At 36.8% G+C, this 144,179-nt stretch overlaps 1 long non-coding RNA gene across 1 annotated transcript; it reads right to left on the bottom strand.

Moving 5' to 3' along the window:
- Window positions 1–23,656: 23,656 nt before the first annotated feature.
- On the bottom strand, window positions 23,657–82,385 carry LOC103098168 (uncharacterized). The gene is made up of 3 exons (XR_467281.3): window positions 82,294–82,385; window positions 69,478–69,608; window positions 23,657–23,839 (listed from the first exon to the last, which is right to left on the bottom strand). It is a non-coding gene; the product is annotated as an uncharacterized LOC103098168 (long non-coding RNA).
- Between the last annotated feature and the right edge of the window lie 61,794 nt (window positions 82,386–144,179).

The raw sequence follows: 144,179 nt of genomic DNA on the forward strand, positions 1-144,179 counted from the left end.
CAGGTGGTGGTGGTGTTCTTTTAGCCTAGCGAAGGGAATAGACCACACTGCAAACTGTGGAGTTAAAACATTGTCTTGTTTTTTCTCTATGCTGCTTTTTATTTTTTTTTAATATTATTTATTACAGCATTAATTTCTATTTTTTTCAAAGCCTGGAATTGTGCTTTGTTTATACAGTAGGTGTACAAGTGTAATAGGGAGGGTAAAAGGAAGGGTTCAAACTAGTTATAAATATATAATAAAAGGTTTATTAAACTACAGAGAGAAGGATGGGAAGGGAATCAGGGAATGATTTACTTCTAACCCCCAACCATTATTAAACCCTAAACTTTCTAAATTATTTTAAATTATCTAATTAAATTAGTAATTAAAATTAGAGAGGTGTTTGTAGGGCAAAGACAAAAGGGGCTCACAGAAATCTCACAACCAAGATCCTCCTTTGCTCCAGTCAGCAGTCCCAGGGAGAGATGTCAGCAATTCCAGTAGAAATCCACTTTCTCTGTAGTATTCAACAGTAGGAAGCAGGCAGAAATATCCAGACAGCCAAAGGAAAGTAACCACTGGTTTTCTGGGTCCATCCTATAAACCAGGTATCCTCTGGTTTATTCTGAGAGTCAGAGAGATGCAGCTACTCCCTCCTATAGAGTTCAGCAATTGACCCCAACTGTTTTCCAATAACTGCCTCTGTGTACAGTCCCAGCTCCTGGGAGAGTTCTGAGTGGAATGTTGGCCCTGCAACATCTCTTGCATTCAGCTTTGCAAAATCCTCTTACTACACAAGCAGTGTTTGCATATTTGAATTGTTCACTAATAGATTGAATATGTGAACTCCACACAATATTTTATAGTTGAATAAGAATGGAAGTTGGAGAATCTTGTTCTAGTCCTGGCTCTGCACTGACTATATGTGTGACTTTGGGCAAACCATTTAACTTGTTTGGAGCTCCAATTCCCTTCTCTAGCTTTAATTGACATGGCTATCTCTACTGAGAATGCATTAATATTAATTGGAAGATACCTTAGAGAATATCAAAATTCGTCATTCTCCCTCCCATTTTATAGATGAGAACTGATGCCCAGAGAGATGATCTATTCGAGATCATATATATATATATATATATATATATATATATATATATATAGTAAATGTCAGTCAGAATTTGAACACAAATTCAGTGTCTCCCCCCCACTCCAACCCTTTATTATGTTTACATATTTATTTATCTGTATTACATGTATACTTATTTTGGCTCCATTATGCCACTTTAAATTCTTCAAAGGTAAGAACTGTATTTTATTTATCTTCATATCTTCTTCTCTACCCCTGCCTAGCCTGGTATGGTATATGTAGTAAATTAACTTTTCTTGAATGAAAGAAGAGTTGGGCCAAATGACAATGGGATGTTAATTATTATGTAATGAAGAATTTTTTGACAGTGAAGAGTTATACAAGGAGGTTGTAAAATCAACTTTACTCTTATCTGAAACAGATAAAGAAGAGTTGAATACATAAACAGAGCCTGATATAGAAATACAACAAACTCAATGGGGGGGGGGAAATCATGGTTAGGAAAGGAGAAAGGGCTAAAAGGGCAGATAATTCAAGGGAGGGAATAGCTACAAGTCAAACAAGGTATTAATCTTGAAGAGCAGAGGGAGGAAAAGAGAAAAAAAGGAAAAGAGAAGAATTAGGGGCTGGGAGTATATCTTACTCTGCCTTTTAGCAATTTGGGAATGACCAAATTGTGGTTTACAGAAATATGATGCATTAATACACTTGTAAGAAATGACAAAAGAGACTATTTCAGAGCATTTTGGTTTATATGAACTGTTTCCCAATGAAGACCCAGAAGAATAATTTTTACAAGAGAAACAACTTCAAAAAGAAAAAAAAAACACCTTAAAAAAAATCCTTCCTTCCTTCCTTCCTTCCTTCCTTCCTTCCTTCCTTCCTTCCTTCCTTCCTTCCTTCCTTCCTTCCTTCCTTCCTTCCTTCCTTCCTTCCTTCCTTCCTTCCTCTGCTCCCTCCCTTCCACTCTCTTCCTCCCTCCCTTCTTCCCTCCCCCAGGTATCTCCCACCCTCTCCCTTCCCAACACTAGAGAAGGCCTCACTGAACAAAAGCTATATGTATATATAAATCTATGCCTTACTTGTTTCTATTTATCATTTCTTTCTCTGGAGGTGGATATATACAAGTCACTCTTCAAATAACATTTTTTTAAAATATATTTTATTTGATCATTTCCAAGCATTATTCGTTAAAGACATAGATCATTTTCTTTTCCTCCCCCCCACCCCCCATAGCCGATGCGTAAGTCCACTGGGCATTAGATGTTTTCTTGATTTGAACCCATTGCTTTGTTGATAGTATTTGCATTAGAGTGTTCATTTAGAGTCTATCCTCTGTCATGTCCCCTCAACCTCTGTATTCAGGCAGTTGCTTTTTCTCAGTGTTTCCACTCCCATAGTTTACCTTTGCTTATGAATGGTGTTTTTTTCTCCTGGATCCCTGCAAGTTGTTCAGGGACATTACACCGCCACTAATGGAGAAGTCCATTACGTTCGATTATACCACAGTGTATTAGTCTCTGTGTACAATGTTCTCCTGGTTCTGCTCCTCTCGCTCTGCCTCACTTCCTGGAGGTTGTTCCAGTCTCCGTGGAACTTCTCCACTTTATTATTCCTTTTAGCACAATAGTACTCCATCACCAACATATACCACAGTTTGTTCAGCCATTCCCCAATTGATGGGCATCCCCTCGTTTTCCAGTTTTGGGCCACCACAAAGAGCGCAGCTATGAATATTTTTGTACAAGTCTTTGTGTCCATTATCTCTTTGGGGTACAGACCCAGCAGTGCTATGGCTGGGTCAAAGGGTAGATACTCTTTTGTCGCCCTTTGGGCATAGTTCCAAATTGCCCTCCAGAATGGTTGGATCAGTTCACAACTCCACCAGCAATGAATTAATGTCCCTACTTTGCCACATCCCCTCCAGCATTCATTACTTTCCATAGCTGTTATGTTAGCCAATCTGCTAGGTGTGAGGTGATACCTCAGAGTTGTTTTGATTTGCATCTCTCTGATTATAAGAGATTTAGAACACTTCTTCATGTGCTTGTTAATAGTTTTGATTTCTTTATCTGAGAACTGCCTATCCATGTCCCTTGCCCATTTATCAATTGGAGAATGGCTTGATTTTTTGTACAATTGATTTAGCTCATTATAAATATGAGTAATTAAACCTTTGTCAGAGGTTTCTATGAAGATTTTTTCCCAATTTGTTGTTTCCCTTCTGATTTTAGTTATATTGGTTTTGTTTGTACAAAAGCTTTTTAGTTTGATGTAGTCAAAATTATTTATTTTACATTTTGTGATTCTTTCTATATCTTGCTTGGTTTTAAAGCCTTTCCCCTCCCAAAGGTCTGACATGTATACTATTCTGTGTTTACCCAATTTACTTATGGTTTCCTTCTTTATGTTTAAGTCACTCACCCATTTTGAATTTATCTTGGTGTAGGGTGTGAGGTGTTGATCTATTCCTAGTCTCTCCCACACTGTCTTCCAATTTTCCCAGCAGTTTTTATCGAATAGTGGATTTTTGTCCCAAAAGCTGGGATCTTTGGGTTTATCGTATACTGTCTTGCTGAGGTCGCTTTCCCCCAGTCTATTCCACTGATCTTCCTTTCTGTTTCTTAGCCAGTACCAAATTGTTTTGATGACTGCTGCTTTGTAATATAGTTTTAGGTCAGGGACTGCAAGGCCCCCATCATATGTGTTTTTTTTCATTATTTCCCTGGATATCCTTGATCTTTTGTTCTTCCAAATGAACTTTGTTATGGTTTTTTCTAAATCAGTGAAGAAGTATTTTGGTAGTTCAATGGGTATGGCACTAAATAGATAAATAAGTTTGGGTAGGATGGTCATTTTTATTATATTGGCTCGTCCTATCCATGAGCAGTTAATGTTTTTCCATTTGTTCAAGTCTAGTTTTAGTTGTGTGGCGAGTGTTTTGTAGTTGTGTTCATATAGTTCCTGTGTTTGTCTTGGGAGGTAGATTCCTAGGTATTTTATTTTGTCTAAGGTGATTTTGAATGGGATTTCTCTTTCTAGTTCTTGCTGCTGAGCTGTGTTGGAGATATATAGAAAAGCTGATGATTTATGTGGGTTTATTTTGTATCCTGCAACTTTGCTAAAGTTGTTGATTATTTCAATTAGCTTTTTGGTTGAATCTCTAGGATTCTTTAAGTAGACCATCATGTCATCCACAAAGAGTGATAACTTGGTCTCCTCCTTGCCTATTTTGATGCCTTCAATTCCTTTATCTTCTCTAATTGCTACTGCTAGTGTTTCTAGTACAATGTCAAATAGTAGAGGTGATAATGGGCATCCTTGTTTCACTCCTGATCTTATTGGGAATGCATCTAGTTTATCCCCATTGCAGATGATATTAGCTGTTGGTTTTAGATATATACTGTTTATTATTTTTAGGAATGACCCTTCTATTCCTATGCTTTCTAGTGTTTGTAATAGGAATGGGTGTTGTATTTTGTCAAAGGCTTTTTCTGCATCTATTGAGATAATCATGTGGTTCTTGCTAGTTTGCTTGTTAATGTGGTCAATTATGTGGATGGTTTTCCTAATGTTGAACCAGCCCTGCATTCCTGGTATGAATCCTACTTGATCATGGTGAATGATCCTTCTGATCACTTGCTGGAGTCTTTTTGCTAGTATCCTATTTAAGATTTTTGCATCTATATTCATTAGGGAGATTGGCCTATAGTTTTCTTTCTCTGTTTTTGACCTGCCTGGTTTTGGAATCAGTACCATGTTTGTGTCGTAAAAGGAGTTTGGTAGAACTCCCTCTTTGCTTATTATGTCAAATAGTTTGTATAGTATTGGGATTAACTGTTCTCTGAATGTTTGATAGAATTCACAGGTGAATCCATCAGGCCCTGGGGATTTTTTCTTAGGAAGTTCTTTGATGGCTTGATGGATTTCAATTTCTGATATGGGATTATTTAAGAATTCTATTTCCTCTTCTGTTAGTCTAGGCAGTTTGTATTTTTGTATATATTCATCCATTTCTCCTAAATTGGTGTATTTATTGCCATATAATTGGGCAAAGTAATTTCTAATGATTGCCTTAATTTCCTCCTCATTGGAGGTGCTGTCCCCCTTTTCATCTTTAATGCTGTGAATTTGCTTTTCTTCCTTCCTTTTTTTAATTAGATTGACCAGTACTTTGTCTATTTTGTTTGTTTTTTCAAAGTACCAGCTTCTTGTCTTATTTATTAAATCAATAGTTCTATTACTTTCGATTTTATTAATTTCTCCCTTAATTTTTAGGATTTCTAATTTGGTTTTCTGCTGGGGGTTTTTAATTTGATTGCTTTCGAGTTTTTTCAATTGCATTTCCAATTGATTGATCTCTGCTCTCCCTTGTTTGTTAATATAAGCTTTCAGGGATATGAATTTGCCTCTGATTACCGCTTTGGCTGCATCCCAAAAGGTTTGAAAGGATGTTTCGCCATTGTCATTTTCCTTGATGAAATTATTAATTGTTTCTATGATTTCTTCTTTAACTAAACGGTTTTGGAGTATCATATTGTTTAATTTCTAATTGGTTTTAGATTTGGTTTTCCATGTACCATTACTAATCATTATTTTTATTGCCTTGTGATCTGAGAAGGCTGCATTCATTATTTCTGCTTTTTTGCATTTGTGTGCTATGTTTCTGTGACCTAATGTATGGTCAATTTTTGTGAATGTGCCATGTGGTGCTGAGAAGAAGGTGTATTCCTTTTTATCCCTATTTATTTTTCTCCATATGTCTATTAATTCTAATTTTTCTAAGATTTCATTCACTTCTTTTACCTCTTTCTTATTTATTTTTTGATTTGATTTATCTAAATTTGATAATGGTTGGTTTAAGTCTCCCACTAGTATGGTTTTATTGTCTATTTCTTCCTTCAATTCTCCTAGTTTCTCCATTAGAAATTTGGGTGCTATATTATTTGGTGCATACATGTTGATTAATGATATTTCCTCGTTGTCTAGAGTCCCTTTTAACAAAATATAATTACCTTCCCTATCCCTTTTGATCAGGTCTATTTTTGCATTGGCTTTATCAGATATCATGATTACCACTCCTGCCTTCTTTCTATCAGTTGAGGCCCAGAAGGTCTTACTCCATCCTTTAATTCTGACCTTGTGGGTGTCAACCTGCCTCATGTGTGTTTCTTGAAGACAACATATGGTAGGGTTTTGGATTCTAATCCATTCTGCTATTCGTCTACGTTTTATGGGTGAGTTCATCCCATTCACGTTCAAAGTTATGATTGTCATTTGTGGACTCCCTGGCATTTTGATTGCCTTCCCTAATTCTAACCTTTTCTTCTTCGGCTCTACCTTTTAGTCCAGTGATTTATTTTGAATCAGTCCCCCTTGTCCTCTCCCTTGATGTTTCCCTTTTTAGTCCCTCCCCCTCCCCCCCTCTCTTTCCCTCCCTTTTTGTTCTCCCTCTCCCCCTCCCCCCCTTGGTTTTCCCTTCTGCTTACCCTTGTTGGGTAAGATAGAATTCAAGATCCCAATGGATCTGGATGTTTTTCCCTCTCAGAGTTGATTTCCCTGAGATTGAGGTTTAAGTAACCCTCCCCCCCTCTCTTCCTCTCCTTCTTATAGGAGTTTTCTTCCCTCCCCTTCCCATGTGAATCTTTGTGTGAGAACCATTATTCTATTTGGTCTTTCTTTACCCCCTATTTATACATTACATTTTCCCCACATGTTAGTATACATAGATTGATATAAATGTAGTCCTTATAGAAGAGAGTTTGAGTAAAAGAAGAAGATAACATTTTTCCCCTTTCCTTAATATTCACCTTTTCAGGTATTCCTTGCTCTTTGATTTTCGGTATCAAACTTTCCACAGAGCTCTGGTCTTTTCTTTGCAAAAAGTTGGAAGTCTTCTATTTTGTTGAATGCCCATACTTTCCCTTGGAAGTATATAGTCAGTTTTGCTGGGTAGCTGATTCTTGGTTGGAGACCCAGCTCTCTTGCCTTTCTGAAGATCATGTTCCATGCCTTACGATCATTCAGAGTAGAACTTGCAAGGTCTTGTGTGACCCTGATTGGCATTCCTTTATATCTAAATTGTCTTTTTCTGGCTTCCTGTAGGATTTTTTCTTTTGTTTGATAGCTTTGGAATTTGGCAATTACATTCCTGGGAGTTGTCTTTTGGGGGTTTAGTGTAGAAGGTGTTCTGTGAGCTCTGTCAGTGGCTGTATTGCCCCCTTGTTCTAGAATCTCTGGGCAATTTTCTTTGATTATATCTTGTATCACCATGTCCAGTTTGGTGTTTATTTCTGGCTTTTCTGGGAGTCCAATTATTCTTAAATTTTCTCTTCTCCCTCTATTTTCCAGATCTATCACCTTGTCGGTGAGATATTTTATGTTCTCTTCTAATTTCTTGGTGTTTTGGCTTTGCTTTATTAGTTCTTGCTTTAAAGCCTGGTTTTCTTTTACAGTTTGGTCAAACTGGTTTTGTAGATGCATGAATTTCTTTTGCATTATTTCCCACTTTTCCTCCCAGAGGGCTTCCATCTTTTTGGTCATTTCTGATTCAAATTCTTCATGGGTTTGTGGAGAGTTTCTATTTCCTTTGGAAGATTTTGGAGAATTTTCTTGTATATCTTCTTCTATCTGCTCTGTATTTTGTATTTTGGCTCCATAGAATGTGTCCAAAGTTGCCCCTTTCTTCTTATTTTTCTTAGTATTTTGGGGCTTCTGTGCTTCTGTGGAGTTTGCCATCTCTGAATGTGGAGGATTAGCTTTTCTTATCTCTGTCTGGTGTTCAGGGGCTTTAGTCCTGGGCAGATGTTGGTTCTATGAGCTTTCCCTGGGTTAAACTGAATATGCCTCACTGGAACTGGAATGGAAGGGTCGGACCACGAGGCCACACTCTCCCCCCCTGCTCGCTTTCCAGAAGTTGCCTTCAGAATCGCTGGCCGTGAGGCTGTTTTGTCAGCCTGCGGGGGGATGGGCTGCCGCTTCCCCAAGCTCCGAGGGCAAGGACTTTCACTGAGACTTGGATAGCAGGATCCAGCCTGTGAGGCTGTCTTGCCCGCCCTGAGGGTTGCTGTTGTTTCGACCAGCTCTCTGCAGCGGAAGCCCCAGGCAGTAACTTTCACTGGGACTCGGGTAGAAGGCCCTGAGGGTTGTTGTTCCGAGGACCCTGCTCTCTGAGCCCGGCTGGGCTGCGGCTTCCCGGAGCCTTGGACTCTGCGCTCCTACCCCTGAGGTCTGAGTGATCTCGGGTTCTGGCTTTTGAGGGGAGCCGTACCTTTTGAACCGGGTCCAGGTCCAGGAGGACGGTTCCCAGGGTCTGTGCTGTTGATCGTTTTGAATTTTGGCGCCTTAGGAGCTTATAGTTTGAGATCGGTCGGGAAGGGTTTTCCGGAGATCTGAACTTTAGCTTTCTCTAAGCCGCCATCTTAACCGGAAGTCTTCAAATAACATTTCTGTTGCTGTATGTAATATTCTCTTGGTTCTATTCATTTCACTCCTCATAATTTCAGGTAAGTCCCTCTATATTTTCCTAAAATTAACCTGCTCATCACTTCTTATGATACATTAGTATTCCATCACAATAATATATTACAACTTGTTTGGCCATTACCCAATTAATGGATACTCCTCAAATTCTGGTTCTTTTCCACCACAAAAAGAGATAGTAAAAAATATCTTAGAACACATAGTTTCTTTTTGTTTGCCCCTGATCTCATTAGGAAATAAACTAAATAGTGATATTGCTTGGTCAAAAGGTATACTGATTTATAACTCTTTGAGAATAATTCCAGATTGCTTTATAAAATGGTTAGTTCTACCAATAGCACATCAGTATCCTCATTTTCCCACATCTCCTCCAACATTTGTCATTTTGCCTTTTTAGTCAATCTGATAGTTGTGAGATGATAGATCAGAGTTGTTTTGATTTGAATTTCTCTAATCAATAATGATCTAGTCATGATGGTGAACCTATGGTATGCATGCCAAAGATGGTACACAGAGACCTTTCAATGTCATACACCATCCCCAGCAGAGTTAGTTATTAGAAAAGCAGAAGGACTCAGGTGAAGCTGCTCTCTTCTATATCTTCATTGTGCCTCCCCATCCCTCTGCCCAGCCCAATGAAAGGATTCAGGTCACTCCCCTTAGTGGAGCAATGGGGCTGTTCCCCTCCCTTTCTTTTACCTCTTTCTGGGGTAAGTCAGTGGGGGTGGCATTTTGTCTCTTGGGGAGAGGGGCACAGCATATGGTCTCTAAAAGTTTCATCATCACTGATTTAGAGCATTTTCTTTATCCAAAAACCATCTGTTCATATCTTTTGATTATTTATCAATTGGGGAATGGCTCGTATTCTTATAAATTTGACAAAGTTCTCTAGATATTTTAGATATGGAATCTCTATCTTAGAAACTGTCTACAAAAATTTTTCCTCAATTTTCTGCTTTCCTTCTTCTCCTGGCAATATTAGCTTTATTTGTTCAAAATCTTTTTTAATTTAATGCATTTAAAATTATTCATCTTATGTCTCACAATGCTCTCCTTTATTCATAAATCCTTCTATCCATTAATCTAATAGGTAATATTTTCCCTGTTGTAATTATTTTTTGAACTAGAAAAATAGTAACAGGTCATTTGGAATAACAAAAGGTCAAGAAGATCAAAATATTTAATGAAAAATGTGAAGGAAGGAGACCTAGCAGTACCAGATTTTAAAATAATATTTTAAAGCAGTAATTTCCAAAACTATCTGGTTTGGCTAAGAAATAGAAAAATAGATTAGTGGAACAGAACTATCATACAAGAAACAGTAGTTAAAAAAACACAAAAAATAAACAAACTTAAAGCAACTTTAAGTTTGACAAGAGTAAAGATTCATGCTTTTGGGATGAGAATTTATGATATGATAAAAATTGTTAGGAAAACCTGAAAGCAGTTTGGCAGAAACTAGCTATAGACAAATATTTTTTGTTATTTTATCAAGTTAAGATAAAAATGGGTATATGACTTAGGCATAAATGGATACATTATAAGGAAAAACAATTTCGAAATACCTAAGAACTCTGGTCAATGCAGTGACTAACTATGTCTCCAGGGATCTATGAGTAAGCATTTTATCCACCTCCACTGAGGAGTGATGGATACAAAGTATTAAAAGAGCCATATATTTTTATATTGACTACTCTAAAGATTCTGACTGTGGGGGTGACTGTGCTTATCCCCCCACTTTTCTTTTTCTCAGCAAATGGGTGAATGGTCTTATGTGATTCTGATTATGGTGCTTTGGCAAATGAATTGCTTTTTCTTTCTATAAAACTTTTGCAGTAGTATTTATTTCTGTGGTACTTCTGGATTTTGGCTATTATATTCCTAAGACTTTTTCTTTTTTGTTTCTTTCAGGAGGTGATAATGGATCCTTTCTGTTTCTACTTTGATTTCTGGTTCTAATAGATCAGGGTAGTTTTCATGTATGATTTCTTGAAAAATTTCAAGGCTTTAAAAATTATGGTTTTTAAGTAGTACACTGATCTCTAAATCGTCTCTCTTGGACCATTTCCCAAGTTTATTGTTTTTGATGTCAGTTTATCTGACATTTTCTTCTATTTTTTGAGCTTTCAATTTTGTTCTAATATTTCTTGCTGTTTTCTGGAGTCATTGATTTCTTTTTTTGGGCTCTTCTAGTTTTCAGAGGGTCTGTTACATGAGTAGATTTACTATTTTTTCATCTAAACTAATTTAATTAAGCTGGTTAATTAATTTAAATAATTTAATTAATTAAACTGAATTTAATTCTTTCTTCCAGAGCTCTTATTTCATAAAAACAAAAACAAAAAACCCTCTTGCTTCATTTCCTATTGGTATTCATGTACTCCCTATGGCAGGCCCATTATTTTCCTTTGAGTCTATGTAGTCATTGAAGTTACTTTCTCCTCCTTTTTGAATATCTTTGGATCTACAGCAGTTTTTTTTTAATCATTGTTAATTTTCTTTGATTCATTCTTCTCTCCAGTTTTTGGTTTCTGAAATGGGGGCTAGGGTTTCTTTTTACAGTACTTTTTGGGTGCTGAAGTGAGATATGCTCATTTTACCTTGGATCACCTGGGTTTTTGAAGTAAGCTTCACCTTTGGAGCTTAGGCTTCTTTAAATCTTTGAGGTTTAGTGTGCTCAATCTTCAGAGCCCTCTTTGGTTTGGGACCTCTAAATTCCTGGACCTGGGGTGTCCTGGTGTGATCACAGTTCTCTGACACTGTCCACCACTGCTCCTTGCTCTTTGGCAATTAAAAAAAAGTGTTCTTTTAATATTATGATCTAAGCAATTATCAATAAACATGAACATTTTAAGATACAAAGAACATGACTCTTGATTTATAGTTCAAAGGTGCTAAAGCTACAACTTCTTTTGACAATCTCAAATTTAAGTTAATCTTAAATTCTGAACTGATTGATAGCATCTAGACATCCCCTGTTTTTTATCATTTTGCTGCCACTCAATTTAAATCCTGTTGAGATTAAAATGATGGTTTATTTTGAGGGTCACTGGCTGTAAAGCGGGTGCCAAATCTTCTCTAGCCTCCCAAATAGGTACCTGGGTTTAACTGCCTCAAATTTGATGATGAAATTGCCAAGGCCATTGGTGAATAGAAAGGGGTAAGGATGATAATGAACTCTACCACTTCAAACTGACCCAACCATATTGAGGCAATGATCCTTAACTGTCATCAAAACCTTGAAAGAAATAATCTAATATTAGAGGTAAGCAGTGAAAATATCAGGTTCAATGAGATAATCAACATTACTTGAAATATTAGACACTGAGGGGAAGCTAGGAGGCTCAGCATATTGAGAGTCAAGCCCAGAGGTCCTGGGTTCATATCTGGCCTCTGACACTTCTTAGCTGTATGACCCTGGGCAAGTCACTTAATCCCCATTGCCTAACCCTTACAACTCTTCTGCCTTGGAACCAAAATACAGTATTGATTCCAAGACAGAAGATAAGAGTTTTAAAAGAAAAAAAAAAGATTAGACATTCATCTCTGGCAAGGAAAAATATCTCTGAGATAGTATGTATATGAATTGCAACATTAATGGTAGCATCCTCATTATGTCATTGATGACATCAATAGTGATACTATGGAAATGCTCTTTGGCAATTTCAAGGAACCTTGGAACTTTCTTGGGGGAGTCTTCTGCTCTTGCTGCTTCCCAATACAAATGCTTGCAGATAAATAGGGATCAGGTTGATCCCTTGTCCAACTGGAAGATATCTTGTGTTGACTCCCTGACTTTGTCTTGAGCAGTTCTGGGTTGAAAGAAGTCACTTATTATAATTTCTCATGTGATAGTCTGGTAATTATTTGGTCTGATATGAACTTTTCAGATAACCGAGTAGTTTGTCTCCTCTTCAAGCAACAAATATTAAGTTTCAACAAGGTGCCAGGTATGGTGTGACAAGTCTTCAAATTTTAATTTCATTAATTCATTAAGGGATAGAAAGCCTACAAGAACAGTAGCAATAGCAGGAGTCTTCTGGGACTATGGAGATGCAGACTCTTGAATGTCATGCCCCTTGTTTTAGATAAGGGCATAACGGACATTAGGTTTCAACTGTAATTGAGAGTATCAAAGAAGAAGGTAAGAGACACTGAAAACTTGGGAAAGGATGGTCTAACTGAGGAAAAAAACAAGAAGGAGAAGGAAGAGAAAGAGAAAAACATTTTGAGTGTTTTGTTCTTTTTTCTTTTCATAAGGATCACAGCAAAGGTAGGATGATAGGGAGAAAATGAATATTTAGTATGACATAGTAGATAGACCATTGGATTTAGAAATAGACCTAGGTTCAAATCCTGATTCTGACATTTTTTAGATGTGTGGTACTGGTGAAGTTACTTCTCTGACTCTGTTTCTTCAACAATGAAATGGGTTATTGTGAAAAAGGAAGGAAACAAGCATTAATTATTATTATTACCACTACCTAATATGATATAGATGTTGTGTTAAGCATCTTATAAATATTATTCCATTTGAACCTTGTAACAAGCCTGGCAAGCAGGTGCTATTATGATCCCCATTTTGCATCTGAGAAAACTGAGGCAGAGATAAATCCCTTGCCCATGGTCATATAGGAAGTGTGAGGTTGGGTTTGAACTCAGATCATACTGACTTTAGGAATGGCACATAAAAGCTATGTCTTTTAGCTGCAACAATGGGTAAGTAATATGTATAAAGCACTTTGTATACCCTAAAGTGCCACCAGTGTGAGCTGAGAATACTCTCATGCAGCTTCTCTACAAGAACATTTCTTCTATCTTGACCCTTATGTTCAATAAAGTCACTAGATCTTCTTCTTTCATGCTGAATATCAAGTCATTCTTTTCATTTTCCTTTTTTACAACCTTATTACAACCTCATGGCTGGACTGTTTCAAAAACACCCTGAAGGTGGGATTAAGTCGAAATAGTATTCATTTGCTCTGCAGTCAGAAGACCTAGGTTCAAGTCTCACCTTTGATACTTTCTACATGTATGACTTTGATCAGGTAAATAACCTTCCTGTTTATCATATTATATATATATGTATATATATATGTATATATATATATGGAAGCCCTTTAATGAAAGTGTAAGCCTCTTGAAGGTAAGGACAATTTAAATTTCTTTGTAATCCCCATAGTTCCTAGCACAAAGTCTTTCACAAATTTGTGTCATCATCATGTTTATTTAGCAACATTTTGCTATGTTCAGTTTATATAAATATCTGTATATATGCATATAAATAAATATGCCTATATGTACTTATGTGAGAGCTTAAAGTTGACAGTTCCATGAATTGCTTATGTGGAACTGGGTGGGTTGTGTGGTATACAACACTAGTTAGCAGCCATAACAAATCTTTACCCCTCAGCCGACTGCTGGTTCATTTTCTTTATTCATTTCCATCTTGAGTTTTAAGGCAATTAAGACTTTGTTCTGATATTTTTTCATAAATTACTAAAATTTGAACACCTCTGTAAATCTATTATATCTAAGCTCCAACCCAATTTATCAAGTAGTATTTATTAAGTTGAAGAAACCTCTTTCATATAAGCCATCACTAATCTCTCTCTACATGTCAAATCCTTTAATCTCTAGTCTTAAATTAACATCAAGGATCACAGCTACACAATTTATTAAGCGTGTAATAAACATATTATACAAGCATAAACAATTATTTATGATGTACCAGTTATGTGAAAGATCACAGCCAGAGTTACCTCTAACCATCACTTCTGCTGATAGATGACACCTTTTCAACTTTGGTTACATACTCTTTACATTTAGTTCTCTTAGGATGGCAACAGCTCTTTTTACAAATTCTCTTCATGTTTTTCATAAGTAAAGGATTAAAACTCTTTTCTTAGAGGATATCTCTTTGTCTTTTCTATATATCCTCACATAGTCTCTTTCTAGGCATCAGTTAACAGTGTCTCCAGAATAACAGTTCAACTATCATGCCTCAAGCTTCCATTGTCTCTATTAGGAACCAAAGTTTCTATGAGAGAGGCCATTGAGTCTGCTATTATATATACATTTCCATTTTATCTTTTAAATTTGGCACAACTTTCTTGTGCTGCTGTACGTAGCCTTTCACAAGAGGAGATTTGGAATACATAGATGATGGCTTCTAGATGGCAGCTGAGTCTGCCTGATAAGCACACTATTTCACAGGCTAGAATATGTGTGTGTGTGTGTGTGTGTGTGTGTGTGTGTGTATGTAGATATATATATACACACACACCACATATGTGTATATATATATATGTATATATAGTCATTGTCCTAAACTTCAGGTGTCTTCTTGGGAGCACTGTACTGGCTAGCATATAATCAAGCTGACTCACCAGTGTCCCTTGGAGTTATTGAACCACAAGTAACTATTTACTCCTAAGACTGTTGAGCTATTCTATCTTTTATCACTTTATCACTGAATTTCCTCTTCTTTAAAAATAGCTTCTCTTGTTTTTGTTGCTGCTTTGAACTTTTGTTATTTTAACTCTTCTTCTCAGTCCCCTCTTTCTTCCTGTTTTCTCTCCCTTTCCTCCCCATTGTCCCTTGTTCTCTTTTTTCCCTTCCCTTCCCTTCCCTTCCCTTCCCTTCCCTTCCCTTCCCTTCCCTTCCCTTCCCTTCCCTTCCCTTCCCTTCCCTTCCCTTCCCTTCCCTTCCCTTCCCTTCCCTTCCCTTCCCTTCCCTTCTTCTCTTCTCTTCTCTTCTCTTCTCTTCTCTTCTCTTCTCTTCTCTTCTCTTCTCTTCTCTTCTCTTCTCTTCTCTTCTCTTCTCTTCTCTTCTCTTCTCTTCTCTTCTCTTCTCTTCTCTTCTCTTCTTTTCTTTTCTTTTCCTTCCCCTTTCCTTTTCCTCAGTAATACCTGCCTGTATTGGTAGTCTACATCTTTCTCTCTCTGGCATGTGGGTTTTATGGGAAGAAGTATATATGTTTCCTCTCAATTTGGTGACCTTTCACTTTCCAGTCCAAGGTTTCAGGAAGTAGCCCCAGGTAATAACTTCATCAAATTATCCAGGAGAAAGCATAGGGAATTGAGAAATAGCTGAAGAAAAAGTAGAGTGTTATCCAAAGCTTCTAGATTCACCATGAAGTAATTAATAGGGCAAGAGACATATTTCCTGAGTTCTGGGAAAGAGAGAACACACACAGCACTCATGAGTTAAATGTGGAATTAAATAAAGAAACTTGCTTGTAAAGTTCAAGGAGAGCCCCCAGGATACCTTAGGTTTCTGAGACTTGGGCTATGGTGCTGTGCAACCACTATGCAGAAGAAGTTTTCTGAGTGGAAAGGCACTCTTGTCTAGGGTTGTACTTTGAACTATCAATGTCCCTGGGTGAAATGGACTGCAGTGTCCTCCTAGGGGCTGTGTGTCTTCTTGAGGTGGAAACTGAGGAGAAAGGCAGAGAAATAGAAGACAGAAAAAAGGACTGTGGCAAATAGTTGTCACCTGAAATGAGTTGAAGAAAACTTCTGGAAATAGAGCTGCAGAGGATATTGATAAGAAACAACAATGGGGACGAGCAGCTGGTAATGTCTATTGAAAGAGAAAGAGAAATTTTGCATAGATGTAGTAATAGAGGTGAGTACTATCAGAGGAAATTAGGTCCCCCTGTCAGAGAACTACCGATGACAGTCTTTGAGGGACTTAGTCTATACAGATTTCAGGTTGTTGATTATTATTTTCTATGGGCTCCTATTCAATTGAATTCAACATACATTTATCTAATGACTATGTTCCAGATACTGTCCTAGACACAGGTAAATAAAATAAAAGGGAAGTTCCTGTCCTTAAGGAGCTTATATTTTGTTAGGATGAATCTGTTGAGCCTTAATGGTTCCCCTTAACTTAAAAATAAAATTGTTGTTGTTTTGAGCCTTGTGAGTCTTGTGAGATTTAAAATAGTGAAGGTCTTAAACTGTAGTGAGTTAAAATGGTGGAAGATATAAATTGTGATAGATATAAGAGAGGGTGAGTAAATTTGACCACAGAAAATATGTTTCACTACAGTGTCTTGGTTTTTAAATCAAATATAAAGTGGTCGCCAGGGAAATATTCTCAATTATTCAAATACCCAAGTCAACTGGGTTTTATAGAGATTTTAATTAATACAAATGTGGAATTAAAGAAAAGAGAGAAAGAGAGAAAAAGGAAATAAGTATGAAGGACCTTAAGCCAACATGGTCTAGACGTGAGTCTTAAGAGAGAGAGATCAGTCAGTCAGTCTTTTAACACTCACCACAAGGTCTGCCTAAGTAAGGATTCTAGTGACACCAGGTCAGCATCATCTCAGCTGCTTTCACCAGCTCCCTCCTCTATCTGAATGTTTCAGAATCAGTCCTTCCTCAATCTGAATATTTCAGAAATGATCTTCTCAATCTGAATGTTTCAGAATGACTCTCAGCTCTTCTCTGAGCTGTTATTTTTAAGGGCAAAATCTCCTATGTCACCTCCCCTAAGTTCTTCCATCTACCAATCACTGTAGATGTTTTCCAAAAGACAGCCCATTTTGAATTCACACTGAGTAGATTAATCTCTTTAGTAAGTCAGAAAAAAATGCTGCTGTGTCAACTAATTTCATTAAGAGAAAACCTCTGAGTAAGTTTTTACCTTTTTAGGTCTAAGTAGTTTACAAGTTGCCCCACCTTTATAGGCACCTAGCATCCCATTGTATCAATTCCAAAAACAGGCATGACTCAAAGAACTCCTTTCCTTTATAAGTATGGTTTTCAAGTACTTCCATTGTTTAGCAAGTTTTCTGCCCTAAAGCAGTCTTAAATAGGGATAGAGTAGGGATACTCCCATAGCAAAGAGTTTTTACATTCAAGTTGAGTTCTCACTATCTGGTAGGGAATTATTTCAAGTAGGGAATTGGAGGATTCCTCAATGTGGAGTAAAATTTTTAACATTCATAAGTCTGTGAAATTTTAAGGTTTACAGTCTACATTCTTATATGGGAAGTTGGGAACTTCACCCTGGATGGGGGTCTGATACTGAAATTCTTAGATTATCTGGATGGGGTCAATGAGCCAGGCAGAGAAGTGAGAGAAGTCTGTTAAAGTATATACAGACCTTTCATGCCAGGTCAGATAGAGCCTCTGACAGAAGAACTGTAACCTATTGTAAAAAGGGCTGGACTTTTATCACTAGTGCCATTCAACTCTGGTGAATCATTTGTAGCTCACTGATTGTAACCTTCGGAGTTCATTTTGTTTGCTGTTTCAGAGTTGTATTTTGACAAAGACAGACGTCTAACCCATTTGTCTATTCATTCACAAAGGAAATGAGTAATTAAATTCTGATATCTCAGCAGGATTTTCTTATTAATCAATTTGTTTTTTGTTACTAGTAAAAATAAGATTCCATTTTGCTGTCCAAGTGCATGTTAGAAAACATCTCAAGAAGATACTATCCTTTTATCCTTTGCCAGGAAGAAAGGTCCACATATTGTTATGTTAGATAATATTTTATGTGATGATCTTTTTTCAAATAAATTGAGAACTTCCTGAGAGCAGAGACTTTCTTTCTTTCTTTTTTTTACTACACCCTTAGTGCTTAGTGCTAAGACACACTTACTGAATACTCATTGATTGCTTTACTTGGTACCAAGGTTGAGAGGCATTATGGGGTAATAGATGGAATTGGCTTCTAAGTCAGTATTGCCTGGGTTTGTGTCTGCTCAATAGATATATCTTGGCTCTTTGACCCTGGGCAAGCACAAAATGCCAAAAGAAATTCTATAAGATTGTAAGTTGCAGAGGATTTGCTGGTTTGCCTTGATAAAGAAAGGTTCCTCCCTGGGAAGTTCCCTATGTGCAAAAAATCATTGGTCCTAACTCCTTCCTAGCTACTTCCCCCACTCCTCCAAACCCCTATATCAGAAATACAAATGATTTGGATTTCTCATTGGCCATTCATTTTTCAGTCATGACCTACTCTTTGTGATGCCATTTGTGGCTAAAGCTGGTGTGATTTCTCCTTTCCTTTTCCAGCTCATTTTTATAGATGAGAAAACTGAGGCAAACCAGGGTAAGTGACTTCCACAGGGGCACACAGCTAGTAAGAGGTCAGATTTAAACTCAGGAAGATACATTTTCCTGATTCCAGGTCCAGCACTCTATCTGTGGCACCACCTAGCTGCCCTTAATAATTGTTAAATGCAGCTTCATGGAAGCCTTTTATTGATTCTTACATGTTTGAGGCCCAAACAAAGGATTTACTATATATGACCATTTTCAAGCCAGTTTGAAACAATAATATACATAGAGTACAAGAATGAAGGGAGTGAAATGAATACCTGGAATTAGATTGGGATTAGATTGAATTGAGAAAAAAATCCTTTAAATGAAGCAATGATTGGGAACAATATTTTAAGACTATACTGCTATAGTGTAGTTTCCCAGATAATTCTGTAGCCAAGTTTATTTATCTTTTTAAGGGGATGATGATGGTGGGTCCAGGGGAAATAGTCTTCAATCATCTTGAGAGTTCCATCAAACTTTCACTATGTCTCTGTAGATGTGGCCAGAGAGAAGTAGTGGAAGCATGGCCCCTTTGGGATATTTAATACATTCTCTGAGAAAACATCTACACTCACACAAAGACACACTGTAGCTATGTCTACATGATCAGTGGCAGAACCATTATGGAATTATTCTGACTTTAACTTTGACTCCAACCAATCACCCAGCTGTCTACTTACATGGAGGCAGGATTAGGGCATAGCTGCTTAAAACTTCAGGGCAGAATTGCTGACATGGAGCATGTGGATACTGTCATTAGGGGGGACAAACTGTCGGCTGTGGGGGAGCACATCTAATGATGTAATAATCTTCTGTCCTGATTCCTCTGATGCAGTGGCTGTGTGATTTGTTATTCACTGAGGGACACAGACTGCCTTACAGTATTGTCAGAATTGTGTGATGAAATGGGGCTTAGCACTCTGTCTTACCAGTTGGATGGGACCAGCACTTACTCTTCATTCTTACCACCCAGGGGTAAAAGAAAGAAGATTTGCTCATCAAAAACTGCATTCCTGGTTCTAAGACTTTTCTTCTCCAGGGGAAAGTCTTTACCTTCACATCACCCATTATTTATTATCCAGCAACATATAGACTAGGAGCACAGCTAACTTTAATTGTTATGTAAAGGAATTTGTCAAATGTAGTTGCTGTGATATACTGGAGAGATAGATAAAACATTTATCAAGCTCTTACTCTTATTATGTACCAGGCATGGGGCTAAGTACTGGAGATTAAGATTTAAAAAACCAAGACAGGTCTTGTCCTCAAGGAGCTTATATTCTAACAAGGAAAGGAATAAGGGAGAGCTAGAAATCTGGTAGAGGGGCACAAATTTAAAAGGTCTTGGAGATGTTTGAAAGTCAGGAAGTGGTGTGGAGGCCTCATTAAAATGAAGGCTCACTTATCAGAGCCCAGGACCTTAGGAGTAGAGTGCAAGGTCCTGATGGGGAGACACCGATAATTTCTAAAATGCTCTGGGAATTGAAAGATTTATTGTATTTGAGTGCTGTGTTTGTCAGAAGGGAGGAGGGAATGAATTCAGTTGATAGTATGTAGAGTTTTGTGGAAGGGTTGAATCAGTTGAATGTTGAAGCTTCTTCCATTTTTCAAATTCTGGAAATCTTTGATTTGGGCAATTATTGGAGTCCTGCCTCTTAAGTAGAAGGCAGAGTAAAAAGAAGGTATCTGGGCTTTGAGTACAAACCCTCTGCCATTTTCTATGGTTGATCACTATACTACAACAAGAGTCTACCAGAGTCCTGGAGGGGGCAGTTAGGGAAGTCATAGGTACCCAGTAAAGCCACATCTCTTGCTTTTTTATTTCCATGTGGCCCAAGATGGAGGATCATTGGACTTTCTTCTTTTAGAAGCCTCCAAAGTCAAGTTCAAAGAGACATGTCTAAACTCTTGAACTCTGGTGGCATAGTGTAGGTTCCAATTTCAGGATCTGACATCTCTCTAACAGAGCTCTCTCAAGGTGGGAACCCAGGAAGTCATGGCTATAAATACAAAGTAATAATATATGTATATGTAAACATAAACTATATATGGTACATATATACTACATACTATGCTCACTCATTCACACTATTTTTATAGTTATATGTATATATGAGGTGTATATATATATACTATATTATATACTGTGTCACATATTATATACTATATTATATGTATATATATAATATAATATAATTTATATATACTGTATATGTGATATATGTGGTATATGTGATATATAGTATGTAATATAATATCATTTATATGATATATACTGTATATGATATATATAATATAGTTTATATGTAGCATATAATATACATTATACACACATAATATACATATATACACAGCATATAATAAGATATTATATATATATATATAACTCTATAAAAATAGAGTGGATGAGTGGGCACTGAAAATCAAAGGTTATCTTTTGAAGAAAGTTGTATTTGAATTGATGTTTGAAAGGAGCTTGACTCCCAAGAACTGGAAGTAAGAAGGGAAAGCATTCCAGATTTGGGGGACAGCTTGTGAATAAAGCATATGACACAATCAGGAGCTTCTTAAAACTTCTTCTAATCCCATTGGTCTCTCCTGTAGGTTCTGACCTTGCTTCTACCCTCTAGTCCAAGATAAACTATTACATAAACTCTACTATCCTCTAAGATGTATGAATGCTAATGTTTAAAATGGAACTGAGCAACTCTTACTTCCTTTCTCAAAGCAGGTATTCTTCCTAGCTCCTCTAATTCTGCAAATGCTAATTATCCAATTCACTCTCCTCTGGGTTTGAAAACTCAAATAATCTTCAGACTATTTTGTCTCTCTTGATGTAGTCACAAGATCCTTCAACTTTTTCATGGTAATTTTCTCTTACCTTTGTGTATTATCTTGGATTTTAAATTATATCCTAATTGACATACCTTTCTCTAGACTTTCTCCACTCTAATTATTGCCATTGCTGGGTTAATTCTATTTTCTGAATGTTAATTATTTTGAACACCATAGTCATTTCCTAGCAAGCATCCTCCTTTAAAATTCACACATGTTATAACAAAGATTTAAGCAAAACAAACAACAATCACATCTGACAATGTAAGACATATTCTGTGAGCATCATTTGCTACCAAAAAGGTAGATAAAAGCTCCATGAGGGCAGAATATAAGCTCCTTGTCTTTTTTGATCATCAGGACCTAACACAGTTCTTTTCTCAGCTCAAAGCAGTTGCTAAAAATGCTGATCTAATTGGATTGTAGATCAGTCCTCTGGAACCTAAATTAGTCATATTTAATGTGGATTAACTTTTTAAAAATAACTTTTGTCCTTTTTATTTACCTATTCAAAAATGCCAACATCTTCCCATTGCTTGTGAGAGAATTTTTAGCATTATAACACTTTGTATTCTTCTTGTCATGTACTAATTTGTATTAGATTTATTTCATGAATCTCTTATCTCTCCTCTTGGACAAGCTCCTTGTCTTTCTAGAATCTCCAGATTTATCTGCAATGAGCTTCTATTCTGATAACTCTTCACAGGTCCATCAGTGGAACATCAGTTCTAGAAAGGCTCTGAACACCAGTCCAGAGATGGATTGCATGTCTGCTGTAAGAATGTTCAATGAAACTCGTGATCATTTGGCAACAGCATCAGGTTTTAGCAACAGGAACTGTCAAAGACCAATCTGCTAAGCTATAGGAGGGCTCTGATCTCAATTGGGAGAGGGAGTATTCATACTAAAGAAATGAAAGATCCTTGATGAAGATGCACCCTAGGATCTAACCCAGTGCGCCGAATATAGTAAGTGAGCAATAAATGTTCATTGCTCTTAGTTTTTAGCCTGGCATTTAAGGACCTCAAACATTTCTTCCTAAATTGTCCTTCAGATGCTATTATCCACTATTCCTTGAATTAATGTACTGCTTCAGCCAGATTTTTCCCCAAATATGCTTTGTATATATCCATTTGCATTCTTTTGCTTAGAAAGCTCCCCACATATGGTGTGCTCTCCCTAAAGCTTATCTGTCCTTCATGGCCTAGCTTATCTTTTATTTTGATAAGCACCTTCTTACCTCCATTCCACGGTGATCTCATTTCTTTAAGTCTTTCTAGCACTTATTGAATCTTTAGGCATCTGACCCTTATTACATATACTGCATTAAAGAGTTAAGCTAAATAAATATTAAAAAACATTCTCATCAAATAGCTCATAAACTCCTTGTAACTGTTGTCTTACACATTTTTGTATATTGGACTCATCACAGGTATTTGATAAATATTTATTTATTGATTGACTATCCAATCCAGGCATTTTTCTCCCTGATGTAATTCCTAATGTTTTTAAATAAGATAGGCTTTCAGGCAGAAGGCTTATTTTCTGACTTATATCTTTCTAATACCATGACAAATGCTGGACTATTTTCTCTTTCCTTCTCTAATTTGAGGAACTGGGAAATCAACTGGGTTTGCTTTAAGGTACCCATTTTGATAGAGGAAGCTGATAAGAGACAGGAAAATTAGTATGGAGAAGAAGAGGACAGAGATAGCAACTGATGGGGAAGACTCTGGGGGCTTTTGTTCCCACTGTGGCATAAGAAAGAAGAACTCTTGAGAATTATATTCACCTTGTTTAAAAAACTGTTGAAGCTGTTGGGAGCTGGGAAATCAAGGTCACACAAATAGTTAGGAACTGAGCTGGGATGCTTTACATCACCATTCAAACATGGCAACTATGTAGGATGGTTAAATAAGAAAAACTTCCAGAATCAAAGATCTACAATTGGAGGGAACATCAGAAGTCATCTAGTCCAATTCCTTCATTTTTTCAGATGGGAAACTGAGGATCAATGAAGTTAAATAACTCATCCAAGGCCATACAGGCAGTAAAGTGCAGAAGCTGGATTCAAACTCAATTCCTCTGACTACAAAATCAAATTCCCCCTGACCATGACTCCATGCTGCCTCTTTTCTTAGAGAGAAATTCATTATGAATTTTCCTTCATTAAAAAAAAACCCAACTCAACTGATTTCTGTGTCACATGAAAGTTAAACATTTTCTAAGATGCATTTGCTATTTTATTTTCTTTCATTCAAAAATGTGTCAGTAATCTTTTTGTTAACATGAAGATAAAGGATTAGTAATGCAAGATGCAGTTTTCTTGTAACCTTCTTGAAAGCAGCCTATAGTTTCTTATCTGGCTCCAACATTCATTTTCCTGAAATGAAAAAAAATGACTTAAAATGAAATAAACCGTATTTGATTCATAAGAGCATTACTATCAGGGAAATTTATTGCACCCAGCAGAATTGGTCAGATTCAGAAAAGCCCCTTTCCCCCACCAGTGGGCACCTTTTTGAGAAATGAGTAATTTTATATTTAAAAAATACAATAGCAACGGGGAAAGAATTGTGAATGGTCTCCCATTGATCACAAACCAGAAGATACAGCATGTTATTGTCAACTGAAAATTCAGTTGTTGTAGTGTGGTTGGGAAGGAAAAAAAGAACTCAGATACCAGCCCACTTGGCTGGTGGCATTGCAGCTACACTTGGCAGGGGAAATGTGATGGCTAATGTCTTTTACACATTTTCCCTTCTTTTAGCAGATAAGAGTTAGCCTCAGAATGTTTTAGCTCATCTAAGAATCTACAGAAAAAAATGGTCTGAGAGCTAACTCTTACCCTCTGTGCTAGGCCAATGATGTACTCACGGTTCTTCTAACTTAAGACAATGTAGAGATTAGGAAAACTGTAAGAAAACCTGTTCCTTTGTGTATAGGGTAGAAATGATATGTATGCCTTGAAGCAGTGCAGGAAGCTTTGGCTAGGAATAGGACACACAACATAACATTAAGGATGCGTGGGCATCAGATACAATGGGAACATGGTGCTTTGGTAGGTCAAGTCATCTTGCCAAGGTTTAAACCACCTTATTACTGTGTGACATTGGACAATTCACTCAGCCTCTCTGAGCTGCAATTTCCTAATGATAAAATGGCACGGTCTTCTATTCGAAGACCCCTAGATTCCTTTCTGGCTCTCATCATGAAGGTAATGGAATATAACCACACTAAAAGAAGTGACAAATGTGAAGAATTCACAGAAACATGGGAAGATTTACATGAGATGATAAAGAGAGAAGTAAACAGAATCATGAAAACAATACCTGTGATAACTATGAAAACAATGTAAATTTAAAGCATGAACAAACAAACTCTCAATGCTGTGAAATCAGTGACTATACTTGATGTTAAAAAGTGATTAAAAATGTACCTTCCCATCTTCATTGCAGAACTGGAGGACTGTGAATGAGGAACACTGTATATACTACCCCATTGGTTGATGTATTGAATAGTTTTATGGAATTGCCTTTTTTGGGTTGCTGTCTTTTGAAAAATATTTGGTTAAAAGGAATGGCTTATTATGAGTGAAGAGGAATATATTCAGAAAGAAAAAGGAAAATCAAAACAAAAAATTCATAAAATTAAAATTTAAGAAAAAAGATGTGGACAAATGAAATACAAAGGAGAATGTGATAGGTAAAAAGGTAGGCCAATTGCAGAGCATTTTAATCAATAAAAATAGCTAAAGGGACTCTCCTGTTCCAACTGGTTTGGGTGTTTTGTCACTGGGAAGAAAGGAGTTAAGAAAAGGGAGTGGACTGGGAGGTAAATATTAAAGAAACATTTGCCTATCCTGCTTTTTTCTCTTGTCTAGGGAGGCTAAAGACCTAAATTAAATGAGATGAAATCTGGTAATTTGATTCATGCTGGTGCAGACAAGAATAGACTGGGTTTTCTTAATAAATTGTAAACTTGATATTCTCATGGCTCTATGTAAATATTCAGTTTTTTAGCATTTGCGTTAACTACAACAAATTCCAGTGCTGTTGATAATATAGCTTACATACATACACATTTTAAAACTAGAAGGGTCCTAAGAAACAATCTAGTCCAACTTCCTCATTTCAACAAAGAAGGAAACTGAGGCTGTAGGAAGCCAATCAATCTGGTAGTCAATGAAAATGAGACAGGCTCTGTGCTAGGTATTAGGGACACAAAAATAATCATGAAAAGGTTTCCTTTTTTAAGAAGATCTTAAGTTCTATTGGTGGGAAACAAGTATACACAGAATAAAGACAGGATAATTTTGGTGGAGAAGACACTAACATTTGGATAGTAAAATGCAGTCAGGATTAGAACCGAAGTTCTGCAACAGCAAAGTTACAGTGCTTTTTCTGTTACATCATATTGTGCTTTCTACTCTAGTAGACTTCTCATGCAATTTAAAATGGACTATCCTAACAAAAGGAAGGTAATATAAATACTAGTGTTTCTGTTTTACAAATAATGCAATTGAGACCCGGAGAGTTTAAGGAATTTGCCCAAGATTTCACAGCTAACAGAGTCAAGGGCTTCTAAATCCTAGTATAGTACTGACTTTGAGGTTGCTTGGCCAGATCCTATCAGTATTGACTGATTGGGTTCCCAGAGGGTGGTAGAATAGTTTTGCCTATAGAATTCTAGGGAAATCCCTGAAGATTTGGGAGTTTTCTAGTACCATCACTTACACGCCTATATCTGCTGTTCCCTCCATTTTACTATCAGCCAGATTCCATTAGTTTCTTAGAAGAGGAAGTTTACTAAGGTTGGTTAGCAGGGACAGTTTCTACAAAAACAAACCCCTTCCTCCAAATCTGGGGTCACGTTTCCCCACAATTACATGTGATCCATGGAGAAAGTGGGCTTAAATTTAGAGAGCACATGTGGCAAAGGGATAATTTATAGTTTCTGGTGACTGTGTTGAGGGAGAAACACACCCAAGTTTGTAGAAAGGTCTCACTCCAAGAATAGGAGAAGAGGTTTAAGGTGGTATAATAACTAATATATAGCTTGGAGGCTAACAAGATAGCCTTGGGGCTGATGGATTAGCCTTTGGGCTGATAGGGTAGTTCAGTGGGTGATGGAGTGGCAGCTATAGGTATGGACTTGCAGCTCCAAAGCCCTAGGATAATAGAGTAGCCTCTGAGCCTGTTGGAATAGCCCAATAGATAATGGAGTAGCTGCCCCAGTTGTGGTTCAGGGTTTGTATATTTATTAGGGTCTGGGAGCTTCCAGAGAAATCTGCACCTTTCCTGAAAACCTTGTGAAAGGGGCATAGCCAGATTCAGATGGAGATGTGGTTTGGGGTTTGAAATGTATATCACAGAGAATAAGGAGCATGCACAGGTTTGAGGGATCCTTCTGGAGTCTTTAGTGCATGTCTCATGTTTCTCCCATCATCCACCTTGTCATCATTTGTCCATGTGGAAGAAGTCTTTCTACCCTTCTGGAATGTGAACATGGGGTTGGGCGGTGAAGATGTAGCCCAGTAGATCGCCACTATAGGTAATTAGTTATGTCTAACAGTTCAGAACTAAAAGAACAATATGAGTAATTAATAAAACAGAGTAGGCACAAGACTGATGCCCAGTATAGAACATTACATATCCAGTACACAAAATGAGTAATTGATCAATAATACAGAATCAGCAATTGATGCTTGACTAATGCTAAAACTATGGGCTTTGCAGTTAATATTTAACAAATGCTAACTGGTGAGAAATGCAAGATTTCAGGGTATGGGGGACCTGTTCCTATTACTGCCCCTCACTGCCCACTGCCATCCACTGGAAGCCCTTTCCATTGTTCTGAGTTCTCACGAAATTCCCCTTAGTTGTAAATCTGTTAGATCCCAAGGGTTGGTGTCCCTTTAGAGCCATGAAACTGATTTTCTTCAGTATGTCTAGCTTATTTTCAGGGAGTCTCTCTCTACTTCTGTGCCAGATCACTACTGTTAGCCACTATTATTCCAGGGACATACTACTAATGCTGATGGGAAGTTAAAATCTTTTAACCTTTTGAAATTCACAAGGTTGTCTTCTGTCACACAGGGAAAGGGGTAGAGAGAATTTGATTGACCCAGAAGAAATTCTTAGGTTTCTAATTAACAAAATGAAAACAATAAGAACAATAACTGGCATTTATATAGCACCTACTGTGTACCAGACATTGTGTGTAGCACTTTATACATATTATTATCTCATTTGATCCTTAAAACAACCCTGGAAGATAGGCGCTATTGTTATCTTTATTTTACAGTTGAAGAAACTGAGACAGACAAAGATTAAGTAACTTTCCCAGGGTTATATAGCTAGTAAATGTCTGAGGCTGGATTTAAACTCATGTCTTTCTTATTCCAGGTCCATTGCTTTCTTCACTGCACAACCCAGCTGCCTACAGGAGACTATATGATAGGGGTAAAAAGTGTGGAATACCACTAGACTAGTTAGGACTCTTTCTGCTTTACAAATTGTCTTTCTAGGGACAAGAACTAGGACATTTACCAATCTTCTTTGTATTAGAGAGTTTATTAAATTTATAATTTTCAGAAACAAAGGTTATCTTTGTCTACAATTGATTTGGATGAATATGGATATTTTGTAAGAGTAGCAGAGGGAATGTAGTATGTTTATATTAAATTATTTTTGGTCCAGATCTCCACTATCATAGATGTAGGGAATACCCACTTTAGGAACTCTTTCCATAAATGAGTATCAGAAACTCCCTATGTTAGAGTCATTAAAATTTTCCTGGTCCCCTAATTTATAAACTCATTATTTTCCAAGAATTTTTCAATGGACTGACAGATCTTTGGAGGAGAAAAGGAGTCAAACTCTCTTAGTTGGCATATTTTCATTTATTGGAAGGGAGACTGGAATGTGATTTTCTTGGTATAGGGAAAAGTTCAGCTGAGGAAACTTCCTCTACTAATACACGTGGACAATAGAAATTCATGGTTTTAGAGAACTGCCTAGGACACTAAGAAAGTAAGAACAGGCTCACACAATCAGATGTGTCAGAGGCAAGTCTTAAACCCAGGTCTTTCTGATTTTAAGTCTAGTTTTCTCCCTACTATGCTATAGTGTCTTTCATTTTATTGATTGACTGGATAAATCTGGCTCCTATTAATTCAGAGCTGTAGCTCTTCTATTTCCTATTTGTGTGACTTTAGATAATTTACTTAACATTTTTACATCTCACATTTTTCTTCTGTGAAATGAAGAACTGGACTAGATGATTATTGAGATTGCTTTCTACTCTAAATCTCTGATTCCCTAGATGATTTCAATTAACCTCCCCAAAGTGAGTAGGGTGAGATGACAAAACTCATTTGGCAATCATTTCAGAAGAATTCCTGTTAATAAGTGGGGCCCCTGGGGGCCCACTCAGTTTGTAAAGTGAGAACCCTAGATTAGGCCACATGCTAGGGTCAAAATAGACTGTATCCACATCTGCTTAAACCGATAGGTTGTAAGTCCCTACTGATGGAGGTCCTTTTTTTTAAAAAAATAATTAGTTGGGTACCAGTGTCCATGACTGGTTCTTTGGTTCTTGCTTTTTGCTCATGTGCCTGATTGCTTTAGAAAACAGTAGATAACACTTGTTGACTGGTCAGATTCAGGCCTGTCTTCTCCTATAAGATGGAAGAAAAATCCATCTTTTCCCTTACTGTTGTTACAAGTGCTCAGACTAATGAATGTTAATGACAATCTTGATGCTGATGTGCCATAAACCCCCCAGGAAGACATCATCAGCATCAAGATTATCATCAACATTCATTAGTCTCAGCACTTGCTATAATATTAAGAGAAAAGATGGATTTTTCTTCCATCTAATAGGAGATGACAGACCTGAATCTGGTCAGTTAATGAGTGTTTATTAAGCACTTACTACACACGAGGCATTGTGCTGAACACAGGGAATAAGGAAGAAGGGCAACCCCCACCCACTACCCCTTCCCTCAAGGAGATCATAATATTCTAATGAAGGAGACAATGCAAATAACATTTAAGTACAGTCAGACTAAATGGAAAGTAATCCCAGAGGGAAGGCATGAGGGAGAAAAGGTAAGCAGGAAGGGCCTCCTGCTGAAGGTTGGACTTGAATCTTGAAGGAAACCAGAGAAGCTAAGAGTCAGAGAAGGTGTTGGGGTGGGAAGGGGCAGAGAGAGTGAGAGAGTCACATAGACACAGAGAGACAGAGATGGAGATAGAGACTGAATGTAGGCATTGGGGATAGTTAGAAGGATGACATAGGAATGGGAAATGGAGTGTTGTTTACCTACATTTTAGAGTATATAGAAGGGAGCACAGTGTAAGAAGATTGGCAGTCAGGGACAGATCATGAAGGACTATACATGCCAGTCAATGATCTTATATTTGCTTCCGGAGATAATAGGGAGCTACTGAAATTTCTTGAGTGGAGAGGTGTTGGTGATATAGTCAGATCATAATTTTAAGAAAATCATTTGGCAGCTGAGTGTAAGATTAGAGAGGAGAGAGATGTGAAGCAGGGAAATCTATTGCAATGCCCCAGGTGAGAGGAAATGAGACTGCTATTAGGGTGGTGTCTATTTGGATGGTGAGAAGGAAATGTATGTGAGAAACAGAGGGAAGATAGAAAAGACAAGATTGAACAACAAATTGGATATCGGGTGGGGTGTGAGTTAGAAGATGAGGTTGAAACTGAGGTTGCCAACCCCAGTGACTAGCAGGGTTCAGTTGGCCCTTAAACAAGTTTCAGTAATAGGAACTTGGGAATTTAGGAAGTTTTTTCAGGAAATATTATAATTTGTATATTAGACATATTGAGTTTGAGGCACTTATAATACATCAAGTTTGAAATCCCCAAAAGGGAATTGATAATTTGGGAATGGCGTTCTGGAAAGAGATTAGAACTTTAAGTATAGATCTGCCTAAGATAGACAAGGTATTATAAGGGCAAGAACACTGTATCTGGAATCAGAGGACCTGGGTTTGAGTCTTTATTCTTCTACTTATTTACCTAGATGACCTTGGGCAAATCTGTTTCTTTTTCTGACTCTGATTTCTTTATCCCTAAAATGAAGAACTAGAACTAGCGAAACTCTAAGAAACCTCCCAGCTCTAAGTCCTATGGTCTTTCATTAGGTAAACATAGAATTAAATACTTCATCCTTGATGGTGGAAGTACCTTCTGATATAGGATATTTCTTTTCTGCTTTCTTGAAGGTGCTCAAAGTGAGCCCTGTGAAGAATGCCTCTGAATTTGTTACTAACTACAACTGATATTCCCAACTGATATGATAGGTGTAGTAGCTTAGAAAATGAAGGGTGCTTGATCCTCATTTGCATGTACTACCTCACAGAACTTTAAAAAATATTATATTTTCCCAGTTACATTTTGATACAAATTAAAATAATCATTTTCTGACATTTTGTGATCCATTTTCTCTTCCTCCTTCCATCCCCACCTACCTCCCCAAGATGGGAGTACTAAGACAGATTATGCAATACACATTTCCATGTTTGTCATATTATAAAAAAAGATATATATATATATATATATCATTTATACAAGAAAAAACTTATAAAAAATAAAGCGAATAATGGCATGATACACAATCTGAATTGAGAATCCACCAGTTCTACTGTGGCGGACAGCCTTTTTCATCATGAGTACCTTGGAGTTATCTTAGATCTTTTTTTTTTTTACACAAATAGGTGTATTATTTATTTAGTTCCTGAGACTCCAAAAAATGGTCTTGCTAATAAGGAAATAGTCAAAGAGAATAGTTAACAAGCAGTTGTCCCTTCATGGTTTTCCAAGATACTTTCTTTTCAATATTCTGGGTGGAAAGGGAGGAGACTGTACATTCTTCCTGGTGGAGTCTAGCTAGAGGTAGGCTAGTAAAATTTTAACAACTATTTTTTGAAAAAAAAAGTAAACTCAATGCATTTTAAAGTTTTATCTATATTAACACTTCTTTAAATGTAGATAATCAGTAAAATTTAAAATAAATCAAGCTGTGATTTGTAACATTAGCCAATTTCCAAGACATAGTTTCTAGTTTTTTGTCACCTCAAAAAGAGCTGGTATAAATATTTTTATACTCTCCTTGATCTCTTGGGGATTACAGACCTAAATAGTGGTATTTCGAGGTCCAAGGGATCACAGGATTTTTGTCAGAATCAAATAAGTTAATGGAAGTAAAGAAGTGAATAAATGTTAGCTATCATTATTACCAGAAAATGCTGCAGAGTATCCTGGGATCATAAATCTAGAGCCAGTGGGGGCCTTAGAGGTCACCTTCTCATTTTAGAGATGAAGGAACTGAAGCCCAGAGAAGCTGTCCTTTGCCCAAACCAAAGCATCTAAAACCCCTTAAAAAACTCCTTTCCTTAGAATCTTATAATAAGTCTTATATATATATAAAAGTCTTAGAATCAATAATAAGTATCAGTTCCAGGGCAAAAGTGGTAAGCCATAGGCATTTGGGGTAAGTGACTCGATCAGGGTCACATAGCTAGTAAGTATCTGTTACTATACTTGGACCCAGGATGTCCTGTCGCCAGGCCTGGATCTATCCCGAGCCATCTAACTGCCCCTCTTCAATCTGTTTTGAAAAGTTCCCATGGAACATCCTAACATCTATATATCCTCTAGTGTTCACACACTTCCTTTGGTTTGTAAATTTTTCTATTTATAGACAACATGGCAAGTATTGAAACTTTGACAAACTCTTTGAAATAGTTTTGCAGATACTGAGAGATGACAAGTAGATTCACAAGTAGAACATTCAGAATGTTTCACTTTCTGCCTTCTGAAGGATATTTTCATTGTTTCTTCTAAGTCTTTTAGTACTATTTTACTTTATGAGGCAGAGGATTTAGGAAGTAGAAATGCTCTTGTTGTACATGGAGAAGCATCAGCAGAAAGATCATTTGAAATAATAAAAGCAATGCATTATTAACAGTAAATAGTGGAAAAATTTAAAAGAGTAAAAAAATCAACAGGGAATGATGCTCTGATTAGAGACGAAGTCTTGTCTGAAACTTGGGTGGGGAGGCATCTGGAATTCTTGTAAATTATTCTGTTCTTGCATCCTAACTAATCAAGGAGAAATGAGAAAGCCACTTTAATTACTCCACTTAGTTTAAAAAAATCAATATGAAGCATTTTAAACCTCTATTTTTCAAAACACGATCTTAACAGAAGGTTTGTATCTTCAGTGAAACATAAAAATCTGATCTTTATTTCCTCAACCTAGTCACTCTCTTTGTTTGCTATCATTAAGAGGCAATGGAGGGGCTGCCATAGGAACAGGCATGGACCAGATGGCTGAGATCCTATCAGAGAAAATATAGGACTCAGGAATATCAACTTTATAGCAGGATTAAAGCACAGATGGATTTTTTAAGCATTATGAATTTTCATAAGCAAATGAGCACATTTTCAGCAAGATGTTTACACAATGAATCTTTGGGGTTGAAACAGTAACATAAACTACTGTGTTGCTCTTATTTTCGCTCTGTAGAGATGAAATTAATATCCATCCCACTCCAGAGAATCAGAAATGAGTCTCTCCCCTCAGGTACTTGGACTGTGGAAGAATAGAGGCTATCTAGTCTGTATATACTTGCTTGGTGGATCGTTTCCCAGCCCCTTTTGAGACAACATTTCTATTAAAATAGGAATGCAATAGTTGCAAGATGGGATCATCCCTTCTAGGCTAGATTGGTAAAGTATGTCATGATTCTTTAGATGAATCTAGAAAATTTTAAACAAACAATATGATTTTATTTAGAAAATCAAGAATGAAAGAAAAAAGAGAAAGGAAGAACATTTTTAAAAAGGGGGAAAGGAGCAAAATGTGAATGATAACATGTAAGTGGCGTTCTGTTAGAATGAAAGGAAAATTTTTTCTTTATTTGGCTTAGATAGAAATTTATGGAAATCTTTACAGTATATGAAGCACAATTGCTACTCAAAATTCCCTTTAAACACCAAATAGTCAGTCCAAAATGGACTGTATCTCTTACGGTTGAGGTCCAAACTCTGGACTAATCTTCCTGTTAGCCAGAGAGGCCAGGAAAACGTCAAATCTCCAGAGAGCCAGGAGGACCTTGCAACATTGTTAATCTTGAATTAATACCATTAAGGCATAGCAATTAGCACTTCAAGTGTGTAACATTTCTAATTCCAGTTAATGAGTAAACTATCTTTCTTTGTAGAGTTCAACATGAACCAGACTTTTCTGGTCTATCAAGTGGTGAACCTTAGTGTAGCTCCTAAGGACCCATTCAATTTGTAAGGTGGGCCCCCCAGAGTAGTAACAGACAGTGGGTCCACATCCCCTAAAACCCATAATTCATGAACCCCTATTGATTCATTTACTTTCTTTTGTTTGATGTTAGAAAACATAATCCAAGGCAAAACATTAATGAAATGTAGCAATAAAGGAAAAGAAGCAATAAAAGATTTCTTCCATAAAACTGGGGCATGTTCTCCCACATCATCGGTGGTACATACATAGAGAACGAGTGTAGAAGGGCATAATGTAGGGAACAAATGGCCAAGGAATAGACATGGAGGGGTATCTTGAATTAGACACTATAGGGCCACTGAGGTGTCCTGGTGATATCATTGTGTTGCTCCTTTTAGGACTATTGATTTTTGCCAGGCATTCTTTACAGAATAATGTGCTATTGGCTATTCATTCTCTACAAAGTGCTATTTTTGGCTGATGTGTAGTTTTTGCTGGCTGTTGTTAGACTGGACTCTACTGGGCACAAAATATGGAGCTTCTCTCAGCTTCTTGCTCCTGGTTTTAGCCGATGTCATTGGCTAGCATAGATCTTCCTCATGAGAAGATTGAACTCTGCCACACTTTTCCAGTTCAAATTGCTGAGATCTTTATTGCAACTTTAATTTTTTAAGAAAAAGAAAGAGCCCTTACCTTAATCATATGACCAGTCAAACTCATCCTTAGGGGCAGGGGGAAAGGATGCCTTAAAGTTTTTTTTTTAAGGAAGTGATCTGTCTTATTCCCTTAAGAATCTTAGCTATAAGGATTCATCTCCTGCAAGAGGTTCTTTGCCTTATGTGCCAATATCTTTATAAATAGCTATTTTTAGGGTCAAGCCTATCATTTGAATCAAACTTCACAGTCCAAGGCCTTAATCTTCTCTGTTGGTCATCTCACTTTAATTTAGGATGAACCTTCCTTCTGTCCCCAATTTTAATTCCTAAATGCTATTGTGCTTTTAGTCACCATCATGTAGGAGCTACCCAATCCATCTAGTGGCCCTGGAGCTTGTTTAATTTCCAGGATTTTCCAAAATGTCTTTTTCTCTTTCAAACAGATAAACAGTGGATAAGCCCTCAATTATGATGACAATGACAAGAGCTAGCATTTATATAGTGTTTTAAAGCTTATTAGCAACTTTATAAATAGAATCTCATTTTATTCTCAGACCAACCCTATTACAGGAAGTGACAGAAGTCTTCTGGTAAACTGGGTGCTTTCTTGAAGAGCTGTGACCAGTGGTGTAATGGAGGAGTAAAAAAAAAATGAGTGCAATCTTAGCTGCATTAGAGACAGGAGAGCTTCATGGAATAGAAAGCTGGTAATCCTACTGAACTCTGCCCTTGTTTGACGTCATATAGACTATTATGTTCACTTTGGGGGAACCAGAGATTAAGAAGGACATTGACAACTTGGAGACTGTTCTAACCAGGAAAATGGAAGGCCTTGAGTTCATGACAAATGATAATTGGTTGAAGAAGGTAGGTATGCTCATTTGGGAGAAAACTTGGAGGGGGATCCAACAACTCTGTTTAAGTATTTGAAGGGCTGTCATATAGAGAAAGGATTCGACTTGTTCTGCTTGACCCCAGAGGACAGAACCAGAAGTAACGAGTGGAAATTACAAAGAGACACAATTAGGCTTTTTGTCCAGAAAACCTCCTATTAGTTAGAGCTGTCCAAAGGGGGAATGAGTTAGTTTGATGGAAGAGGAGTTCTTCTTCCTTGAAGACAGATGATAGTAGTGCTTCCTTCTTGTATGAGTTTAACATGATAGCTGCTGATTTCCAAATCTCAAATTCTGTAATTCAATGATTATTTACCAATTCTGCCATTCAGATATAACCCAGACTATGGCTTCAGGGTTGTCTTGTGAGGGTTAGTAATCTAATTGATTTCGAACAGAAGAGATCATAGAAGATGAGCTAGGTGGCTAAGTGGATAGAGAGGCAGGCATAGTGATGGGAGATCCTGGATTCAAATCTGGATTCAAACACTTCCTTGCAGTGTGGCTAGCTGAGGAAGTCACTTAACCCCAATTGCCTAGCCTTAATGCCTTTCTCCTTTAGAATCAATATTGAATATTGATTCTAAGACAGAAAATAAAGGCTTTTTTTTTTATAGAAGAGATCATAGACTCAGAGCTGGAAGAAACATTAGAGAATATTAAAAAATTTGAAAAAATAATCACACTTTGCTGGACTGTCTGAACATCACTTACACTGTACTACTTTCCTTCTCAGCCAGACTAAGGGATGGGATCAATCAAAGTCTGAATGTTGTGACTTCAATTAATTTAACCTCTATGAGGCCAAAATGGCATAAGGAAGTACCTGGGACTTAATCCAAGTTTCTGAGACATAGATCAAAAGTCTAGATCTGGGGGGCCCTTAAAATTGATCTAAGTTCCACCGCTTTATTTAGCACTTGAGGAAACTTAAGCCCAGAGAGCCTAAGGTGACTTGCTCAAAGTCCCACAGGGAGTACGTGACAGAGCTGGGATCTGAGAACTTACCGAGTACAAAGAAAGTTCTAAGACGACAAGCTCAGCAGCTCTGAGTTTTTAAGCTCACAGGGTCCTTCATGTTCCTGTGGTAGAATTACACTCTCACTATTAAATCTTCTAAGTGGTCTGAGTTTTCTTATACAGTGTTTAGGTTGAGACATGATGGCTTCATTTTCAATCTTTGGTTTCAGTCTGATCATGATAGCAGATGTCAAGGCTTGAACTGTGTCTTTTGACATACTTTCTATGAGATATGATTTTTAGCTACAGCTTCAATAGTTCATGATTGGTAGAGAGTTGAAAAGAAAAAAAATCGAGCCTATTATAAACAAATGGATAGAAATAGTCAAATTAACAAGAATTTATTGCACTTCTACTGTGTACCTGACTCTATGCTACAGTGGATAAGGATAGAGATGCAAAAAGAGTCCCTGTTTTCAAAGAACTCACAATCCAGTGGGGTAGGGGAAAAGGTGAGATCACGTGAAAATTACGTTCAAATAGGGTATATGCAGGATAAATAAAGCCAATAAAACCTAGAGGTAGAAGAAAGGAAGGAGAGAATTCAGGCATGTGGGGGACAGCCAGTGAAAAGCTGAGGAGTTGGGAGTTAAAATAACACATCTTGGAGTAAAAAATAATAAACTCTATAGAATGTTAGCAAATTCTTTATTTTGCAGATAGAGAAACTGAAATTCAGAAGTAATCGAACCTATCTGTATTACCAGAGCCAATTAGTGGCAGAGCTGGGACTTGAACCCAAGTCCCTGAGCTCTTAATTGACTGTTCTTTCCTCTAGACTATCCATCTGAAGACTAATGAAGGGTAGATAGATTTATACCGTGACAACATTCATCTATTCAGCCACAGATTACTTATGGATTCATGAATACCTACTATGTGCCAGGTGATCCTGGTGATTATTTTAAAATCTTTTATTTGAAATGGGTAAAGGTTAACATTTGCCATTACCCATTGCCCTTTCCAATAGCAGCTGAAGGTCCTACATTATCAAGGAGGTCATTTAGACTGAGCCCTCAGCTTCCTGAATTGGATGTAAGTTTTTCATTCTTTCTTCTTAAAAAAAAAAAAAGATTGTAGTGTGTGCTTGTGTTTGCAGAAGCACTTTAGGCCCTGGAATTGCAAGCTGTTTGACTAAGACCTGGGCTGCTTTGCTATCTACTATCTTTGTTCCTCACCACATTCTGAAGGATTGTTACACATTTGTAAGTACAATGGGATTATTTATTCATTGTGTCTGTCCACTCTTTTCTGTGCCACAATAGGGGAAATAGCCTGCTCTTGGACTTAAAAGCTTTCTGACCGCTCCAAAGTCATGACATTTCCTTTGCTTTTTGACAGCATTTTTTGAAAAGGAAGGTTTGGTAGGGGGGAGAAGCTGGGTGACAAACTCTGTTGGCTCCTGTAGGGAGATGACTTGTAGTTGTTGTGTAAAAACGTATTTAGTCACCTTTTAAAAGCAAATTGCGGACTTAATAGAACCACACAGCTTTCTTTGGAGATTGTACAAGGTGGATTGTCTTGATAAAACATTTGAAGCCAGAAATCCATCAGGCTTCAGTGAATATAAGCACTGACCTGGACTCAAGCGCACAAAATTTCCAACCAAACTTAGAGGTTTTATTTTTTTTTTAGAAAAACAGAGAAAGGATAACTGTCCAGTACTTTTCATTTTTGTCTTCCTTGCAATTCTTCTTCTAGTCCGAAACCAAATAAAAGACCCTAATTCTGTACTATTTCTAGTCTATCTGAAGACTTGCCGCATTAGAATCTTGAGGTTCAGCTCTAAAATGAGCCTTTGAACCTGACCTCTGTAGCCTGTTCTTGTTCTCCCCTCTGCTTACTTCCTAATGGTAGAAAGACTTGAGGCCTCAGGCCCATGCGACTAAGGTGGGGGCTTAAAAGAAGGCTAGCCTGCAACCTATTCTTATCACTGCCTATAACCCCCTGCTGTATATGCCCCTGACAAACACACCCAGATTATGAAAACCCTGCAGAGTATCTGAATCTGCAATGGATAGTGTAGAGAAAGAGAAAGCTTGATCAGTGCCTTGGATCCTGCCTGAAAGTACATACTCATGGCCCAGGTAGGGAAGGGAAAGGGCAGCCACCAGATGCTGGGAAGGGAGAGAACTTTTGGGTGGTGTTTTTAGATGAAAAGTTTCCTTGTACTGCACAAGGCCAGAATAATTGCTTTAAGAAAACAGAATTCTTGGCAAGAAATAGGCTGTACTAAAAATTCTGGAATGTGTTTCTAGAGACCTTCGAAGTTTGGGTAAGACCAGTTAAGAATCTTGACTTTGGAAGGGAGGGAAGGAAGTATCTCCATAGATTGACTGGGAAAATAGATTTTTGGCTTCTTGGATAGTTGTTTGGGGTGTTCTTGGCAAGGGTTGGCAAATATTTTACAAACAACTGGACGGTTTGTTTTGCATAAGATAGGGTGACTGTGAGAGTGGAACATGAATGGTGCACAGGACGTGCTTAATGACTGTTGAAATGAATTAATGCAGGAAGAAAGAATAAAATTCCTACATAAAATTGCAAAACTGAGCATCATTCATGTAATTTAACATAATATAAAATGAAGTGCCACAGAGCAGGGAATGCTATCTTTTTTAGGTTTTTGGTATTGATAGTAATGAGTGTACAAACTATGAAACCCCAAAATGAAGTATTTATCTACAGTGGGGATTGTCAGCCTTTTGATTTAATACTCCGATGAAGGTTATGGACTCCTCAGAATAATGTTTTAAATGCACAAAATAAAATACATAAGTTTGCAAAGGAAATAAATTATCCTGAAGCAGTTATTTATGTAACAGTCATCATCGTGGTCCCTGCATCCTGAAGGTCAGTTATATTACATTTTACTCACACCTCCAGATTTCTATAGTACCCTTAAAAGAATGTGGGGATGTTTAGTCTCTCTGACACTGGTTCAAGCCCTCAGTGGAATTTTCCCAATTTTAGAGATTCCCTTACACCCAATTTCATTTAACCACTTCACAGTTGGATCAGCTTTTACAAAATAATACAAAATAAATACAAAATAATAAAAAATAATACAAAATAATATTCGCTTTAAAGCTACAGCAAGAACATATATATATATATATATATATATATACATATATATATATATATATATATATATAACATTTTCCCAACACATTGGGGGCTATACTCTTCCCTGTACTATCTCAGGTTCTAGGTAGGGAAGGGAATTAGGTTCATAATCTAGTTCAATTCCTATGTAGCACAGTCTCACTAAATTTCAACTCCAAAGTGTCACTTCCCATCCCAACTGCAACCTTGAACCCATGTCCTGAGAACCATGACTTCTTAGGGCTTTCCTGTTTGACTGGCTGCAACCGTCTGGCCTGGTGTCCTGCTTTTAGTCATCTTATCTTGTTTCTGAGTCTAAGGATTGCACCACCTTCATCTAGAACTGAAAAAGACAAATAAGACAGACCCCCAAAAAATTCCACAAGAACCTATTTTGGGGACCATTTTGTCTTAAGGTTAAGAATGAGGGAGAAAAGGAGTCCTTCCCCTTATCCAGTGCAGCTCATGGTACTTAGTCTGTGAACCAACATGATTGCACTTTTCTTGTACATTAAAGGGAGCAAGAGTATCATATCTGTTTCTTTTTTTTAAAAAAAACAGACAACTATTTTGGCTATGCAACCAATTAAAAGAGGCTGTTCCTACTCACGTGGCAAAGGAACATAGAACATACTCTTTCAGAAGCTGGTCCCTGGCCTGCTCCATGTAGGTTAAAATAAATAAAAATAAATAATAAAAATAAAAAAATTATATTAGATAATCTGGATATGCCCTGTTACATCAATATATTAAAAAAAATTCACACATGCTATGTTAAGAACCTCTTAGCTCTATAGAGAGGGACTGTGATTTCATTGTTACAGACAAATGTCCGATGAGTAAACCCCTTTATCAATGCCCATTGGCACTGTATTTGCAACTTACAGTCTTAGAGAATTGCCTGTGGCATTGAGAAGTTAAGTGACACAACTAGCATGATTCAGAAGAAAAGACTTTGGCCTTCTTGGTTTTGAGGCCATTTCTCTAACTATCATTTGATCCCCGAAGCCCAGAAGTCACTATATCTCTCAGTCCATGCTGCCAGCCCAGCCCTGGCAGCTGTCATCCAAGGAAACAACCTTGTGGAGAACTGTAGCTGTTGTAGCCCTTAGCTCCTCAGTAGGCATGGATACCAAACACCTGGAAAAGTCCTTGGCACTGTCGAGTAGTTCAACATCAGAAACAAATAGAGTTTTATCCGTAGAAATGACATCAAAGAAGATATATTACCTTCTGCTTTGCTGATACACCAGAAGGGTGATGTGGCCTTTTCATTTGATTAGCAGTTGAAATGTCCTATTTCCACGTTTCTTTTTCCCCATTTCAGTGTTTCTTGAGAGCAAGGATGGGCTTATTTTTCTTTTTATAGCTCCAGTGTTTAATTTCCTAATTATAAGTACTTGATAAATGCTATTCATTCATCTACTAAGGTATTATAGGTTCCTTGTTGAGCCCTAGAGTCTCTGTGAGTTACTTTTGATGGGCAAGATTGTGACCGTTAGAATGACACATAAATATTAAAAAAAATATTAGTGAGGTCTACACCCTAGAGCATGTGGGACTGTAAGCAACAGAACAATAGCCAAGCTCTCTTGGAGGATTCAATGTGTTAAGCATAAATTCTGCCGAGGATGTGTTTGCATATACCAGTTCCCACAATGCTTAGAGCCTGGCTCTGATGATAACCGTGGGTTGCAGTATGAGTACTGCATGTTCATCTGGTCTGAGAGAGAAACTCTCTAGGCGATTTGAAAGAGAGGACAAGTAGGGCGAGTGGCTTCAGACTCTAATTTTCTCTATGTCCCTCTCCTGCTATATTGGGAATACAGACGAATTGAATGTTGACTGATGCTTCTCTGGAAGCATAGGGATTTCAGATTTTGGTGTGAATACAGAAGATATTTACTATCTGATTTGATTCCCTGTTACTTGTCTTGTTCTATTAAATGATCAATCCTCTGAATTCAGGGGTCATTTGGCATGATCTGGCAAGGAGATAGAGATACATTGGTGGGGACTTGGAGCTATGGATTTGAAATATGATGACCTAAACAGTATTCTGAATTTGTTTCCATTATTATTATTTTGATTTGAGGAAGGCATTTTAGAATACTAGATCAAGATGCATCTACCTGCTTTAATTTTGAAGGGATCCATTGATTCTTTTTTTCCCTTTGGATATAATTTGGCAGTGAGTTTTTTTTTTTTATCCACACTAGATCATCAAGGTCATCACTATACTAATTGTATTGAGTGGTTTAAGATTTTTGTTTATAAATTAAATAATTTAATAAAGTTATCATTATATATTGCATATCTGAATGATTAACAGGCACTAAAGATTTGTTGGAAAATTGCTACTCGGTTGTATGGTTTTATGCTCATAAAATTTTTATTTTGGGAGTACTTATTAATAAAACTAGTTAAAGCATACCATGTTATGAAAACCTTAGGAAAGTAAAGTAATGGCCTATAGTTAGTATACAGGAAAAAAAGAACTGGTAGTTGTATTTGTATAATTTGTTTGTAACAATGAAACAAAAAAGACATTCTGGCATTCCCCAAGAGATAACTACCAGAGATATAATTTGGGAACTGGCTACCATTTTGGGGAAATTTGTCATTTCTTACTCTTTACTTATGATCAAGGAATAATCACTTAAAGCTATCCATTTTAAAGGATGGTCTGAGGATGTGTTGAGATGTTTGTTGGATGAGGCTTTACTACCCTTAGCAGTGTCTGACTTAATGGCAATATCAACAATATGAAGCTACATTCCTTATCAACTAATGACACCAAGACAATAATTATGGAAGGTAGCGATTACCTTCCAAAACTCTCAGTTTCTGACCTGATACAGTGATTTCCTGGGCCTTCCCTACAAAGTTTCTTCCATTGGAATTGTTCTCACCCCTCAGAGCTGGATGCTTTTTTCCCCCTCTCACACACTGTCCTAAGCTCTTTCAGTTTTCTTGTGTCAACTGTTTTGAAACTCTCCCTGTCACCAAAGGGTGGATTTAGGGAGATGGAGTACTGCTATGCCATAATTATTGATTCCCAGACCAACTTCCCCACCTTGGGACAAAAATAACCTCCTTTGTATTCCTCCGTTTCCTCCCCCCCCCCATTAAGGAAGTACAAACACACAGATATAGACACGCATGCACATGCACCCCCCCCACACACACACATACCCCACACCCATCACACACATATGCACCTGAAACTGGAATTGGATTAAGCAAAGGGTACCTGTGAATACCTGAGCATTCACCCTAAACATTGCCTTCTTCCCCCCTTTTTCCTCAATAAATGTTTTTATTTGACTTAAAAAAAATGAACAGCAAAGGTAGCCTCTTGGTTAGTTAGAAGCATCCTCTATTTCTGGGGCTTTTCCCACTGATTGGAAGGTAAGAGGCACCTCCTAGGATTGCAATTGGAGTTGGATGCGTAGGGAAACAATCTCTTAATTTATTTTTAAGCCCTTGTTTTCTATCTTAGCAATAACTCAATATAGAAGGGCACAATTAAGGGGTTAAATGGGATTAAGTGACATGATTTGGGTCACATAGCTAGGTGTCTGAGGCCAGATTTGAATCCAGGTCCTTGTACTCTATCCACTTAGCCACCTACCTACCTACACTTCTTTTCCCTTTGTCTCCTCTATCATGCCCCCATACCAGACACCTTCTCTTCCCTCCTTTTAGCTTTCTTTTATGTGTTGTCATCCCCATTAGAAAGTTCTCTGAAGGCAGGTACTCTTTCTTTTTGATTGAATGAGTATTACTGGTGCTTAGCCCTTATTAAAAATTTAATAAATGCTTTTTTGACTGAATGACTGACTGTTATTAGAATTCATGTGGCTGGTAAGGAAAATAGAGGTAAAGATTAGAAACAGAGACACTGGAAATAAATAAACTGGTCCAGATCTCTTCTATCACCACCATAATGAAAAGAGAGATAAACTTGATTCTTTCAGGATAGATGTTACTGGAAAAATTAGGCCCCTAACTGCTGGAAGATCAATCTGGGAGCAGAATTGCTCCTCTTTGAAAGGGGTAAGATGATTGGCACCAGAGTCTTTTGCGGGAATCTCACCACTAAAGCACAACCCACTATTTTCTAATGTTATGGGCCAGAAGGATTCATACATGCTAGGTACATTCAAGAGAAGAGTAGTGTGTGTCTATCAGAAGTGGAAGCAGAATGGTTTGGCAATGGTAACAGATAAAAGTAATGGATTTACTTAAGGTGATGAAGAACTTATTCCTTTAAGACTCAGAAGATAAAAGAAAACACGAAGGACCATAGCCACTATATCTCTCAGCTAAGAACCCATAAGAAGAAGTCTTACCCTGAGCCCAGAAAAGTTCTGAATGGACTAAGGAATAGTATTAATTTCAAGTTCACCTGTAGGTACTCCAGTTATGGGGGAAAAGCCCTGCTAAGAAATGTAGTATTCAGAAAACAAAAGACCAATGAAGAGTTACCCCATGCAGGTAGTTAAAAGATTGGACACCTTTCTAGTCTATATACTAGGAAGAGGGAATAATTTGTGTTATGGAAAGACAAAGCATGTTAAATGCCCAATCTCTATAGGAAAATTGGCTGCAGTGCTTGGTAATCAGGAGCACAAGGTCAATGTAGAGTAAATTAATGGGCTCCAAGAATGTTTTTCCTCCAGTTGTAGAGGGAATGAAGCTAGATGATAGCTTATTGGGGGTGATATAATATTTTGGATGAAGAGGAAATCATACTTTGGTACTCTCTGGAGGGTCAAGAGGCTTGTCCAAAGTGCCTTAATTAGAGGAGGAACTTTCCCCAGATAGAACAGAGAGCTGATTTAGACGTTAGTCCTTTACTGCTTAGTAGTCCAACTGCTGATGTCCCAAGGTAATGGAGGCTTTCTTTAGGGCCTGATGAATTAGAGCCTGAATGCATTAGCAACTAGCTTGGATCATCTATGAGGTCAGGATTCGGACTGTGGGTCCCTGGATCTAAGGACACCAAAAGAGTAGAAGAGAAAGCAGTTCATCTCAGAAGTGCCAGGACCATTGATCCTAGAGACTTATGGCTTTCCAGAATTAATTATACAGGAGATAACCCAGGTGATATCTAATGATGGAGTTCATGTAATATATACTTGGCATGAAATTGCAACATGTAGTGTTCTTGGATGAAAGCACTATGTATTCCATGTGACTATTTGGACTATAGTATAAAACTATAGTGTATATGCTATAGATGATGTCCATGCATAAGGTATACATAGGCTTCCTTCAGTTCTTACATGGATATTCTGTACTATGAAACAGAATAAGTATGGCGCATTTGGGATAACTGCCTATGACTATGCTATATGCCAAATGGAGTTCATGACTTGTATAAATAGATATTCTCTGAACTGTGTCTCTAGTGTGATTTGCTATGATGAAGCAAACATTTTGCTAGATTTATTAATGGATTTAATTTCCTGCAATTCTTGGAGATGAAAGTTCCTTTCTCACTGGGGTAAACTCTCTGGATGTCATTTCCCAGATAGCTGTGCATGATCCTGCCATATGGTGAAGTCATTCTATATGTACGCAACAAGATTCAGATTGAGTGATGAGACTCTGTAGTGCAGGATGGTTTTGTCAGGTGGTGCTGTGAGCAATAGATTAAGGCAGAAGGAAAGGTCAACCTTGAAATGTAAAGACTGTGTATTATTGAAGGAGATAAGTGGCTGTCCTTTTTCTCAACTCTGTGCACATTAGAACAATGGTGATAAAGATAGAAATTGAAAAAAGATGATAGTTATGACCTGAGTTTTTTTGAGGCCATAGCCCTACAACAGAAAGGAATATGGTGGGTCCATGTAACAAGGATCAACTGAGAATAAACCCACACTTATCAATGTGCTATTAAGTAGGTGCAAGCCTATCTAATCAGAAACTATGTCTCATCATTACTAAACTTAAAATATTTGCCTATTAAAAGAATGTTCAAAATGACTCAAATATTCTCCCCAACTGTCATTCTGTCACTTCCCCTCTGCATCCCTCTTTCTGTTTGGAATATCTATATTCTCCTAGTCATTCAAGTCACTCTCTTTGAGTCATCTTTGTCTCTTTCTTCTCCCTCATGTCTTACAACTCAGGAATTGCCGCAACTTGCCTCAATTTTTGTCTTTCATTTGTTTCTTCTTTTTACCCTTACCACATAGCTGCTACCCCAATTCAGGTCCTAATATTATAATTTCTCTTCTGTACTATTTCAACACCCACTGAAGTAACTTCTGGCTTCCATTGTCCCCCATATCCCATCTATTCTCCATATAATTGCCAAATCAGTTTTCCTAAAACCTCCTTCAATGGTTTCCACTAGTGCCTCTAGGATAAAATACAAATTCTCATCGACTTAAATTTAAATTCTTTGTAGTATATTTGTAGTCTTCACGGTGTAGATAGTTCATGTTACTTACCTTCACCCATTCCATATTCTAATAAAGCTGATGTTTCCAGAACTTTGCATTATATTTCCAATCCTTTTTTAGCTGAGGTGGTCACCATGCTTAGAATACACTCCTTACTCAACTCCATCTCTAAAAAAATACCTTGCCTTACTTAAGGCTCAGCTTATGTGCTTTGTACCATGGGAAGCCTTTCTTGTACTACTTGTTAGTGCTTTCCTCTTTCCTTAAATTACAACAATTTATTTACTTATCTTCCAATAGAATATGAGCTCCTTGAGATCAGGGATTGTTGTTCACTTTTGCTTTTACATCTCCAATGACTAGCGCAGGACCTTGCTCATAGTAAATTCCTAATAAATATTTGTTGGATTGGAGAAATTCCTGGGACCTGGATCTCCAGAAGTCAAATGGGCCTGTAGTACAGGGTAACAGCCTCTTTAAGGTAACAGAAACAAACAGAAAAATGAAAGACCCGTTTAGAAGATCATGGTAGGTTCTTGTACAGGAAGGAAGAGAATAACAGCCCAATTTTCTTGCCAACTACAGCAGGACCTCATTTTATGTCACCAGTATATTCCAAGAGCCTTCATGTAAGTTGAAAATCATACATAATAGTGAGCCCCATCATTTAGTATTCCTTAAATAAACATACCTAGGAGCTTTATGACTTTTCTTAGGCTTCTCAGAGCAATCAGCATCACTACTCTTATACTTTGCGACTATTATTATCTAAATGTGTTAATGAAACAAAGAGAAGCACTGCTCTGATGTGGACACGACTTGTTATAAGTGGGAACTCCAGACAAAGATTAATGCAGGAACTAATGGTTGGTGCAAAACAATGTAATGACTCACACTGATGCTTCTCAGAGTGAGAGTGAGCATAACTTGATGAACTGCTGGGAAACTGCTTCGGAAAATGGAGCCTTGGATTAAGCATGTAATTAAAAATATTTATTTTGCATTTTTTCTGCCTTAATTTTTTTCTTTTGACAATTACTTATGCTTGAATTCATATATGTTAACTTCTTGTAAAATGAGGACCTCCGTACTAAGAACATACTGAGGAGAACTTTGTGTGAGAGAATTCATGCTATGACTACAAGCAATACAAGTCAGGGAATTAAGATTGCATGAATAAATCTTCCCCTTCTTCTTCCCCTTCCCATAGCTCAGATTTGCTATATTACAAGCATTCACCTTGCTTTTCTCTATACCCAAATGATGTGAGTTTCAGAATAAATTATTTCCCACACTGTTCACTAGAGATGAGATCCTAATCTCTGAAGTGTGTGTGTGTTTTCCCTATTCCCTCTGCCTCTGCTAATTGTTTTAGTCTCCATGATGTTTTACTTTTTTAATACACACATCCTTTGTCTTGCCTGCCAGTCTGATGCAAACTGAATTTGGATGATCTTAGTCATTCCCTGCAGAGAATTGGCTTTTAACAGGGACACACTATCAAAACTGGAGATGTTCTCATTAATGAGGAAAATGAGAACCAAGGACAGTGCTTCAGAGTTCTTACTACCATTTCTACCACCAAGGAAACCAAGAGACAATTTATAAAACACTTTCCCTACAACAAGCCTGTGATGGAAGTTATCACACAACATAGATGTGGACAGAGTAGGAAGTCAACAAATAATCTTCATATATAAAGCAAGGAGATATTTGGTGCCTTCTCAGCTGTGGGCTCTACTATTGGTGAGTCACAGCCCAGGACGTAAGAAACTAAAATCTTCCCTGATGAGAGCAACAGGCACTGATTAAATAACCAAACCACGAAGGAAAGGATTCAAATATAGTTAGAGGTATTATAGTATCGATGATGAGGATAATAGTAGAAGCTATTTATATTGTGCTTTAAGGTGTGAAAAATGCTTTACCCCAGTGGCATCAATCTCAAATAGAAACATGGACCATTAAAGCATACCTAAGGATCTCCGAATATACATATTATCTTAGAAAAAACACATACTAACATTATTTTTGTTTTATTGTACTTCTATTTTTTCTTAAGTGTTTCCCAAGTACATTTTAATCTAGTTTGGCCACACTATTGGGGACCATACACGATTAGGAGGGGCCAGCTTTGAAATCTCTGCTTTACATGAATGATTTCATTTGAGCAGCAAAAAAAAAAAAATGAACATATGCTCTCAGATCAGTAGATCAGACTTTGAATCTCTTGTAATGCTTACAATTGATATGACCTTGGACAAATCACTTAACACTCTAAAGTTCTCAGTTCCCTCAGCTATAAAGTGAGTGGCCTGGACTGAATGTCTTCTGAGGTCATAAACTCTATGAACTTATGAACAACTCTGCATTGTAAGTATTCATAGGTATTTACCTCCCATTTGGAAGGCAAGAAAACAAGTTATTAGAGGTGAGGTGAATTGCCACAGATCATATATCTATAAATAATAGAGCTGGGATTTGAACCCAACCCTCCTTAACTCTGAGCCTGCCACACTCACTGTGCTTTGTCTCCCATTGGCTCTTTATTAAGGGATGGCTTGACCACTTTTATAGCATATGTTGTGATACCTTTCACATTTTAATAATCCTAATTTCTCTGGGTCTGTTAAGTGTTATTCTCATTTTTTTAGGGCATGGTGCATGGACCCCCTGCTTAATTGCAGATTTTTTTCTAATACAAGGCAAAAGGCAAACAAAACTTTCAGAAGGAAAACAAGAAAATTTCAGTTGTTCTCTTTGTACACAACCAAACAGCTGGCTTAGTGGACTTTCCTATTGATTCACCAGAAGGCACCATCGGGTCATTTTGAGGTTGGGCAGATACAGACTTCGGATGGAACTGTGATGGTCTGCCCATAAAAACTCCTTTTATTGATTTATTCCTCTGCAGTAGGAAATGCCTGATCATAGTACCTGCAGAGTGTGGAAGTTTGCAGACCAAAAGCCAGGAGCATTTGGCTGTGATTTTCCAAATGTGCATTTTCCATGTATTTGATAATAATGGCAGAACTAAAGGAACTAAGAGATTTCTCTGAACACAGTGCAGTTATCTCCTAAGTGAGCACAAACATTTCAGGGGGAATGGCATTTGCTTCATTAATTTTGTTGGAATTGGACAGGGAGATCCTGCAGCAAGTTTCATAAATCTTTCTTTTGAAAATGAAAGATTTCATTGTATCACATAACCAGATTTTGATTCTTGTGCCTGAAAACTGGTTTCCAGAAGCAAATTTCCTATGAGGATACAGATCATCCAGAGATAATCACTCAAGATTTGTTCATTATAATCTGAAACGGTCAAAGGAACTTCATTTTCTCCACGTCAGTGTATTTTATTTCACCAAAATTATAGCTCCCACCTTGAGAATCATTTATCAAATTTAGAAGACCTTAGGTAAGCTTAGAACTTAGCAAATTTAGTTCCCTTTGTAGTAAAGTGCAGAGAAATTTTGTGCAGGTATGCATTATCAATGTGCAATTGGGAAAGCAAAATTATTATAGTTTATCTGGGATCCTGGATTTAGAGCTGGAAAACCATTTGATCAAACCTCCTTATACTAGAGATGAGGAAACTGAGGCTTAGTGAGATTCAATGCATCCATCTCTACATATTCTGGTAGAAGAATAGTCCTGGATGTGACTTCATTGGTTTAATAATGTCTGGTTGAAGAAATTCCTTCTACTGATATGAATCAATTAATACTTATTAAGAGTTTACTATGTGCTAGGGATGTAAAAAGAGGCAAAAGATAGTCCTTGTTCTCAAGGAGCTTATAGTCTAATGGAGGAAACAACATGCAAATAAATACATATGAAACAAACTATATATAGGATTAATAGGAAGTAATTAACAGAGAGAAGACAGAATTAAAAGGAGGTAGGGGATGACTTATGGTAAAAGAAAGAATTTTATTTGAGATTTAAAAGGAAGCTAGCTAGTTCTCATTCCCAGGGTGTCAGAGATAGACTTTGAATCAGTTTTTTCCTGGCTTCAAGATTTCTCTATCTATTCCTTAATGCTTCCTCTCAGTAAATGTATATGGACCTATATGATTGAAAAGAATAAAGGTAGTAAGGAAGAGGTTTTCTTTGATATGAAAATATCATTCTTTCCACTATGTTTTACAATGGTAAATCTGTACAAAGAGAGTGCTTTCTTTCATTAGTATCAAATGTCTTGGCTTAAAGCAAGGTATTTACCTAAATGGGGTTATGAACAAAATGAGGTTATCTCCTTTGGTTAATTCATCATTAGCAAATACACTCATTGGAGAAGAATATCTTATTGTAGATATCTAGGGTCTATTAGTTAATTGCTAAATTTCTGAAAAAGGGTTTTTCTCAATATGACATTTTAATCCTTTAAAAACAGTTGTTTTAAAATAAATCATTTAATTCAGGTGATTTTTTCCCCCTTCCCTGATGGCTTACAATAAGTTGAAAGTGACATGATAGGCTTTCTTGGAATTTATTTCAGGAGAAATAGAACAGTTTGACCTTTCTTAGGATTAATAATGGCTAGCTCTTATATTTATTCTGGTGTCTGCTGTTTGATGCGGACAGTGGCATTACCCCCAAAGATTAGCCTTTCGTTGACATCGGTGTTCATTTTAAATCTTTTACACCCAAGAAGACAGTGAAAATGTTCCTTAGCATCTGGATAATTAGACATACAGATATGGATGGAATCCTTTACTTTTTATCTTTAACATCAGGTAGATAGGGCCTTGCAGGTCAGTTATATTGAGGAAACAGTGGGATATTTCTAGGATATTAATGTATTTTTCGTTTAATAAATCAACTCTGATTTAATTTTTTCTGGCACTTCTACTTTCTCCTCATTGTACTGCTCTATTATGATTTTGTTTGTGTCTGCTTGACACCTAATTATACAATCCCAGTTTCTCTCCCGAGCTTCAATTATATGTAACTACTTGTCTTTTGGAAATTTCCAAGTGGATGTTTTATAGGGATATCAGAATCAACAGGACCAAAACATACCTTTTTTATTGTCCTCTCCTATCCTCCTGATCCATCCCTCTTACCTTTTCCCATTTGTGTTTAGGTTAATATAATTCTTCTAGTACTCAGGTGTAACCTCTGAGTTATCTTCTCTCTTTCACTCACCCTCATAGCTAGTAATTTGCTAAATCTTACCAACTCTAACCCTCTTCAGCATATCTTGGATATTTTCCTCCTCTTCATCCCCAAAGCCACCCTGTGAGTTCAGGCTCTTATCACCTCTCACCTGAATTATGACAGGATGCTCCTAATTGGATTTCTGGCTATTGCCAGGTTCTTTTCTCTCCAATCCATACTCCACAGCTGCCAAATCAATTTTCCTAACATGCTAGTCTCACAATACTAACTCCCTGTCCAAGAATATCAGTGGCTACCCATTGCTTTTAGTTTAAGATGCTTACAGTCAGACTACTGTCTACCTTTCCAGGCTTAGTTCTCTCCATCATAAGATATTTGTCAAGACCTCATAGTCAAATTGGACTACTTGCTGTGTACTGAACTTGGCATTCCATCTCTGCCACTTTCCTTTTTGCACTTGGCATCCCTGAATGTACATCCCTTTCACTTCTACATTTTCAAATGCCTAGACTTCTTCAATACTCAGCTCATGTAACATGTGCTATAGGAAATCTTTCTAGATTCTTGATTCTTCTAGCTATTGATGTTTTCTCCCTTCTCAGATTATCTTTCTTTCTTTTATTGTTTTTTAAGACCCTTGCCTTCTCTCTTAGAACCAATGCTAAGTATCAGTTCCAAAGCAGTAGAGCAGTAAGGGCTAGGCAACTGGGGCTAAGTGACTTGCCCAGGGTCAAGCAACTAAGATCAGATTTGAACCCAAGACTTCCTGTCATCAGACTTGGCTTTCTATCCACTGTGTGCCTAACTAATCTAGCTGGAAAAAGTCACATTTGGACTGTCTACTCCACAAGGTTGTCGGAAGGAGGATACTTTGCCATTCTTATAGTGCTATTTAAATGTGAACAATTAAAAAAGTTAAATTAAAAGTAAAATAGCTGTAGAGATAAAGAGATGAGCTAGACAGTTTTGACTTGCAATTCTCTATTTACCATGATATCATGTTGACCTTGAGGCTCCCACCTATATTCATTGTTCCTTTAACTGACAATGACTACTTTGCCCCCCAGTAGATTTGATTCCTTCCTAAAAATGCTTCCTATCTCCTCAGGAAGTATAAAAGAGGGATCCAGATCTACTAAGGTAGGTATCTTTCACTGACTAGTTTTGGACTTCTGATCTGGAAATTTAATATTTAACATCTAGGCAAAGTTCTTCCATCCTCCCTTCATTGTTGACCTTATCCTGAGTAAACGGATGCTACCCTTATGTTTGGGAGGTAAGCCCAAGTTCACCTAATCTGTGATTGATATCATTTGAAATTGGAGTTGAGCAAAGTACCAGATTGAAATGATAATAAGACTTTTGGAGATTGCTGTATTTAGTTAAATCTTGATATTTAGGTCTTGTTTATAGAACTTGGCTGGAAATCACAGGTCAATACTATAAAGGTTAATTTTAAATCTTCAGCTTTATTGTAAAGAACAACAAGCAGCTAGCTCCCTGGAAATTGTCTCCATATTTTAGCTCTTAGACCTTTAGCTTGTTTTGGACCTTGATACCTGCATGGTGGTCTTTTGGTCTTGGCCTCTTGCCCAACCAGCCCCATTCTATTGCTGCCTATGCCCCAGAATGCCTCTGCCAAGGACGATGATGATGAGATCCTATAATCAAGGCCAAACTGTTTTTGCTTGTATCTCTGCTAACTGGTATTTGCCTGTGAGATCCAAAAGAAGTATGTTAGGGAACTAAAAAGAAACTGATAATATTGATTCAATTTAAGAAATGTCACAGGCAGGGTCAAACCTCACTCATAAGTTCAGGGGTCCCTGACTGGTGGTGAACGATCAGTCAAAAATAAACAACAAACAGAAGACAGCTTAATCATTACGGCCATGGGACTGCTTTGCATCTGATAGCTGCTCCACCATTCCTAGGCTTGGTTTTTATTTTTATACCCATTTTCTTGGCACACAGATATATTACCTAACACACATGTTCAAAGAGAGATAATTGGAAAAGTGATACATTAACTTTTAACAAATTACTTGATTAACATTCTATATTCTTATATTATGATTACAGACAGTATACATGATAAATGATTTCATCATAGGTGGCTTAATTTTCTCATTACCCTATGAGAAGTTTTAAGCTTACAATCAAGGAAAATTACTTATTGCTTTTAATAAAATGGAATAATTAATCAATAGTTCTTAAGAGACAATTCAACAATCATATTATTGAGTTTGAACACAATTCAAATTAAGACTGATCATTTCTCAGGGTTCTTTACTAGGGGGTTTCTGAGTTACTGATTTGTGAAGTTGAGTCACTGAAGCACATTGAAGCTCGATGTACTTGTACTTATTGTATGGGCCTCTATGATCGATTTGTGTGCCAGCTTCATGAGAATAGGTTTCTGTGAATGGTAAAGTTTTGGAATTGGCTTGTAAATGCAGTATTGCTGGGAATTATGTACCTAAATAAAAGTTAACCCATGATAGTCTTTTTGGGATTGGGTTTGAGGGTCTGATCCTTTTGGTGATGTTTTGGGGAATTAGGGTACAGGAACTTTTATCCCCCAAATTGGCTATTCTCTTAGATTTGATATTAAAGATCTATATAGGCAACCTCGGAAAACTGCTAATTAGTCTGAAAATGTACCGTGATAAGTGGAATTTTATGGTGATGATTGTGTATCAGTTAAAAGTGATATGTTAGTTAAATTCAATTCTGTTCAAGCCAGAGATCTATTTATCAACATTGGACCAATAAGAGATAGTGATTACAATAAGTTCAGAACTGGTTGAAGGTAATTAATAGACAATTTGACACCAAGAGGAATTTTTCCTTTTTAAAGGCAAAAACCAAACAGGATGCTTAGTAAAACATATATATTTATGTGTAAAATTTAGTCAGACAACAGTTATAGTGGAGAACTTTTTCTAATAATTAAATGTTGGATTTCAAAATGAAATGTCCTGAAAAGACAGCAACAAGTGATTGCATGTTAGCATTGAGATTGTAGAAGTTCAGAACTGGTAATTAGCATAAATGAATTTGCATAGTTGTTAAGTATCTGATGTATGGCTAAGGTTGGAAGTTTTAAACAATGTTATACTTGATTGGGAATATATGTGCAATGAATAAGAAGAAACATATCTATTCAAATATAATTTGTTATAATGTCATAATAGATGTATGCAAAATATGTATGAAATTGTGCTGTGAAGAAAATTAATTTTTATGCATATTGTGTATGGTGCAATTGACAAAGGAAATTTGACCAGTCCAGAAATCAAATAAGATTCATTATTAGGCTATTAAATATAGGTAAAAGGTAGTCACCTCTCCCCTATTTATAGTAAGAGTAATAGAGACAAAAACTGAAGGTTTTATTCTGTTTGGAGCAGAAGTTTGAAAGGAAAACTGGAATCTTAAGGAAACGTTAGTGAACTTTAAACAAAGTCAATTTGGAAGTTGTTAAGTTTTTAATTCATATATTGGGAGTGATTTAATGTCAGGGTTTTAAAAACATGTAACTAAAGTGTTAAAAAAGGATTGAAAAAAAGGAAAGATTTTCTCAGACTACAAGGGCAGTCAAACAGTTACTGTCTTGGAAACATTCCAAAAGTAATTTAGCCCCTTCCTCAGGTACAGGAAGGAGAACAAAAGTGCTTGCAATCATTTTACATTTATATGAAGGGACCAATACAACAAAATTTTTTATTTATTTTATTTATTTATATATATATATTTATAAAAATATTTTAAAAACATAAAAGTTTTCAGCTACCTTATTTAAACTTTAGAGATATAATTTGAAAAAACCTGAGAGGTTAGCTGATAGCTGGAATAAATCTTGATCTGATAATAAGACATGTTACACCTAAGGCTTAAAGAAGTATCAGGAATTTTAAGAGTTTATTTGAGTATGGTTAAATATTATAATCTCTATAAACTACTATTAAGTAAAAATATGAGCTTTTCTAGAAGCAGACATGAATAAAAGTTTTTTTAACTGAAACTGTACAATTTGGCTATGTGATACAACTGCAAAAGTTCAAACTATAAATTCAGAATCCTAAAGAATCTCAGGTTAGAAAACATGCCTTCCTTTTAATAACAATTGATAAATTACAGTTAGTTAAACAAAAATAAAAATGCAATGATTTATGAATAATTGGATTAACTGTTTAAGATGCTAATGCAAATATATTAGAATTGAAAGACATGTTTCAAGTGGTTAGGATAAACTTTTGAGAAAATATCTAGATCACTTTTTATACATCAACATGTCAGTTTTTTCTGTAAATGCTTCTTTGTGAACCATAATACATTCATGATATAATTTTAAGACCACATTTTGAGAAGTTAAATATATTAACCCCTCAAAGGAATTATTTAGAATTGCTAGGATACTAACATTGATTCCCTTGCTAATCTTCCCTTCTTTCTCCCCACAACCAGAGTTAAGTAACCATATACTAGCTGGCAAACAGAAGCAGTTTTTGATTACAAATAATTTTATTGGTTATTGGAAAAGGGATCCCATTATCCACCTACATGTATGGGAATCTACATGTAATTTTGAAAACAATAATTCTATGACTTTAAAATAATACTATTAAAGATTTTATTTTAATTTTTGAGTAAACCTGTTTCATCACACTCACCCCACTTTTTTTTCCATTACAGCAAGTTACCTATTAGTAGTAGTAGTCTCTCAGTAACCAAGGATGACAATTGTCTTTGTGTGTTTTTGTGCACAAAGACACTTGTGTGTTAAGGAGATTTAAGTGGAAAAGTCGATGCACAGAGACAGTCCCACTCTCTCGGCATTGGAAGCCTGGGTCCATTGGCACAAAAAGTTGTTACACCTGGAGACTTCCTCAGCTGCATTGGATGGCCGTGTTGTCTTTTGTGCTCTAACACGCCCTAAGCACTCCACAGTGCTTTGCTGCGTTGCCCTCTCAGCCGTTGAACCTTCTTATTGGTTTCTTCCGCCTGTTCGGCTGAAGCAGTCTTCACATGCTGGTTGAGCAAAGCCCTGGTTCACCAGGGGTCTACAACCCGATGGCTACCCTCACAAGGTTTGGCCGGCCTGTCAAAGCCGTTGCCTGGGGTGTGGCCACTGCCTCATGCTAGCAGCTACTGGGAGCCACAAGCGAGACCTTGGTGTCAGGTGGGGGTCAGAGACTGGAGAGCTGCCCTAGGAGGGCACGACAAGCCCTCCATACCAGAGATACCACCCCTCCCTGAACACCCCATAAACCCCAAGTTACCTATTACTCTTCCCTTTTCCTACTATAGTAAAGAGAATTCTTAGAGAGAACACTAAAGTGCTATCATACTAATTTTAAATAGGCTTTAAGATAGGATAGTTTTTCATCATTATAGTGACATATATATAAATAAAGCTTCTATGCAGCAAAGTTAGTGAGAACCTTGCACCTATTTGAGGTAAATATTTTAACAATTGCTAGGCTATGTAAACATGTAAGTAACCTTTTTCCAAATTATGATAATGATTGAAATTGGAATATTACTGATAATGGGTAGAATTTTTGTTCTTTAAAAATATAATAACCACATCCATTATACCTTGCTTTTATTGATTTTACTGCTTAGTCTATGCATGTATATTTTTAAGCAAAATCTTTTCCCTTGTATTACTGAGATTCTGATTGTCCTACAATTAAATGTCACAAATATAATTTAGTTATTTATAAGGGAAAGATAATCAAAAATTTTAAATTAAAGGTTAGGACCTCAGGAAATTTTATATCTCCTGAAGTAAAAGAATTTATTTCACAATATGTTAGTTCCACCAAATTTCTTAATAAAGTAATATATCCAAAGTAACATGGACCACATAGATCAGAGTCTAGACAAACAAGAACCATGAAGATGAAAAGGAAATTCAGCTAGAGTTTCATCAATATTACTAATTGCTATTTGGAATACATGTTAAATCCTGCCCATCTGTGTATCCTTGGATACCTTTTCTAATCAAATTTTTACTTCTATTCATACTACTGAAGCAGTATGCTCTCTGCATCTCTCAAACCTTCAAAACAGATAATGGCCCAAAACATACATTCAAAGCTTTTGCTAATTTCAAATTAATCTAAAAAAATCAATTGGAAAGGTATCATTATTAATCATTGGTAGTGACAGCCCTCTTTGAGGGGCAAGGATCTGTTTGTGTTTTTCCCCCAGCTACTCCCATATACATTTGGATTCCAGAAGGATTCACCTGTTCCTGCTATGACTCCCATCCCAACAACAAGCCTGGGAGAATGCAGATACAGAGACTGTGCTAAAACAACAAGATGTTCTACTAACTTGGGAACAAATTGGGACACTTGCAGCCCAAGCAAAACAAAGAATGGACAAGCAACAATTTATACCTCCTGATTGCTCTGTCACCTTAATTCTTGACATGCTACCCATTTTATCTGTATCCCCTGGTATTTCTGCCATTGAAAGCCTCTTATCTCCCATTACTCATTTTTCTTTGTGGAAATTCATTGCTTCTCTCCCCCCCTGCTGTATTACTGCACCCTAGTGACAAGAAAAGTTCCAAACCCATTCAAACCCATGCATTGATTGTATGTGTTTCCCCCATGACTTATAGAAATTCTTGCTATGTATTTTAACAAATTGTCTTAATCCCTCCATTCCTGCTATCATTGTATTTGTTGTTAAATAACCACCCTTTATTATGGTTCCTGTTGATATGACTATTGACTAGTATGATGGTCCAGGCATTTATGCCCTACAATTAATTTCCAACAGTTTCAACTGTCCTAAACCCTTCATTGCAGTCCTTATTTTGGATATAACTGCACTTACTGCATCACTAGCAACCTTCCCTACCAAGAGTCCATATTACACAGACAAATCATGGATATCAGTCACTCTGGTACCTCCCTTTATTCAGCCTCATCCATTGCCAATTCACTTTATGACAGCATCTCCTCCGTTATCTCCAACAATGATTTGACCCATACCTTTATTGCTTGTGGATTTGCTCTTGTCTTATTTCTTTTGATACTAGGGGGGAATAATTATCATGTCAGTTCATAGGTAAGGGGAATTGATGAAAGAGGTCATGTAAAGGGGGACTGTGTGGGCAATCACATCTTGCCAAGGACCACTCTCTGGTCTCCTCAGCTACCACGCGTGACTCTGTCGAGGCTTCGTGGCCTGATGACTCCCAGCAAATAAATATTTTTAAATACCTACAATGTAAGTTAAATTTTCATAAGTGTGCTTACTAATGAAGGGATGTGGATTAGAAAGTTATAGCTGAGAGAAGGGCCCTTGGCAATCCTGACTCTGATGCACAAAATTGAGAGAAATGACTCTGTAGGTGCTACTTCTACAAGGATAATGCAGAAGTCAAAGTGGATGATGCAATAATGCTACGTAAATTGAGTTATAATTGGCAATTCCCCCCTTCACTTCGGTTTTTGTCACATTGAGTTCAACCTGTTGAATACAGACAAACACAGCAGGAGGCAGTGACATCACTTGATATTAACAGACCTCAAGGTAGCTCTATTAAGGCTATGGTTATTTCTTTTGTTATGTATTTTCTCTGGTAGCTCAATGGCAAAGTGGACAGAATGCCAGGACTGGAGTCAGGAAGATGAATCTTCATTCAAATCTGGCTTTAGACACCTTAGAGCTGTGTGGCTCTGGACAAGTCACTTAACCCTTTTTGCCTCAGTTTCCTCATCTGTCAAATGAGCCAGAGAAGAATGGCAAACCATTCTAGTATCTTTGCCAAGAAAATTCTAAATGGGTCGTGAAGAGTTGAACCCAACTCAAATGACTGAAGAGCAACAAAGATATTATCTATGAAAACTTTGCTTTTGAATGTAATATTTATCAGTAAATGAATATTATTAAGTAATGAATAATAGATACATAGGATTGCCAACTGGGATATACCCACGCACGAATGACAGAATAACAATTTTGCCTATTCTAAAAAAATAATTTTATTGACATAACCACATAAATTAACTACTTACTACAAGAATTATATAAATAAAAAATGAAGAATGTAACATGATTTGAAATAATAAAGATACCTTGCACAACTTAGATTCAACTGCTACTTATTGCAGATTAGTTCAGTGTTGAATATTCCACCTTGAGTTTCTTTTCTTGGAGTAAGAAACCTTTCTAGTGTTTGCTTGCTACAAAACTCTTGATGACCTTTATAGGCAAATCTTTAACTAGTTGCTTTTTTTGCTAGAGTGAAATAATGCTAGCAGGTTGTAGAATTATTTTTTTTTTAGATTAGCCATATGAGTTGTTAATAGCAATCTTAGGAACTGGTAGGATGATAAAATTTATTATGATGATGATGATGTTAAATTTTTTAGAGTCAACTTGATAATAGTTAAACACAAACATTGAACATATAAAAAGAAAAAGAAAAAGGCTTGTATAAGGATTTGTGAATTCATTTATTTGGGTCTTTCTGTGCTGTTTATCTTCTCTATAACTAAAATATTTAATTTATTTTCTTTAAAAAAATGGTCACAGTATGTAACCCAACTCAATTATCATTGAGAACACAACTAGAATAGGAAGTTTAGAGTTTAATAATATAAAATATCTCAATTTACAAATAAATTAATTTTTAGAACCCAATCTATCAATCTGTTGTCCAGACCACAGAATGTAATTTCTTACAGAAACATTCTCTAGATAGTAGTTAAAATTTCAGCTAGTAAAATAGCTTTCTTGGCCAATTTTCCAATACTATAAAAAAGTCAATGATTTTACTGAGATGGGTGCTTCTGCAGATTGCCACCCTTTTGTGCTCTAGTATATAATTTCATGATTTGTAGGGGCTAAAAAAATTACCATGTGGCAGTTAAAATCCTGGTGGTAAGCCCTTCTTAAGTAGGTGACTCTTCCAATTACATTCTCTATCTAAGCCTATATTTAACATTTTTTCCCCAGTTGCTTAGGATTTACTAGATTTTTTTTTTGCCCCTGGTATAGTCATTGAAAATCCAAGGTCACTTCTATATAATCACATGATTAGAATGGGGCTTAAATGAAAGATTGAATCCATGATAGAACCAGATTGTTCTTCAGAATGGTTGGATCAGTTCACAAATCCATCAACAATGTATTAAGTGTCCTAATTTGCCATACCACCACCACCATTTATCATTTTCTTTACTGTCATATTGGTTAATATTATATGCATGAGATGGCATCTTAGAGTTGTTATAATTTGTGTTCCACTAATCAAGAGTGATTTAGAACTTTTCAAAATATGATTATGGATAGTTTTGATTTTTTTATTTGAAAACTGTTTATCATTTGACCATTTGTCAATTGGGGAATGACTTGTATTTTTATAAATTTGACTTACTTCTCTATATATTTGAGAAATGAGACCTTTACCAGAGAAATTTGCTGCAATTCCCACCCCAGCACCAGTTTGTTGTTTCCCTTCTAATCTTGGTTACATTGGTTTTGTTTGTACATAACATTTTAAATTTAATATAATCAAAATGATTAATTTTTACAACTTATAATGTTCTCTATCTCTTATTTGGTCATAAATTCTTCCCTTCTCCATAGATCTGACAGGTAAACTATTCTGTGTTTCTCTGATTTACTTTGTATCATCCTTTGTGTCTAAATCATATACCTATTTTGACTTATCTTGATATAGGATGTGAGATCGCTACTTAGTTTTTGCAATACTGTTTTCCAGATTTCCCAGCAGTTTTTTTTTTCCTTTCAAATTGTGAGTTCTTATCCTCAAAGCTGGGATCTTTGGGTTTATATTGCTAAGGAAATTTACCTCTGTATATTGTGTATCTAATCTGGTTCATTTATCTACCATTCTATTTCTTAGCCAGTACCAGATTGTTTTGATGATTATTGCTTTATAAAACCATTTGAGATCTGGTACTGCTAGTCCACCTCCTTTCATATTTTTTTTACCTAGTCTCTTGATATTCTTGACCTTTTTTTCTACTAGATACATTTTTATTATTTTTCTAGTTCTATAAAATATTTTTGATAGTTTGGTATGACACTGAATAAGTAATTTAATTTAGGTAGAATTGTCATTTTATTATATTAGTTTGGCTTACCCATGATCAATTAATATTTTCCCAATTGTTTACAATTGACTTTATTTGGGTGGCAAGTGTTTTGTAAATGTGTTCATATAGTTTTTTGTTCGTCTTGGTAAGTAGGTACTCAGATAATTTGTATTATCTAGAATTATTTTAAATGGATTTTCTCTTTCTATCTCTTGCTGCTGGATGCTATTGGTTATATATATATATGTATATATATATATGTTGATGATTTTTATAGGTTTATTTTGTAAAGTTTTGCTAAAGTTATTCTTTCAACTAGGTTTTTAGTTGATTCTTTAGGATTCTTTAAGTATATGCAAAGAGTCATAGTTTAGTTTACTCATTGACTACTTTAATTCCCTTAATTTCTTTTTCTTTTCTTCTTGCTAAAGTTAGCATTTTTAGTGTAGTATTAAATAATAGTGGTGATAATGGGCACCCTTGTTTTGCCTCAGATCTTATTGAGAAGGCTCCTAATATCAATATTGCACATGATACTTACTGATGGTTTTAGATAGAGACTACTTGTCATCTTTATGAATGGCCCACTTATTCTTGAGTTTTTTTAAAAAAAAGAATGGGTATTGTATTTTTAGCTGGCTTATTCTGTATCAATTGAGATAATTATGTGATTTCTATTATTTTTATTATGGATAAGGTCAATTATTCTGATAGTTTCCCCAATATTAAAGAAGCCCTGCATTCCTGGTATAAATTCCATCTATTCATAGTGAATGATCCTTGTGATATATTGCTATCATGGTATCAAGGTATATATCATATATGTATATGATATATACCTTGTTATTATTTTATTTGAAATTTTTGCATCAATATTTATTAAGGATATTCATCTATAATTTTCTTTCTCTGTTTTTGCTTTTTCTCATTTAGGTATGAGCACTATATTTGTTTCATAGAAAGAATTTTTTTATGATTCCTTCTTTGCCTGTTTTCCCAAATAGTTTATAAAGTATTAGTATGAATTGTTCTTTATATATTTGATAGATTCACTTGTGAATTCATCTAAACTGGGGGTGGGGTGGTGACTTCTTACATCTTTGATGACTTTTTCAATTTCTTTTTTTCTTTTTGAGAAAGAGAAATTCCATTTAAAATTAATCTAAACAATATAAAAATACCTGGAAGTCCACTTGCCAAGGCAAACACAGGAATTATATGAACACAATTGCAAAAAACTTCACATAAAGTCAAATCTAAACAATTAGAAAATTAATAATTGCTCATAGGTAGGCCAGCCTAATATAACACAATTACAATTCTACCTAAATTAATTTATTCAGTGTCATGCCAAACTACCAAATAATTATTTCACAGGGCTAGAAAAACAACAGCAATATTCATCTGGAAGAACAAAAGGTCAAGAATATCAAAGGAACTAATAAAAAAATGTGAAGGATGGTTGCCTAGCAGTACCACATCTCAAACTGTATTATAAAGTAGCAATCATCAGAACAATATGGACTAAGAAATAGAATGGTAGACCAATGGAGTAGATTAGATATGCAAAAAGAGGAGTAAATGACCCTAGCAACCTAATGTTTGATATTACATTGAATAATATTTCCAGCTTTTGGAATGAAAACTTACTAACAAAAACTGCTAAGAGAATTGGAAAACAGTATAACAGAAGCTAGGTATAGACCAATATCTCATACCCTATACCAAGATAAAGTCAAAATGGATATTTGACTTAGATATAGTGATACCATAACTAAATTAGGGGAACACAGAATAGTTTAACTGGAAGATTTTTGGAAAATAGAAGTATTTATGACCAGATAAGAGAAAGTATTATGAGATGTAAAATGAATAATTTTGATTATGTCAAATTAAAAAAAGCTTTTACACAAACAAAACTAAAATAACTAAGATTATAAGGGAAACAATAAACTGGGAAAAATGTTTATAAAAATTTCACTGACAAAGGTCCCATTTCTCAGATTTATAAAGAACTAAGTCAAATTTATAGGAATAAGAGCCATTTCCCAATTGACAAATGATCAATGGATATGAACAAGCAATTTTCAGATGAAGACATCAAAGCCATCAATAATCATATGAAAAATGTTCTAAATCCCTCTTAATTAGAGAAATGCAAATTAAAACAACTCTGATGCACTACTTCACACCTATCACATTGACCAATATTTCAGTAAAGGAAAGTGGTAAATGTTGGAGGGGATGTGGCAAAATTGGGGCACTAATGTATTGTTGGTAGAGTTGTGTACTGATCCAACCATTCTGGAGGGCAATTTGGAACTATGCCCAAACTATAAAAGTTTGCGTAACTTTTGAACCAGTAATACCATTATTGGGTTTGTATCCCAAATAATAAAAAGGGGAAAGGACCCACTTATACAAAAATATTTATATAGCTGCTCTTTTTGTAGTGGCAAAGATTTGGAAATTGAAGCGATGTTCATCAATTGGGGAATGACTCAAAAATTGTAGTACATGTTAATGATAGAATTCTATTGTGCTATAAGTAATAAGAAGCAAGATGATTTCATAAAAATCCTAGAAAGATCTGCAAGAAATGATGCAGAGTGAAATAAGTGGAACTGGGAAAACATTGTACACACTAACAGCAATATTAGACGATGATTATCTGTGAAAACCTGGCTACCCTCAGTAGTGCAATGCTCTGGGACAATCCTGAAAGACTTACAATGGGGAATGCTATTCACTTCCAGAGAAAGCACTGTTGGAGTCATTTTTCACATCAGTGCATTTTTGGTTTTATTTTGGGGTTTTGGTTATGCATGAGTTTGCTCTTATAACAATGACCAATATGGAAGTGTGTCTTGCATGACATTAAAAAAGAAAAAAAGAAAAAAATATCAATCTTAGAGAAAGTAGAGACAAAATAAGAGTTTATATCCAGTTTTATATCAATTAAATTATATATCTAGTCTCTATCTCCATATTATATATTCCAAACAGCAGTCTTCTTTTAAAAATCTTCTTTATTCCCTGATCTTGAGAATTGTCTGTTTTATAGCTCTTTAGTTTTCACCATTAGTCTTAGATTATCCTGAGTAATTGAGATAACAATAAGAGCTCTGGGAGTAGAAACATCCTCTAGGTCAACAGTCTAATCAGAGTTATCATTGTTGGTCAATGAATAAACCACTGAAATGCTGTGGTTCTCTTATGGGAGAACACTGGTATAGTCACTAAAGGTTATTATTTTTTAAATAAATGGGGTCCTTATTAATCTGTGGTGCCAACTGTTTTTAAAAAATTTTTAAAAAAGGAAGGGATGTAGTCTACAGGGGAGACTTGGGCTCCGAGGTATGGAGTGAGGGGGAAAGAGAGGAGAACCCCCCCTTTCCACAAAGTGGGGTTCAAGGGAGATAGCAGATGCAACGGGTTGGCTCAGAGAGAGGAGAGGGGGTTTGAAGATTTTCCCTCTTCTGCCTTCCCTCCTTAGCTAAAGCTGTTCTCAATTCACTCTTGTCCCTCTTGTCCCCCCTCCACTACTCAAGACCAAAAAGTCTCCCCTAGATCCGTTCACTCACACTCAGCTTGGGGAACAGATAACTTTTAATGTTAACTCAATCAGGTAATACAAAAGGAAATAACAGGCAGAGAAGAATGGGAAAAAGAAAGTGGGAAAAGGGGGTCCCTGTCTCTATCTAAACCCTTTTCCTCCCTCCTTGAGTTTGGGGGGAACTAGGGCCTTGGCAGCCTGAGCCCCCTGAGAGAAAGTCAGGTGGACTCACCCCTGGGCAACAAGAGCTGAGGTAAAGTCTGCTCAGGTTTCTCTTAAAAGTCCCTTGAATTTGGAAATGGGGGTTGGGGGGGGGAAAGGATTTCCAGTCACCAGCAGGAAAAGTGGGTAACCCTCAGGAGAAAGTCTTTTTCCACCTTCTCTCTTCGACATCTCAAGATGGAGAGACCTCACTGCTCTCCAGCCAGAGTCTCTCCTCCTCAGGAAATTCACTCCTGGGGCCCCGCCCCCTGTCAAGGTAATCAATTTCACATACTCTTCAGTCTGGCCTTTTTTCTCTAGTGACAGCCTCTATCACACAGTGGACTTCCTCCCCACCCCTCAGACCTATCCTTATCTCATTTGTAGCTCAACTTTCACAGCCATACTCACCTTTTCCAAGACTTTAAAATCTGGTTCCTCTAAATCTGAAGCAAAGTACCAGGCCTGGAAAAAGGAAGCTCATTTTTTGGAGTTCAGATCTGGCCTCAGACACTTACTAGCTATGTGACAATGGGCAAGTCACTTAACTCTGTCTCAGTTTCCTCATCTGTAAAATGAGCTGGAAAAGGAAATGGCAAAACTAATGTCTGCCAACCCCCCACCCCCCAATGCAGCCATGAAGGGTCAGACATAACAACTGAAAAACAACTGAACAACAAACTCCTCAAATATAAGGAGTGCCAGACTTGTGTGACTTTCCCTTCCTTCTCTGTCACAAACCCTAAGAAAGGGCAGCCATTTTCTTTCAAAATTTCCATTATTTCTACTTTGGAACTAGTTTTTACTTACTGGTCAGGATCAGATCCAGAATAAGAGTTTCCTAGGTTGCTTCCTCTACCTTTTGGAAAATGAAATTATCATGAAGGCAAATTTAAAAGGTTTTAGCTGTTTCTCTTGTTGTGAGAGAACTACAGGAGATGTTGGGATAGTTGAACTCCTCTATTACTTTTAAATTGGATTATCCTTCTAGGGTTGTCATCTGGTTCTCAACTCATCAACATCTTGCTGTTTGGGTACTCTAGCATATCTTGTTTCTTGACTTATATTGATTTTTCTACCAAAAGTTCTTTAGCATACTTCCTTGGTCATGAATTGTCTACAAAGAATGTATGCTTTTTAAAAAATATACAGTGCTAATCTACTGACAGAGGGTAATGGAAATGAGGCGCTCAGAGACATATTTTTGGAAATTGCCATCCTGTGGATGCATTTTGCTTGACTATGTTTAATTGTTATAAGGATTTTTCCTCCTTTCTTTTCAGTTATTTGTGGGATGGAATGAGATGGCAAAGGTGATGCAAAAGAGAGGACCATCAAATTTTTTTTTCAAATGTACAGAAGAGGAGAAAAGACAGTTCAGAATACAGGAAAACAGGACAATTTTGAAAGAAAATGTAGAATTATATACTTAAAATATACATGGTGATTCATGCTTTCAGATAGACTCCTTTTTTTAAGTTTTATGTGTTTGGAAATGCCTTTCTTAGTGTTTATATTCAAAATAAAAATTAAGATTAAAAGAAAAATAAATAATGATATTCTTCTGTACCTTTTATCTAATTTGTTCTTTTTGAATAAAGCATTTCTTTCCCTAACTATATTTTGGCAGTGTCACATGAGAATTATAAGGCTATATCTGAGATCAAATTTACTTCCTTGTGTTAAAACTTGATTGTTTACCTTTTTAATTAATCATAATATGTACATTTGTACCTATATGTGTATTTTAAACTTGGTTTTGTTGATATCCTTTTTTATATCACCTCTTGAAATCTACTAAATTTATCTACTGTTATTATTTCTTTTCATACCTACTATTGTTGGTGCTGTGTGACTTGGTCGATATATATATGGCAGATTTTCTCCATCTTAAATTGCACTATCTCTGGATCAGATTTGCAAGTATTTAGGCAAATTAATTTTTTTATTTGTTAGATATACTCTAGCTCTGGCCAAGAGTTCATTTTTTCCTTCCAAAAGATCCTCTCTTTTATTCTCCCCTTGATTTCTCTCCATTGATTTCATTGCAGATTGATTTCAATCTGCAACTGTGATGAAAATATTTATTGTTCCCTAAAATTTTCAATTAATAAACCCAATTTTATCATTCTATGCCCTACTCTATTCTCTTATGGATGGACTTATTTTCATTCTTTACCAAATGTTCTGCTAACAGACATACATGAGTATTTGGCAGGTAATGGGCATAGGAGATGAGAGAGAGGAGAGGAAAAGATTGGAGAGGAAGATTATGGGAAGTCTGTCCACGAAAAGGGATATAAAGTTAGGGAAGAATCAATCAAGGGAAAATGAGACTTACCTTATTCAACTTACGACCCAAGGCTATTTCTGATTTGATTGATTTCCATATCATACCTTTGGTGCAGTCTTACTTTGGAACCTACCTCAGAGCCTGGGGTCTCCTCACTCTGGAATGTCCATCTTTCTCGCTAACCTGTTTCTCAGATATCGCAATTCTTCAGATCCTGTGGTTCTCCATGATTCACTTGGGAATGCAACTCTAACCAAAGTACTTCTACCTCTGAAGTTTACAGTATGATTCAATAGGAGTCATACACAAGTATGACAAGAGGAATAACTACTCATAATAAAGGCATAAAAAGGGTGCTGGTGGTTCTGAAGATGTAAAAGATCATATTTGGTGGGGAGGAAGAGGGGATAGGGAGGGATAGATGAATCTATAGCCTTAATAGTGTGGCTCAGACAGGAAGAGGGATAACAAACCCTGCCCATGTTAACACCTGAACATTAGTACAAAGTAGGGATGGAAAACATTTTCATAAAAGGGCTGATGCTTTAGGGATTTCGTCCATGTCATTATCCTTCCCCTCCTTACTTCCATTCCTCTAATGAGATGTGATATTTGACTCTGTCCTATTCTATGCAGCTAAGTGACACAGTGGATAGAGCACTGGGCTTCAATTCAGGAACACTCATCTTTCTGAGTTCAAATCTAGCCTCAGACACTTATTAACTGTGTGAGCCTGGGCAAGTTACTTAACCTTGTTGGCTTCAATTTTCTCATTTGTAAAATGAGCTGGAAAAGGAAATGGAAAACCATTCCAGTATCTTTACTAAGAAATCCCCAAATGGAGTCTTGAAGTGTTGGATATAACTGAATAATGTAAAAAACACATGGAAACTTAAGCATATCAAAGATATGTCTGGGTAGTACAGTGAATAGAACAGAGAACTCAGAGACCTGAGTTCAAATTCACTATCAGATATTTAGTAGCTGTATGTCTCTGGATAAGTCACTTACCTCCATCTAGCTCCATTTCCTCTTCTGTAAAATGAAACTAATAGTACCTACTTCCTAGGGTTCTCTTTTTTTAATTAAAATTTTATTATATATTTAACCACTGCCATTAAAAACAATTGGCTAAACAAATGCATAAAAAGATTATGTGTAAAACCACAAACTCCATATTGTTCACAATTTGTTAAAATATGTGAATTATATATTTGCTATGATAAATATTCTCTGCTTTTGAGTTCACTTTGGATTTGTTTTACTTGGATACTCTGTCCTCTTCATTTTGTGACTATTTAAAAAATGTATTCATAGTATGTGCTATTCTTATTTTTCATCTCTTCAAATATTTCTCTTATTTTCTTTATATTTCCAATATTTGTAGTTTCAAATAACACAATGCAATACATCACATTAAAATATTACAATGTATTCATCCATTTCTCTGGTTTAATGCATTTGTATAATTTCTAGTTATTTTGTTGTAATAAAGTTTCCATGCAAATACAGTTTTTTACCCTTTCAATAATGCCCTTAGGGACCTAACCCTGGTGATGTGATCTTTAGGTCAATGAAACATGAACAGTTTTACAGCTTTTAATGTATATTTCAATCTTATTTTCTTTTATTTTTTTAAATCACAACTCCTCTAGCAATGTAGCATTAAGTCTGTTTCTCCATGTATTTAATTCTCCATGTATTTCAGTATTTAATTTGATCACTTTAGCCCATCTGGTTCCCAGTTAACATATATTACCAGGAACATATTTTGCTAGATTGATCCTTAGGTAGTAGAGGCAATCTGTTGCCAGGATAATACTGTTTCCAAAAATAGTCTTTCTAGCTTGGTCATACCAGGTGGAATTTTTATTCCAGTGCCACAACTCTTTAGGGATGCAGGATCACCTCCATAGTATGAGGAGTGTTACACTTAGACTTTTGTAGAATATTTATGCTCTCTAAGCCATTGTTGTTCCATGAAAAACTATGTTTGGATTATGTGTATTCTCAGGTTTAGATCCACTACTAATCTCAAGCAGGTGTGTGAGAACTCTCCAGATATTTATCTACTTAAGTTTCTATTCATCTCCTTAACTTTTTGTTTATTTTTGATTTATCTAGTTTTAAAAGGGGAAAATTAAAGTACTTTGCCATCATTATTTTGTTATCTATTTCCATCTATATCTCATTTAGTTTTTCTTTGAAAAATCTGCGTGTTATAATACTTGGTGCATACAGGTTCAATATTGATAATTCTTATCCTTAGTAGTGGCCCCTACCCACAACATAATATAGTTTGTTCATACCTTCCAATTATAGCCATTTTAGCCCCAACTCTGTTAGAGATAATGATTTCTACCCTTACCTTTTCTGGATCAGCTGCGGTATAGTATATTCTGCTCCAGCTCCTCACCTTCACTCTCATTTTCAGTTTGTTTCTTGTAAACATCATGTTGTCAGGTCCTGGTTTTTGATCCTTTCTTCTATCCATTTTCTCTGCATGTGTGAATTCATTCCATTACACTGTGTCATAATTAATAGCTGTGCATTTCCATCTACTTGGGTTCTCCACAATTGTTTGTCTCCCTCATCCTTTCTATCATATCTCTCCTCAGATGCCCAATTTCCTTTGACCAATACCTCTTCTATTCATGTCCCTTCCAAAAGAGCCTCTCTTTTATTCTCCCCTTGCCTTTCTAGTTCCAAATTGGCCCACTTTCCCCAATGTCACAATCTTACACACCCTTATCTATTTCCCCTCACTTTTAATTCTTATTTTATCCACCTTTTCCAGAATCCCTTTCTTATCCCCCAACTTCTTGATTCCCTTATTCCTTCACTTAAACCCCTATCTCTTGAGATATACACCCCTCTAAGTTTCCTTTTCTCCTCTCCCTTTTTTTTTGTTTTCTTGACCTCCTTTCTCTTAACTCATCCTTCCTTCTTTTATTTTCTCAGGTCCATAAGGGGATTCCCTGTCCCTCTTTCATCCCATCCCCCTTCCCTCCTATTTCTCTGTATATTAAGAAAAATTTATCCATCTAATTGCATATGTTGTTCTCTTTTTATTCCAAGTCTGATGAGAGTTGAATTTTAGTACTCCCAGCCCGCCACCCCCTCATCCCCTTCTCCATGACAGTTCATCCACTCATTCCTACTCTATATGAGATGGGCATTCCACCCTGGCTCCTCTGGTCTATTACATTACCATTTAGGCTTATTCCATTACAATTCTTTGACTTTGAGTCAAAAGACTCAATTTCAACCCTTCTCAATACCCAGGCAATGATGTCATTTGCAGGGGCCATAGGTGGTATTTTCCATAACAAAATAAAACAGTTTGACCTTTGGGGTTGCTTATTATTAGTCTTTTATTATTTTTGTAGGTTTCTTTTTTTTTTTAAACCCTTGCCTTCCATCTTGGAGTCAATACTGTGTATTGGTTCCAAGGCAGAAGAGTGGTAAGGGCTATGCAATGGGGGTCAAGTGACTTGCCCAGGGTCACACAGCTAGGAAGTGGCTGAGGCCAAATTTGAACCTAGGACCTCCCATCTCTAGGCCTGGCTCTCCATCCACTGAGCTACCCAGCTGCCCCCATAGGTTTCTTATACACCAAATTTTCTGCTGAGTTCCTGGATTTCTCCAGGAAGAGTTGAAACTCCTTTAGTTTATTAAATATTATTTTCCCCATTTATAATTATGTTCATCTTTGCTGGATATGCTATTCTTGGTTGAAAGCATAGTTCTTTTGCTCTGCAAAATCCTCTGTTCCATGTCCTGCATGCTTTTAATGTTGTGGCTGCTAAGTCTTATATTCTTCTGACTATCGTATTTGAATTTTTCTTATTGTTTGCTGTATTTTCTCCTTAACTGGTGGCCGGAACTTAGCAATGATGTTCCTGTACATTGTTATCTTTGGTTCACTTTGAGGTAGTGATTTGGTGAACTCTTTAAATTTCAATTTTGCCCTCTATTTCTAAAAATTTTCACAGTTTTCCTTGATGATTTCTTGGAGTATGGTGACTAAACTCTTTAAAAAAATTTTTAACTTTCTGGGAGTTGAACTATTCTTATGTTGTCTTTTTCTTGATCTATTTTCCAGGTCAGTTGTTTTTGTGATGTTTCATATTCTTTTATATTATTTCATTCTTTTGATTTTGCTTTATTATTTCTTGCTGTCTTAGGAAATTGTTAGCTTCTCCTTCTCCAATTATAGTTCTGAATATATTATTTTATTTTGTAAGTTTCTTGATCTTTTTTTTTCTTTTTGGGTGATCTTTATTTCATAATTTTCTTGACTTTCTTGCATTGGTCTTTTTTTCCTGTTTTTTTCCCCCTCCACCTCTCTCATTTGGTTTTTGAGATCTCTTTTAAGCTCATCTGAAAGTTCTTTTTGGGCTTGCGGCCATTTATTGTATTTTTTATTTTGCTTTTTTTGATGTAGGTGTTTTTACTCCACTGTCCTCTGAGTTTGAGCTGAGATCTTTTCTGTCCACAAAATAGCTATCAACAGTTTGGATCATTCTCCTTTGTTTCCTCATTTTTATTTATATAGTTTTAAATATTAGCAGTCAGCCATTAGACTTAATTATTGTTCCCCCCCCCCTTGAGTCCCAGGGTTCCTATTGTGTTGATGTATCTTTTCTCAGGATTCAGGACTTTTTTTGTGTTTATTTTTTCCCATTTAATTATTACTGTTTTTATAGTCCAGAGTTGAATGTACTGGAGATTTTTGCTCAAGCCCCAGGCAGTGACTGACCCCAGGTGCTCTAACCAGAGCCTGTGGGCAATTCTGTTATTGCAATTGCAAGCAGCCAGTCCACCTCCCATTGTGGCAACAACCAGGGACTCCATTCTCTTGGGATTAACCACAGTTGGGCCTCAGTCTCTCAGCAAACCTACACCTATACCTCACTCTCCCTCTCTTATCACATCAACACCAGATAAAACAGGAGAAATGTTTTTTTTTTTTTTTAGGTCTCCAAAGTCTCTTCTTTGTTTTCAATGAAGCTTGAGTTCCTGTGTTTAGGGCATGGCACCTTCAGGTTCTAAGTTGTCTACTCCTTCAGTCCACAGTCATAGGTCATCTGGGGTCTCTGGAGCTGAGGCTTCAGCAGACACAGCTGCCCCTAAGACCTTCTGATTATGGATTCATGGCTCAGGAAACAAGGTGAAGTTGATAATCCTGCTCTCCAGCAGCCTGCTTTGTGGATTCCCTCTGTTTGCTCTGTTCCTGCCCCCAGGACCTATAAGGAATTGGGAAGGGATATCAGAAACTTTCCTCCCTAGTTGTCTTTGGCTGTTCAGGTTCCCTCTTGACTCCTGTCTGCTTTTGATGCTTTTAACTTGAATTTTATGGAATTAATTTTGGTTATTTGTGGAGGTTTTAGGAGGACAAGAAACCTTGTCATCTTCCTACAATGCATTGCATCCTTCTTGTGAGCTTAAAATAAAGTTATATTTGTAAAATGCTTTTAAAATTTATATGTAAATGTATATGTATTAATCATCACAGGAATGCCTTTAAAGCATGATCAAAGTTACAATTAATCTTTCATTAGTAAACCTTAATAATTTGCTAGGAGCTGGCCACACGGAGCAAAGGGATCCAATATAGTTTATTATAGGGTGCACACTTTGTCTGACCCATCCCTGTTGCAGAGTTCCATTTAGGTAGTACTACCCCATGGACTAACTGTTGCTATGAATAAGGGGACAGTGAAGCCTTCCATTCTTCACTCATTTTCAGAGTAACACCTCTTTTCTTCCTGTCCCTCAGCCTGTTTGTTTCTAACCTTTAAGAATGACTCCCTAGGTTCTCAGCAGATTCTATTTATGATCTTAATGGATTCAATTCTGTCTTGGAGAGAGAAAGTATCTTGGAGACTCCTGACAATGACCATGGAATTATGTACTGAGAAAGTTTTGGAAGCTACACACATTCGTCTTTTCATCAAATCATGCTACTTTTCATATCTAAGAAGTGGCACAACATGCTTTATTGTTTTGTAGGTTTTATATGCAAAATATATTTTTTATCCTTAAATAAAAGGTGAAAAAATTAATGTGGACTTTAAAGGAAGTTTGTAGCCTTATTGGAAAAGATATTCAGGAAAAGATGCTGGTTTCACTGGAGAAATATTTCTGGGAGAAATTTCACAGGACAATCAAAATCAAAACAAAATAAGGTGGGGGGAGATAAAGAAGGGAATTAATGACCTGAAAACAATGTGTTTCTCTGACTATCTTTTCTGGTTGTTTGAAGTTAGTTTGAAGCTTCTAAGAATTAGGATTACAAAGAGAGAGTGGCATAATTTGTTCATCATTAAGAAAATGGTAATTGAGTCAGAAATAGTTGCTTTTGTTTTCATTTTGTGTGAGGATCTATTTTATGATTAAAAAATGACTCTATAAAATCTATGAGGTCTAGTGAAATAATTAGGATTCTGATGTCCATTGAACTTTTATGAATGAAACTCCTATGGTAAGTACTAAATTCCTAACCCTGGAGGCTGGGCTGATTGTCATACTTGGTTCCAATCCAAGTTGTATGGAAAGATGTTTCTACCCCAAGTACTTAAAGACTTCCCCAATGGAATGGGGGATGAGAACTTTTTGTTTCAATGGCCATGAAGGTGACTGAAGCAGGTACTATGGGGTCAAAGTCTGATGATGGTCAGACCGAAGATACCAAGATCATCCACAGTACCCCAGGCCATCACCAGTCATCCTGACTTTTGTCTTGCTACTGGACTTCAATGACTTTGGAAGAGAGAGTGAGGCTGATGACTGTGTACAAAATCGTCTCATTTAAATCCAAATCATGTACAAGTTAAGACACTAACCAGTGATATTATTGATCCTTTCAAAAACAAAGGACAAACATCACCACCAATGTGAGAAATCTGCAGGAAGCCAAGTTGACACCTTTAGTGGAAAAAAGAAAAGATTTTCTACCATTGAGTAATTGTGAAGTTGATCCAGTGACAGGAGTGGAGCACAGAACCTGCCTAGAGCAGTATTTTCTGTCCATTTACAACATCCCTGAGATTGTATATCGTGTCCTATTTCATTACAAAGATGGTGTTAATGTCTCTCTGGTGCCTCAATCTTGTTTTTTTTTTTTTAATTAGGTATGACTAGTCTTGGCTTTCTCCTTAAATTAATTTTATTGAATTATTATTTTTTTACGTTATATTTGAACTTATAAGTAAATTTAGTTATAACTCATGTCTAGGGTCTCCCCTTAAAAAATCAAAAAGCCCCTTCTATAGAAGATATTTAAAGTACAAAATAGACATCAGTTATAGAACCACTGACATCATCAATATCATTATTTTTTTACCCTCATTACTCTTACATGACTGGCCCAGCCACCTTATTTGTTCATGTACCTCCTTGATAATGTCTTTTAAATCAATTTTTCTTTGTAATAGACACACTGTGGGATGAAGCACCTTAGCAAAGTTCACAAGACAGTTAGTAGTGGAGGGAGTCCTAGTTCTCTTCTTATCTTCCCATTCTGTCATGTTGCAGAGGGAATTTGGTGGGTAAATGGGGCAATTTTAATTGTACTAGCAGAGAGACATCTTTGAAAGAGGTCTATGAGGACAATTGTTGTTTGTCCTTTTTCAAAAAGGATCGCTGACATCATGGAGTGATATCTTCACTTGCTCATGAACTGGATTTAAGTGAGGCAGAGTTGCTCAAAGTCCTTGGTCACATTTCTCTTCCAGAGTCTTCAAATATCAACATCAAGTGGTGAGAGACAGTATGTGATAGTGGACGGAGAGCTTTTCTGAGAATTAGGAAGATATGAATTCATGTTTTGCTTTTGATACATTCTGGTTCTGTGTCCCTGGGCAAGTCTTTAACTTCTTAGTGTCCCAGGAAACTCTCATAGACCATAAATTACAGAAGAGGTGCCCATTGGTACTGGAGAGAGAGATTCTTCCCAGAGAATTCACTATACCAATGAAATCACAGGTCTAGTTGGAAAAAAAATGCTAGACAGAATGTGGACAGCTCTGGACTGAAAGCTGATGGAAGAAGAAAGGGACGATTTCTCCTCTACCTTCAGTTAATGTAACCTTAATGAGGCTGAAAGGAAACTAGAGTGTAAGGGCCATCACTGCCACTCTGGAAACCATCACAATTCTGTCAGCAGATGACAGGGAGACTTTTTGGCAGGGGTTCAGAGCCCAAGTGGAACTGGCTGATAAAGCAAAGGTTTTTCTTAAAGAGAACTATCCCCTTAAGAAATCAAGTTTGAAATAGAAGAGAATATAGTAATTGAATAATGGTTTTAATTTTATTTCCTGTGGTTTTAAATTATCCTCACTTGTGAAATTTCACTATAACAGTTCTCATTATTTATAGATATTGTTGTTCAGGCCCTCTTATGTGTGAGATGGGGAGGGAGGAGGGAACTCCTCTGCTGTAACTTATAGTTTTATAATGTAGAGGTAGGACTTGAATTCAGGTCTCGTATTCAAGGTTTGGTCTTTATCTACTATCCCAGTAAGTAGTCTAGCTCTTAAAATAACTTCTTAGTTTGCTCTCTTCTTTATGTGTCTAGTTCAAGCCAATCCTGAAGTGGCCTGACTATTCGGTTGCCAGGTCCCTGGTTGCAGATGGTGGCAGTACAAGGGTTGGGGTCATCTTCTTGGTTAGGTTTTTAAAGACTTCATCTATATCCTCCACACCTACCCCTCTCCTTAGCTGTCAGCCCAGGCTCATGATGGATGAGGCCATTTTCTAACTACTAAATCCAATGGCCTTTTCTCAGGCTTTCTTTATCTTTCTTAACTTCTTCGTGGTTTTTGACACTTTTGACACTTTTTTAACCCTCCTTTTAAGCACTCTATTCCCTAGATTTATGGGACATTACATTCTCCTGATTCTCAGTATCCTTTCCCAGGGGGCTCTTCCCTGTCCTTTTACTGCCTCTCTCTTCTGCATGGGTCCAACTCTCACTCCTATAAAGATGACTCCCATTTCTACTTAGACATCTCATATTTTTCCTAAACAACAGTACCATGCCACTTACTGCCTACTAGTCATTTCTAGCTGGATATCCCATAGGGACTTCAGAATCAACATATCTAACACAGATGTTTTTCTCTGTCATCATCTCCCCAATACACATTTCTTCCAAACTTCCTTTTTTTTCTTTTCCTTTTAAAAAATTATTTAGAATATTTTTCTAAGGTTACATGATTCATAATCCATCCACCCCCATTCTCTTACCCTTCCTAAAGCTGACAAGCAGTGCCACTGGGTTATATAAGTATCATTGTTCAAAACCTACTTCAATGTTATTCATATTTGTAGTAGAGCAATTCTTTAACATCAAAACCCTAATCACATCCTTATTGCACTACGTGGTCAATCATATATTTTTCTAATGCATTTCTGGTCCCAGAGCTCTTTCTCTGGGTATGGATAGCATTCTTTCTCCTAAATTCCTCTGGATTGTCATTACATTGCTGCTAGTAGAAGTCTGTTATATTAGATTATGCCACAATGTATCAGTCTCTGTGTACAGCGTTTTCCTGGTTCTGCTCCTCTCACTCTGCATCAATTCCTGGAGGTCGTTCCAGTTTACACAGAATTCCTCCATTTCTTTCTTCCTTTCAGCACAATAATATTCCATCACCATAAGATACCACACTTTGTTCAGCCACTCCCCAATTGAGGGACACCCCCTCATTTTCCAATTTTTTGCCACCACAAAGAGTGTGGCCGTGAATTTTTTTTGAACGAGTCTTTTTCCTTATGATCACTTTGGGGCACAAACCCAGCAGTGGTATGGCTGGTAAACTTCCTTTATTCTGTTGCTAACACCATTATCCTTCCAGTCTTCCAGGATATCAGAATGACTCATTCTCAATTTTCTGCTCTCCCTCACCCATAACCATTAGGCTATCAAGCCTCATTGACATGACCTTCACAACAGGCTGGCTCCTGCTTGTCTCCCCCCAAAAAATTTATATTGTTTTTCTTTATGATGAGTTCTGCATTCCAGACGAAGTGGCCTATTTGTTGATCCTGGTGCACAAACTTCCATCTTGTATGGCTCTGCCTTTGTATAACCTGTTCCTTGATCCTTGGAATATAATTTTTCCTCACCTCTGCTTCCTGGAATCCCTGTTTCTTCCAAAGTACAGTTCATCTACCTCTGGTCTCCAATATTGTTGACAGTCTTTTCTCAATCTCCAAAATTATTTTGTATCTATTCTGTGCATATTTTGTATATTTTTTATTTGTGTGCAAGTTGTTGCCTCCAGTAGAATGTAAACTCCTTGAGGGAAGATACTGGTATATTCTTATATTTGTTTGCTTTTGTCTTTTATATTTTAGCATAGTGCCCACACATAGGAGGTTTTCAAATAAATGCTTGCTAAATTGAATTGTGTATATTAGCGTGGCAGGAGAGAGAGCAGAAGATGGGTTATTCTATTCAGTGACTGTTATTAAACTGGGCACTATACACACTTCCAGATGTAAGGGGGACTTTATGAAAGACCCAAGGGTGCCTAACATACTCTTCTGATAATAAAGCTATTCTCATAATATTTATGACCCAGAGGAAACCAGGAAGTACTGTAAATCTCACAAGAAAGTCTGTTTTTGTGAAATTTACAGCCTGCTTTCCACAGTAGATAGGTTCCAATAAGTTTTGGCTAAACATCCAGGTCCTTGGCCATTCATTCAGAGTGGACTCCATGCCTTTGGAGATTGGTGCCATCACTGTATTTTATTTTCCACAGATTTAAGTTTTTTTCTCTTTTGCAATCAGTTCTATACACTGACACTTGATAGTAAAAAATATGACTGCCATAAGGGAGTCAGCATGTTACTGTGTAAAGAAAAGAGGATTTGGGATCAGAGGACATGGATTCAGATCCTAGATCTGTTACTTACTACCTGTGGGACTTTGGGAAAATCACTTAACCTCAGTGGACCTCAATTTATGTCAACGCTAAAATGAGGGGTTTCAATGAGATGTTCTTTGAGGTTTCTTTCAGATCCAGATTCTGTGGTTTTTCTAAGTTAAATATTGGTTGTCAGAAATTATTTTTCCAAGATTATGCCACTCTGCCAAAAAGGTGACATTGGTAATTCCTTACTTGTTGAAATACAGAAAATAATCAGTTTCAATTTTGATTGACTGTGCTGTTTTTGTTTGTATTAAAAACTCAGGATTCAATCATAATTAAGCAGGCATGAGGGAATTACTATTTTCAAAATTCTTCTGTTATGTTCAGATCAAATTTTGATGTGTTTAGAATTTTAAAAAAAGATTGTCCTTTTAATAAACTGAAACAGTTGCTTCTCCCTCCATATGGCAGAACATGGTTAATGAATAATTTTAAGACCATAAATTCTTCTATGAGTAATGCTGAGATATTTTGCCTTTTTGAGTTAAGGGGGCAATAAAGTGTTTCCTCTAAGGTAGTATAATGAGTTGAAGGTGACAACAGTGAGACACTGCAAGAAATAGTAGGGAGTGCCTGTGGGATGAGAGAGATGGCAGCTGGGAAGGACAAACTTCACCAGTACAGGTTGGTTGACTGAGGACCCATGAGAAACTCTTCCTGATGAAAAGGGAGACATTGATGGGAACAGCTAATTGGTTCAGTGGAATGAGAACCAGGATCAGGTCCTAGATTCAAATCTGACCTTAGACACTTCCTAGTCATGACTGGGCAATCTACCCCCATTGCTTAGCCCTTCCCATCTTTCTGCCTTGGATCCAATACACAGTATTACTTTTAAGATGTAAGGTAAGGGTTTAAAAAAAAAAAGAGGGACACTGGGCTATGGAGACAGACGGAAAGATAGTCAATCCCATCTCCATGTTTTTGTGGTCTGGTCATAGGAGAAAAAGGTGTCCCCCAAAATATTCCTTATGGGAATATCTAAGTAAAGCTTTGAACCTTATCCCTCTTTCTCCCCATTTTTGCTCTTGACATAGCTTAACGATAAATATTGCTTCGTAAAAACTGAACCAACTGTTAAGTGGCTAAATAGAACTGGAGATCAAAGGACCCCTAAAGCAGAGGCAACACTATGCATGGGGTTTGGAATCAATGACAGAGACACTAGACATGCTCCCCTCTCCCTGAACTCCATTAATCCTATTAGATAACTGGGGGAGAGGTGAAATGTGACTTACTTGACCTAGTCAGGACTAGGGTTGTCACTGTTATACTAGCAAAATGTATGTTTCTAAAAGAGTACTATTTAGAGGTACCAGACCTATGATTTCATTCCTATGGGGAACTCAAGGGAGGAAACTCCTACCCTGAATTCACATTTGTAACTTCTCTACAATTCAGTCTCCGAAAGGCAGCAAGGTGACATGATGGACAGAGCACCATACCTAGAGTTGGGAGGACCTAGGTTCACATCTGACCTCAGACACTCCCTTGTTGTGTGACCCCAATTGTCTAGCCCTTGTCTTTCTTCTTAGAGCTGATACTAAGACACAAAGTAAGGGTTTAAAAAATGTATTTCTTCTGAGTTGCACTGACAGTTTAAGTGACTTTCCTGAGGACACACGGCTACCATGGATCAGAGGAAGAACTTCTTATCTTAAAGACCAGCTTTCTATTATATCAATCTATATAATTAATGTATGTATCATAATTTCTAATTTTGTGTGGGAATTTTTGAGAATGAAAATGAACTTAATTTGCACCATTTTGGTAAAAAAATTTGCTCAGCCACTTTTTAAAATACAAAGGGTTTTGATATCTTTCCCCCTTTACTCAGACCTCTCAAAGCAACATTAAGTGAATTTTATCAATATTGCCTATGATCCAATTTATGTTCTTACTCATCTCTAGCCACACAATATATTCGGTGAAAAACCAGGAGTACTAAAATATAGAAAACATCAACACATTTCTCTTTGACTGTCACTTGCTGGACTGAAAAAAAAAAAGTCTCACACAGAGAATTTCTCACAGGTGAGAACTGATTTTCATAATGAGAGTGATGACAAATGATACAGTTTTAAATCAATTATTTTTGTGTTTATGATCCAGTTATATTGAAACACTGTAGATTAAGTGTCTCAATTAAGATTTTAATTTAGTTTTAATAAGTGAATTATCATGTGTTAATAAAAGATCAATTAGTAGTTAAACAACCATTGATCCAGGTACAATAAATATGTCAGAAAGACATCAAGTTGTCATTGAAATAACTAGGGTTTGCATAAGCAACACAGGAGCCATCAGATTCTCCATATATTGAAGTCATTAATGAATGCCAGTGCATTTAATTGCTATTTAACAGGGAAGTTTAATGCCAAATGTCTATTACCTCACACACCTGTTCATATTTCTATAATACATTAATTTATTCATTGATTTAGCTCCTACTATGTGCTTAACATCATAAATTCTGTTAAGAACAACCTATTTAGCTCTTTACAGTTCTTTAGATTTTGTTCCTTGTCTCTTGTTCTAAAATGTTACTCACTTGAATGCTGGAGGGGATGTGGCAAAGTCAGGACATTAATTCATTGCTGGTGTAGTTGTGAATTGATCCAACCATTCTGGAGGGCAATTTGGAACTATGCCCAAAGGGCGATAAAAGACTGTCTGCCCTTTGATCCAGCCATAACACTGCTGGGTTTGTACCCCAAAGAGATCATAAGGAAAAAGACTTGTACAAGAATATTCATAGCTGCGCTCTTTGTGGTGGCCAAAATTGGAAAATGAGGGGATGCCCTTCAATTGGAGAATGGCTGAACAAATTGTGGTATCTGTTGGTGATGGAATACTATTGTGCTCAAAGGAATAATAAAATGGAGGAATTCCATGGAGACTGGAACAACCTCCAGGAAGTGATGCAGAGTGAAAGGAGCAGAACCAGGAAAACATTGTACACAGAGACTGATACACGGTGGTACAATCGAATGTAATGGACTTCTCCATTAGTGTCAATGCAATGTCCCTGAACAATCTGCAGGGATCTATGAGAAAAAACACCATCCACAAGCAGAAAACAAACTGTGGAAGTAAAAACATGGAGGAAAGGCAACTACTTGACTACAGGGGCAGAGGGGATATGGTTGGGGATGTAGATTCTAAATGAACATCCTAGTGCAAATACCAACAACATGGAAATGGGTTTGGTTCAAGGACACATGTGATACCCAGTGGAATCGCGCATCAGCTATGGGAGGGGTGGCAGGGGGGGAGGGAGGAAAAGAAAATTATTTTTGTATCCAATGAATAATGTTTGAAATTGACCAAATAAAAATAATGTTTAAAAGTGAAAAAAAAATAAAATGTTACTTACTGACTTCTAATATCCAGACATGGATTACCCCTAAAGTCTACCTTCTCTGTTCCTCTCCTGAAGCTTTTGAATTCTGGAGAAAATTGTATTTTCTAGGTTTGTTATAAATTTATTTCATCAGAAAAAGAACAGCCATACAATGAAATACTCTAAATCAATAATAATTAGAGAAATGAAAATGAAAATAACTCTGAGATTCCAACCATCAGACTGGTAAAGTTGATGAAAAAGGAAAATGACCAATAGTGGAGAGTCTTTGGGAAAAAGGTACATTAATGCATGGTCAGTTGAACAATGAACTGGTCTACTCACTGTGCAAAGTGTAATCAAGGAAGCATGGAAAAAAGCAGAGTAAAACCTGAAATGTAATGAAAATGGACCCAGGAGAAGCAGATGGATCGATCAGTCATGAGCCAGCAGGGGAAGGGAATTCCATGGAATTCAAAAGAAGACTCAAAAGAGGAAAACTGTTGGCCAGAACTGAGTCTGGACATACTCTCTCGCTCATTCTCCTACTTTCTCTCCAGAGACTCTGACAAGAGCCAGGGAGGAAGTTGCTTTTCCATTACCTTTGGCTGAGCAAAAAGAAGTTCTTGCCCACTGAAGACCTCTGCTGATTTAAACTCACTTTCCCAGTCAAACCATTTCTCTCAAGTGACTTTGTGACAAAAAGCCTTCAACAGTTGATAGGGAAAAAGGACATTAGGGACTTCCCATCTCTTCCCTCTACCCTTTTCTTCCTCTATCCTTCTTCTCCAAGAAATAAAGTAGCCATCTAGTATATAGAAGATTGTCTCTAAGTTTGTAATAGGAGGGAGGATTTCAAAAGTCAAAGGAAAAAGTTTGAGAGGGGTTGACTCACCAGTCTGGTCGGGTCCAGATTCCATTAAGGTTATCTAGCCTCATCTTAGGGAAGGAAGGAGGAAAGTGCTACACCTTAATCAGTCCCCTCCAGCAGCTGGTTTCCTGGTCCTAGCATTTTAAAGCCCCCTCTTTCTCTCCCACCATTACAAAAGCAACTTGGAACTATGACCCAAAGTAATTAAGCTATGCACACCCTTTGACCCAGTAATGCCACTATTATATCTGTGCCCTAAAGAGACAAGGAAGATGGAAAAGACCCATGTCTACAAAATATTTTATAAATATATGAATATGATGGAATTTTATCATATATGAATATGATAGAATACTATTGTACTCTAAGACATCATGAAGATTACAGCTTCAGAGAAACTAGGGAAGACTTGATGAACTGATGCAGTCAGATAAGCAGAACCAGGAAAACAATTTATATAATAACAATAATATTGTAAAGGCACACAACTTTGAAAGCCTTGGAAACTCTGATTAATATAACGAATAACCACAATTCCTATGAACTTGCAATGGAAAACAGGCTGGCCACATCCTGATAGAAAGATTTGGACTTGCTTCAGATTGAGACATATTTTTTGGACGTGGCCAACAAGGGAATTTTTTTTACTTTACTATACATGTTTGTAACAGTTTTGTTTTTCTTGCTTTCTTAGTGGGAGGGGGCAGGGGAGCTGGGAGAGAAAGGTTGATTTTCATTTGAAAATAAAATAAAACAATTTAAAATTATGTCATCTTATCTCACACTTTTTATTGAAAAACTTCTCTTTTGAATCCATCTATATCTCTTTCTCCCTACTATCTCTCAATAGAGCTCTTTGTCTTAATATATTAATGAAAAAATTGTAATTGGTCACAGGCCATTTGTTAGTGCTCCCTCATTTCACCTATTTCTTTACTTCAAACTTCCTCAATAGGAAAGAGGAGAGCTCTTTTCTCCTTTACTCCAGGCTTGGAGAAAAAGGTGCTACTCCTTCTCAAGGTGAACCTCTTTCTTTATGCCTATGCTCCTATTTCATGCATGTCTCCTACCTCAAAGAATTCCCCTAGTTTTCTTTCAAAGAATTAAGATTCCACCTTCTACAGGAAGTTTTTTCTTAATTCCTCTCTTCAGTTGTTTATGCTCCCTTACACAAATACTTTGTCTATATATTTGCATTTATTTAATATACCCTTGTTGTTTTTCCCAGTAGAATATAAAATACCTTAAAGGCAGGGATTGGTTAATCTTTGTATCCTCAGTTTACCACAGTGTCTGGAAGAGTAGGCAATCAATAAATACTTATTGACTGGATTCCATTAATTATGGAATATTAATAACAGACTAACAGAAACACATAAAGTTAAATAATATATGATAGAAAGATACATTCTTCATATTTTAACATCCTAAAATATATTTCATGTGGGTATATACAGTTCAACACTGATTAATTCTCTGGCTCATTGATTCATTGAATCATAAACATTTTTGGAGAGCCTATTCCATGTAAGTCACCAGGATGAAAATATGATTGTTCCTGTCTGTAAGGGCCATAAATTTTGTAATTATAACTCACATTTATAAACTTCTTTAAGGTTTGCAAAGGGCTTTCTTTCCTCATAATAACCCCATGAGATACAAGTTAGTGTTAGTATCTATTTTTCAGAAGAAGAAACTTGGGTTTAGACTTGTTGCTTATGGTCATTCAATGAGTAAGTCAGATCCAAAAATTCATTTTATGAATACAGTTTATAATTTGGTAAGTGGGTAGGGAAGGCATAAAATGTTAGGAGAAATTTAAGATTTAAGAAAACATCTCTGGCTGACTCAGGAGTTATGTAACTAGCCTATTATTATTACTACCATTAGGAAACATATATTGAACACCATCTGTGTGTGCATGTCTGCACACGTGTGATTATGATATATGCATACATATTTATGTGTATATATACATATGCATACAAAATATGTCATATAAAAATTCCAGGTCCTGGAGATGTGACAATTTATTCATCTGGGATTTATGCTCTCCCTATTTCCAAAAGGATTTGAAAAGACTGAACACAAGGAAGTATTCTTGCCTTCCAATAAGTACCTTACAATTTATTTGAAGGACAGAGAACATATGCATCAAAAGGTTAACATTTCTCTTAAGTACAAATGCTTTTATAACAAGGTGGGTTATATAGTCAGAGAGGTCACAATGGCTTGGGATGGGTAGGAAAGACTTCATGCAGAAGGTAGGACAGCTATTGGGACTTGAAGGGGACAAGAAATCCAGGAAAGGAACGTAGTGTAAGAAAAGTCACAGAGACAGAGAATTGGGTTGTGTTTTGGAACAACAAAAGGAGCCAGTTATATTTTGGGGAGAAATTTTCATAGGTGAGTAGCTGGAGATGAGATTGTAATGTTAAATAGAGTTTAGATTTTGGAAGCCTTTGAATACAAGCTAAGGAGTGTGACTCTATCAAGTGGCCAATAAAGCCATAGAAAGTTTTATGGGGTTGTGGTAGAAAGATTAATCTTGCAGAGGTATAGAGAGTAGTTTGGAGGATGGGGGTAAGTTTGGAAAGACTGGAGCTAGAAAGACCCATTGAAAGATAAAGAAAACCTGAGCTGGGGTGACCAGAATGAGAGAAATTAAAAAGGCAAAATCATCAGGACAGGGTGACCAACATGTGTTACAAAAAAAGAGAAGCAGGAATTAGAGAGATGAATCTCTGGTTTGAAACCCAAGGTTTGGAGCCTTGTCAACTGGGAAAATAAGAAGGGTTGCTTTTTTAAAAAATGCAGCTTTATGGGGGCAGCTGGGTAGCTCAGTGGATTGAGAACCAGGCCTAGAGACGGGAGGTCCTAGGTTCAAATCCGGCCTCAGCCACTTCCTAGCTGTGTGACCCTGGGCAAGTCACTTGACCCCCATTGCCTAGCCCTTACCACTCTTCTGCCTTGGAGCCAATACACAGTATTGACTCCAAGACGGAAGGTAAGGGTTTAAAAAAAAAAAACAAAAACGCAGCTTTATTTTCTTCATGAAAAATGTTATGGTTTTCTGCAACTATTATTGCTCTCCCTTTCAAACTACCATTTGTTTAACTACTTCGTATTTCCTCTCTTTCTCTTCATGTGGTATAATTTATATGGATGGTCATTATCTTCCCACTAGAATATTAGCTCCTTCAGTATAGGGATTATTTAATTCATTATATTTGTATGTTGTGATTCTAGTATAGTGCTTGGTATCAGGTACTTAATAAATGCTTGTGGGTTGATTGATAAGATCACAGGTTCAGAGCTGGAAGGGACTTTAAAGGCCATGTAATTCAGCTCTCTCATTTTACAGATGCATAAACTGAGACACAGGGAAGGTAAGCTAATTGTCCAAGGCCATATAGCTAAGTAGGACTCAAAGCTATGCCCTTCTTGACTCAATGCTCAACCTCCTAGCCATGGCATTATGCTGAAAAGAAGGAGGAAACATTAATAGGAATGGGAGGGGAGATGGGTATGGGGAGAAGATTTTTGGTCTGGTTTTTGAAATGTCCAATCTGAAATGTCGGCAAAATACTTAATTACTTGAGAAGCTAATTGGAAATGCAGAAATGGAGCTTGTGGAAAGGTCAAGTATGGAGATATTGTCATTCACATAAAGATGATCATTAAAGCTTTGAAAATGAATGAGATTTTCAAAGCATCATTGGGTCATAGAAAGAACCTTAGTTCTTAGTTCTTAGGCCATCAGGTCTAATAATTTTATTTTACAGATACAAAACACATTTGCAGAGAGGGATTATTAAGGGACTCACCAGGGTCACACAGCTAGTAGAAATCATAAGAGAGAAGAATAGTGTTATATTTGTACACCAGGGGACTGGACTGGCTTCCCCAAAATGTTATCTTATCCTGAATTTCAAGAAGGATTTCTCACTTTTCCTTCCCACACATCCTATTTCCTTGTCTGTGGATACAATGGGAAGTCAGGGGAAGAAGACCACAGAGTTGTCCAGGTTGTCTTTGAGAGAGTTAGGTGAAAAATCTTAGTGCCATAGATTATGATCTGGTAGAAACCTTAAAGGTCATCGAGTCTGACATTTTTATTTTACAGATGAGGAAACAAGCCCAGAGGAAAAGAGGTACTGAGATCCCAGAGAGGTTTAGGGACATGTGAAGTAATGAGTATAAACTGAGGTGGATGGATATATTGTTATCCACCAAAGGAACTGGTTATAAGTACACAGTCCCCTTTAGTGAAGTAAGGCAGATTGGGCCTTACCACACTAGGGTCAGAGCTGTTTCCAGTCTTTCAAACTGCTTCATATAACAGTAACAGATTTATTGATTAACAAAGGGGAAGGAAGGAGGATTTAGAAATGAGGATGCCCGAATCTCTAAGTTCTATTACTTCCCTCTTCCCTCTACGCCCATCGCAAGATAGTCTTTGAGATCTTGAAGCTCCCTATCACTCCCTGCTTCTGGCTAAGTATCCCCAAACCCTCTCTATGCTACCTGACACTAAAACCCTCCCTTGCTGGTTTATCTGGTTGTTAATAGTTTCTCCAAGTTGAATGAGGATGAACTCAGATTGACCGAGTCCATCCTGGGCTAGACTGGGCCTGAGGCCAACTCCTCAGCCCATACAGCAACAGATTCTGGATAACACTTTTTCTCAGTCAGGGTTGATAGAAAAGAGAGATCTTCTTTAAGTGGGTTTCTTCTGTGGAAAAGGTACTTCTAAAGGAATTCCAAGGGTTTCCCTTCTCTCACAAACAGGCTAGGATGGAAAAGCTTAGCAGTGAGCAGGCTCCCTCCTCTCTGGCTTCAAGACAGGAAGAGAGTGAGTTGACCATTGCATCTTCAAAACTCTTCCACCTCTCTCCCCTACATTCCAGAATTCTTTCTTCAGAGTTCCTAGCATGTCGCCATACAAGCCTCTTAAAGACAACCTTCAACTTCGCTTAAACTCACTTTTATTTTTATAATTTTATCTCTACACATGACACTAAGTAGTACCTGAAACAGCATTCAGACCCAGAACTTCCTGACTCCAAGACCCTATCTCCTATGCCAGTAGGCTCCTAACGGCACATTTCTTGGAGGCAAGAGGATGGCAGAATTGTAATGTAAGGGCAGAAGCTAGAGCAGGGTTCTTTGTTGGGCAAGAACCAGAGGCTGGACAGAAAAATTCTTCTAATGAATCCTTGATCAGGACAAAGGAGTTCGGGGAGTAACTGCTGCCTCTGTAGATTTTGTTTGAGGAAGTATTCAACTAAGATAGTGCTAGATGAGACACTGGGGGCTAAGAGCTATAAAAGAGGGTGATAAGGAAGTCTGCATGGATCTTTCTTGAGGCTGATTTGTGAATGCTTAAGGCTAAATACAATTTTGTCCAGCTATGAAATAAAATGCAGGAGAAATATATGCTAGATATTTCACAGAGAATCTGGGTGGCATAGTCCACATTTGGAGTCAGAGAAGCCCCAGTTCTAATATTGTTTACCAATTGTGTGTCTGGGTAAGGGAATTAACCTCTCATAGCGTCAAGCAGTTCACTGTTATTTGTTAAATTATCAATGAGATATAGACATAGAGAGGCCCTACTTCAAATGTATGTCAAAATAAGGAGGAAAAAAAATTTCCTTAACAGAATTTTTAAGATTTAGAGGTTGTATAATATAATGGATAGAAATCTGGAATTGGGATCAAGATGGCTTGGGTTCCTATTCTGCTTTAGACACTTACTAGCTATGTGACCCTGGGAAAATAATTTAATTTCTCTCAACATTAGTTTCCTCATTTTATAAAGGAAGGGGTTGGATTTGATGACCTCTAAAGTTCCTTCCAGCTCTAAATCTATGATCCTATTATACATTGAATCGCATCTCCCATTTCCTAGAAAAGCCCCAAAGTGGAACTTGAATATAAGTGACATCATTGGGTAAAGCAATCCTATCAATAGCAGGCAACTGGGTTTCATTTGGAGACCTACCACATACCAATGCTGAGTTTAAAAGAAATAAGAAAAGATGATTTGAATAGCAAACACTTAAAAAAATCTTCTTATTCTCTACCTCCAGGTTTAATATCTTTCCACAGAGCAAGCAGAGAGTCTTCTAAGAGAAATGAAAATATTCCTCCTAAACACGCCAGGCCATAACAAAAGCAGAGTTAAGAAGGTTAGGAGACTTAGTTGTCTCAGCAACATGTCATCAAGTTGAGATGAGCAGGGAAACACAGATAACGTGAGAAAGAAGGGAAAAAATCATAAGCCCACAAAGGGGGGGAAGCAAAGATACTGAAAGGAAAAAAAGCAAAACCCTTTTTCTTGGTTTCATTAAGGGGACTTTAACTTTTATAGTCTCTAAAAGAAGCTAAAATATAATCTGCCTTTGTGTAATGTGTGTATTTGGTGTGTGTTAAGAAAATGTGTCATCAGCATTTCCTCTGAGTGGTTTAGGATCTAGAAAAATCAGTCAGTGTGTGCTCATGTAAATTCATATGAAAACAAGCTGCTTCTTCTTAGTATATGATTAGGATTTTAATTTTTTTTAAATGGAAACATTTTTAGGAATCCCATACATAGAGTAGAAATTCCACCAAATGACTAAACATACACATGGCTGCATTGTTTACCTAAATTGAAATGATCAAAATGTTAAGTTTCAAAACATGAAACTTCATTATGTCTCTCATATACATCTTTTTCTCTTCATTCACATCAAAAAGGACCCAATGCTACCGTCATGATCTCTCATCTGGTCTTTGTAATAATATTACAATTGGTCTCCCTGCCTGAATCTTTCTCTACTTTAATTCATCCTCTACTAAGCTCTCAGTGATTTTTCTTAAGGGCAGCCTTTTCCTTCTCAATGCTCCAATAAACTCTAGTAGCTCCCTATTACCTCCAGGATCAAATAACAGATTCTCAATTTAGCTTTTAAAACCTTCATAATCTTGTCCTTCCTACCTTGCAAGTCTTCCTTCACTCTGACACCCTCCATGTGTTCTGAGATCTAGTGACTTGCTGTTCCTCCACCATGTCCCTACTCTGCATTTTAACTACTTGTCTTCCATGCCTTCTTCCTTATCTCTATCTCATCAATTCTCTGGTTTCCCTCAGTTCCCAGTTAAACTCCCACCTCATCTTCCCTAATCCCCCTTAATGTTAGTGCTTTCTTTCCAAGATTTTCTCCAATTTATCTTGCCTACATCTTGTTTTGACATAGTTGTTCTCATGTTGTCTTCTTTATTAGACGTTGGGTTCCTTGATAACAAGGGAATTTTTTTGTCTTTTTTTTCATTTCTAGAAATTATCCCAGTATCTGATACATTACACCCCTTGATATTTTTTATCTTGATCTTTTATTCCTACACATTATTTCCCCCTTTTAAATGTTATTGGTATAGCTGTAATTTGGGTAGTAGTGTCATTTTTGTTATGTTTGTATGTAATAGTAGAACCAATATCTACCAGGGTTCCCCCTTTATTCTAAAACATGGGTTAGGCTGCAATAAAGAACCAATTCAGTCAAGATTCTGATAGCCTTCTGAGGGTAATTAATTCTTTACCAGTAAGGAAAATACCCATGGAAGGGGATGTTTCAAATATATCCAAAAAATAGGACCAAAAAAAAAAAGGGGGGGACTGGACACTAGATAGTTTGTCAAATCAAAGTATTGTAAGGGTTAAATTAGGAGATTTGACAAAATAAGAGAGCAGCTTTTAATAATTTAAGTTTTAATGAGAATATAGTAGAGTTGTAAATTAATATTGTCCCTTTAAGCCAGAGAAAAGAAAACTTCTAGCAGTTTTTAACAATTAGAGATAGTAAAAGAATATAGTAAAGGAGACAAATATAGGAAAGAGGTAGAGAAAGAAAATTTTCTAATGTTTATACTAGTTATCCTATAACTACCTATAATTACTACCTAAAACTGCCTATATCCACCTATAACTGTATATAACTACTGCTAATATCAACCAACCCACAAAGTTCCAACCCAATCCAGCTCAATCAAAACTAACCCAATCAGTGTTTAATCTAACTCCAATTGGGTCTGTCAATGAAGACCAGCCACCTCCCAACCTAGAAAAGTTAAAAAAGCCCTCTAAGGGCTAAAGCCAAAAAGCCCTCTCAGTAAGCTCAGGCCAGCCTTAATATATAAAGCAACAAAACTCCAATCACCAATCCAACACACTCTTCCCTACAACTGCCAGCCCTAACTGTCACCTCACTTTCCTTCTCGGTGGTTTCTACTTCCTGCCACTGTGGGCTGGTTAATCCATACCCAACTCTATGGTAAGAGGACCTTCAGGTCCCTCTTTAAATTAAAAAAAAAAAGGAATAAAGAATTCCTTTTTACAGTATCAAACTGGTAGAGACTTTGTATACCCGATGATATCCTCTATCGGGTAGGCAGAGACAGAAATTAGAAATGCAAGAATCGGAGTAGATGCACTCTAATATAAGTCTACAGGAAGTCTAGATCCTCTGACTTGTAATTACAAACTAAGACTGTGTGATTATGTACCTGGAGGAACTAAGAGTGCTCTTGGGTTTCTTTCTCTATTTATTATAAAATACTTCAAGCTCTATCAATTTGTGGATGTGAGAAAATAAAGCCCATGAAATAGATATTTGGGAACTTTGGGTACTCTGGTATAGGCAGATGTGTTGGATTTGTTGTACAATAACCTGGTTTTGAATTCCAGCCCCGTCACCTTACTAGCTATATGATCTTGGGAAAGTCAATCAGTGAGTCAACAAGAATGTATTAAGTTCTTACTTTGTATTGAGCACTATATTAAGTGCTGAAAATACAATTCTGAGAGTAAATCCCTATCTTTAAGGAGATTATATTCTAATGGGGGAAGATACATAAAAGATGCTGAAAATGAAAGGGAGGAGGGCAGTGATGGAGGTACTCCACAAAGACTATGTATGATGTTACTGTATCTTTAAGAAATAATGGAATCTTGAGAGAGTGGAAGATTAACTGTCATTTGGAGATCATTTATTGTATGACTTTAGAAAGACTATTTGAGAACAGAAAGGATTAACAGAACTTCTTTCTTGAGGAACTGAGGGAGTTAACTGTCAGCATTAATAAAGTTTTAAGAGACAATTCCTGAGTGAACTACATTTAACTTATGCTAAGAAAAAGGTATCCTACAGACAATTCATTACCACCTGTATAAGCATACCTATTTCTTCCCCCATTCTCATAAGTGATTCACCCATCCCTGTTGGCTGTCATTCTGTATCTTCTCCCTTTTGTAGCTAAACTCAGAAGGCAGGCTACCATCCATGCTTCAACTTTTCTTCCCATTCTTTTCACAACTCTTCAGCTTGGCTTTTAACCTCATCATTCTCTCTCAAAGTTACAAATGATTTAATTGCCAAATCTAAACCTATTTGACCTGTCTGTAGCTTTAAATATTGTTAGTCAACCTGCTCTCCTTGTTCTTTCTTGCTAGATTTACATAATATCGCTGTCTCCTGCTTCTCCTCCTACCTCTCTGACCACTCCTAAATCTTCTTTGCTATACCTTCATCATATTCACAGTCTAAATTCACCATCAGTATCTTCCTTCCAAGGATCTGTCCTGGGATCTATTCCCTCCTTCCTCTATCCCATTTGGTGATTTCATCAGCTCTAATGGATTTAACTATCATCTCTATGCAGATGAATATCAGATTTATTTATCTAGTCCTAACCTCTCAGCTGATGTCCAGTCTCCCTTCTTCAACTGCTGACTGGACATCTAGAACTGATTGTTTTGTGGATGTGTTAAAATTAACATGTCCCAAACTGAACTCATCTATCTTCCAAACTCTCCTCTCTTCTGAGTTTCTCTATTATAGAGTGCACTTCCAATCCTCCCAGTCACCCAGACTCACAACTTTGGTTCTTTCTTGATTTCTTACTCTCACCTCCCATATTCAACCATCTTGCATATATGCGCCCTCCTTTTCTCTGATACTGCTACAACTCTGGTTCAGGTTGTCATCATCTCACACTTGGATCACTACAATAGCCTTCTGGTTTTCCTGTCTGAGGCAAACCATCCTCTGCTAAGCTGCCAAATTGATCTTACTAAAGCATAACTCTGATCATGTCACCCTACTACTCAATAAACTTCAGGAGCTCCCCATTGCCTCTAAGTAAAATCCTCTGGTTTTTAAAGCCCTCCATAACCTAGAATTAGAAAGTCATATAAAACAAGTGGTTCTAGCACATGGAGTTCCTTTTCCAAAATTCTCTGAAGGTGTACTGTTTCTTATCAACATAGTATGTTATGATAAAAGGAAATTAAAGGCGAAGGAGGAAAAAGTAGAATTTAAAAACACACCTTGAACTCATTTTTATGATCTTTTGGCTTTGTTTTTGAGTGTTGGTTTTTTTTATTTAAACAATCTACTCCTTTTCTCCTTGAAACACACAAATCCTGCTGAGCTGACTCCCTACATTCTCTCAGAACTGGAGTCCCTTGGTATCACTGATGCTTGTCAAGGACACCTACTGCTTACCTAAATGTATTCTGATTTAATCCTCTAATTACAAATGACTTCAGCATCAATGAGATCACCAAACCACCAGCCAGGATCACAGGAGATACAATCCCAATTCCTACAGGTAAATCCTATTATTACCCAGTGTAAAAAATACAATATATGTAAGAAGTTCTTTTTTGGAACGACACAGAAGCTTTGCTTTTAGAAGATGAGTCCTTTACATCTCTGACAAGGCACAAATTTGATTCAAACTATTTCTCTCAACACTGCAGAACCAGGATCATAGAGTCACATAATCAGAATGGACCTCAGAAAACATCCAGTCTAGTTCACACCTGAAAAGGATTCTCTTTCATAACATCTCCTGATATGTGATCATCTAGTCTCTACTTGATAGCTTCCATAACCTCTTTTGGTGGCTTATTTCACCTTTGGCTAACTGATCTGGGATATTTTTCCCTCCATTGTGTAAGATTTAAATTAATGTCCAATTCCAATACTCCAAGTACTAATTTTATAAAGTTTATTAATAATCACTGAAGTAGAAGGAATAAAAAGGAAATAGAAGAACAAAAACCCAATTACTTAGCAGAAATAAGACCATATTAGTAAATTCTCTCATCTCTCCCAAAAAGCCCACTTCAGCCAGCCCCAATCATAAGAAGAGAGAGCTAGAGGCAGGGCTACCCAAAATTTATATCTTTTCTACATTAGCGCATAATGTGAGAAGGAACATGGGATGCTGGGAATAGTAGTTCAAGGTTCAAATTTTAATTATACAATTCCCCCCTCCCCCTGTGATTCCCATGGGGAATGAGCATATAGAAATCTCCCAGATTTACATGCCTAGTTTCCCCATGGAATCAGTATATATAACCAACATATATTTCTAAAGAACTTCCAACTATAGGTACATACAATATTGTACTTTCTAAGGGGAAAGTACAATAATTTGGGGATGAGAGGAAAATAAAAGAGAAAGAGAACAAAACCAATGATTGCTAGGCACATTGACAAAAAGCCAATCAGGGGCACAGTCCCCTCTGGCATAAGAGTTTACATTCAAAATAAATGAGTTCAACCTCCCACACTTCAATTCACTATATCCCAAAGTTCATTCTGGATTCTTTGGTGCAGTGTGAGGTTTCTGTAGTCATCCCCATGGTGCCTTCTCCAAATAGTCCACTTTTTTATTTGGGGTGGTAGGAAATTTCTTATCCTAGAATTACTCTCAAAGAAGAAAAATTTTTATAAATCTAGAATTTTGTGACAATTATACAATTGGGCATGATCTCTGTTTCTACCTATTGCTCCTCATTATGTCCTTAGTGGCCAAGAAAAACAAGTCTAAGCTATTTCCCATATAAAAACCTTTCAGGTATTTTAAAACAGCAATTATGATCCCCATAGATCTTTCCTTCTCTTGAGCAGACACCACTAATTCATTCAACAAATTCTCCTATGGGATGATGCCCAGTTATCCCACCATCTTCATTGCCTTCTTCCAGAAGGACTCTGAAATGCCAATGCTCTGCTTAATATGTGATACCCAGAACTGGACCAAATATTACAAATATAGTCAGATCAAGGCAGAGTACTATGAAATAATTACCTGCCCACCTCAGAACACTATGCCTTTAAATGCAGCTTTAAGATAGCATTAGTTGTTTTTTTTTTGACTTGCTATATCACAATGTTCACTCACATTTAGCTTATAGCAAACTAAAATTCCCAGATATTTTTTTCATATAAAGTGTGATTCAACCTCTAACATATTCACTCTTTTCAAGCCCCAAGTATGGAAATTTATACTATATAACTTAGTGTCCTTTTAACATGGTCCCCTTGTATAACTATATACAAGGCTTTTTTTGAGTTATTGTCTATTTTATGAGGCTTTTCAACATTTCCCTTTTACTTGAACTATGACTAGATGTATTAATTAAAAATAAAAAAATCATTAAACACCACAACAAAGTGGCAAGGAAAGACTCTCCTGTTCACACAAGAGCCAAGTTATCCCAGAGATTCTTATGCTAACAATGAGAAAAGTAATACACGCATAGTTTATAATAGCACTTAGGTTTCTTGGGTTGTGTCCCATTTGGGACACTGCTCTGTTTCCAAAGCTGCCACTTGCGATTTCCCTATAAAACTGTTATTTCACCTGCTGATCTGCTGATAGAACAACAACATCTGATGATTGAACAATTCCATCAAAGTTTAAGCAGTTATTTATGATTGGAGGTAGAGGAGGTCATGGAAAGCAAGAGTGTGCCATTCAACGTGATACACAACAAGAACTCTGTGCATCAAAACCATTACAATAAATAGGAAGTCCTGACAGTAATCCAAAAATGCTAGCCAACAGGGCACTAATGATACCACTAACTCTGCTAGCATCCCAGCCACTATGAGCTCCCATGAATGTAAGGAATTGATGAGTTAGAATACATTTTTAATCTGACTATATTTGAAACTTTATGATTAACTGCTCGACCCAGGGGAGGGGTGGGGTAAGCAACATTCCTTTGTGTTCCGGTACCATAATAAGGAACATACATAAGAACATTTAAGAAATACAAAAATGTCACCTACTATGAAATGCTTCACAGCATGGAACACGAAAGTGGACACATTCTGAATATGCATGAAGTGAACTGAAGACACAAATAAGATTCCGTTATGTGGCAATACTTTATAATATAAATGGAAATCTATCTTGTCAGTTATAGACAATGGATTCATGCATTTTTCTGAGTGTTATAGTGTATTGCTGGTTTAGTTCAGGGCAATCATAGAAGATAACTTCATTCTTGGATTATGTGAAATAATTAAGAAAGGAAATGGAGGAGTCATTAAAATCTGAAGAGAGAAAAGTTGAAAATCATGAGGTCATTGAAAATCTTCACTCAAGGTATATCCCTGAAATTTTGCTTGTTAAATTGAATGATTAAAACAGCACCAAAATCTCACATTATTTTGAAAAGGAAATGGACATTCTTAAATTGGAATTCCAAAACCCTTTTGAGTTTGACAGAATTACTCCAACTAGCAGGCCAATTATATCAATATAGAATAATTTGCAAAATCTTTTATCTGCTACAACTACTATGAATGAATGCAATTCCCTGTGATACTTGGCCAAAAGTATAAAAACATTTCAGGATCTTCACTCAGTATTATATGTCAGTCATTGCCACAGAGAAGCATAAGAGGAAAGGTAAAACCATCAAGGAATTCCTCTAAGGACAGGCATCAGATGTCACCAAAGTAACTCATAGATTATTGCCATTTGAAATGACAGATTATTCCCAAGGAACCAATTTAGTGACTAACATAGATTATGCAAAGAGATGATAAAAATTGTAACATATCACTGCAGACTGTGAAAATATTAGTGCCTACTAAACACCTGGTAGATAGAATTATACATCTGAGACTCACTAACTTATGAATATCAACAAATCTCTATAGTATGGACTACAGGATATTCCAGAGAACTCAGCCAATAATCTGTATTCAAAATAAAACTTTAAGTCACAGACTAATCTGTTGCCCACAATTGCCTAGGTATAAAAAAGACCAGTGTCTATATTAGATGTCATCATGTCAGATACTTATAATCTCCAAACTACATAGAATAAAAAGCCTTCAAAGTATAGAGACCTAGAAGAAAAGATCACAATCATGTAGGAACAGGATGAGGTGCCTGTTGTTCTGTCTGTTACTGAGGACACTTTCAGGAATCCTACAAAAAATAAGTCTATATTTCAATACTTTTATTCTTTTTTAAAAATATGTTTTTTAAATTATCAAGAACTTTTCTTTTTCCAACCTCTCCTTGCTAATACAAAAAGTGATGAAGAAAGGAATACAGAATGTAAGTATAGTCAAGCAAAAAAAAAAAGTTCCCAAGTTGGCCATATCTACAAGTGCCATTTCTCACTATGCATATTAGACTTTAATCTCTCTGACATGAGGTGGATAGTATTAGAATTGGTCTTCTAAAATCATTGCTGAACATTTCATTGATCATTCATTTTATCTGTTCCTTGGTATATATTCATCTGGTGTCCTTTAATCTTATCATTTTGAGGTTCAGTTCCTGATTAGACAATTTCTCCCCTCCCCATTTTTAAATTTGAATATGTTAAAGAAATTTATTTTAAAAATTTATTACTAGAATTTATTTCCAGGTATTTCACTCTCTCCCTAACCTCCCTACACCATATAAAACATCATCTGGCAAACAAAAAATAAAAAAAACCACATTTTTTTCAATTCTTTCTCTGGAGTGCATATTCACAAGTTATTCTTCAAATATTAAATCTATAACTGTATATAATATTATCTTGGTTCTATCCATTTCACTCTTCATTATTTCATATACTTCTTTCCCAAGTTTAAAAAAAATTAATCTATGCAATAGTATTCTATTACAGTCATATGCCACAACTTGTTTAGCCATTACCCCATTGGTGGACATCTTCTCAGTTTCCAGTTCTTTGTCACTACAATGAAAGCTGCTATAAAGATTTGGGAACATATAGATTCTTTTCCTTTGAGAAACATACCCAACAATGATTTTGCTGAACCTACAAGTATACAGTTTTATAACTTTCTGGGTATAATTCCAAATTGCTCTTCAAAATAGTTTGATTAGTTTTAGCAAGAGGACATTAGTGTCCCCTTAAATTTTTTTCCACATTTCCTCCAACATTTGTCATTTTGACCTTTTGTTGTTTAAGGCAATGAGATGGTTTGGTTCACATTTCCCTAATCAAAAATTAGAGCATTTTTTTATATATCTATGTATGGCTCTGATTTTTTCATCCAAAACCTGTCTGTTTATATATTTTGCATATATAAATCAGTTGGGGAATGGTTCTTCTTCCCAAAAATATAACAAAGTTCTCTCTATATTTTTGATATAAGACCTCTATCCGAATAGCTGTCTAGAAAAAAACTTCCTCAATTTTCTGCTTTCCTTCTGATCTTAGCAACAGGTTTTATTTGTACAAAACCTTTTCAACTTAATGTACTAAAAGTTATCAATCTTATACTCACACTCTCCATCTCTAACTGACTCATAAATTCTTCTTCTATCCATAAATCTTATAGGTAATGTGTTCTCTATTCTAATTTGCTTAAGGGATCTCCTTTTATATCTAAATCATGTATCTATTTTGATCTTACCTTAGTGAATTGTGTAAGATATGGTCCATAACTAGTTTCTGCCAACCTGCTTTCCAATTATCCCAGCAATTTTTACCAGTATTTCTTAATTGCCCAGTTCCATACTTTTGCCAAATACAAAGTTATTAAAATTTATTATAACTGTTTATTATAAGTCTGTTCTATTTCACCAATCTACCTTTCTATTTCTTAGCCAATATTAGATAATTTTGGTAATCATTGCTTTATGATGCAGTTTAAAATCTGATACTGATATCTCCTTTATATTTTTATTAATTCTTTTTGTATTCTTGATTTTTTGTTCTTCCAAATGAATTTTATTATTTTCTCTAGTATAATAAGATAATTTTTGGTAATTTGATTGGGTTGGCATTGAATAAGTTAAAGACATTTATTGTGAACCATCATATGAACCCACTTGGCATGATGTGCCCTTCAAAGTCATATTGTTAAATATTATGTTTGCTGAGCCCTAATTGCATCAAGCAATGATAGAAATGGAACTGATTTTCTCTGGCAGACCTTTAAATAGTCAGAACAGATTAGCTACATAGAATATCTGCAAGTACTTTTCATACATTTAGACGTGAAATGATTTTAATATCTAAGAAGATATAATTTCCTCTTCACCTAGCATATCACTGATTTTACCCCAGTGCTTGCAAATAATATGCCCTCATGATGTATATAATCTGCTTAATGTTTATTTTTTTAATGAATTTTTTTGAGTTGCTTCTGAGTGCTCAGCACCTTAATAGGTTATATGGGCCCTAGAGACCAGAACACAATTCCTGACCTTAAAGAACTAACAGTAGTAGTAGTAGTATAATAGTCTCTTGGTAACCGAGGATGACGATTGTCTTTGTGTGCTTTCATCTGTGATGTAGATGAGTGTGCACAAAAACACTTGTGCGTGAAGGAGATTTAAGTGGAAAAGTCAGTGCACAGAGACAGTCCCACTCTCTCAGCGTTGGAAGCCTGGGTCCATTGGTACGAAAAGTCGTTACACCTGGAGACTTCCTCAGCTGCATTGGATGGCCGTGTTGTCCTTTGTGCTCCAACACGCCCTAAGCACTCCACAGTGCCTTGCTGCATCGCCATCTCAGCCATTGAACCTTCTTATTGGTTTCTTCCACCTGTTTGGCCCAAGCAGTCTTCACATGCTGGGTGGGCAAAGCCCTGGTTCACCAGGGGTCAACGACCCGATGGCTACCCTCACAAGGTTTAGCTGGCCTGTCAAAGCCTTTGCCTGGGGTGTGGCCACTGCCGCATGCTAGCAACTACTGGGAGCCACAAGTGAGAGCTGGGTGTCAGGTGGGGGTCAGAGGCTGGAGAACTGCCCTAGGAGGGCACGACAAGCCCTCCATACCAGAGATACTACCCCTCCCTGAACACCCCATACACCTTAATAGTTTAGTGGAATATACAGGAAATGAACACCAGATACAGTCACATAATGAATAAAACATGATAAGGGAACTAATGAGTGATAAAAGTTATTAAGGACCACAATTCAATTGGGTAATGGTTTGTATTCCCTCAGATTGGCAAAGTTCTCTCTAAAGTTGAGAAAGAATGGAATAGGAAGATATCAATGGAACTTGGAGTGTTAAATTATGGAGGAGGCAAACTCAGCTGTGCCCTGAAGAAGGCTAAAATTCAGATAAACAGATAGTAAAGAGGGCTATATTAAATCACCTTCCTAAGTAGAGGATAGGGGAAGAGTGGCTAGGCAAGTGTTCATGTGAAAGATATTTGAGGTCTTTGGTGGACAATAAGATTAAGATGAATCAACACTGTGACAAAGCAGTAAAAAAAGAAAAATGGTTGCATTAAATGAGGTATAATATCCAGAAAACTGGAAGGGATGATTCTATTTATCCTCCGCTCTGGTCAGAAAACATCTGGAAAAGTTACTGTATTCAGTATGGGCCCCTGGTCATAGACAGGACATTGGTAAATTGGAGAGCATTAAGGGAAAGAGTAGGATGGTAAGAGGATTGGAGATCGTGTCATAGCCTTCTTTGGAAGGAATTGGGGAGATTTAAATTGGAGAAAAGAAAACTTAAGAAAAACAATACGAGAACAGTTCAAAAACATTTTTAAGACCTGTCATTTAGAAGAGGGTTTAGATTTATCCTATTTGCCTCCTTCTCCCCTCCTCAGAGAGTAGAGGTAGGAACAAAGGATTGAAATTACAAGAAGTCCATTTTCTGTTAAATGTAAAGGAAAAATTCCTAACAATTAGAAATTTTAAACATTTAAATGGATTGCTTTGGAATGTAGTAGAGAATGGATTTTTACTAGAGATCTTCAACTAGGGATTTGATGATTACTTTTTCTAGGTTGTAATTTGGGGGATATATGGACCCTAAATATTGATTAGTATTGGTATTAATCAACAGTTGATGGTAGCTGTGATCAGGTTCTTGAGCTTGAGTTAAATGCTAAGTTTGACAGTTGGGAAAGATGACTGAGTCTAAGCAGTTGAAAGAATCCTGCTCAGACTATATATATATATATGACTATTTTTTTGAATATAAAAATTATAGGAAAGGGAAAGGAAAAGGAAAAACAGGTAGGAAATATATTTTTTATTGCTATATATGTGCCCTAAATCTAAAAATTCTAAATATAACCAAACCCAAAATTCTAACTTGCAAGAGCTATCTTCTTCCTTGGCAAAATCAAGGCTGACCTAAAACTTCCTATTCTATTTATACCCTCATTCTATCTATCTATCTATCTATCTATCTATCTATCTATCTATCTATCTATCTATCTATCTATCTATCCATCCATCCATTCATACAACTATCCTAATGTAATTTTATAAGTAATTCATTTCCTTCTCTCCAGTTTTAGAGAAATCAGCTCTTGACAGGTTCCCAGCAGATAGTTCTCTCCAGACCCTGTTGGCCTCCTTCACCTCTGTAATGTCACAGAGAGAAATCTCAGCCACTGTCTTCAAAACAGAGATCTAATCCACCAACTTTCCAAATTTTCCAAAATCTTCACAACTGTCACCAACTTCTAGCAGGATTTTCCAAGGAAAAAACCAAAACCTCCAATCTCTGAGTATGAAACTCCCAGAGTGACCATTATTTTCCCTCAGACCCCTAGGGCTCTTGGATAATCTCTTAAAGAATCTTCATAAAAATTCCAGCTGACTTCTTAAGGTAAACTGTCCACAATCTTTAAACTGGGGACCTTCTTATATATAACCTTGTTAATTAACCCAACTTTCTAATTAACTCTTAACTAACAAATAATCTATTACAGTGTATAGGAGACTCAAGGTAAAATATGGCTCAGATTACATGACCTGAGGTTACTTTCAGTTCTAAAATTTTGGGATTTTCTAGTTTGGTAAGAGTCCTGTTTTGCATGCTCTTTTATTCATGCCCATAAGTTCAAGTTCTAGTTCTGCCACTAATTGTGTAACTGAGTAAAGTCATTTACCATTTCAGGGCCTCAGTTTTATCATCTATAAAATAGTGAGGCTATTCATCATAGATTATCTCTAAAGTTCCATGATAAATGTATCTGTTTAATAAATATTTGTATAATGGTGAGTTACAATTTCTGGACATTTCTAACGTTATTCAGTGATAGGTTATCTTATCAGACCAATGGATTTCAACAAAAATATTCTTATGAGCCAAAGTACTTTGCCTTATTCCAAAATAAATTCCCTTTATTCAATCTCCTATTTATAGATTTATTTTGCCTTAGCGAAGAGTTTATCTGGGGGTGGGGGGGTGGCTATTAGGGAAGAAAACTCATTGTCAAGTACCTTTCTCATTTAACTAATTCTTATTCTTTTTTAAGAAAAACTTTTACCTTCCATCTTGGAATCATTACTAAGTATTGGCCTCAAGGCAGAAGAGTTGTAAGGGCTAGGCAATTGGGGTTGTGACTTGCCTACAGATACACAGCTAGGAGGTATCTGTGGTCAGAGCTGAACCCAAGACCATAGTCCTGGCTCTCTATCCACTGATCCACTTAGCTGCCCCTTAACTGATTATTCTTGCTAACTAGCTACTAAACTCAGATGCTTTTTCTTTCCTAAAGAGTCATAAGTGCAGTGAGTACTCTAAATTTTGATGCATCTCATCATTTTGCCCTAGTTATATCTCTGGAGCTGCCAGCTCTATATTGTCTCAGTCTTAAACATAGCATTTTTTTTTTTTGCTTTTTGGGGATCATTAAATGTCTTTTGTCATGTCTTTAGTAGTTATTTGTACTTTTTGCATATACTATCTAATTTTTCCATTTTTAAGCTTATTCTCTGACTTCTAAGTCATCTAATAAGTACATTGTTATATACTTATGCTTCATTTTTATTACAGTAAATTTTCTACATTTCTTACCACTCTTACTATATTTCTATGTATTTATTTTTGTTAATTTACAATTTATTTTCACTTTTTTTAGAGGTAGCCTGTTTTAGTGAAAGGAAAGGCTAGTCTTACAACTAGGAGAAACTTGGATGGAATCCTAGCTCTGAAACTTATGAGACCACTTAGTTTGGACAGGTAATTTAACCTTTTTAAGTCTACATTTACTTCTCTGGATTGGCATCTATGGGGCAGATTTGATAGAGTATGGGCCTAGAGTCAGAAACATTCATCTTTCTGAGTTCAAATCTGGTCTCAGACACTTACTAGCTATGTCACCCTGGGCAAATCACTTCACTCTGTTTGCCTCAGTTTCTCATATATGACTGGGGGTTTGAGTAGAAAATGGCTCCAGTATCTTTGCTAAGAAAACCCATATAGGGTCATAAAGAGTTAGATGTTACTGAAAAAGACTGAATAGCAACAAAAATGGGGATAATAATAGTATCAATAACTGCCTTGTAGAGTTATTATAAGAATCAAATGAGATAAATATATCTTTATTTATCTATATAGTGCTTTGTTGTATCCAGAGCTTATATAAATATTAGTAGAAGAAAAAAAACCTAGAAAATTATTATTGTCCTTTTATACTTGAATGTAGTCACCAACATCAAGGGAACCATTATGGATTTCTTAAGTCTGGCTGGAAAATTAGAGCTGTAATTTGCTTTATTTTGGTTCATAGTATTTTTATGAATTTTGGGTAAGACTGTACAAAAATACCAATAGAACTACCTTGTTCTATTTCTGATAAGTAAAAGTAAATAAATATCACTAAATGTCAAATATCCCTACAGAGAGACTTAAATCACTTGAAATAAATAATTTTTTTTTGGTGATCTTGCAAAGTTCCCATTATTCCAATCCATATCAACCATAGAACTTATTTCTTTCCTTGGCTTTCTAGACAATATCTACCCTCATCTCACTGATTAGAGTGCCACATTTCTTTGAGAAATCATCCTATAAAATACTTGTAGGCTATCCCTATGTGATGAAAGAATATGACTCAATTGGGATATATTTGGCTACTCATCTAGATGTTTTATCTTTTCAGTGGCAACCATCTGGAAACTTGGAAATTTCTTGGCTGAAGTTTTCAGCATTTACTTGAACAGGTTGGTCTCATGAGGGCAGGTTTGTGGACCTGGAAAGATTCCTCTCTTTTTAGGAAAAATGCACATTCATGAAAACCTAACCCAAGGAGGCTAATTAAATGGAGAAGCAGAGGTGACCCATTGATTGATTTCTTTGAAGTCCTAAGAGGTATGTACTAACACATTAGGGTAGATTAAGTACACTTTTTACACTACATAGATAAACTCTGAAGAAGTATGGCCTATAGCTTAAATCAAGCAGAATCAAAGGAAAAGATCTGCTATTTTAAACATTTTTTTAAAAATCTGAAAGACAGAGTACAAAATGAAGAGGCAGAAGATGGGTGATAGATTTTGTGCCCATCTCTATCATTTAGATCATTTCTTGTGGTCATTTGTAATGATGATGTAAAGAGAGAGGAATTAAATTATTTCAGTGAGAATGGGTGATGAAATCCATTAACCATATATTTTCAATGATTTCATTGAAGAAGTAAACAAATTGCTTTAAAAATGAGCACAGATGATGCCTGTAGTAAAAGATTCTATTTTATTTCCAACTGGCAATTATTTACTTTGTAGCTATATTTGCCTACTGAATCCTGCATCAAGACTTTGCTGACCTAATTAACAACATGAAATCCTGCAAGAATGTAAGCTCCTCAAAGGCAGGAAAAACTTAATTTCACCTTTGTATCCTCAGCACAGAACTCGTTGCCTTTTATTCATTAGGAGCTTAAAAATATTCTCTTTCAATTTAATTGAATTGGAATTCCATAAACTTCAGTAAATTTCTCAAATGAACATAAACTCCCATTAGTTATAAAGAGCAGACATAACCAGAGAAGGAAGATATGAGAGAAGAAAGAGGAAGAAAAACCTATGAGAGAGAGAGAGAGAGAAATGGAATGAAGAACAGAGAAAAGAGAGAGAGACCAGGGGGGAGAGAGAGAGAGACGAGAGAGAGAGAGAGAGAGAGACGAGAGAGAGTGAGAGAGAGAGTGAGAGAGAGAGAGAGAGAGAGAGAAGAGAGAGAGACGAGTAGAGAGAGAGAGAAGAGAGAGAGCGAGAGAGAGAGAGAGAGAGAGAGAGACGAGAGAGAGAGAGAGAGAGAGAAAGAGAGAGAGAGAGAAAGGAAGAGAAAGAGAGAGAAGAGCACACATACTTATCAAGAAGCTTGGACATAGCCGATTTGAAATATTACTAACCTTGCATTTTCAAATTTGATGCACAACAACCAAGATGCTAATACTTTCCTTAGTTTAGAAAAAAATCCTTTCACCCATCTCTTCTAGCCGAAGATTAGGAGAGAGGCTTTAAGAAGATTTAAAAAAAAATCAACTTCTGAGCAGCCGGAAAAAATGGTTTGTGATTTCAGGGGCTTTCGGGCAATTCATCATGGAAATTGGGTTTCTTAGCAGACATCGTGTGAATCCTTTCGTCCCTGTCAACTTTTTAATACATTACATTGAGAATGTAAATCGTGTTGGTGAGGGGGAGAGAAGAAAAAAAGGAGAGAGAGAAAAGAGAAAGCTTCCTCATTTTGGATTTAGAAGGGAGGGAAGCGTGAGGCCTGTAATTCATATTAACTAAATAATAAAAAAATCTATATAAATATATAGATATGCATGTATATCTAGGAAAGGAGCGAGAGAGAAGTGAGTGAGACAGAGTAAAATTGAAATCATTTTATCCTTTTGAAGGGTAAGTATTTGATGGGTGCTCCTTATAGATTTATTTTTATTTCCTTTAGTTTTTTCATTTTTATTCCTTGAGATCTATGGACCAATTTGTTCCATCCAAGAGAATAGGACAAAGTTTGATGCAAGGGGTCTCAGAGCTGTAGGCAACACAAAACCACAACAAACACCACAAAGGGTTTCTGAACCAAAATGTTGGCTAGTGGGATTGGGGCTTTTGTTATTTCACTGTTGCTATTAGGATTGTGCTGTTCCCTTGGCAGCCATTCTTTTCACTTAGTTTACACAAAGCAAATATTTCCAAGCTGTGCTGTGTTATTTGCTTCTGAATGTTTTTTTGCCTCCTCTGGACTGACTGTCTGCATCTCAGAAAAGGGAGTAAGAGGAAGGCCATTGAGCACCTGACTCAATGGTCAGCCAATTGGGAGCCTTTTGTTTAGGGGCCCCCCATCAGGAGGGACTCATTAACAGGTCTAGCCTCTGCTTTATTACTTGCTGAAATTTTTACTAGAATTCTATTAAAGCATCCCACTTCTCATATTTTTCTCCCGGGGGGATTTTATATCAGCATTCTCTTGATTCTGAAGAAGATGTAGGCCCCAGTGGCATGCCTAGACAGTTGTGAGGGATTCTGTTTTGTCTATACCAGGTGAATCTCTTGAATAGGTTCAAAGAGGACTTAGTTGTGGGCATGGGAATCTACCCTCCAAGAATATGCTCTCTCTCCTTGTTTGCTTTCTATGGAACCCGGTGCAATGCTCTTTTCCCTAGGAGATACTAATAGTTTGGTTGACTGGAAGTCTAGTAATTTATATCATAATTGGATTAAACATGACAAACGTTATAGTTAGAGCTGAATTTGGAGTCAGAAAATGTGGCTTTATCATTCACTAGCTATGTGTACCTGGAAAATAGTAACTTTCTTAGTATCTAGAAATGGAAAGTATCTAAGAGATCATTGATGCAGGACAACTGTTTTTATTTACAGAGGAGGAAACCAAGGCTCAGGGACTGTCCTCTGTCCCAAAATGAGATATGTAGTAATTAGTAGATTTATGATGGGAAAACAGGTCTTCTGACTCATGTTCAATGCTTTTCTCTTTTTAAATATCATTTTTCTCTATACGTCAATTTTCACATCTGTAAGGTAAGAGTGATGAAAAATATTCATGCTTCCTTATGTGATTGTGGCAAGGAATGGAAAAGTAGTTTATAAACTGAAGAGTGCTATATGAATGTTAGTTATCAGTATATCAAGTTTCAGCTTTTCAAATTTGATCAGGGAGGCAAGACAATGAGAACTCTCAAGAAACAAAGAAATTCTTTCCTGCAGCCATAATACTCATCTTCTTAAGTAAATTTCCTTCCCTCTAGAGAAGAAAAAGAATGGAATGTAGAAAGGAAGAGAACTGGACTATGGTACCTGGTGACTGGATCCTAGTTTTGCTTCTGCCACTAACTCCTTGTGTAGCCAAAAGAGCAAGCCACCTGTCTTCTCTGCATAGAAACCCACTTACCTCATCAGTACTGTAATTAGATTGGCTTTGACCATCTCTTAAATCTCTAACCCTTACAGTCTATGTGCTATGAATAATGGCTTTCCCATCTCAATGAAAAAATGTACCGAATTAGCCAAAGAGTGGAAAGTTAGGTGTTTTCTACATTAGTCTAATTAAATTTTGATTGAGGATAAAAAAGACGACATTTCAGCCTATAATGTCCATAGGGCATACTGACAATAAGTGAAAATTTTAAATATGTTTTTGAACTTAGAATAGACCAATGCTTGGATTTGTTTTTTTAATAAGATTTGTTGTTGTCTCATATGCTGAAGAAGATGGTAAGTAGCGCCCTTAAGTGCTTTGCACATGGTAGAAAAATAATAAAGGTTTGCTGAAATATGGTATTAGGTCTATCTTCTGTAGATAGAACTGAGCTCAAATGGAGGAAGAGAATGGTTGGGTCTCAGGTGAAAATAGACTCAAGTTTTACCTCTGATGCTTATCACCTGGGTTACCTTGGGTATGTCATTTAAGTTCCCTGGGTTTGTTTCCTCATCTGTAAAGTGAGGAATTCGGACTAGACGTCTTCTGAGATGCATTTCAATTCTAGGTCTATGATCCTACTATTCTTTAGAGACTTTATGCTTCTTGCCATTAGAGACTTTCTCCTTAGAAATCTCCCCAAATCCTTACTCTTAAGACCTGCCCGTCCACCTCTTCTCAGGGATAGGGATCTTGACTGGGGGATATTTGACAGGATTTTCAGTTTGATTGAAATTGTGAATGAAAGATAATAAAACTGTTACAGATAATTTGCAAAGACCAACCTTTTAAAAAAACAATCTGAACCATGAGTAAACACGAACACAAAGGAAAATAGGGACAAAGATGGGTGAAAGAGAAAATATAGATTTTTATCAATAATGGTTTCCAATGATAGTAGCTGTCTTTAGAAATATATTTTAGTCCATATTACCTAATTTTTTAGACTGTCAATATGTATTCTTTTGGCCCCAGGAGAAATTTTATTTTGAGTTCTAAATGATCTGGCTTGGTTCTGTATACAATTTCAAACTACAGATAATGCCAGCTCTCCTATGATTGTGTAAATTTGCTATCAATGGTTTTAAACAAATCATCATTCATGTCATTGTATCCATGAGCAAAACTTGTAGTAGCCAAGTCATATACTTATGAAGAGAAGAAAATAAGCATTTATTAAGTTCATTTTATTTTCAGGGATTGTGCTAAGTGTTTTAAATTATATATCATTTGGTTCTCATAACCTCTGGAAGGTAGGTGATACCATGATCTCCATTTTACATTTGAGGAAACCAAGGAAAGCAGAGACTAAGTGACTTGTTCAGGGTCATACAAATAGTAAATATCCAGGGACAGATTTGGACTCGGGTCTCCCTGACTCCAGGTACAATGTTCTACCTGTTGTATCACCAGTTGCCTCTTTATTTATTTAGAAATAAAAATCACTAAAAATTCCAGTAAACATGAACAAAATTTGATTGTTACAAGTAGGGATTTTTCTTTGTGGAAAATATACTCCATGATTCACAAAATGATTATGTGGTGGACTTGGCTACTAGTGTCATATCCTATGGCTTCAACATACCTGGGGCAGCCTGGGAGTAGTCTAAAGGGTAAACTTCTGTCCTGGGGTTCCTAACACATTGTTTAAAATCAATAATGGAATATAATTAAAAGGATTTGAGAGTTCTTTTAATCCATCCCCTTGTTTTCAGGTAAAATTGGCTTAACCCAAGACTAAAACTGACTTGTAATGTCTTAGAGATATCCAGAAAAGGAAGATTCTACAAATTCTGCTGAGGGTATGCTTGTCTTAGACCTTAAAATTAGAGTACTTATATATAGCCTTAATGGTTCATGCTGTAGCCTGTCAGTGTACCTTTGGTTTTTTCCTTCAATGATAACAGCAAGTATTTCCTGGGGGAAAAATAAATTAATGGAAAGCTTGGCAAAGATTCAGTTAAGTAATATTATCCCTATAATGTTCACAGATGTAATGGGAGGGGGGGGGCAACAAACAAAGGGAAATAGAAAAAGATCTGCTATCTTTTTATAAGTTTTTTTTTATAAGTTCTTCAGTGATAGTCAAGCCAATTTACTGGTCAGTCAGTCAATAGGCATTTTCTAAGTGCCTATTTTGCACCACACACTGAATTAAATTCTGGGGACACTAAGATCAGAGATGGTCCCTGCTTGTGAGGAGCTCAAAAATCTAAAGGACTTTAACATTATAGTCATTCATATGCTATACAAGAAGGCACAAAAATGTGCTTAAATGAAGCTCTAAAACTGCTATGGAAGAAAACAAAGATAACAAATGGACTAGGCCAAGTGTGTACAGAGTAATTTCTTACTGGAGGTAAAATAGTTTTGAATATATTGAAGAACCTATTCTAAGTATTTAGAAAATCTCAAGTACATTATTACTATTGGGGAAAAGTTACTGAGAAAATATCAGTAACTTTTGATTCATACACTTACTTTCCCATCTCTATAGATTCCAAGAATAATCTATACACATGCCAAAAGCACGCTAGGTAAAGGTTTGAGAAGGGAGCAGACAACCTTTCCCAAATGATCTATAGAGAACTCCATTTATTCAGTTATATGTTAAAAATTCAAAGAGAATACAAAGTCCCACTGTTTTTGGTTTCTTGTCAGAAAAACATGATTAGGTAGATAAAAATTCCACATTATAGTCTTTCCTCTGACAAAGATGCCACCCATATACATTTTTAAAAAAATTTCTAGACATTTTGGGGATGAAACTGTGTTAGTTTCATCAACCCTTAAAACATCACAGAGCCTTCTAAATAAAATGGGTAATCCTACAAAAGACCTTGATCTAATGATCTATACTAGAAAAGCCAAGTGATTGAAGAATAACATCTATCCACATTTTGTCATGCACTTGAATTGACAATGCACCTAGCTATTCTAGCTTGCCTCTCTGTATATACATACTTCTTATAACATGTATATATATATCTGTCCATCTATCATTCTATCATCTCTCTATCTCTCTCTGGATAGACATTGAATCTGGAAATTACTGTGGAACCATAATGAAAAGGACATTAATCCCTTTTGGGAAATGGTGCAGTGCTTTTAACAATTTCAAGCTTTACCTTTCAACAACAGTATATTTACTTTTGGGCAGCTAGGTGAATCAGTCAAGAGAGTCATGGGTTTAGAGTCAGAAAGACCTAAGTTCATAACTGCCCTCAGACACTAGCTGTGTGATTGTGGACAGGTCATTTAACCCTGTTTGTCTCAGTTTCCTCATCTATAAAATAAGCTAGAGAAAGAAATGACAAACCACTCCATTATCTTTGCCAAGAAACTCCTAATGAGGTCATGGAGAGTTGAACATGACTGAATAATGACTGAAAATCTTGACTTTAATGCTGTATGGTAGCAAGTGATGCCATCTCAAATGAATGAAAGTGTCAAGTATACAAAAGGTGAAAGATAAGTACGTGGTAGGTGTATTTAAAGGATGATCAGAGAGATATGAGACTGGAAAAGAAGTTGAGCTGGCTATGTGGGAAGAGAATAGGATAATGAAGGAACAGAACTCTGGGCTCTCTTGGTATACACCTAGTGACAAGAGATTTAGAGAAAGTTTCCAACTCTATTGTGGATCCCCTCATGTTGCATTTGTGGGAGCACATGGACAAAAGGTACCCTGGTTGAGAAGGCCTGGGCAGGTTTTGATCTGTTTGGAAGGAGAATTCTCACATTGATGATATCATAGGTCTGTTAAAAATGTCAAAGCATAGTTTATATCTTTGAGTTGAAACCAACCAATCAAGGTATTTTGTCTCTACTTGACAGCAGTGCCCCTTAAGAGGATAAAGGAATTTAAGGCTCATTTGGTTTTAACTTGAAAAGTTAAACATATGAAACAACAGAAACACTATAAAGTAGAGATATTTGTAAATGACTTATCATAGTGCCAGACACAGAGTAGGTACTTAGTAAATGCTTGTTCTTTTTTCCTTCCACTATAGCCCATTTCTTTTCTGAAGGTCCTCTGTGTTTTCTATGTCTCTTATGATTTACTCTGGGGCGGAGAGAGACTTTACTTTCAAAGTTATCACTTCCTCCCTGTCAACTGGTTCAGTCTCATCCTGTCTAAAGCTTTCTTCTCTTCTTCCTGCCTTTGAGTATTAAATATGCACTTCTCCTTCAGTGGATCCTGTTTCCTATGGTTTTTCCTTCTATCCTTTCACCAACTTTTTGAATGAGTTCTTTATATAGTCTGCCACTGCAGGCTGTTTCTGCCCCACTCCTAGTAATTCAGAAGTGCCTTCTCCAAAGTCACTAATGTTCTAAATAAATCTAGTGGCCTTTTATTTTATTATTCACACAGGCAGCTAAGTTGCACAGTGGATAGAGTGCTGGACTTGGGGTCAGGACAGATTTGGTTTCAAATCTAGCTTCATGCTAGTTGCTAGTTATGTGACCCTACATAACTCATTTTATCTTTCTTCCTTGGTTTCCTCACCTGTAAAATGGAGATAATGGTAGCATCTACATCCCAGGATTGTTGGGAAGATCAAATGAGATAATATCTGTAAAACATTGGCTATTATAGAAATACTAGCTGTTATTAAACAAGGAGATGGAAGATTTCCCAGACTCATACATTCTGTAAAAGTTTGGGGTGGGATTTGAACTACAATCTTCCTAACTCCAAGTTCTAATCTTTATGTCAATTTTTCCTGCATACATCTCCCTTTGTGTTTTTATTGTGTTTCCTTTGTCCTCTGAGTCTTTCCCTTAGGGAGAGGTTTTGTGTATCTGGATATTCAGCTTAAATATCAACATTCTGTACCACCAGGAAATGATTACTATGTGATGAATTTGTGTCTCAAAACAAGCAAAGACTTTGGTCACCAATTCCTACCTTTTTTACTTCCCTTCCACACTCCCATTCAGCTGTTTCTCAAACGCATTTCTTCCATGAAATCTCCCTTCAAAAGGTTTGGAAGTATGGGTTTTAAAATATTGTGATGAGGGAATTGCATCCCCCAGCTCCTCAAGGGTCCCTCCCCCATACTTCCTGGCATGGGATCAGTCTTGAATGGACCAATCCCGTACTGGGGAAGGGACCACGCCCCCTACTTCCTCACATAGGGTTGGTTCTGAATTAGACCAATCCTGTGCTAGGGAGGGGCCACGCCCCCTACTTCCAAGCATAGGATTGGTCTATATAAGGAGGGAACTTTGAATCTGATAAGATTCAGTGTCTAGGGGAAACTCCAGGTTTTTTTTTTCCTTTAAAATAAAGATTTTTGAAAGATCAGAGTCAGCTTCTTTTTCAGCTCTTCAGAAGCCTAGGAATAAATGTAATGTTGAAAATCTGGGGCCTGAGAGTATTCCTAGTCTATATGCACAGTCTCATACAAGGCATAGCATCATTCTCTAGGCACTTTTTCCTTGTGAGGTTTGTCTCTTCAACTAGTGTTTAAATTTAGCTAAGTGATAGCCTGGGATCAGGAGCTCTATGACCCCTGGACAAGTCACTTAACTTTTGTCTGCCTCAATTTTCTTATCTGTAAAATGGGGATTAAAAGTGCCCAGGGTTGTGATGAGGATCAAATGAGATAATATTTATAAAGGGCTTAGCATAGTGCCTAGTACACAATAGGCACCTTAATAAGTGCTACTTCTCTTCTCCAAATGCTTTTTGAAAGTGTTCCACCACTCATAGGTCCAAACATTTATCATGTTACAAAATTAAGAATGTTCATCAGTGTGGCTTCTTCTCTCTAATGATAGAGATTTCAATCCCTCTGCATCTTAGTTAGTATTCATAAATGGCTGTAGTTGAAAAAAAAAATCTTCTCATGGCTAGTTCTCTTGTGATAACCCTCCCTGAGCTTAGGTCCTAAGCCCATCACTGGACCTCTGCTCAAAATCTTTCCATCTGCCAGAACTCATCATGTGTGGTGAAAGGCCTTCATGGGCCATCATCAGAATGAAGCATTTGAATAAAACTTCAGAGAAGGTTCAAAATTTGTTCTCTTTTGGACCTTTTAAAAGTGAGTACATATCAATGATTTCTCTTAAAATAAATTGAGTGGGCTGATTAAAAAATATCTCTGCAACTTTCAAATGAAGAAACTGAGGCACTAGTAAAATACAGGCCCTTTAAATTGTCCAGAAAATTGGTGTCAGTTCTAAGGTTTGTGCTTAGATATTCTGCTCTGGGGCCTGAATTTAATCCTTTTAGGCACACTGCTACTCCAATTAATCCTTCTGTTTGCCCTTTAGCTTCTTTATCACTGTATTGTGTTCTAGGCACTCCCACTTCTGTTTCATAATGAGGTGCCTATAAGTGTATCAGACCTTGCAGACTTCTTATCCCCTGGTTGTGTAGAATGCACTGTCACCTCTGGATTTTGCAATGTTGCTCCACTGAGCTCCTTCCCCTGAAAGTATTTTTGAGTGAGCAGAGATGGCAGAGGGGAGGAGAAGAGAATGGTTGGTAAAGAGATGGGCTCAATCAATCATTATCATCTTCATCACCACTGCCACCATCATTTCCATTCTCCAATTAATTAATAAAGAGCTTAGAAAAGCACAAAATGTTGCGATGGTAAGCATTCTATAAACTATGAGTGGGATTTAATTATGAGTGTGACTCAGTCTCAGATACTTGGAAATGTCCATTAGAAAGAAGCCTACCTAGTATGTCATCAGCCCTTTGGAAGGTCTTCACATCTAGAGTAGAAGAGAAGAGGGCAAAGAGAAAAGAAGCTGTTTATTTTAGTTTTGACATATGCTCCTTTCTTCTTTCCCATGTTTTATTTTCTTTTTAAGGAAAACTAATTCATCTCTCTCTCTCTCTCTCTCTCTCTCTCTCTCTCTCTCTCTCTCTCTCTCTCTCTCTCTCTCTCTCTCTCTCTCTCTCTCTTTATCTCTCTTTCTCTAGTCAGTTCCTGAAATTGGGCTCCCAACCAAAACCTCCTTCATACCATATAAAAAGAAAATATTTAATTAAAATTAACCAACACCAGCTTCCTATGCAATATTTTGCATCTGTGGTCCCTTTCTACTGAGAGGAAGGAAACAGTTTTCATCATCTATTCACCAGGGCTAAGACTGGACATCACAATTAGTCAAAGTTCAGCTGGCTTTCATTGTTATTTTTATTTATATTATTATAGTGATTATGTTTATTGTTCTCCCATTCGGCTTTTTTCACTCTCCTTCAATTCATTTACATATTCCCCTGCCTGTCTGAATTCCTCATATTCTTTGTTTCTTCTGATGAAATATTCTACTACATTTATTTTTTCTTTTCTTTTCTCTTTTTATTAATACTCTTTGTTTTTATATCTCAATCATTTCTGGATATTCTTCTCTCCATCTTATTCCTTTCTGCCTTCAAGATTTCCCTTGTTAGAAAGAAAGACCAGCTAAGCAAAACCAACCAGTACACTGACAATCTGTGAGGATGTTCACTGTCCCTCAGTCAGAGTCCTGACCCCTCTTATCCCTCCCCCACTGGCTCTGCAATGAAGGAAGGGTGGATAATTTCCTTATGCCTTCTCTGGGACCACGACTTCTTATGATCTTTGGCTCTATTTTATTAATTTTTATTTACATAATTGTGGTCATAATGTATGTTTTTTCCTGGTTTTGCTTATTTTACTCTGCATCAATTCATATATGTCTTCTTCTATTTCTCTGAAATGTTCATATTTGTCATTTCTTATGGTGCCATGCTATCCATTATATACTTATATCCTGATTTGTTCATCTTTTCTCATTGAATACCCCACTTTGTTTTCAATGCTTTGCAACCACACACACAAAAAGCTACTTTGAACATCTTGGATATATGTATACATGCAACCACCAGATGCCTAGGATAGATCTCTGGGTCTGGGGCCAGGAAGATCTCAGTTCAGATCTGGCCACAGACAATTTCTAGCTGTGCAAACTTGGGCAAGTTGTTTAACCATTGTCTGCTTCAGTTTCCTCAATTGCAAAATGGGGATAATAATAGCACCTTCCTCTCAGAGTTATCAGAATCAAATGAGTTAATATTTTTCAAGTGTTTAGCATAGTGTCTAGAACATGGTAGGAGCTTGGTAAAGGCTTCTTTCTCTCCTTTCCTCAAGTCAAACAAGTAAAAAAGAGTAATCGGGGATCAAAACCTGATCTTTTGGCTCTAGATGCTCATCTCTCCTTGTTCAGCAGCATGCTGCCTTGTAGACTGACTGATCTAAGGAAAACCTCTGCAGTTACAAACTATTCTCATCAATCATGACCAAAGCTCTTGTCCCTTTTCCCTTCTCTCAAAAAAGAGTGACAAAGACATGGTGCTCTGTGGTATAGGAAAAAGGAGGCATAAATGAGCAAAAATATCTTAGAAAACTGGTGATTAAGAGTAATTCTGAAGTCTGAGTCTGAGTTGGCCCCTTTTTCTTATATTTGGTGCATCAAGGTCTGTCTTCTCTGAGTTAATATCCTAAGAGCTTCTTTCTACCACTTAGTTTTGGCACTATTACATGTTCCTCCTGGAAACCCAAGCTATCTTGTATTTCATCTCCCCACTTCCCAAGGAGTCACTGATCTAATCTGTGAAAGTCACTTCTGTTAATGATTACAGCAATATACTTATAGGCTATGTACCTCTGAGCAAGTCACTCAACCTTGTTTGCCTCAGTTGCTTCATCTGTAAAATGAGCTGGAAGAGAAAATGACAAACTAATCCAATATCTTTGCCAAGAAAACCCTAAATCTGGTCACCGAGAGTTAGATGCTACTGAAACAACTGAACAATATGATTATTATAATATATTATGCTAATATCTAAATGTTTAATTTAAAATTTAAAAATGGCTAGCATGTCTTCCTTAGGCAAAAATTAACATTGTGTTTTTCGTAGAAGGAGAAAGTTATGTCAATAAGGAAAACATTTTGGAACCTTTTGATGATCTTTAATTCACATTATATTAAGTCTCCTTATTCCTGGTGCTATCATGGCTCCCTGGATTTGGGAAAAAAAAAAACAGAGAAAGATATTATTCACAGGATACTTCAATATCAAGTGAACATCCATAATTTTATCAGTATGTAACATTCCTCCACTTAAGCAGATCCCAAGATGCTTCCAAGTCTTGTCCAGAATCATAGAGCTTGTAAGTTTAAGGCCAGATCTGAACTCAAATCTTCCTGACTACAAGGGAGATATTTTAGTCACTTTACCACCTAGAGGCCCCTATAGTTTATACACAGATAAATGAGAGATAACTGAGGGAAGGTATTAGCACTAAGGGGGATTGGGAAAGGCTTCTTACAGAAGATAGAGTGTTAGCTGAAGCTTAAAGGAATTTAGGGAAGCTAGGAGGCAGAGATGAGGAGGGATAGAATTTTAGGATTAGATTAGATTAGAGGATGGAGAGTTTTACATGGATAATAGAAAAGAGGGAAATGTCAGTTGATGGAACAGTTGGTGAAGTTGAGTATGGAGTCAGAATGCTAGAAAGGTAGGAAGGTGCTGGGTTTTTAAGGACATTGAAAGCTTAACAGAGAATTTTCCATTTTATCCTGGAGGTAATCCAGAGCCACTGGAGGTTGTTGAATTGAGAGGAACACATGGTCAGAGTTGAGCTTTACTAAGATTAATTTGAAAGCTGAATAGAGGGTGGATTGGAGTGGGGTAGGGAGCAGAGCCAGGAGTCTATTCTAATAGTCTAGGCTTGAAGTGATGTGGGTCTACACCAGGTCAGTTACAGTGTCTAAGGAGATAAGAGATTATCTACTGGAGCTGTAGCTGAAGTAGAATTGGTAGCAGTGGGCACCACATTGGATATAATGGACAAGACAGTGAGTGAGATGTTGAAAATGACACATAGGTTGCAAGCCTATGCAACTGGGATGATGGTGCCCATAGCAATAATAGCAATGTAGGAGGTGGTAGGGATTTGGGAAACAGATAATGAGTTCAGGTTTTGGACATGGTGAACTTAAGATGTCAATGGGTCATCAAGACTGACCTGTCCAACAGCTACTTATTGCTTTGCTCATAGTGGAAGCCTTTCCATCTAGGTAGGTCCTGTCAAAGCTTGGATTCTGTTGGCATAACCCTAGGGAATCTAGAGTCATCTCTGGGGTACGAGGAGGTATCAGAATAGAAGTGGGTTCCAGAGTAGTACTTAACTGGGAGATGTAGAAGTTATTACAATTATTGCCTTGATTTTCATGTGTATTTTAAGATATTTACCCAGCAGTATCATTTGGATATTTTGTATGAATTTAATGTTTTCAAGTCTTGTGAAGATGTGCTTAACTGAAAGATATTGTTAGTGTTTACCCCCATTTGGGTTCTCTGGGGAATTCTCTTTGGGTGGAAAACACTCTTATGGGGGGAAAACCCGCAAGAAATTATATAAGTTTATGTGTGCCTGTATGAATTACATAGCAATAACATTACAAGTCAATTTAGAGAAATGTTTCCTTTTAAAATTTAGTTCATTTGGTAAGCTATTGAGCCATAGGATAAGAGTAAGTTGATTGTAACTACTATTACAATCTCCTTATTCTTCTTAAACATTGGATGAGGAAGGTGGAAGGTAATTAGGATGACTATATACTATGGCTTGACCCTTACTGCGTTCAAACTGAGTTCAAGTGAAATTTCAGATCTTCTGCCTGGAGAAGAGTAATTTCTTATCCGACACTACAAGTTAAATGGGCCCAGTGAGATTTCAGAGAGCTTAACAAATCCTCTGCTTTGTCACAGTGAAGACCTTTGCCTAATGCAAGGTCTTATCCAATAGATTGCTTAGGGCAAGAAGAGACAGCCTGGTTAATCTAAGCTGTTCCCACCTCCCTACAGTGTTAACTGAACTGGTTTTTGTGTTGAATAAAATGGACCAGATCTAGGCTGGTTGCTATGGTGACCATATCAGGAGCTTATGGGCACTCTATCTTCTTTTGTTCACGGTTTTGTGTATATGGTGAACCCCCCTGAGGTGCTATGAATGTTGCATCCCACAACCTGTGAGTGGAAACCATCTCTCAAAGATGGCGAAATCAACAATGTGAGAAATTGGGCCCATTTTCCTAGGATGCGCTTTCTCAAGGACTCCATCTGGGGACAGTAGCCTGTAACCAGCAAGACACTCAACGGATGTCTACCTCTTAACTGAAAACTGACCGGCTGAGACTTTAGAAGTCATCACTCAGTTTTAATATTACCAATACACAACTCCTAACCCACCATAAATCAAAATAAAGCAACAACACTTTCATCACATTGAGGATACTCAGACTGCCTCGCTTCCACAACCTTGTTTCAAGCCCAATCAAATGTTTCTGATTGTGATGTTTGTTGCTACTTCATAGGTATGGAAATGCAAGGACAAATCTATAGATTCCAAATGATTGTTCCTGAACTGTATACTTCTAGATGAATAATGGTTCCTGTTAATAAATGTGTAGGAACTCTAATAGGCTCTCCTTAATGTGCTCCTGCTCCCTCCTGTCCCCTCACACCGATGAATGCTTTTTATTGAGAGAAGTTATAAGAAATAAAATTTGGATTCAAAATAACTATTAGCTTTCTTATAATTTGAGCTGACCATAAGCAAAGTGATTAACCTTTTAAGGTAATATGTTTTCTGTCCTTAGTGGTATGCAATCAGAGAAGAGATGGGGCCTTGTTGGGATGCAAGGAGGAAGTTTGTGCTTAAGGTATGAGTTGGTCTCAGAAGATATTTGAGGTCCTTTATAACTCTAAGGTTCTGTGAAGAAATGGAAAAATGAAATTTAACCTGCCTTTTATATAGTATTTAATTAGTATTTTTATAATATATAATTTTATTATTTTAATATTGATTCTTTAATTATACTTTAATTTTTTATTATTATTATAATTAGTACTATTAACTTAGGTAAAATCACTGGGAGAAAATGAATAAATATCTGTCTAATCCTCCCATTCTGTTGTAATATTTATTTGGGAAAGGAAATGGGATTGGAAAAATGGGGATTTTGAGAGGTTTGAATGGGGGCATGGAGGAGTTAAGGGGAGAGAGGGAATATTGCTCTGTGAAGCAAAGGAGGGAGTTGCCCCCTGCTGAGAGGAAACAGCAGGGGTCTGATAAGGACTGTTTGTTGTAGAATGACTGAAGTTCAGCTCTCTCTATGTTTCCTTTCCACACTGTATGGGACTTATGCATAGATAGATATTAAAAATACAATCTCCTCTGGTCTGTAGATTTTTTTAAAAGAAAAAACATTTAATTATAATTATAACCCATGATCTATGGCCACTATGAATGGTAGACTTGAACGATAGACATGAAGCCAAGTTAGTCTTGGGAGCAAACTTAAGATACATCATTCTCTTTGGATTATTATAACCCACACCCAGATTTTACTTTGGGAAATCAGCAAATAAAGCTTATATATAAGTTTCCATAGATGTAAATAAAATCAATTTCCTATCTCCCATGCAGGCATTCAAAGTAGCAATGTCATTAGATCCAGGGTAACTTCTATTTCACTCCACAGAAAAAATGGAGTACAGAAAAGACTTGAAGGAACTCATAAATACAGAAACTGTATAAAGAGACTAACTATAACTTGTAAATAATCAACAATTTGTTTCTCATTCAAATGGATCCCACTTTTCCATGGAGTCCTAAGAGTTTTTCAAATTCATCACCTCATTATGTTTTGAACTCCCTTTGAAAGGGAAACATCTTTTGGTGCTGCTGAACAGGCCAGCCCCTTTCTATAAGATCTTTACTGTCTAAATCACTCATTATAGTAGTGAGGTAGAGGGATGATGACAAGGTCTAGCTTTTCTGATCTCCCATGCCTGTGATGTTAGTCTGCTAACTTGTATTCTAGATAAGGCAGAGGGGGAGAGATATGAGGAGGCATTCTCCTTTCATCAAGAGCCATGCTCTTCAAAATATTCTCCCTTCTTCCCCCCCCCCCCAAGAAGATTATACATTAAAACTCTCAAACTTTTGCTTACTTTCAAAGAAATTCTCAAAAATGAAATAAAAAATGGAACTGCTCAAGAAAACTTTCTCTTATTAGAATGCAACATTTTAGGGCTGTTCTGCCTAGGAAATTTCCCTCCTTTAACAGGAAAAAAAAACACTGGAATAGAAATTGGGCTATATTTGGTTTGGGTTCAAATTTTGGTTCTGCCACTTGTTACCAAAGTGTTGATGAGCAAATAATTTTTATAATTTTGTCCCTCTGGGTTTTTGTTTCTTTCCTCAACTGTAAAATGAAAGATATAAAAGTTAAAATGAATCTCAAATTATAAAAATTATATATTTTAAGAGATTTATTAAAGATCATTAGAAAGTAAAGGAAAGTAAAGGAAAGTAAAGTACAATCGAAGGTGATGGACTTCTCCATTAGTGGCAATGCAATGTCCCTGAACAATCTGCAGGGATCTAAAAAATACTATCCACAAGCAGAGGATAAACTGTGGGAGTAAAAACACCAATGAAAAGCAACTGCTTGACTACAGGGGTTGAGGGGATATGACTGAGGAGAGACTCTAAATGAACACTCTAATGCAAATACCAAAAACAGGGAAATGGGTTCCAGTCAAGAACACATGTGATAACCAGTGGAATCGTGGGTGGGCTATGGGAGAGGGAAAGGTGGTGGGAGGGGGGGAGGGGAGGAAAAGAAAATGATCATTGTTTCCAGTGAATAATGTTTGGAAATGACCAAATAAAATAATGTTTAAAATTAAAAAAAAAAGAAAGTAAAGGAATAAACAGGATAAAAATAAAAATCATGTGCCCATGGCTAATCAGCCATTTCAAACCTCTCCCCCCCTTACCTCTAACACCATGCTTGCTACAAGCCAAAGAGTCTGGCTGGGACCCTCCATTTCCCTGCCTGATATCCCTCGTCTACAGGAAGTACATAATGACAGGAAGTCAGTGGGCTCTTTTTTTTTTTTTTAACAGATTTTCAATTATACAAAGAGCAACTACAATACTCCATTATTGCCTTGGCTACTGCCTTCCTGTGGGGCAAGAAAGACCATATCAATTAACCAAACAATAAGAATTTAGTAAGTTCCTTTTATGTTCCAGGCACTGAGCTAGGTAATGAAAACACAAAGAAAAGGGGAGAACATGGCAATGATAGAAGGTAATCTCGAATAAAGACGATACTAGCATCAGGGGGTGTCAGGAAGGGCCTCATGTAGGAGGTGACTTGAACTGAGCTTTGAAGGAAACTGGATCATAAGGAGTGGAAGCAAAGAAGTGTCAGCTATGAGATAGAATGCCAGGAGGAAGGAATAGCAAGAAGGACATTATGAATAGACAGGTGTGTGTGTGTGTGTGTGTGTGTGTGTGTGTGTGTGTGTGTGTGTGTGTTGATATATGAAAGCAAGTGCATAAAGATAAGATATGGAAGATAATATACAGAAGCCAGGTTGTAAAGAGCTTTAAATGCCAAACAAAGGAGTTGTATCTGATCCTCGAGATTGAAGAGAACCATTAGACACAGAATTTGCTTTAGGAATAGTTTAATCAAACAATTTTGTTACATTAATCTTGGGAGGCTTTTATTTAAAATATAATTATGCCCATTTTGTCAATGTGCTTGTATTATCATCCTAATTTATAGATGAGAAAGTTGGGGTCCAGAGTGGAAAAATTATTTGCCAAGGTCACACATATTTAGGAGGTGTAGATCTTCTGACTCCAAATCTAATGATGCTAATTCCACTATTGTTCTTGTGTCCATGCTATCCCACCAGGACACTCTTCCTCTCCTTTTCAAATGCCCACTAATATGCACAATCTTTCTGCTCTCTTAGGCATCATTGATGTAATAGAAATAAATGTCTAGGTTATGCTCTCTTATACATCATGTGTTCTCCACTGTTCTCCCTAAGTGAACTCTATGAATTTTTTGATGACAATGGGATGGGAGGGCAAGTCTAAGGATCATGAGGATAGCCTGGAAAATCACCAGAGCCAATAGTGCTCCATCTATGCTCTAGATATAAGAGTAGAGGTTTTCCATTAACTACTAAACGATGGTAGATATAGAGACATTCAGCATCAGCCCCTCCTCCTTTCAACTCTGTACTCTACACTGAAAATCCAGTGCTTTGAGTTTATCCTGAATTCTGCTCCTGCTAGACTCTCTCTGAATTTGATGTTCACTTTTCCATGTGGAAAAGTAGTGGGAAGGTCCTATAGAGTCTAACTCCCTGGACTAGAAGTGAGAAGATAGTGACTTATAGTATTGCTTTATCCATTTTAGTGGTCATGTCTGTAGGCAAGCCATTTAGTCTTTTTAATCCTCAATTTCCTTTTCTGCAGATAGGGATAATAAATACACATTCTACTTATCTTAAAGGGATCTAAAATGGATCAAGAAACGGATGTGAAAGCATTTTTGTAATCTCTAAAACTTGTATTCATTCATTGAGCTCTTAAATTAAAACTATACAAGGCACAGAGGGGAATAGGAAAGAAACATACATAAGACAGGGAAATGCAAGATAGTGAATGATTAACTACAACAGAGAAGGTAGATTAGTATTAGCTTACTGGTCAGGAATGGCATTTTATTGGCAGTAATTGATAGACAGAATGAATGGACATACTTTTTTTTATTAAAGGTCTCCTGTGTGTCAAGCACTCTGGTAAGTATTAGGTATATAATGGCAAAAAAGAACCAGTTCCTGACTTTAAGAATCTTATATTTCCTAGTAGGAGGTAGTATGTACACATGTAGAATTTGTATAGGTGAAGAGGAGGAAGGAGGGTCCTCCAGGAGTAGCATCAACAAAGGTATAGAGTAGGAAACGATTGAGACATGTTTGTGGATAATGAGGACACTGGCATGGTTTTTTGAGAGTATGTGTTGAAGAGCAAAGGGGTAAAAGTTTGGTAGGTAAAGTGGGGCAAATTGTAGAACACTTAGTAGCCTTTGACTCCATCCTGTAGGCAATAGGAGGGTATTGGGAAGGTTTTTGAGGAGTGACATAATAAAAATGGTATTTTAGGGAAATTAATCAAGCAAAGTAAGGGACTTTATTATGTTCCCCTTATCTTAAGGACTGTGACTTTGCACCTCTTGGAAGCCTGGTATATTAATTGGATCTCTCCATGAATTTCTTTCCTGTGCTGTATTTAGAAAAAGTGATGATTTATCATTATGGGCCAAATGTTCCAAAGTGCCAGTTGCAGAGCTAGAAAGTCTAAATTTAGCATGGTGGCCCTATCTATTTGCAACTCTTGAGAGCATGCAAAATTCCAAACTCAGAGATCAGGTTAGGACTACTTTGGCTCTTTAGCTTCTGTAATCATTTTACTTGAAAATTCTCAGTCCTTTAAGCCTGTACTTGACAACTTTCTTGCCAATACTGTAGTTCTGTTCCACTCTATTAGTGTTACCATGTCTGACTTTCTCTTTTAAAAGATAAGTGTTTAGGTGGAAGTAATCACTGCTACTTGCTCTTTACACAGATATGGTTGTGTATAAAAACATACATTTTTCACACACACACACACACACACACACACACAGATTCTTTGCCTATTTTAGTAGCTGTCCTGGGGTGTGATTTCTGTGTAACACATAATTTACTTTCTTATTGTAGTTTTATTTTAGTTTTTCCAATTATGTATATCCTAAGTTCACACTCTAGTTTAGGGCTATTATAGATGCCACTGTTATAAAGAACAACTCAGCCTGAATATGGCTCTGTCTTTCACACCACATTCATCTCACTTGGAAGAATTTGAATGCCTAATGGCTTCAAGATCCATAGGGAAAGAGCACATCAATTTGAGAAAAGATGTGATTAGTCTAGTGACTTTCTGATAAGACTGGAATGAGAACAAGAGAAAACAAGGGAAAATTCCACCAGCAACTAAACTGTTTATAAAAACTTCATTAACTGATTAATCTGTTCATGTATTTGCAATGATAATTATTTTAAAAACACTTGGAACCTCTAATAAGGACCTCAGATCTTAAAAAAAAAGTTTGATCAGGGTTAGGAATGCAAGTATTGTTTTTCATGTTGAGAATATATCAGTATGATTTGAACCATAGATGAAAAAGAAGAGAAGAATAGATGAAAGCTATTACCTGTTAATAATTATTATATTTCTAACTGCCATCATAGGTAATAGGTTGTCATATATATATAGATGAGCATAGATAATTTTGTCTCTTGTGCTTTTAAATTTTCATGTGTATGTTTCTAATGCCCCCATGTAAGCCTTAAGGCCTTTGAAGGTTTTCCTCTTGCCAAGAGAGCTAGTAAGGACAAATACACATGATCTACTAACACCCAGACTGGAATTTGCATCCCATATAGACATCTATCTCGGGAATTCTCATGCTTTTACATTTCCATCTTTACTTTTTGTTTTTTGAACAATAACGAAGTCAATGCTACCTATTGCTTCCTGTTAAGGGAAGTCAATTTTCTACTCTCTTCTGTCCTTATAATTAAAAAAAAAAATACACTACTCCCTTCTCTATTTTGTCTCCCCCTGCTAGAACATAAACTCCTTCGGAGCAGGGATGATCTTGCCCTTGCATTTGTATCCCTACTATTTAGCAGTGCTTGGCACCAAGAAAATACTTAATGGATACCATTCATTCATTTAATGGAGAAAAGAAGCTAGGGAAGCAGTATGAGAGATTACCCTATCTTCTGAGTCCAGGGATGCTTATAAAATCAAGTTTTGTGAAAACAAAGGTGTACTAGCTATGATGTAGACTTTGGTGATTTCACTAAATGTTTCCTTAACTGGAAATTTGACATGCTAACAAATTCTGCTTCCAGGGAATGATCTAGTTTTAGGTAAGTTCCATACATCTTAACTGCATGGCCTATTAATGTAAAGAAGGGAAATAAACTTTAAAGAAGTATTTGAAGCAGGTAATATTTTAAGTGATATTCCTCCCTTCCATAAAATACCACTGCCGAAGAAACATGTAATGTGACATTAATTTGAGGGCAACTACTATTTTAAGAATTTGAATATTGTTGCCATGACAAAAATATATATGACTTCTTCAGTACTGCCAGATTTATTCTAATTGTCATTACTCAAAGATTGACAATATCTTGGGCCATATTCTCCAAACCTGTATTCAAAAGATACACAAATATTTCATTCGTTTGAGAAGCGAGTGAAACTGGCAATATTTAAAAGTGCCATAAGAATAAAACCTGAAAAGTGGTAGTTCTTCACTTTTATTACAGTTCATTTTATGTTTCTGTGTGGGCACAAATTCTTCTCTAATTTCCATGACTTCCAGTGGAATGAATGGTGTCACCCATTAGATGTAAGATATTGGCCACATGTTACACTCTATTATGTGCTATATCTCCTGTTCTTATTGCATTTATTTCAGCAAAAGGTGTAATTGCTTTGTAAGGTTTACAGACATGGCCCCATAAAATAAAAGTATACACAATGGACTAAGGAGTGCCTCAGAAGGGATGGGCTTTGAAGATGATGCAATTGTCCAGATGATAGAATCACAGATGTAGACAGAGCCAGAAGGAACTTGAGAAGCCATTTAGTCCATTTTAGACCTCATTTTAAAGAAGAGGAAAAGGCTCTAGGTAAGGGAAACGGGTTAAGCTTTTTGCCTACATTACTCAGGTCATAAGTGACCTGACTCAGTTTTGAATACAGGTCCTCTGACAACAAATCCAGTCTTCCTTCCACTATACTATCAAGTCTTGTTATGGATTAGCTCAAAGGGTTCTTGGGATTGTAGATTTAGTGCTAAAGGAAGTCTCAAAGAATATTTATAGAATACCCTCATTGTACAGAAGAGGAAACTGAGACCTGGAGGGGTAAAGAAACTTGATCAAGGTGTGAGAAATAGTAAGTGAAAGAGAAGGATTTGAATCCAAATCTCCTTATTCAAAATCCAGGGTGCTTTCCATTGCAGTGAATTGACAATTCTTTAAAAATTGATGTACTATAGTTTCTGCTTCTATTCTTTTGGGATCCTGGATATCAGTGTATGGCAGAATTGAGTGCTAATTCCCGTTGGGATCAGCTCAAGCAATCTTCCCTTTCACCAGTAGACTTACCCTGTTCCCTTCAACTAGGAGTCACCCATATCTCAGTGCTTTGCATTTAATTGCTGTATACTTTGTATTTACCTGCTTTGACTACTGGGCAGGCAGGTATTTCAGTGGATAAAATACTGGGGCTAGATTCAGGAAGACTCCTCATCATGAGTTCAAATCTGTTCTCAGACACTTATCAGCTGTGTGACCCTGGGCAAATCACTTAACTTTGTTTGCCTCAGTTTTCTCATCTGTCAAATGAGCCAGAGAAGAAAATGGCAAACCACTCCAGTATCTTTGCCAAGAAAACACCAAATAGGGGCATGGAGAGCTGGACATGACTGAAAATTGTACAACGTGCACTTTGAATATCATTTGCCCTGATAGAATGTAAGCTCCTTCAGGGAAGAAATCGTTTCATTTTTTTGTATTGGTATCCCTAGACCATGCTTGGCACATAGTAGTAGTTTAATAAAATGTTTATTGATTGATTGATTGATTGATTACAAAGTTGAAGTGAGGCTTAAATGAAATACTGTGTGTAAGTTACTTAGTCAAATGCTACATAATTTTCAACTATTACTATTGTTTTCAAAGAGTAGCATGTGGAGAACCCCTTCAATTAGAGTAAATGCCTATTTTATTTTGATTTACATAGGACATCTATTTTGCACTACTGATGATCTTGTTGAGTATTTATTTTCCTGTTTTATTCCATGTTTTATTGCTGAGCAATCAATGCTCTGCTTTGCTTCATTTTTCAAGGAATTTTATAGTCCCTTAATATCTCAGTAGTGAAGAGGTAGAGTCAGTGGATATATGCTCCTCTTTTGAGGAATAAAGCTACGTAAGAGAGGAGAAACATTGGATGATACATTCATGTAAATGGAAGAGTTGATGGAATTTTTAAGATAGAAGAGAACTGAGCAAATTTTTAAGTAGCAAGAAAAGAGCCAATAGATTGAGAGATGGAAAAACAGATGAGTGTGTGTGTGTGTGTGTGTAATGATTGATGGGACAAATACCTAAGTAGAAGAGAGGGAGTTATAACTGTGGGCCTAAGCAGAGGGGGCACTCTCAGAAACGAGAGACTTTGTTCATCTGAAACCAGAGTGGATGAAGATGTATAGAATTTTTGAGGGTTAGAGGAGTGGAAAAGAATAAATTAATAATAAATGAACTTTGCTTTCTTAATAAAGCAGGAGATGAAATCATCTGGTGAGTGAGTGGTATGGGAGTTTGAAGGGAAAGAAGAAGGTTCTGAACAACTACTATGGAGAGTCTTGATTGGTAGTCAATAGAAATTGAAAAAAAAGAATTTGCATGAGATAGTGAGGGTCCAGTTGAGATTAGGGATTATAAAATATGCATTTTTAATGGATCTAGTCAGTAGTTACTTTTGATTACCTCTAGCAGTATTCCTTCAGCAATGTGGAAGTAGGAACAGAAAAAGTAACCCAGGATTAAGGATTGGCAGTGTGTGAAAAGGGAGAAATCCATAGGGTCAAGATTATGAGGGTCTGACTCACCATGAGGTCTTGCAAGGGTCATTTTCCCCCCGGAACATAGAATTATTTTATCCCATTACAACTATTCAAGGAAAAGGAGGAGGAAAAGGATCCTAAGCAAGGAATCAATTGCAGAGTAGGGTTTTGAGTAAGATGTGAAAAATTGGACAAATTTTGAATGATTTTAGAAATATAAACTTGAAGGGAAGAGAGGAAATCTGCTGACTAATGGGATATAATATACCAGTAGTCAAGTATATAAAGGGAGGCCTGAAGATTTTGCCTTGATGAGTAAAAATTAATTCAGTAGCAATGATTCACCCAGTCTTTCTTAGATTGCTTGGCCTTGAACTATGGATTAGGCTAAAGTGGACCATGGGCAAGTGGTTACGCCAAAAGGTGAGAAGATCACAGCCATGAATCAGCAACCATAACTAGTTTAGAAGATGACATCCTGAGTTGAGGCATGGGGACATTGGATGTGAACTCCAAAAAGGCTAGTAGTAGTAGATCATTCTACTGGCATGTCTGAAAGCACCCAAGTGGCTGCTTTAATATCTGGCTCATCTTCTTGTTCTGTTTATTCTATGAGTGATAATAATTCACAACTGTAGAGCTCTTTAAAAGTGGCAAAGGGATTATAAACACAATAACTCTGAAGTCAGTGGAATCAATTCCTTTTATGCTTGAGGATCCTGAGGCTGAGATGACTCAGGTTCAAATCTCACTTGGACAAATTACTTAAACTCTCTGGATGTCAGTAAAATGATGAGGTTGGACTAGATAGCCTCCTAGGTCTCTTCAAGGTTGAGACACATAATCCTATGTTAACTAGTATATATTATCGTATTATATGTAAATAATATCTATAAATAATGTATATACTATAATTAGGTTAATAACAGTGATAGAGTCTGTAAATATTTAGCATAGCATGTATATATGTTGTACATAAGATTAGGTTATAGATTAGACTAGAGACTTAGATAAGAGTTATAATAAATAGGGAATGGATTAGAAGTAAGTTAAGTTAAACATATCATAGACAATTAGTTATACATAGGAATAGATTTAAGCTGCATTTGCAGATAGTAAACTTTTAATTGTTTATTGTAAAGCTGATGCTGAAATTGTGTTTAATGGAAATATATATATAAATAAAATAGTTTGCAAATAATAATACATATATAAAATAGGAAAACTGTTTCTTTTAGTTTAACTTTGCAAGAGTAAGTAGTATTAGCACAAATATTCAATCTTTTTCCATTTTAAAATGTCATTTCTTTTTTTAACATTATTTTTTTATTTTGGTCAATTTCAAACATTATTCCTTGGTTACAAACATCACTTTCCATTCCTCCCATCCCTCCTTCCACCCCTCCCATATGCACAATTCCACTAGGTATTACATGTGTCATTGATCAGAACCCATTTCCTTGTTGTTGGTATTTGCACTAGGATGTTCATTTGGAGTCTACATCCTCAATCACATCCCCTTCGACCCATGTCACCAAGCAATTGTTTTTCTTTGGTATTTACTCCCACAGTTTTTCCTCTGAACGTGGGTAGTGGTTTTTCTCCTATGTCCCTCCTGGTTGTTCAGGATTACTGTATTGCCATTAATGGACATGTCCACAGTGGACCACAGTGTATCGGTCTCTGAGTACAATGTTCTCTTGGTTCTGCCCCTTTCACTATGCATCAGTTCCTGGAGGTTGTTCCAGCCCCCATGGAATTCCTCCACTTTATTTTTCCTTTGAGCACAATAGTATTCCATCTCCAACATATACCACAATTTGTTCAGCCATTCCTCAATTGAAGGGCATCCCCTCATTTTCCAATTTTTTGCTACCACAAAGAGTGGAACTATGAATATTCTTGTACAAGTATTTTCCTCATTATCTCTTTGGGGTACAAACCCAGCAGTACTACGGCTGGGTCAAAAGGCAGACAGTCTATTAATGCCTTTTGGGGATAGTTCCAAATTGCCCTACAGAATGGTTGGATCAATGCACAATTCCACCAGCAATGAATTAATGCCTGACTTTGCCACATGCCCTCCAGCATTCATTACTTTCCTTTGCTGCCAAGTTAGCCAATATGCTAGGTGTGAGGTGATACCTCAGAGTTGTTTTGATTTGCATCTCTCTGATTATAAGAGATTTAGAACACTTTTTCATGTGATTATTAATGGTTTTGATTTCTTCGACTGAAAAATGCCTATTCATGTCCCTTGCCCATTTATCAATTGGAGAATGGCTTGATTTTTTGTACAATTGATTTAGCTCTTTGTAAATTTGAGTAATTAGACCTTTGATCTCATCGGTAATGCATCTAGTTTATCCCTATTGCATATGATGTTGGCTGATGGTTTTAGATAGATACTGTTTATTATTTTTAGGAAAGATCCTTCTATTCCTATACTTCCTAGTATTTTCAATAGGAATGAGTGTTGAATTTTGTCAAAGGCTTTTTCTGTATCTATTGAGATAATCATGTGATTTTTGTTGGCTTGCTGGTTGATATGGTCAATTATGTGGATGGTTTTCCTGATATTGAACCATCCTTGCATTCCTGGTATAAATCCCACCTGATCATAGTGAATAACCCTCGTGACGACTTGCTGGAGTCTTTTTGCTAGTATCCTATTTAAGATTTTTGCATCTATGTTCATTAAGGAGATTGGTCTGTAGTTTTCTTTCTCCATTTTTGACCTGCCTGGCTTTGGAATCACTACCATATTTGTATCATAAAAGGAATTTAGTAGAACTCCTTTGTTTATTATGTCAAATATTTGTATAGTATTGGAGTTAGCTGTTCTTTGAATGTTTGATAGAATTCACTTTTGAATCCATCAAGCCCTGGGTATGTTTTCTTAGGGAGTTCTTTCATGGCCTGTTCGATTTCTTTTTCTGATATGGAATTATTTAAGAATTCTATTTCTTCTGTTAATCTAGGCAATTTATATTTTCATAAATATCCATCCATATCACCTATATTGGCATATTTATTGCCATATAATTGGGCAAAATAGTTTTTATTTATTGCCTTAATTTCCTCTTCATTGGAAGTGAGATCTCTTTTTTGTCTGTGATACTGTTAATTTGGTTTTCTTCTTTACTTTTTTTTTTATTAAATTGACCAGTACTTTGTCTATTTTGTTTTTTCAAAATACCAGCTTCTTGTCTTATTTATTAGTTCTATCACTTTTGATTTTATTAATTTCTCCCCTAATTTTTAGGATTTATAATTTGGTTTTCTTCTGGGGGGTTTTAATTTGTCCATTTTCAAGTTTTTTGATTTGCATGTCCAATTCATTGACCTCTACCCTCCCTAATTTGTTAATATATGAACTCAAGGATATAAATATTTCCCTGAGTGTTTCTTTGGCTGCATCCCATAGATTTTGAAAGGTGGTCTCATCATTGTCATTTTCATCAATGAAATTATTAATTGCTTCTATGATTTGTTCTCTAACTGATTTTGGAGAATCACATTATTTAATTTCCAATTAATTTTTGATTTGGCTCTCCATATACCCTTACTGATCATTATTTTTATTGCCTTATGATCTGAAAAGATTTCATTTATTATTTCTGCTTTTCTGCATCTTTATGCCATGTTTTCATGACCTAGTATATAGTCAATCTTTGTGAATAAACCATGTGCTGCTGAAAAGAAAGTGTATTCCTTTTTGTCCCTATTTATTTTTCTCCATATATCTATTAACTCTAATTTTTCTAAGATTCCATTCATCTCTTTTACCTCTTTCTTATTTATTTATTTATTTGATTTATCTAAATTTGATAGTGGTAGGTTCAGGTCTTCTAATAGTAATAGTTTTACTATCTATTTCCTCCTTCAGTTCTACTAGTTTCTCCATTAGAAATTTGGGTGCTATACCATTTGGTGCATACATGTTGAATAGTGATATTTCCCCATTCTCTATTCTCCCTTTTATCAGGATGTATTTACCTTCCCTATCCCTTTTAATCAGGTCTATTTTTACTTTGGCTTTGTCAGATATTATGATTGCAACTCCTACCTTCTTTCTATCAGTTGAGGCCCAATAGGTCTTACTCTAACCTTTAATTCTGACCTTGTGAGTATCTACCCGCCTCAGGTGTGTTTCTTGTAGACAACATATGGTAGGATTTTGGATTCTAATTCACTCTCCTATTCATCTACATTTTATGGGTAAGTTCATCCCATTCACATTCAAAGTTATGATTGTCACTTGTGAATTCCCTAGCATTTTGATATCCTCTCCTAATTCTGTCCTTTCTTCTTTTGCTATATCCTTTTAAACCAGTGGTTTACTTTTAGTCAATCCCCCTATTCCCCTCCCTTGATATGTTTCCCTTTCTGACCCCTCCCTTTTTGTTCCCTTCTTGTTTTTTTAGGGTCTGTTAAGTTCCCTCCCCCTCTCCTTCCCTCCCTTTTTTGAACTTCATCACCCCTACCCCCCCTTAGTTTTCCCTTATTCCTTACCTAGTAGTTTAAGATAGACTTCAAGTTCCCAATGGATTTAGATGCTCTTCCCTCTCAGAGTTGATTTCACTGAGAGTAAGGTTTAAGTATCACCTACTAGCACTCTCTTACTCTCCTTCTTATAAGAGTGTTCTTCCCCTCCCTTTCCCATGGGTATCTTTGTGTGAAAAAATATTATTCTATTTATTTTATTTCTTCAAGTATCTGTTGGTACCATCATCAATTCCCCCCTCCCTTTCTCTCTTTTTGTATATCATCTTATAGCCCTTATTACCCCAAACTCTTCCTGTGAGTAATTCTTCTAATTACTATAATAATGAATACAGTTTTTGAGAGTTACAAATAACATTTCCCCATATATTAATATATATAATTGGATCTAATTGTAGCCTTTAAATAAGAGATTTTGAATAAAAAACATTTTTATCCTTTTCCCTCTCTATCATATTTACCTTTTCATGTTCCTCTTGACCTTTGTGTTTGGATATCAAACTTTCCACTTAGTTCTGGTCTTTTCTTTACAAATACTTGGAAATCTTCTATTTTGTTGAATGTCCATACTTTCCCCTGGAAGTATATAGTCAGTTTTGATGGATAGGTGATTCTTGGTTGAAGACCCAATTCTCTTGCCTTTCTGAATATCGTGTTCCAGGCCTTGTGGTCCTTTAGTGTGGAAACTTCCAGGTTTTGTGTGATCCTGATTGGTGCTAATTGGTATCTGAATTGTCTCTTTTTAGCTTCTTGTAGAATTTTCTCCTCAGCTTGAAAGCTCTTGAATTTGACAATTACATTCCTGGGAGTTGTCTTTTAGGGATTTAGTGTAGAGGGTGTTCTATGAACTCTTTCAATGTCTATTCCCCCCCCCCCCCACCTTGTTCAAGAACATCAGGGCAGTTTTCTTGGGTGATTTCTTGTAGTATGATGTCAAGATTTCTGTTTATTTCTGGTTTTTCAGGTAGACCAATGATTCTCAAATCATCTCTCATTCCTCTGTTTTCCTGATCTGTCACCTTGAGAGTGAGATATTTTATTTTTCTTCTATTTTGTCAGTCTTTTGACTTTGCTTTATTAATTCTTGTTGTTTTGCAAGATGATTGTCTTCCAGTTGCCTAATTCTGATCTTTAAAGACTGGTTTTCCTTTTCGGTTTGGTCTATCCTGCTTTTTGTGGCTTTCAGTGGTTTCTCCAACTGGGAGTTCTTGTCCTATAAACTCTTACTTTCTCCTTGAACTATTTCCCACTTCTCTTGCTAGAAGGTTTCCATCTTTTTGATAAGCTCCAATTTAAATTCTTCTAGAGCTTGTGGACAATTTCCATTTTTTAGAAGGTTTTTTTCTTTGTTTGAATTTCCTCCTGTAATTCCTCTGTAGCCTGTATTTTTCCTCTGTAAAAATTTTTGAGAGTCACTGCCTTTTTTTTTTTTGCATTTCTTGGAGGAAGTTTTTGGATCCTGTGCGCAATTAGCCATCATTATGGAGGTTTTACCTTCCCTTTTATGTCAAATATCTGAGTGAGCTGGGCATGTTCTCTGTGTATGGAGTTAAGGAGCAAGGATTTTGCCTGAGGCAAGCTCTCGAATCTCCGCAGCCTTTTGTAGCTCTTCTGTGCACTAACTTCCCAAGGGCACCCACAGTCTATGCTCCCCCTCCTGCTGAGTTTTCAGGTATAGCTGCTCTCAGGGGTAGTTCTTTGGTGGTCTTAGTCAGTTCCCAAGGACCTGGAGGTGCCCTTTGATCACTCTAGAGGTGCCCCTTGCTCACTCACTGATCGTGGTATGTGCTGGCTCTGAGCACCCAAGGTCTGTGCTCCCCTACCTGCTGGAGTTTCTGGTGTAGCTGCGCCCAGGGGTAGGTCTTTGGTAGGCTTAGTCAGCTCCCAAGGACATAGAGGTGCCCCTTGCTCATTATAGAGGTATCCCTTGCTCACTCACTGATTGTGGTGCATGCTGGCTCTGACCCCGGCTCTGTAGGTGAGGTGGGGAAGGGTAGATCAACTTATGTTTGGGTGGGAGCTTTATTACCCTCTTATAGTGTGGAAATGCCCAAAGCCCACGTACCTTCAATGCTGCACCCTACTGTAGAGTTCCTCTGTTCTTCTTTTTTTTTTTTAATATATTTTATTTGATCATTTCCAAGCATTATTCGTTAAAGACATAGATCATTTTCTTTTCCTCCCCCCCCCCCCCATAGCCGACGCGTAAGTCCACTGGGCATTAGATGTTATCTTGATTTGAACCCATTGCTTTGTTGATAGTATTTGCATTAGAGTGTTCATTTAGAGTCTATCCTCTGTCATGTCCCCTCAACCTCTGTATTCAGGCAGTTGCTTTTTCTCAGTGTTTCCACTCCCATAGTTTGTCCTTTGCTTATGAATGGTGTTTTTTTCTCCTGGGTCCCTGCAAGTTGTTCAGGGACATTACACCACCACCAATGGAGAAGTCCATTACGTTCGATGATACCACAGTGTGTTTGTCTCTGTGTACAATGTTCTCCTGGTTCTGCTCCTCTCGCTCTGCATCACTTCCTGGAGGTTGTTCCAGTCTCCATGGAACTTCTCCACTTTATTATTCCTTTTAGCACAATAGTACTCCATCACCAACATATACCACAGTTTGTTCAGCCATTCCCCAATTGATGGGCATCCCCTCGTTTTCCAGTTTTGGGCCACCACAAAGAGCGCGGCTATGAATATTTTTGTACAAGTCTTTGTGTCCATTATCTCTTTGGGGTACAGACCCAGCAGTGCTATGGCTGGGTCAAAGGGTAGATATTCTTTTAGCACCCTTTGGGCATAGTTCCAAATTGCCCTCCAGAATGGTTGGATCAGTTCACAGCTCCACCAGCAATGAATTAATGTCCCTATTTTGCCACATCCCCTCCAGCATTCATTACTTTCCTTTGCTGTTATGTTAGCCAATCTGCTAGGTGTGAGGTGATACCTCAGAGTTGTTTTGATTTGCATCTCTCTGATTATAAGAGATGTAGAACACTTCTTCATGTGCTTGTTAATAGTTTTGATTTCTTTATCTGAGAACTGCCTATCCATTTCCCTTGCCCATTTATCAATTGGAGAATGGCTTGATTTTTTGTACAATTGATTTAGCTCTTTATAAATATGAGTAATTAAACCTTTGTCAGAGGTTTCTATGAAGATTTTTTCCCAATTTGTTGTTTCCCTTCTGATTTTAGTTATATTGGTTTTGTTTGTACAAAAGCTTTTTAGTTTGATGTAGTCAAAATTATTTATTTTACATTTTGTGATTCTTTCTATATCTTGCTTGGTTTTAAAGCCTTTCCCCTCCCAAAGGTCTGACATGTATACTATTCTGTGTTTACCCAATTTACTTATGGTTTCCTTCTTTATGTTTAAGTCACTCACCCATTTTGAATTTATCTTGGTGTAGGGTGTGAGGTGTTGATCTATTCCTAGTCTCTCCCACACTGTCTTCCAATTTTCCCAGCAGTTTTTATCGAATAGTGGATTTTTGTCCCAAAAGCTGGGATCTTTGGGTTTATCGTATACTGTCTTGCTGAGGTCGCTTTCCCCCAGTCTATTCCACTGATCTTCCTTTCTGTTTCTTAGCCAGTACCAAATTGTTTTGATGACTGCTGCTTTGTAATATAGTTTTAGGTCAGGGACTGCAAGGCCCCCATCATATGTGTTTTTTTTCATTATTTCCCTGGATATCCTTGATCTTTTGTTCTTCCAAATGAACTTTGTTATGTTTTTTTCTAAATCAGTGAAGAAGTATTTTGGTAGTTCAATGGGTATGGCACTAAATAGATAAATAAGTTTGGGTAGGATGGTCATTTTTATTATATTGGCTCGTCCTATCCATGAGCAGTTAATGTTTTTCCATTTGTTCAAGTCTAGTTTTAGTTGTGTGGCGAGTGTTTTGTAGTTGTGTTCATATAGTTCCTGTGTTTGTCTTGGGAGGTAGATTCCTAGGTATTTTATTTTGTCTAAGGTGATTTTGAATGGGATTTCTCTTTCTAGTTCTTGCTGCTGAGCTGTGTTGGAGATATATAGAAAAGCTGATGATTTATGTGGGTTTATTTTGTATCCTGCAACTTTGCTAAAGTTGTTGATTATTTCAATTAGCTTTTTGGTTGAATCTCTAGGATTCTTTAAGTAGACCATCATGTCATCCGCAAAGAGTGATAACTTGGTCTCCTCCTTGCCTATTTTGATGCCTTCAATTCCTTTATCTTCTCTAATTGCTACTGCTAGTGTTTCTAGTACAATGTCAAATAGTAGAGGTGATAATGGGCATCCTTGTTTCACTCCTGATCTTATTGGGAATGCATCTAGTTTATCCCCATTGCAGATGATATTAGCTGTTGGTTTTAGATAAATACTGTTTATTATTTTTAGGAATGACCCTTCTATTCCTATGCTTTCTAGTGTTTTTAATAGGAATGGGTGTTGTATTTTATCAAAGGCTTTTTCTGCATCTATTGAAATAATCATGTGATTCTTGCTAGTTTGCTTGTTGATGTGGTCAATTATGTGGATGGTTTTCCTAATGTTGAACCAGCCCTGCATCCCTGGTATGAATCCTACTTGATCATGGTGAATGATCCTTCTGATCACTTGCTGGAGTCTTTTTGCTAGTATCCTATTTAAGATTTTTGCATCTATATTCATTAGGGAGATTGGCCTATAGTTTTCTTTCTCTGTTTTTGACCTGCCTGGTTTTGGAATCAGTACCATGTTTGTGTCGTAAAAGGAGTTTGGTAGAACTCCCTCTTTGCTTATTATGTCAAATAGTTTGTATAGTATTGGGATTAACTGTTCTCTGAATGTTTGATAGAATTCACAGGTGAATCCATCAGGCCCTGGGGACTTTTTCTTAGGAAGTTCTTTGATGGCTTGTTGGATTTCAATTTCTGATATGGGATTATTTAGGAATTCTATTTCCTCTTCTGTTAGTCTAGGCAGTTTGTATTTTTGTATATATTCATCCATTTCTCCTAAATTGGTGTATTTATTGCCATATAATTGGGCAAAGTAATTTCTAATGATTGCCTTAATTTCCTCCTCATTGGAGGTGCTGTCCCCCTTTTCATCTTTAATGCTGTGAATTTGCTTTTCTTCCTTCCTTTTTTTAACTAGATTGACCAGTACCTTGTCTATTTTGTTTGTTTTTTCAAAGTACCAGCTTCTTGTCTCATTTATTAAATCAATAGTTCTATCACTTTCGATTTTATTAATTTCTCCCTTAATTTTTAGGATTTCTAATTTGGTTTTCTGCTGGGGGTTTTTAATTTGATCGCTTTCCAGTTTTTTCATTTGCATTTCCAATTGATTGATCTCTGCTCTCCCTTGTTTGTTAATATAAGCATTCAGGGATATGAATTTACCTCTGATTACCACTTTGGCTGCATCCCAAAAGGTTTGAAAGGATGTTTCGCCATTGTCATTTTCCTCGATGAAATTATTAATTGTTTCTATGATTTCTTCTTTAACTAAACGGTTTTGGAGTATCATATTGTTTAATTTCCAATTGGTTTTAGATTTGGTTTTCCATGTACCATTACTAATCATTATTTTTATTGCCTTGTGATCTGAGAAGGCTGCATTCATTATTTCTGCTTTTTTGCATTTGTGTGCTATGTTTCTGTGACCTAATGTATGGTCAATTTTTGTGAATGTGCCATGTGGTGCTGAGAAGAAGGTGTATTCCTTTTTATCCCTATTTATTTTTCTCCATATGTCTATTAATTCTAATTTTTCTAAGATTTCATTCACTTCTTTTACCTCTTTCTTATTTATTTTTTGATTTGATTTATCTAAATTTGATAATGGTTGGTTTAAGTCTCCCACTAGTATGGTTTTATTGTCTATTTCTTCCTTCAATTCTCCTAGTTTCTCCATTAGAAATTTGGGTGCTATATTATTTGGTGCATACATATTGATTAATGATATTTCCTCATTGTCTATAGTCCCTTTTAACAAAATATAATTACCTTCCCTATCCCTTTTGATCAGGTCTATTTTTGCATTGGCTTTATCAGATATCATGATTACCACTCCTGCCTTCTTTCTATCAGTTGAAGCCCAGAAGGTCTTACTCCATCCTTTAATTCTGACCTTGTGGGTGTCAACCCGCCTCATGTGTGTTTCTTGAAGACAACATATGGTAGGGTTTTGGATTCTAATCCATTCTGCTATTTGTCTACGTTTTATGGGTGAGTTCATCCCATTCACGTTCAAAGTTATGATTGTCATTTGTGGACTCCCTGGCATTTTGATTGCCTTCCCTAATTCTAACCTTTTCTTCTTCGGCTCTACCTTTTAGTCCAGTGATTTACTTTGAAACAGTCCCCCTTGTCCCCTCCCTTGATGTTTCCCTTTTTAGTCCCTCCCTTTTTGTTCCCTCCCCCTCCCCCTCTCTTTCCCTCCCTTTTTGTTCTCCCTCTCCCCCTCCCCCTCCCCCCCTTGGTTTTCCCTTCTCCTTACCCTTGTTGGGTAAGATAGAATTCAAGATCCCAATGGATCTGGATGTTTTTCCCTCTCAGAGCTGATTTCCCTGAAATTGAGGTTTAAGTAACCCCCCCCCTCTCTTCCTCTCCTTCTTATAGGAGTTTTCTTCCCCTCCCCTTCCCATGTGAATCTTTGTGTGAGAATGATTATTCTATTTGGTCTTTCTTTACCCCCTATTTATACATTACATTTTTTCCCCCACATGTTAGTATACATATGTTGATATAAATGTAGTCCTTATAGAAGAGAGTTTGAGTAAAAGAAGAAGATAACATTTTCCCCTTTCCTTAATATTTACCTTTTCAGGTATTCCTTGCTCTTTGATTTTCGGTATCAAACTTTCCACAGAGCTCTGGTCTTTTCTTTGCAAAAAGTTGGAAGTCTTCTATTTTGTTGAATGCCCATACTTTCCCTTGGAAGTATATAGTCAGTTTTGCTGGGTAGCTGATTCTTGGTTGGAGACCCAGCTCTCTTGCCTTTCTGAAGATCATGTTCCATACCTTACGATCATTCAGAGTAGAACTTGCAAGGTCTTGTGTGACCCTGATTGGCATTCCTTTATATCTAAATTGTCTTTTTCTGGCTTCCTGTAGGATTTTTTCTTTTGTTTGATAGCTTTGGAATTTGGCAATTACATTCCTGGGAGTTGTCTTTTGGGGGTTTAGTGTAGAAGGTGTTCTGTGAGCTCTGTCAGTGGCTGTATTGCCCCCTTGTTCTAGAATCTCTGGGCAATTTTCTTTGATTATATCTTGTATCACCATGTCCAGTTTGGTGTTTATTTCTGGCTTTTCTGGGAGTCCAATTATTCTTAAATTATCCCTTCTCCCCCTATTTTCCAGATCTATCACCTTGTCGGTGAGATATTTTATGTTCTCTTCTAATTTCTTGGTATTTTGGCATTGCTTTATTGATTCTTGCTCTTTTACACGATCGTTGTCTTCCAGCTGCCTGATTCTGGCCTTTAAAGCCTGGTTTTCTTTTACAGTTTGGTCAAACTGGTTTTGTAGATGCGTGAATTTCTTTTGCATTATTTCCAACTTTTCCTCCCAGAAGGCTTCCATCTTTTTGGTCATTTCTGATTCAAATTCTTCATAGGTTTGTGGAGAGTTTCCATTTCCTTTGGAAGGTTTTGGAGCATTTTCTTTTATATTATCTTCTGGTTGCTCTGTATTTTGTATTTTGGCTCCATAGAATGTGTCCAAAGTCGCCCCTTTCTTCTTATTTTTCTTGGTATTTTGGGGCTTCTGTGGTTCTGTGGAGTTTGCCATTTCTGAATGTGGAGGATTAGCTTTTCTTATCTCTGGTGATCCGAGGCTTTAGTCCTGGGCAGATGTTGGTTCTATGAGTTTTCCCTGGGTTAAACTGAATATGCCTCACTGGAACTGGAATGGAGGGGTCAGACCACGAGGCCACACTCTCCCCCTAGCTCGCTTTCAGGAAGTTGCCTTCAGAATCGCTGGCCCGTGAGGCTGTTTCGTAGGCCTGCGGGGGGATGGGCTGCAGCTTTCCCAAGCTCTAGGGCAAGGACTTTCACTGCGACTTGGATAGCAGGATCCAGTCCGTGAGGCTGTCTTGCCCGCCCTGAGGGTTGCTGTTGTTTCGACCAGCTCTCTGCAGCGGAAGCCCCAGGCAGTAACTTTCACCGGGACTATAGAAGGCCCTGAGGGTTCTGCTCTCTGAGCCCGGCCGGGCTGCGGCTTCCGGGAGCCTTGGACTCTGCGCTCCTACCCCTGAGGTCCGAGTGATCTCGGGTTCTGGCTTTTAAGGGGAGCCGTACCTTTTGAACCGGGTCCAGGTCCAGGAGGAGGGTTCCCAGGGTCTGTGCTGTTGATCGTTTTGAATTTCGGCGCCTTAGGAGCTTATCGTTTGAGATCGGTCGGGAAGGGTTTTCAGGAGATCTGAGCTTTAGCTTTCTCTAAGCCGCCATCTTAACCGGAAGTCCCCCTCTGTTCTTCTGAAAATGGTTTTTATGGTCTTTTGAGGTAGTCTATGTCAGTAGGTGCTGGGGAGAGGAAGTATCCCATGTCTAGAATGCCACCATACTTACCTGGAAGTCTCAAATTTCTTTGTAATGGTTTTGTTCAAATATTTATTATACTCAATTTATTGTAAAAATCTAAAACTACCCTTTCCCAAACTTTCCTGCATAGAATTCCTTAGAGTAGATAAAGTTAACATAGAATAGTGATAGAGTAATTGAGGGAAGTTTATTATTTTGGGGGAAGTAGTTAGAAATTAGATTTAGTAGATTGGTAACTATAATAACAGTAAGTGACCTTGGGAAGGTCACAATAAAAAAGGGGATGATTGTGGAAAGGAAAACTAAAGCAAGTTTTGGACTTTCTGCCAATCAGGTGGAATAAACAGCAGTTGGCATGTTAGAGGGAAGATATTGACAAGAATGACAGTTGGTGGAGGGAGGGGAAATGGGAGTGGCAGTTGATCTTGTGACTGACTCACTTCCTGGCCCTCAGTCTGGAAGGAGCCTCTCTCCCTGTGTCTGGATAGAAGTGCCTCTAATCCTTATTTTCCCAACTGCATGCTCTAACTGGATTCCTGTGATCACGTCATCAGACAAAAGGACTTAAGGGAAGCAGTTTGAACTTTAAGGCTGGTCTTTAGGGGCATCAGCCTGAAGAGACAGGCTCTATTAGCTCTGAAGATCAGAACTCTTCTTCCACTTGCTGTCTACTGCTAAGACTTTGAATTTAAGAAAACCGGCACTGATTAGCATAGACAGGAATAAAAGAAACCCTCCACCAGCCTGCAAGGCCTGGACTCAGCTCAGAAGCTGAGAGAGACTCAATTTCAATCTAGGGAAATGCCGATTCCCTCTTTCCTGATACCTCCCAATCCAAACTTGTTATTAAAATTCATCTTTATTTAAATAACTGCAATCAGATAAGAGGACTATCATTTCAGGTGGACATAGAGGGAGCTGAACCTCAGGACAGCCATTCAACTATAATGGGTCCTTATTGGATCCTTGCTGGGAAACCTTGGTCTGGAGAGAGGCTTGTCCCTCAGGGGGGTCCATGCTTACCTGCTCTGGGGTATCTTCAACATCAATCAATAGAGAAGACATCCCCTCAGGCTATCTTAGTTGGACCATTTCTTGGGATCCCCATTTTTCAAAAATAGCTTCTCAGCAGGGGGCATCTCTCTCCTTTTACATTGCCAGCAGCCATATTCCCCCTCTCTCTTCAATTCCTCCATTCCCTATTACAAAACCTTCCGTGTCCCCTATTCTTCAATCCTCAACACATTTTCCCAATAAATATTACTGAACTCATATTTAAAGGCATGTTTCCAGAGGTCAAGTTCAGTAGCCTTTACACTGCACCAGCATGCTGTGATAGAGTTAAAAAGTATCCAGAAATGAATGCCTAGCAGATTTTGAAGGTCCTCTACATTAAAGAAATGAACTGTCAAGTACGATCCAGGAGAATATGCTGAAGTAAGCCATACTAAAGCAGCAAAGATGGTTCCTTAGTAAGGCATGATCCTTTCCTTTTGCAGCTCACAAACCTTTATTAGCTCTCCATTGCTTCTAGAAAAAGAAACTCTTTAGCTTCACCTTGAAGGCCTTCAGATGACAATAATCTGCTCCCTACCTACCTTTCAAGCTATATTTCACATTACAGTCCTTCACACACTCTCAAGCTCCAGGCAAACTAGACTGCTAAAGATGTCCCTCCAACTGAATAATTTATATCCTGTTTCTTTGCATTTACACAAGTTGCAATCTCTCTTAATCTCTGCTTGTCAAAACCTTTCAGCATCAACCCAGGTACCACTTTGTCATCCACGATGCTTTCCCTGATTCCACCAGTTGCGTGTGCTTTTTCAGTCTTTGAATTACCTGGTATCATATTTATTAATGTAGATGTCATATGCATATTATATTCATAGAAACTCAAGAACTTTCTCCTTTTTGCTTTTGTAGCTCTTATATCTAGCCCAGTGCTTGGGGCATGGGGATAGTGACAAGGAATGGATTTCACTGTTATGGAAAACTCCTAGAAAGAAACTTCCTCTACCAATCCAAGTCAGTACTTTCTTTGAAATATATAGTCTTAGAGAGATTAAGAGGAAACTGGGAAGACCTCTCTGAACTGATACAGAGCAGAATGAGTAGAACTAGGAAAATAAACAAAGATAATAGTATCATGGAGGAAAACAACTTTGAAAGATTAGAACTATGATCAATAAAATGACAAATGAGTCAAAATTAACATAAAAATGCCACTCACCTTCTGAAAGAGACATGATAAACTTAAATGTAGAAAGAGGAATTCACATTTTCCAGACTTGAGCAATTTGTTTTGCTGCACTATATAATCTATGGATTGAAAACTATTCCTCCCTCCCTTTTCCCCTCCTTCCCTTCCTTCTTGCTTTCCTTCCCTTCCTTTTCTTCTTTCTCTTCCATTCCATCCCTTCCATCCCTCCCTTCCTTCCTTCCTTCCTTCCTTCCTTCCTTCCTTCCTTCCTTCCTTCCTTCCTTCCTTCCTTCCTTCCTTCCTTCCTTCCTTCCTTCCTTCCTTCCTTCCTTCCTTCTTTTCTATTTGATCATGTTCATGTTGTTAGACATGTTGAGTGTAGTTGGTGGGAAAGATAACTGAAAAAGAAAAATAGAAACAAACAATAAAATAAGAGAAGCTTATAGTCTTAGAGCATTCCTTGGAACATTGAGAGACTAAGTCACTTTCTCAGGATAACACAGTGTGTTTCAGAGGCCATACTTCAACAGCATCATTTCTGACTCCAAGGTCAGCTCCCTATCTACTATAGCAACAGGATGCCTTTCAAACATCAGGCATTAAATAAGTTCTTATTGATTGTTGATTGATTATACTTCTTGGTGTATGTGAGGTATTTCCCCAATAGAAGGGAAACTTCATTGAAGATAAGGTCTTATTTAGTTTTTATTCCTAGTTTGTTGTACTAAAGAGTTTAACATTTATATATATATATATATATATATATATATATATATAGTTGAATTTAAATTAAATGAATTGTGAGATATAAATATAGGACTCTACTTAGCACCTATGCAAAGATAGTTTTAGCTTTATTGCTGAAGAAGTCAACCATCACCATATTGATAATGTTTTAGGTCCTTCAAAAAGCTCATCTTTTTCACAAATTTACTCTTCCAGAAGTAATGACATTTTTCCATTGGCTTTTTTGGAAGAGGAGTAATGGAAGAGAACAAGCATTTACTAATTAAATATCTACTATGTGCCAGGCATTGTGCTAAGTGTGTTACAAATATCTTATTTTTAGTAGATGTTTCAAGTATTTTGGGACTTGAGGAAGAGGAGAGTTGGAGGGTAAAACTGGGAGAAGGATCAGTGATTGGTACTCTGGTAGACAAAGGGCAAGGGAGAGTCAAATTGGATGTTAGAGCATCAGATGTCTGGGGTCTATCGAAAGAGGAAGAAATTTGAATGTTGTCTCCCTTTCAGTTACTGACCCAAGATCATGCTATGGTCAAAGGTATAGTGGGAAAAAATGAACAGATATTTCTGAATCTACTCCAACATTTCATATCAATTCAGTGGGCAAGAATAGGTGGGCTCTTTGGTTAACTGTTGTACTAAGTAGGTTCTTTCTTGCCTTAATGAACTGATACCTTGGAGGCTGACATAAAAGGATGAAGCTGATTCCCCAACCTATAATAAAGTGTACATATAAAGACAGCTATGTTGTTATACAATTTAATTAGTACATCATTCAGACATTTGGACCAATGCCTGGCTCTTTTTTTTTGTATGTTCATTTAGCTTTTAGTCTAACTCCCAAGTGAAATAAACAGAAAGGCTAATTGCTTTTGGATTTTAGCATTGGGTGAAATACC

The sequence above is a fragment of the Monodelphis domestica genome, chromosome 4 (assembly GCF_027887165.1).
Source record: "Monodelphis domestica isolate mMonDom1 chromosome 4, mMonDom1.pri, whole genome shotgun sequence".
Classification (NCBI taxonomy): Eukaryota; Metazoa; Chordata; class Mammalia; order Didelphimorphia; family Didelphidae; genus Monodelphis; species Monodelphis domestica.